The sequence below is a fragment of the Heterodontus francisci genome, chromosome 11 (assembly GCF_036365525.1).
Source record: "Heterodontus francisci isolate sHetFra1 chromosome 11, sHetFra1.hap1, whole genome shotgun sequence".
Taxonomy (NCBI): domain Eukaryota; kingdom Metazoa; phylum Chordata; class Chondrichthyes; order Heterodontiformes; family Heterodontidae; genus Heterodontus; species Heterodontus francisci.
The window spans coordinates 69,062,371-69,175,024 of NC_090381.1; the positions used below are offsets into that span (position 1 = coordinate 69,062,371).

The window sequence follows — 112,654 nt, forward strand, 5'->3', positions numbered from 1 at the left end:
ACTCGCTGCATGAAAAGGTTTTTCCTCATACGAACAGGGTTATAGTTTAAAGTTTGTGCAGTTTGAGGGGGGAAGGTCAGATTGTGAAGGTAAGTGTTTTGCGGGGGAAGGGCAAATAATTTAATTGATATTGGGGGGAGGTGTGAGAGGGGCAAAAGAAATGTGTTTATTTATTTTAATTCAATTTCACTTTAAATACTTAAATGTCCCAGTAGGGCTGACAGCCCTTTGAAAATGGCATCAGCGCATGTGCACAGGCAGCTGCGCCATTGCTGGGGATGGACAGCTCGCCCCCTTCACGTGATCGGGGGGGTTGGGGGGACGGCCTGCCCCAGTTATTTAACTGAGCTGCCATGCTTGGAATTGCGGCAGCTCTTTGGTATGCAGCCATTTCTTTTTGCCCACCGCTGGGCTTATAGAATTCAGCCCTAATTGTGCAATCGAGTCACCAAGTAGTAATGTGGGGGGAATTTCTGAACTTTATCTCGTAGCTCCATGCCATTTTATGTTGCTTTTGATAAAATTATTTTTGTCATCGGGTGTGTTTTTAACTTGATCTTAAATCTTTTAAATGTTGTTTTAATTTTGTCGCTTAAGTATATTTTATGGCTTTCCTACACTGTTCCTCTCTTAAAAAACCTCTCCACCCCTCACCTGTTGATTTAACTGACTAGTGGAAACCTCAATCAGTGGCCTGCTTGGCCAGCAAGCCTTTGAAACTCTTGCTCCTGATGGTACACACATCATACACCTCTGCAAAACCAACTGTTCTTCTGTTCTTGGCTACTGACCCATTCTGCTCCCACATCATTGATCTTTAGCCCGTAGTCAACATCTACTGCACTACAACCCATTTTTGATTGCCACTGATAACTGCCCCGTGTTTCGTTTTTATTCATTCACTGGATGTGGGGATTGCTGGCAAGGCCAGCATTTATTGCCTATCACTAAGTGCCCTGGAAAAGGTGGTGATGAGCTATGTTCATGAACTGCTACAGATGGTGTGTTGAAGGTGCTCCCACAGTCCGGTTAAGTAGGGAGTTCCAGGATTTTGAACCAGTGAAAATGAACGAACAGCAATATACTTCTAGGTCAGGATAACGTGTGACTTGGAGGTGGTAGTGTTCCCATGTGCCTGCTGCCCTTGTCCTTCTACGTGTAGAGGTGGGGGGTTTAGAAGGTGCTGTCAAAGGAGGCTTGGCGAGTTCCCACAGTGCATCTTATAGATGGTACACACTGCAGTCACATTGCGCCAGTGGAGAAGGGAATGAATGTTTAAGATGGTGGATGGGGTGTCAATCAAGCGAGATGCTTTGTTCTAAATGGTATTGAGCTTCTTGAGTGTTGTTGGAGGTACACCTGCACCAATCCAGGCAAGTGGAAAGTATTCCATCACACTCCTAACTTGTAACTTGTAGGTGGTCAAAAGGCTTTAGAGAGCCAGGAGGTAAGTCACTCACCACAGAATAGCCAGCCTTTGACCTGCTCTCTTAGCCACAGTATTTATTTGACTAGTCCAGTTAAGTTCCTGGTCAATAGTGGAACCCAGGATGTTGATGGTGGGAGACTGAAAAATGGTAATGCATTGAATGTCAAGAGGAGATGATCATTGATTGGCACTTATGTGGCATGAATGTTACTTGCCACTTATCAGCCCAAGCTTGGAAGTTGTCCAGTTCTTGCTGCACACGAGCATGGACTGCTTCATTACCTGAGGAATTGTGAATGGAACTGTACAATGGCATACTGCCTACTTAAAGCCTATTGTTGCTCTCTTACTTTTCTCAATTGTCAATGTGACAGTTGGTCTACCTACTTCCAAAGTAAAACTCATTGCTCCTTCAGTCTGCTGGGGCCAGCACAAACCGCCACCCCTGTGGACTACGGGCATGCTGCCACTCTCTCCGCAGCCGTTCTGCTCTTTTAATTATTTCCTTCCTGTTCGCAACAGAAGCGGCCCATCATGGAGCCCGATGCCGGGATTGCCGGGGCCCGATCTTCACGGCGGTGGTGAGGCTCCGTGGTGGCCTCCCCACTCCACTCGGCGATGGGACCCAACTTTAAATATTGAAATCAAGGATATGAATAAATTAACATACCATTCCCCGCGATCTTCCGTGTGATGGCCAGCACTCACGTGTCTTCACTTTCCTGTCCAGGGAAAGCTGGCGCCACCGAGGTGGGCAAGAGGGGAACTTATGATTTTTAGTGTACTGGTGGGGGTGGGGGTCAACTCTGCATTGCTAGTGTGGGGTTGGGGTAAGGGTTGACCTCTGCACTTTGTGCAGTTATGGAGTGGGGGGGGGGGGTGGGGGGAGAGGTCAACTATTCAATTTGTGTTTGGGGGGGGGGGAAACGGGGCTACCATTTATTTTCTGTGCATTGTGGTGGGGGGGGGGGGGGGTGCGGGGGGAACGGGTCACACATTTATGTGCAACGTAGTGGGGGGGTTCCGGGGTTGAACTTTGTACACTCTGTGCAGGTCTGGCAGCCCTTTAAAAATGGTGGCAGCACCAGTGTCTGCACAGAGGCAGCTGATGCCGTTGCCGCATCGCAAAGCCTGCCCCCGCAATGTTATTGTGTGAGCAGACTGCCCTGTGTAAGGAAATGCACCACCGGGCGACTTGCAGCCCTTTCACCCACTGCCACTCCTGGCAGCAGGAGAATAAAATTCAGCCCGTAGTTCCTGACTCCGTTGTCCTGTGTCCTGTTTAATTTGTTAGGTGTAATATTTGTGTTAGTGGTTCCTATATATTTGCATGAGCAAATATTATTTATTTTTATAAAGTGGCAAATCTCAGGGCAAGTATCATGAGTGCAGGGAATTCGGACAGGGTCATGTTCCCATAACATCTGTTGGCATGGGACCTGAACTATTTTAACTCCCAGGCCTCATTAACATTTGAAGGGCAGACTGCCTTTTTGATTGTCTGCAGAATTGGGCAGTCGGCTCACATGACCCACGCTTTCACATCTCTGCTTAAAGCAGGGCTGAGGCAGGCAGAATACTATCACAACCCATTGTATAACTCCGATGTTGCCATCTAATTTTTGGCTGTATAGTTTTCAGTCTCAGTCTGATAGCACAGCATCACTGCAATTTCAAGCACTTTGTTATGAACCCATCAATCTAATCAACCAAGGACATCAACTGTACAAACGTGATTAAATTGGATTTACGGCTTACTGTGTCTCATCTTTGTATGAGAATCACAATCACTTTAATGCCTCTTTGGGTCACCTCTTTGACTAAACTTTTGGCCACCCTTACTATTAAATACTTCTTTGGCTTTGCATCCATTTCTTCTAGTGTGCCTTGAGACGTTTGCCTTTATTAGAAAAAGCACATTTCTCCTTTGAAACTTTCTCCTGTCTTTAAATCCTGATTACTTCTGAAATTGCAGCAATTAGCATGCTGCCCCCATTACAGCTGCTTGACGTGATTCAATTCTGAAGGAAGCCTCACCTGCTACAAAACTCCCGATATCTCCTCTGAGAGGAATTGTGGGGCCTGAGAGAGAAAAGGTTTACCCATTGTCACCTGCTCAAGTGATAACAGTCTTCGGCCACCCCTTCAGAAGACTTCTTGCCTTTGTTTCCCAGCGCTCCTCCCTTATCCCCCTTGTTTTTTATCTCCTGCCTCCCCTCTACCTTGGCTGAAATTCCTTCCCGTCTCCTCCAGTACCACCTCCATTCCCCTCTCCTTACTTATGCTACTGGTATCTCCCCTTCCTCACCCCACCGCCCCCCACAAATGCACATACTCACTTCTCCTGATTGGGTCCAATTAACCAACCCTCGAACTCCACTCAACCTGAACAAAGCACTCTCACAAAATTCCATTTCAAAATTCATAGAAAACTCCAGTGTCAGGGTTTGACTTTGGTATAATCTATTTTAAAAGTGTCAACATTTACTTATAGCACCTGTTAGAGCTGGAGATGGCGTTTATAACTTTAAATGACCTGTCATGGCAATTTTAGCTCTAAATCGATTAATGGAATTCTGCACGAATGTGCTTACCTTTAAAATAGTCTAAGGATTGAAAGGCGAATGTGTTGTAAGCTCTACTGATTCTTTAAAATGACCAAAATGCAATCTGAATAAGTCCATATTACTACCACGTGGTGAGGGGTGTGGGTGGTCCCCACTGTTCAACATCCACCTGACTGCAGCAAGTGTTTTTGTAATTAGAGTTTTAACCCCTTTGTGCTTTATTTATCAAGTAAACAGACAGCAACAGGTTTTGTTGTAGTTTTAAAACAGAAGATATTGAGCAATATGCCTTATCCCAAAATTGTCGCAACTGCACCCATATATGCATTCACTCGCACACATACATAAGAGACAGATAGAAAAGAAAAGGGGTGAGTGGTTTGAAGTGATGTAGTGTTTTGGGGGTTCACAGTAAACCTGTTGAATCTTTTTGGAGGTCAATTTCGCTTTAGTTGCAGGCCTGTGGTGTTTGTAGATTTCCCTGTTGGTTGAAATTCCACTTGGAAGACAGGGGATCACTTCCAGTTCTCTACTGCACAAGTTGAAATGTAGAATTCACAGCAGAGCACCTTCATTTTGGCTTGCTGGATTTTCTCCCAGCTTTCAGTTGGACAGGCTTTGGTGATGCTTTGTCCTGGGTCTCTCTCTCTCTCCAGAGAGCTACTTTCTAAGCTAAAAGTCTCTCACTTTTTGCTTCTGTTGGGAGACACAGATCTTCCTCCCTGTGGTGACCGACAATGGCCCTGCATGTGGCTACTTCATACCTTCTTTGTTTCAGGATAACCCATTCAATTCAAAAATGTCTCGATGGCTTCAGGATGGGTACAATTGACACCTTTTAGCTAGGAATGTATTCTTGTGTTTGCACCAGACAGTAAGACAGTTTGAAAATACAAGGCCAAGTCTTTTGACCTCCAATGGCCATTTTGAAGCACGTAGTCCATTTTTTAAAAATAAAAGTCCATTTTTATAACTCCTCAGGTTGAGTTCTTGTATTTTCAATCACTGCACTTTTACGTGAGCGTAACACCTCCCCCAAAAGGGAAAAAATCAAATTCCTTGGATTTCATTTTTATGTTGTTTGGTTTTTAGGTTTAGAAAGAAAGAAGGTATGGGGTCACACCACCACACACATGGCACCCACACCTCAATCTCACAACTGCTACAGCTGGCATTGTCTGTAACAGCCATTTCTTGTCCACGTTTGAGTTTTACATCATCTTTTCTTTGGATGAGGCACAATTATAATTGAACTTTTGCTTTTTGGGCAATGAGGTTTTTGCCCCAAGAAAACTTCTGTTTAGAACATTTGCTTTTTTAAAAAATCTGGGTCCCACTTTTACTGCTCCAATGCTTGTAACATACCAATTTCCATTACTGCATTGTTCTTGGCTTTTTGCAAATTTCACTGCCTGTATAATAGTTAACCCCTAAACTACCGCTTTCATAGAATCATAGAAAGTTTAAGGCACAAAAAGAGGCCACTTAGCCCATCGTGTCTGTGCCAGCCAAAAAATGATCCACCTATTCTAATCCCACCTTCCAGCATTTGGTCCGTAGCCGTGCAGATTATGGCACCTGAGGTGCATATCCAGACTCCTTTTGAATGAGTTGAGGGTTTCTGCCTCAACTACCCTTCCAGGCAGTGACTTCCAGACCCTCACCACCCTTTGGGTGAGAAGGTTTTTCCTTATTCCCCCGTCTAATTTTTCTACCAATCACTTTAAATCTATGCCGCCTCGTCACTGACCTTTCTGCTAAGGTGAATAGGCCCTTCACCTCCACTGTATCCAGGCCCCTCAACATTTTGTACATTTCAATCAGATCTCCCCTCAGCCTTCTCTGTTTCAAGGAGAACAACCCCAGCCTATCCAATCTTTCCTCATAACTGCATTTTTCCAGTCCTGGCAACATCCTCGTAAATCTCCTCTTTAGTGCAATTATATCCTTTCTGTAATGAGGTGACCAGAACTGCAAACAGTACTCAAGTTGTGGCCAAACCAATGAGTTATACAGTTCCAGCATAACCTCCCTGCTCTTATATTCTATACCTCAGCTAATAAAGGAAAGTATTCCATATGCCTTCTTAATGACCTTATCGACCTGTCCTGCTACCTTCAGGGATCTGTGGACATTCACTCCAAGGTCCCTCACTTAGTATTTTCCCATTAATCTTGTATTCCTTTGCCTTGTTTGACCTCCCCAAATGCATCACCTCACACTTCTCCAGGTTGAATTCCATTTGCCACTTTTCTGCCCATCTTACCAGACCATTAATGTCTTCTTGCAACCTACAGCTATCCTCCTCGCTATCTACCACATGGCCAATCTTTGTGCTGTCTGCAAACCTCTTGATCATGCCCCCGACATTTACATCAAAATCGTTTATACCACAAAAAGCAGGGGACCCAATACTGAGTCCTGTGGAACGCCACTGGAAACAGCCCTCCAGTCGCAAAAACACCCGTCAACAATTACCCTTTGTTTCCCACCACTGAGCCAATTTTGTATCCACCTTGCTGCATTTCCCTGGATCCCATGGGATTTTATTTTCTTCACCAATCTATTTTGTGGGACCTTGTCAAAATTCTTGCTAAAATTCATGTAGACCACATCAACTGCACTACCCTCATCTATCTTTACTTCTTCAAAAAATTCGATCAAGTTAGTCAAACAAGATCTTCCCTTAACAAATCCATGCTGACTATCCTTGATTAACCTGTGCCTTTCTAAGTGACAGTTTATCCTATCTCTCAGAATCGATTCCAATAATTTGCCCACTACTGAGGTTAGACTGACTGGCCTGTAATTATTCGGTCTATCCCTTGCTCCTTTTTTAAACAGAAGTACAATATTAGCAGCTCTCTAATCCTCCGTCCCCAGTGAGGACTGGAAAACGATGGTCAGACCGTCTGCTATTTTCTCTCTTGCTTCTTTTAACAGCCTAGGGCACATTTCAATTGTCCTTGGTGATTTATCAACTTTCAAGGCTGCTAATTCCATTAATACTTCCTCTCTCCCTATGTTTATCACATCCAATACTTCACACTCCTCCTCCTTAGCTACAATATCTGCATCATCCCCCTCTTTTGTGAAGACAGACGCTAAGTATTCACTAAAAAACATACCAATATCTTCCACCCCTACACATAGATTACCTTTTTGGTCTTTTATGGGTCCTACTCTCTCCTTAGTTATCCTCTTACTCTTTATTTATTGATAAAACATCGTTGGATTCACCTTAATTTTGCTTATCAATATTTCACAACACATGGGTTTAACAGTTCAGGTTCTGGCACATTGATAATTCTTATCTCTAGGGTGATGGTGGGTGATAAATTATTTTTAGCTCCTGTGAGGTGGGTGGGTTCTCCTCCTGCATTTCATCCTTAGTGAGTTCTGAATCGGTTTTGCTAGGTTAGTTCAGCTCTGGATTTAGAAACTGACACTTTGATTTTTCAGTGGACACATCTACACTGACCTCACTTTTAGTTTTCTGGTGGTTTTCACAAGTGTTGCTTACCTTAGGGTATTTTCCCTTTCTTTTTCCTTTTACTTCGGGAATGGATTTTTCCCTAATCTGCCCCATGTCCTCTGGGACACTAGGGCTGGCAAGTGGTTGTCCAGCTTCCTCTGCACTCCCCTGTGGCACTTCACTAGGTGAGGCATCTCCATCACTCTTGGCTTCCCTGTTTGGGAACTTTCCCTGTCCCCATTTGAATCTTTAAAGAAGGTTTCGGTGAACAATTTCTGGTGCTTTTCCTTCTACCTTCGTTGCTTTTATCTCAGCTCCTTTAAATTCTTCTGGCTCTATCTTGGCCTTTTTGAATTCCGCTGGCTCTATTTTGGCCTTTTTAAATTCTACTGGCTTTCCTTTAGCCTCTTTAATCTTTACTGGCCCTATCACCCACTGTGGGATTTTTGGGACTTCCTCAGCCCTCAGCAGCTATGCAGTTTTGTTTGTTCCCCTCAGTTTCTCTAGTCTCTATGGACTGTTCTCGACCCTCTGGGTACAATAGTGTGCTTCCTGCCAGGTCATTGCCCATCAATAGTTCAACCCCCTGCATTGGTAAGCTCGGAATGATCCTGACCGTCGCTACTCCAAAGGCCAACTTACTCTGTAGGTAAACTTTAACGAAGGGAACCTTAAAGCATTTGCCAGTAAGCCCTTTCACCAATACCGTGGTATTTCTTCTGCTCTTCGGATGGCATTTCTGTAAACTTGACAGCCAGTAGGGTTTGAAAACAACTGGTGTCCCTGAGGATGGTGCCTGGGATACAATTGGAGTCATTTTTCCTTTTTGTAACAAGGTCGGGTATGTGCATTGTTCTTGAGATATGTTGGAACATATGCCTAACACTTTCATAGCTATGGACACTGGCTTGACTGCAGCACCTCCTGTTGGTTTTTTGGAATACCAACAATTGCCACACTGGAAACCACATTGGGCATGTCCCTACTGGTTTATCACCTGTGTTCCTTCTTTTAAAAGTTGGAGACTGGTTTTCCTTCCCTACTCTCCTTTTTTTCTTGCGCCCATTTCTGCTTCATCTGCATCCCTGCTACCTCTCCCTAGCCTGTAAGAGTTGCTAGACCCAAATTTATTCTGAGTTAGGTGTCTGTGTATTAACTCATAGTCATCAGCCATTTTTGCTGCTTCTCTTACCCTTGTAACTCTTTGTTCTTCAATATGGTTTCTTATACTAACTGGGATGCTATTTTAAAATTCTTCCAGAAACATTTCCATATGAGGGTTCTAGCTCAAGAGATCATATCCAGCGATTGAAAGCCCTCTGTTTAATTCTTTTGAATTCAGTGTAAGTCTGTGCGGGTCTTTTCCTAGTGTGTCTGAATTTCTGTCGATATGCTTCAGATACTAACTCATGTGCATTGAGAACTGCAATTTTAGTTTGTTCATAGTCAGAGGAACTTTCTTCTGATAACAGGGGAAACGCTTCATAAGCCCTACCTGCCTTGAAAGAAGAAAGTCCAAATTCTTTTGGCCATTTTAGCCTGGTAACTATTTTCTCAAATAAGATAAAAATGACTCAACCTCCTCCTCATTCAATTTTGGCACTAGTCTTGAGTGTCTCAGTACATCAAAGTTTTGCACTGAATTGAAGATAAGATTTTAGTGGCTGGTGGCATCTTCATATTGGATTTGCAGCCTTACTAACTCAAACGGTTTCACCTCTCTTTCCTCTTTCTCCTTCTGAAACTCCCTTTCTTCCCTTTGCTTTTGAAGCTGAAGCACCCTTTCTTCCTTTTCCTTTTGAAGCTGAAACTCTCTTCCTTTTCCTTCTGAAACTGCATCTCCCTTCTTTTCAACTGCAACTGTATTTCGTCTCTTTTCCCCCTTCTCATAGACACCCCACCCCATCTTAATGCACAGTGTTCAGTTGCATTCATTGACCAGAAACTGAATTAGACCAGCCACATAAATGCTGTGGCTATAAGAGAAAGACAGAGGCTGGGAATTCTGCAGCTATATATATATGGCTACTCCAGTTCAGTTTCTGGTCAATGGTAATGCCCAGGATGTTGATAGTGGGAGATTCAGTGATCATAATGCCGTTGAATGTCAAGGGGAGATGTTAGATTCTCTCTTGTTGGAGACGGTCATTGCTGGCACTTGTGTGGTGCGAATGTTACTTGCCACCTATCAGGCCAAGCCTGGATATTGTCTGGGTCTTGCTGCATTTCTACATGGACTGCTTCAGGATCTGAGGAGTAGCAAATGGTGCTCAACATTGTGCAATCATCAGCGAACATCCCCACTTCTGACCTTATGATTGAAGGATGATCATTGATGAAGCAGCTGAAGATGGTTGGGCCTAGGACACTACCCTGAGGAACACCCTGCAGTGATGCCCTGTAGCTGAGATGATGACCTCCAACAACCACAACCATCTTCCTTTGCGCTAGGTATGACACCAGCGGAGAGTTTTCCCCCTGATTCCCTTTGACTCCAGTTTAGCTAGGGCTCCTTGATGCCATACTCTGTCAAATGCTGCCTTGATGTCAAGGGCAGTCACTCTCACCTCACCTCTTGAGTTCAGCTTTTTGTCCATGTTTGAACCAAGGCTGTCAGGTCAGGAGCTGAGTGGCCCTGATGGAACCCAAACCGAGCATCATTGAGCAGGTTATTGCTAAGCAAGTGCCGCTTGATAGCACTGTTGACGACACCTTCCATCACTTTACTGATGATAGAGTGTAAACTGATGGGACGGTAATTGGCCAGGTTGTACTTATCCTGCTTTTTGTGTACAGGACATACCTGGGCAATTTTCCACATTGCTGGGTAGATGCCAATGTTGTAGCTGTACTGGCACAGCTTGGCTAGGAGTGCAGCAAGTTCTGGAGCACGGGTCTTCAGTACTATTGCTGGAATATTGTCAGGGCCCATAGCCTTTGCAGTATTCAGTGACTTCAGTCCTTTCTTGATATCACGTGGACTGGCATCTGTGATTCTGGGGACTTTAGGAGGAAGCCGAGATGGAGCATCTACTCGGCACTTCTGGCTGAAGATTGTTGCAAATGCTTCAGCCTTATCTTTTGCACTGATGTGCTGGGCTGCCCTATCATTAAGGATGGGGATATTTGTGGAGCCACCTCCTCCAGTTAGTTGTTTAATTGTCCACCACCATTCACGACTGGATGTGGCAGGACTGCAAAGCTTAGGTCTGATCCATTGGTTATGCGATCGCTTAGCTCTGCTTACGCTGTTTGGCACGCAAGTAGTCCTGGGTTGTAGCTTTACCAGGTTGACACCTCATTTTGAGGTATGCCTGTTGCTGCTCCTGGCATGCCCTCCTGCACTCTTCATTGAACCGAGGTTGGTCCCCTGGCTTGATGGTAATAGTAGAGTTGGGGTTTGCCGGGCCATGAGGTTACAGATTGTGGTCGAATATAATTATGCTTCTGCTAATGGGCCACAGTGCCTCATGGATGCCCAGTTTTGCTTTGCTAGATCTGTTCCAAATCTATTCCATTTAGCACAGTGGTAGTGTCACACAACACGATGGAGGGTATCCTCAATGTGAAGATGGGACTTTGTCTGCAAAAGGACAGTGCAGTGGTCTCTCCTACCAGTACTGTCATGGACAGATGCATGGGCGGCAGGTAGATTGGTAAGGATGAGGGCAAGTATGTTTTTCCCTCGACACCATCCAGGACAAAGCAGCCCACTTGATTGGCATCCCATCCGCCACCTTCAACATTTATTCCCTCCACCACCGACGCACAGTGGCAGCAGTGTGTACCATCTACAAGATGCACTGCAACAACGCATCAAGGCTCCTTCTACAGCACCTTCCAAACCCGCAACCTCTACCACCTAGGAGGACAAGGGCAGCAGATGCATGGGAACACCACCATCTGCAAGTTACCCTCCAAGCCACATACCATCCTGAGTTGGAACTATATCACTGTTCCTTCACTCTCGCCGGGTCAAAATCCTGAAACTCCCTTCCTAACAGCACTGTTGGTGTACCTACACCCCAAGGACGCAAATGGTTCAAGAAAGCAGCTCACCACCACCTTCTCAAGGGCAATTAGGGATGGGCAATAAATGCTGGCCTAACCAACGATGCCCACATCCCATGAACGAATTTTTAAAAAATCATAACTCCTCAGATACTGAAGCAGTCCGTGTCTATATGCAGCAAGACCTGGACAACATTCTGGTGTGGGCTAATAAGTGGCAAGTAACATTCACGCCACATAAGTGCCAGGCAATGAACATCTCCAACAAGGGATAATCTAACCATCTCCCCTTGATATTCAATGGCATTACCATCGCTGAATCCCCCACTATCAACATCCTGGGGGTCATGATTGACCAGAAAATTAACTGGAGCAGCCACATAAATACTGTAGCTACAACAGCAGGTCAGAGGCTGGGAATTCTGTGGCAAGTAACTCAGCTCCTGACTCTCAAAAGCCTGTCGACCATCTACAAGGCAGTCAGGAGTGTGATGGAATACTCTCCATTTGCCTGGATGAGTGCAGCTCCAATAACACCCAGGAAGCTCGACACCATCCAGGATGGGGCAGCCTACTTGATCGACATCCCATCCACCACCTCGGAGATTCACTCCCTCTGCCACTGGCGCACAGTGGCGGCGGATTGCGCCATCTATGGGATGTGCTGCGACAGCTCACCGGGCCTCCTTCAACTGCATCTTCTGTGCCTACGGCCTCTGCCAACTAGGGGATAGGGGCAGCGGATGCATGGGGGCACCACCTGTGGGTTCCCCTCCAGGTTGCACACCACCTTAACTTAGAGGTGTGTCAACCGTTCCTTCCTTGTCGCTGGGTTGGGGTCCTGGAGCTCTGGCCCTGGCAGCGCTGTGGGTGTGCTTGCGCCGCATGGACTGCAGCAGTTCGGGTGGGGAGGCGGCTCACCACCACCTTCTTGGGGCGCAACTGGGGATAGGCGACGGATGCTGGCCTTGCCTGTGACACCCATGTCCCGTGAAAGAATAAAAAAAAGTTCCTTTTCCCCCTCCTCTCACTGCAGTGCGTACCATGTGCTTATAGAATCACACAGTACAGAAGGAGGCCATTTGGCCCATCATGTCTATGCTGGCTCTTTGAAAGAGCTATCCAATTAGTCCCACGCCCTCATCTTCTTTCCCAATAGCCCTGTAATTTTTCCCCTCAAGGACGTTCAGTTGTGTGGATAGACTGTTTTCCTTGGAGAGGAAAGGTTTGAGGGGAGATTTGATGTGGGTATTCGGAATCATGAGGGGTCTGGGTGGGGTGGATGGGGATGGGTTGTTCCCATTGATGGAAGAGACTAGGGTGGGATACAGATTTGAGGGTAATTGGCCAGGGAAGCAGTAGTGACATGAGGAAAGATTTCTATGTGCAGCGGGTGCTTGGGATCTGGATTGCATTGCCTGAGGGTGTGGTGGAGGCAGGTTCAATCGAGGCATTCAAGAAAGAACTGGACTGTTATCTGAATAGGAAGAATGTGCAGGGCTACGGGGAGAAGGCGGGGGAATAGCACTAAGTAAATTGCTCCATTGGAGAGCCAGACATGACAGGCCTAATGACTTCCTTCTGTGCTATAATAATTCTGTGATTCTGTACCTTATAACTGTAGAATCTATAACATGTAAGATTTTTAATGATTGACAGGAAGTGTGTGCAACGTTTTACTATTATAAATTCTTTTGTCTACATTTACAATGGAAACTGACTATGTAAATTTGTCACACCATAATTACACCTCCCACCAATGCCAGTGCTTCTGTATCACCACTGGTGGCAGGGTGTAATTATAGTGTGACAAATTTCTGGCCGGTTTCTACTGTAAATGTGAATTTATAGGAATTTGGGATAGAATATATAAAACTGGGGACTAAATTACAAGTGTGTGCCCTAGTCCAATTATCCCCAAATACTCACCTTAAGACCACACTTGGTCTTGGCTCCCCACGTGCCACAGGAGATTGCTTAGTAATGTATAAAACACCATGAATATTTTGTAGTAAAGTAGAAGTCTTTCAACAAATATTTAGCCTGGTGAAATGACGTAGTGTAAAACATGTCAATTGCATGTTGCACTTACCAATACTGGTGATATAAACTCCATCATCCAATGAAAACAGGGCAACTATACCACATGAATCCATGGCATTATGACATTCCTGTATGAAATTAATTCATCACTTTCAAAATGTTACTCATCTTAAAGTTGCACCAAGAATTACAGGCGATTATTAAATGGTAGCAATAAGAGAGGAAGCAGGTAGGATGTCATTTTCAAATCTCTCTGGCAAGAGGTTTTGATGTGTATGATAAAGCCTGTCTTTGTGTTGTTATAATAACTGCATTTTGGACTAGATGCCCAGTTATCTGCATTCACAGATGGAAATCTGCAGAGCTCCCCAGCTTCTGCCTGCCACTGCACTCTCCATGGGACTAAGGGCTGCTGCCTGCCTGCTGGTGGGTATTCTCTGATAGTTTTGGAAGATGGGTTGGGAATGCAGGAGGCAGTGTTGAGGGGGCAGGAAGAAAAGTACTAGCATTAAATGGGGGAGTCACAAAAGATGACATCTTGCAAAACACAACATATGGATGTCCCGTGGATAAAAATGCTGTTTTTAAAAAATTGTGTCTTAGCTTTTGCTAGTTTTCTGGATTGACACACGTGGATAAATAATCTTCAGTCCTTTCTCACCAAGACCCAGATTTGGCTCTTCTACTCAACAGAACGTCAACGATGGGAAACCTCTTCTACAAACATAACTATATTTAAAAAATTAAAAGTAATTAAAATCGACCAACACCTCTTCACTCCACAGTGGAGGTGCAAAGGGGCGGGCAACGATTCTAAACGCTGCGCTTGCGCACAAGCTTCCCAAGCCCCGCGGCGCCGGGGAACTCAGGCGGCTGGTGACGCTGCTGCTCGCGGGGCACGGCGGAACTCGGGGAAGTTGGTGACGCTGCTGCTCGCGGGGCACGGCGGAACTCGGGGCTGTTGGTGACGCTGCTACGCGCGGCTGGAGCATGCGCGAGCGGTAAACAGGCGGCTAGATTTGCGCCGGCTCTGAAGGTACGTGAAAGGGTTACCGCTGATCGGAGGGTTTTACGGTGAAACTGTGCAATTCAGTTCCCAGTTCCGTTGTGTCTCCTTCGGCTACTTGACTGACTGGCCGAGCGAATGCTTTGTATGATTCAGACCTCAATCAGGCCTCGTGATGAAACAATACGTTAGTGAAAGCAAAGAATTGTTGGGAGAATCAAGAACGTTATTATCAGACAAAATGATTATATATTGTACTCAATTTAATACTTTTCCTAGTGTTTTATTAAACTGACAGTTGAAGTTATTGAAAGTTGTGAGGAGTGATTACTCTGCTGTGGAATAGTTGCGGGAGTTGCATCCCCTGTAGTTACTGATGTAAAACTAGTTTGTGTTTTGAGTCGGCAGTGCTGGTGGACACTGCAACCCCCTGTTCCTGGCAAATCCCGAAACGAGTCCTGGCTGCCCAGAACTCGACTGCGACCATCAGGGTTATGCATCTCACAAGTTCATTCGCACCGTATCAAAGGTCTGTGAAAGTGAAAACGAGACTTTTTATTGGAATAAAAATAAAAGTAAAATACTGTGGATGCTGGATTTTGAATATGTGCTTAGTATGCTTTGTTGAGTTTCAATTTTAGGCTTTTGTGCTGATGGAGGCGAACTTCGGTGATGGGACAGATGCTGTTTTTTGTAAAATGGAAATGGATTTAAATTCTCAACAGCCGGGGGTTCATTCCTACTTTAAAGTATTCAGTTATTATAATTTGTTCCAAACACTTGTTACAGTCAGCTTTAAAGGGTTAGCTTTTGTAACGTAACAGTTTTCAAAGTATGTTCTAAATATTTAAAATGTTGAGGCATAGACAATATAAATGTAAGCCTACTTCGTTTACAGTGCCTGTATATTATAGTTCAGGTTGTGGGCAAGTGATACAAGTATACCTCTCACGTTATGTGCAAGAAGAACTGACTCCATATTCATAGGATCATACAACACAAAAGGAGGACATTCAGTCCATTGTGTTTGTCCACACTTTTTAAAAAGAGCCATCCAGTTAGCCCCACTCCCCTGCTCTCTTTCACCACAGCCCAGTAAATTTTTATTTTTTAAGTATACATACTTCCCTTTTGAAAGTTACTACTGAATCTGCTCCCATCACCCTTTCAGGCAGTGCATTCCAGATCATCATAACACACTGTGTAATAAAAAAAATCTCATCACTCTCTGGTTGCCGACCCTCCTGCCAGTAGAAGCAGTTTCTCCTTATTTTCTCTATCGAAGATAAATTGGAATCAGATTGGCAGGCAAAACTGTAACGGAACAATGGGCTGCATTTGACGGGGAAATGGTTTGGGTGCAGTTGAGGTACATTCTAACGAGGGAGAAAGATAGGACAACCAAAGCCTGAGCTCCCTGGATGAAAAATTTAGAGAGTGATATGAAGCAGAAAAAAGGTTGAGTATGAGAGATGTCAGGTTGATAATGTGCATGAGAACTAGGCTGAATATAAAAAGTTCAGAGGGGAAGTGAAAAAGGAAATGAAGGGCAAAGAGAGTATGAGAAGAGACTGGCAGCTAACATAAAAGGAGTCCAAAAACCTTTTATCAGCATATAAATAGTAAAGGGACAGGTGGGGCTAATTAGGGACCAAACTGGATCTAAACGTGGAGGCAGAGGGCAGGCTGGGGTACTAGGGCGGCGCAGTGGCTAGCACCGCAGCCTCACAGCTCCAGCAACCCGGGTTCGGTTCTGGGTACTGCCTGTGCGGAGTTTGCAAGTTTTCCCTGTGACCGTGTGAATTTCCTCCGGGTGCTCTGGTTTCCTCCCACATGCCAAAAACTTGCAGGTTGATAGGTAAATTGGCCATTGTAAAAAAAAAATTGCCCCTAGTGTAGGTAGGTGGTAAGACAATTGAGGGAAGGTGGGGATGTGAGAGGGAAAATGGGATTAATTTAGGATTAGTATAGGTTGTTGGTCGGCATGGACTCGGTGGGCCAAAGGACCTGTTTCGGTGCTGTATCTCTCTGACTAAGTGAGTACTTTGCATCTGTCTTTACCAGGGAAAAAGATGCTGCCCACATCATAATGAAAAAGGTGGGAATTGAGTTGCTGGATGGCCGAAAAATTGATAGGGAAGCAATTAGAAAGGCTGGCTGTACTCTCGACCTATATTTATAAAACCCAGGATCCCATATGTTTTTGTAGCCACTTTCTCAACCTGCCCTGATATCTTCAACAATTTGCTAATAGTTGAGAAGTCGTCAGGACTAGATGGGATACGTCCAAGGATACTGAGGGAAGTAAGGGAGGCACTGGCCATAATATTCCAATCCTACTTAGATACAGGGGTGGTCCCAGAGGACTGGAGAATTCCAAATGTTACACTTCTGTTCAAAAAAGGATACAAGGATAAGCCCAGCAACTACAGGCGAGTCAGTTTAACCTCTGTCGTGGGAAAGCTTTTAGAAATAATAGTCCAGGATGAAATTGACAGTCATTTAGTCAAGTGTGGATTAATTAAGGAAAGTCAGCACAATTTTGTGTAAAGCAAATTGAGTTTAACTAACTTGATTAAATTTTTTGGTGAGGTAAATGGGGGTAATGGAGTTGATCTGGTGCACATGAATTTCCAAAAGGCACATGATAAGGTGCACATAATAGGCTTGGCAGCAAAACTGGAGCCCATGGAATAAAAGGGATAAGTGGCAGCATGGATACAAAGCTGGCTGAGTGACAGGAAGTACAGAGTAGTGTTGAATGGTTGTTTTCAAACTTGGGGAAGGTATACAGTGGGGTTCCTCAGGGGTTGGTACTAGGACGACTCCTTTTCTTATATGTAACCTAGACTTGGGTGTGAAGGGCACAATTTCAAAATTTGCAGATGACACAATACTTGAAAGAATTGTGAGCTGTGAGGAGGATCGTGGTAGACTTCAAGAGGACATATGGTGGAATAGATGGACATGTGGTAGATGAAATTTAGTGCAGAGAAGTGTGAAGTGACGCATTTTGGTAGGAAGAACTAGGAGAGGCAATATGCAATAAAGTACAGTTCTAAAGAGAGTGCAGAAACAGAGACTCGGTGGTATATGTGTATAAATTGTTGAAGGTGGAAGGGTAGGTTGAAAAAGTGGCTCCAAAGGCAAACGACATCCTGGGCTTTATAAATAGAGGCATAGAGTATCAAAGCAAGGAACTTATGAACCTTTCTAAAACACTGGTTTGGTCTCAACTGGACTAGTGTGTCCAATTCTGGGTACTGCATTTAGGAATGATGTGAAGTAGAGAGCTGCTGAGGTTGGGAAAAAAGAACCCGGCTCGAACCTGACCTATCCACAGCGGACCTGAGCCTGACCCGGCCTGAGTCCCTCCGATTTTGCTCCGAGCCCGTCCATCCGTTTACTTATCTTCTGACTTGGAACCTCCAGGAAGCTGCAGCGCGTGCGTGATGCAAGTGGCGTCACTCATTCACTGCGCAGACTCAGTTTCGTCCCAGACTCCCAGCTTAGGTTAGGTTTTTTTAAATTTCAGTACTTACCGGCAGAGCACATACCGTGTGTGTTTAGTCCAACCCGACCTGAGCTTGAAAGCCAGCCCCGGAAGATGGGTCTGTTCCGACCCAAACCCGACACATGTTGGGTCCCGTCGGTTTAGGGTCGGGTAGCAGGCCTGTAATGTGAAGGCTTTCGATAGGATGCAGAAAAGATTTACGAGAATGGTTCCAGGGATGAGGGACTTCAGTTACGAGGATAGATTGGAGAAGCTGAGGTTGTTCTCCTTGGAGAAGAGAAGGTTCAGAGAAGATTTTTAGAGGTGTTCAAAATCATGAAGGGTCTAGACAGAGTAGATAGAGAGAAACTGTTCGCATTGGCAGAAGGGTCGAGAATCATAGGACACTGATAAGGTGAATGGCAAAACAACTGATGGTGATATGAGGAAGAACTTTTTTATGCAGCGCGTGCTTACAATCTGGAATGCACTGCCTGAGAGTGTGTTGGAAGCAGATTCAGTCATGGCTTTCAAAAGGGAATTGGATAAAGCACCTGAAGGGGGAAATATTGCATGTCTACGGGGAAAGGGAGGGGGACTAGCTGAGTTGCTCATGCAGAGATAGCTGGCACGGACATGACTGGCTGAATGGCCTCCTGTGCTATCACAATCCTATGATTTTATGAAACCTTCATAATTTTGAACACCTCTACTAAACCTCTCCTTAACCTTTTCTGCTCTAAGAATAATCCCAGCTTCTTCAATCTCTCCACATGTCTGAGTGCTCACATCATTGGTATCATTCGAGTAAATCTCCTCTGCACCCTCTACAAGGCCTTGACATCCTTCATAAAGTGTGGTGCCCAGTATCAGACACAATACTCCGACTGAGGCCTAATCAGTGATGTTGATTTTGATCAGTTCCTGGTTTGAAAACATCAGGAATTGGGTAGATAGGGAATCAAGGGAGCAGGTGGTTGATGTCATTCAGGAGTTAAGCCTGATGAGGATTGGGGAGAGAAGTAACAGAATAAGTTGAGTCTGGACTTATCCTTGTGTTCCAGGTTGAACCTGGAGTAGTAGGATGATTTGTTGTAGAGAAGGAGGCACAGTATTCTTGAGATGGCAAAGCTGGATCTAAATTGTGGATGATCTGAATGAGCCAACAGGGCTGATACTTCAGCTTCTGCAAAACCAAAACCCTCCTCTTCACTTCCATCAGTACTTATACATTTCTTGCCTTGACTTCATCCCCAACAGGTGTCAACTGTGGATCAGATGGTAGCACTCTCATTTCAGTCAGAAGGTTGTGGGTTCAAGTCCCACTTCAAGACTTGAGCACAAAAATCAAAGCTGACACTCCAGCTCAGTACTGAGAGTGTGCTGCACTGTCGGAGGTGTCAACTTTCAAATGAGATGTTAAATCGAGGCCCTGGTCTGCCCTCTCGGGTGGGCATAAAATATCCCAGGGCACTATTTTGAAGATGAGCTGGGGAATTATCCCCACTGTTCTGGTCAATATTTATCCCTCAGCAACGTCACGCCAAAAACAGATTATCTGTCCATTGTCACATCGCTATTTGTTGGAGCTTACTGTGAGCAATTGGCTGCTGTTTTCCCTACATTTCACCAGTGTCTACACTTCAAAAGTACTTAATTGGCTGTAAAACACTTTGAGATAACCTATGGTCATGAAAGGTGTTATATAAATGCAAGTCTTTTTTTAGGATTATCACAAATCAAGCGGTGTGCAGAACCTCAGATAACTGTTGTTCCCAAGCTGAGCTTCCAGCTGCATTTCCAATCTATTACCAGAATTGCTTTCTTCCATCTCCCCAACATTGTACCTCTTCTCCTTGCTGCTGTCAAAACTTTACTACATGCTTTTATGAACCTCAGAATTGAACTTCCTTAATGTTCTAATAGTTGGCCTCCAGTCTGCTATGGCCTGAATATTCACCCTCTCATAATGCTGCATTCCCATCACACACATCTTTTAAATTATTCTGGCTCCCTCTGTTTCAAAATCATCATCCATGCTTTCAAATCTCTTCATGGTCCTGTGCATTACCTTAACAATCTCTATCCTTATGTCTTTGCCTACATTTTCTCTTTCTCCTAACATTGGATTATTCCTTGATTCTCACACTTCCTGTCTGCAACCTTTATCCACTGTGTCCCTACCCTCTAGAGTTCCCTTTCCTTTGTCACTTTCCTCCCTGCTTTAAAAAATCCATCTCCTATCATATCTTTTCCATTTTCCCCTCCAGATCATCCACTGTTTTATCTTAATGTAAATTGCTTTGAGACATCCTTCTCTATTTGAGTGTGCTATAGCAATATCTATTTTGCTTCATTACTTTTGAGGATAAGTAATTAATGCATAACTTTCCATTAGGAGATTAACTTTGTGGTGAGGGTCCACTAAAAGGTACATTGTGTATTTTGTGGAAGGTGGAGGTTTTTAGGCTGAATAGACTTATGTTCTTGTACTTTCTTATTGTGTTCTTTACTGTTCCTGATTTTACTTCCGCTGAACGTCTTTCTCCATTCTTTGTGTGTATTTAAAATGTATTTGACCCCTTTTTCAACTAATATATTCTAACATTTCTGTACCTTTTTGTGTTTTAAAAAGCTTTTTTCTGATCCTTTGTGCTGAAATCTTGGTGTTGAAACACACCTTAAAAATATTGGTCTCTGGCTGAGCATTGACTTCGAAAACCAATTTTTTTCCAGCAGCTTGTGGCTAGAAGTCTGATGGTTGTGACCAGATCAACGGTTGATTTATGTTTAAAGCATCAAACCAGGGTGTGCTACTTACGCCAGGGAAAATCTTACCCATAGTAGCTGCCAGATTGCACCTGCATAATTTGTTTGTGACGCTCCAAAACTTGGAAGATAAAAATGGAGTTTGTAAAATTGTTTAAATATAGTTCTGTTAAAATCATTTTCCTTTAGTAACTCTCGTGTGTTTTGTGTACAGTTGAACCATGGCAGACACAAGTTCTTCTCCACTGAAGCACTTTGTACAGGCTAAAAAGAAGATTAACTCAATCTTTGATCAGCTGTTGGAATATGTTAATGAAGGGGCAAGGTTTATTAAAGGTAAGACATCAATTCGCGTGTTTGTGTAGTTGTTAAATAGTTATCAGTGCATTATAGAAAATAACAAATGTTGAACCTCATATCTTCGTCACAATAACCTGCAACTATTTTGTTCACAACAATGAGTTGTGTATATGTAATTCAGCAGTAGACAACAATAAGTACATTTAGTTTATCTAATGTATATTCTGGGATTGCTCTGGCAAAATTCTTAGAACATTGGTAGGTGCTGACTGAGGACTGTTCTAACTTTAGAAGTGTATAGGATTCTCTTGACCCCTCCACTGCCTCTGTGTTGACGCTTGTTTGGCATCCATACTGGATGAGCAAAAATTTCCTCCTAGCTAGACATTAGGAAGACCAAAGCTTGCCACAAACCCCATTTCCCAGCATTGATTCCATTTCACTCCCCACCCTCCCTGGTTGTTGTGTAGGCTGAACCAAACCATTCACAACCTTGACATCCTATTTGGCTGAGATGCATTTTGGTCCCCATATCCTCTCCAATCAGCAAAACTGCCATCCTGCACAAAATTGTTTGTCTCTGTTTGCCTACCTCTACCACTATAATAAAAGCAAAATACTGCGGATGCTGGAAATCTGAAATGAAAACAAGAAATGCTGGAACTACTCAGCAGGTCTGGCAGCATCTGTGAAAAGAGAAGCAGAGTTAACGTTTCGGGCCAGTGACCTTGAAGTTCTGCTCTTCTCTCGAAGAAGGGTTACTGACTCGAAACGTTAACTCTGCTTCTCTTTTCACAGATGCCGGCTCTACCACTATAATATTGTTTGTCTCTGCCTCAGCCCATCTGCTTATGAAACCCTTATCTATGGTTTTGTTGCCTCCAGACTTGACTATTCCAATGAACTCCTCTAGCCAACCTTCTACCTTCCACCTGCATAAACTTGAGCTTATCCAAAACTCCACTGTCCATATTCTAACTTGCACCAAGTCCTGTTTATCATCACTTCTGTGCTCACTGACTTACACTGGTTTCTAGTCCACCAACGCCTCAAATTTAAAATTCTCAGCTTTGTGTTCAAATCCTGCATGGCCTCGCTCCTCCCTATCTTTGTATCTTCTCCAGCCCTACAATTCTCTAAGAGCTCTGTGTTCCTCCAATTCTGGTCTCTTGTGCATCACCAACTTCCCTCACTCCACCACTGGCAGTCCTGTTTTCTGCTGTTTCTCTCCCTAAACCCCTCAACCTCTCTCCTTTTAAGATACTTAAAACCTACCTTTTTGCTGAAGCTTTTGTTCACCTAACTCAATGTATCCTCCTTTTGGTTCAATGTCAATATTTGTCTGATAGCACTCGTGTGAAGTGCCTTGGGCATTTTACTACGTTAAAGGTGATTTACAAATGCAAGTTTTTTTTGTTAAATCTCTCCATGATTTGAATCTTTTAGAATCCCATCAAAATGAAGGGCTGGAGAAGATAACAACCCAGCAGCAGTTGGCAGAAATAGAAATGTTCGCAACTAAAGTGGCCGGAATCGGTGAGGTTCTAGCACGTAGGCACATGAAAGTGGCCTTTTTTGGGAGGTGAGATGCAAGATATTCTTCTACAATGGATAATTATTGACAGATTTATTGTTTAGCACAAAGAGGTGGGTCATCTTTTCTCTTGGAGCAAATATACTCCTCCAAGGAACAGCAAATGATTATTTTTAATTGAGAAACCTTGGTGAAAGTATACAGTGCTACCAAAATTTAGAAAAGTAGGAGCACAGGGTAGATAAATCAAGAAATAATTAGCTGATGACTCGCTTGGTTTCTACAAGCTTTTAGGTTTGTAAGAGGAAGAAAAGACTTGCAGAAAATAATACGAACTAGGAGCAGGAGTAGGCCACTCAACCCCTTGAGCCTGCTCCGTCATTTATCAAGATCATGGCTGATCTGATTGTAACCTCAACTCCACATTCCCGCATACCCCCAATAACCTTTCACCCCTTTGCTTATCAAGAATCTATCTACCTCGGCCTTAAAAATATTCAACAGACTCTGCTTCCACTAGCTTTTAAGGAAGGGAGTTCCGAAGACACTCAACCCTCTGAGAGAAAAGATTTCTCCTCACCTCTGTCTTAAATGGGCAACCCCTTATTTTTAAACAGATCTCTAGTTCTAGATCCTCCCACAAGGGGTAACATCGTTTCCACATCCACCCTGTCAAGCCCCCTCAGGATCTTATATGTTTCAATCAAGTCACCTCTTACTCTTCTAAACTCTAGCAGATACAAGCCTAACCTGTTCAACCTTTCCTCATAAGAAACCCGCCCATTCCAGGTATTAGTCTAGTAGACCTTCTCCGAACTGTTTTCAATGCATTTACATCCTTAAATAAGGAGACCAATACTGTACTCCAGATGTGGTCTCACCAATGCCCTGTATAACTGTAGCATACCCTCCCTACTTTTGTATTCAATTGCCCTCGCATAAATGATAACATTCTATTAGCTTTCCTAATTACTTGCTGTATCTGCATACTAACCTTTTCCAATTCGTGCACGAGGAGACCCAGATCCCTCTGCATCTGAGTTCTCCAATCTCTCACCATTTAGATAATATGCTTATTTTTTATTCTTCCTGTCAAAGTGGACAATTTCACACTTTCCCACATTATACTCCATTTTCCAGATCTTTGCCCACACGCTTAACTTATCTATGTCCGTTTGTAGCCTCCTTATGTCCCCTTCACAACTTACTTTCCTACCTATCTTTGTGTCATCAGCAAATTTAGCAACCATACCTTCTGTCCCTTCATCCAAGTCATTGAGATAAATTGTAAAAAGTTGAGGTCCCAGCACTGATCCCTGTGGCATACCATTCATTACATCTTGCCAACCAGAAAATGACCCATTTATGCCTACTCTGTTTCCTGTTAGCTGGACAATCTTCTATCCATGCCAATATGTTACGCCTTACACCATGAGCTTTTATTTTCTGCAATAACCTTTGAGGTGGCACCTTATCAAATGCCTTCTGGAAATCGAAGTACAGTACATCCATCAGTTTGCCTTTATCCACAGCACATGCTATTTCTTCAAAGAACTCCAACAAATTGGTTAGACATGATTTCCCTTTCGCAAAACCGCATTGACTCTGCTTGATTGCCTTGAATTTTTTTTGAAGTGCCCTCTTATAACGTCTTGAAGAGATTCTAACATTTTCCCTAAAACTGGTAGTTTCCTGCTTTCTGTCTCCCTCCCTTTTTGAAAAAAGTAGTTACATTTTGCTATTTTCCAATTTTATTTCCATTCGTTCATTCTTGGGATGTGGGCATCGCTGGCTAGGCCAGAATTTATTGCCCTTCCCTATTGGCCTTGACAAGGTGGTGGTGAGCTGCCTTCTTGAATTGCTGCAGTCCGCGTGGGATAGGCACACCAACAGTGCTGTTCGAGGGGAGTTCCAGGACTTTGACCCAGCGACGGTGAAGGAACGGCGATATAGTTCCAACTCAGGATGATGTGTGGCTTGGAGGGGAACTTGCAGGTGGTGGTATTCCCATGCATCTGATGCACTTGTCCTTCTAGGCGATAAAGATCGCAGGTTTGGAAGGTGCTATCTAAGGAGCCTTGGTGAGTTGCTGCAGTGCATCTTTTAGATGGTACACACTGCTGCCACTGTGTGTCCGTGGTGAAGGGAGTGAATGTTGAACGTGCTGGATGGGGTGCCAATCAAATAGGCTGCTTTGTTCTGGATGGTGTTGAACTTCTTGAGTGTTGTTGGAGCTGCACCCATCCCGGTAAGTGGAGAGTATTCCAACACACTCCTGACATGTGCCTTGTAGATGGTGGACAGGCACCGGGGAGACAGGACGTGAGTTACTTGCCGCAGAATTCCCAGTCTCTGACCTGCTTTTGTAGCCACGGTATTTATATGGCTACTCCAGTTCAGTTTCTGGTCAGTGGTAGCCCCCAGGATGTTGATAGTGGGGGATTCAGCAATGGTAATGCCGTTGAACATTCTGGGCAGATGGTTAGTTTCTCTCTTGTTTGAGATGGTCATTGCCTGGCACTTGTGTAGTGCAAATGTTACTTGCCACTTATCAGCCCAAGCCTGGATGTTGTCCAGGTCTTGCTGCATCTGGACATGGGCTGCTTCAGTATCTGAGGAGTCGCAATGGTGCTGAACATTGTGCAATCATCAGCGAACATCCCCACTTCTGACCTGATGATGGAGGGAAGGTCATTGATGAAGCAGTTGAAGATGGTTGGGCCTAGGACACTACCCTGAGGAACTCTTGCAGTGATGTCCTGGGACGGTTGACCTCCAACAACCACGACCATCTTCCTTTGCGCTAGGTATGACTCCAACCAGCAGAGATTTTTCCTGCTGAATCCCATTGATTCCAGTTTTGCTAGGGCTCCTCGATACTCTGTCAAATGCTACCTTGATGTCAAAAGCTGTCATTCTTGCCTCACCTCTGGAGTTCAGCTCTTTTGTCCATATTTGGACTGTTAAAATTCCAGAAAGCTTGTTATGGAAGGATAATACTGGAACCTATATTTACTCAGTTTCACATTTATTGTGCAGAGAAAAAAGATTACAAGCATGTAGCTCCTCACTCAAACCCTCCACCAGTCTCAGTGAATGTCTGCTTCCAAGTGTTCAACTAAGACCCCAGTTAACACCCTTCACCTACATATAATTAAATCATTGACACACAATTAACACATTCCCTTCTTTCTTTTACAATACAACTTGGATTAACATGCTCAAAGAACATTTCTAAATCCATATTTTGCACAAGGTATTAAGCTCAAAGAACATTTCAAAATAAATTCCATATTGGATACAAAGTATTACATTGTGAGACGCCCCTCTAGCACCTCTCTCAGTTTCTTTGTACTTGCATTTCTTTTTGTGAAACAATTGGCTAGCTGATGACTTGCATCTACCCATTTAAGTTTGGAGATTTCCTTTCTCTCAAGCATTAGTTTCAGTCTAGCAAGGTCAATACGCAGTCTTTTCTCACTCACTTTTTGTAGCATGTTCATTGTCCCACAAAGAACGATTATCCACGTAATATTCAGTGGGTATCCTGTCTTCAGGATGTCCCTTGTTCAGAATTTCACCCAAAGTATTTGACAAATAGATCCCCATTTCCACTGCCTCCATAAGACCCTGTGTTTCTGCAGCTAATGTGCTTTTAACAACCCGTTTCATTTTCTTAGCCTCCCAAGCTAAAGGACATTCCCCATTTACACCCGTCAGAAATATTATGAAGCCAGCTGCACTTGAATACCCATCAGCAAGATTAGCATGTGCAGCATCACTAAAAATTATTAGCTTCGTGTTCTTTGGGTCACCTAAGGACGGGAACTTCAGTACACATTTCTCCAGATTTAGTTTTTTTCAATGCTTTATTTGCCCTTAAAACATGCTCAACTTTCGGATGTTTCATCATCGTGCTTAACTCCAGCACATCAAAACTAGCATCAGGCCTAATCTGAGAGTACAACCAGTTTAATTGACCCACCAGGCTTTGCTCAGTCTCTGCTTTAGATAGGTAATCACAGAAAGCTGATGACCTAACATGATTAACCAGGATGGGAGTAACACTCTCTTCAAAGGATTGTTGATTCAAACTTAGGCTGCTTAATATCTAAACCAACATATATAAATGCCCCACAGGCCTGACTCCTAATCTTAAATTCTGCCCTAATCTTATTAATAACATATTTCTCAAAATCCGTAGTACCACCCCATAAGAAATTGTCATGTGTCATGAAGATGCCTGAAAGTTTCCTTTTATGATACCAATAAAACATTGCAGGGTCTGCTTTTAGTTGAACACAACCAATTTTCAACAAAACAGATTTCACCGAGAAATACCACGCCCTGGAAGCATCATTAAGGCCATAGGCGCATTTGTTCGGTTTCCTCTTTAGGTGGTTTCAGATACACTTCTCTCTGAAAAGTATCACCCTGCAGAAATGCAGCTTTTATGTCAATGGATCTACACTCCCATGAATATGTGGCCAAAAGAGCCAAAAAGATTTTCAAGATTACTTTTCCAGCTGTGGGAGAGTCCACTCTAACATTGGTATCATCAAGTCGCTCTTCAAAACCCCTCGCAACTAGCCTCGCTTTAGAACTTATAAGTTCCATCAGGAAGGACTTTTTCAGTTCAAATCTATGTGACGAGGCTGGCTGTCCCCTATCTGGTACCTCAGAATAAACTCCAAACTCTTTCCAACTCTAATTCTTTGTTTTGCTTCTCTTATTAGTTTATTCTCAAGATTATTGGCAGTCACGAAAACCTCATGATCATGAGGACTTCTGCTTCTGGTTCTATTCCGAGACTGCTCTCTAGCCTTCGTTTCATTGTGGAATCTGTTCAAACTATGGCCTCTATTGGCACTTTCATGTCTTTCGGAACTACTGTTAGAAGATCTCCCTCGCAATTTATTGGAAGCTTTTTCTTCAGTACGTGATCACTTCCTTATGCAAGAGTCACTTCCAGACCCACTATCAAAACTTGCACTGTGCTTTCTTGCCCTCCACTCTTTCATCCCGCTCTACCAGTCCATGGCTCTGGCTTCTTGGCCATCATCTTGACCAATATTTAAACTTTCATGTTTTTCCTGCACATCTCACAATTGTTACATCCCTCCATCTATCAGACCCCTCTGGAATATATGTCACCCGAGTACCTACTCGGGGCAATTGTCCTTTGGATGCAGTAGCTCTTTCCTGAGCATCATGATCGGTTACATTACTATCCAACTGTTGATCTACCATATTCTGTGCCTCAGGACCTTCATCACAAAACACATGAGTATTTGAGGTAGATGGTGCCTTTTTTCTCTCCATCAGCTGCTCAGATTCTGAGATTTTGTGATCAACCCCGATTAATTGTGAGGAATGAACCTTAACAGTTTGATTTCCATGCTTGATAACTACTATCTTACCATCGTGACTGATTACCTTACCAGGGCCCTTCCATTCCCTATGGCCCTCTCTTTTATAATACACTGAATCTCCTGAACTAAATTAAGCCTCTGATGGCCTTATACAATGCCTCAGAGCTCTGCAAATTTTCTGCAAGACCTCAGCCTTGATGAAAGCCCATCTTCCTACATGTAAAGCATTCAAATGTGCAGAAAAAATGGAACTAATTATAGTACCTACTGGAGCAGGAGGACTGTCGCACAGTACAGAAGGCAATTTGGGATTCTGCCCATAGACCAACTGTTAGGGACTATATCCTCCAACCATCTGAAGCGAATTCTTCGCATGAAGTGTCCATGCCAAGGCAGTTGTCAACTTGCAGTTTGGCTGGTCAGCTAAGATTTTATGTAACATTTCATCAACCACTTCGTGATTCCTTTCACAAAGCCCATTGCTGAGAGGACTTTCAGCTGCATTATTCATAACCATAATGTTCATGTTCTCACACATGTCTCTGAACTCGTCATTGGCAAATTCCCCTCCATTATCAGTCAGGAACTTAGCTGTTGTCCCAAGCCCAGTCCCTATCCACTTCTCCATAGTTTTGTCTATTAGAACTCTGTTGTCCTTACTATTATTGTAGAAAGACTAAATCTAGTTGCTAAGTCTATAAAATGTAAAATGAAAATATTCTTGTCTTTGTCCCATTCCTTTAAATCCATGGCAACTGCCTTGTTAAAGTCACGTGTCAATGGAAGTCTGACAATAGGACGTGATGGTGTCCTCTGATACCTTTTACAAATTTCACACTTTTCACTGATCTCTTTTATCATCCTCATATTCTTCATCAATCACACCTGCATCTTTTAGTAGGGTTTTTAATCTCTCTCAAAAAGGGTGAGCAAATTGTCTGTGTAACTTTAAGATAATTTTCCTTTTATCTCTCTGATTCGTAACACCTGATACCATCAGTACTTCTCTAACACTCTGACTGGAAATATCAGGTTTTGTTAAGGGGATACAATAATGCCCTGACTGGTTAAACTGCACATTCACTGGCTTCCCAGGAAACAATTCCTTATCAAGCTCCATATCAAGTTTTATCTGTGCCTTTTTGCATTTGAAGGCTTACTGAAGGTATCTCACTAGAGACTACTGATAAAGTGGCTTACTCCAGCTATTTTACATGGGATTATTACTCTCTTCAGTGACCTCTGTGTTGTCGTCACCAAACCTAAAGCTGGTAGTACTTTTATGCTCATTGACCTTGCATCGATCCTCATTACTGAGTGAATCCAGATAACACTGTAACCAGTCACTTCCACATACTGTCGACGTACAAGCACTATCCAGTACAGCACAGTTGAACGAATCCGCAACCAACACATTCATCACATGACTTAAACTCCTTGTAACTTGTACAATTCGTTCAGATCCATCAGTATCTTCCTCTTCTGCCTCAGAATTCTTTGCGTCATGTGTTATTTCAAAGACTCTGCCCCTCCGCTTCGGGCAGTTTATTGCGTAATACTTTGAATCACATCTGATGCACCTATTAACTGTTGCTTGGGCATTCCTGGGTTTCATTCGCTTATGATTACTGTTCCAATTCACACTTCCACTGTAATATTCAGACCTGCTAAAGGTAAAGCCTAGCTACCCGACTAGACCCAACTACGTGTCGGGTTCAGGTCGTGTCTATATTCCGAGTCCAGCATTCGGGCTCAGCTCTGGTCGGGCTGGACATGGCTATCTCCGAGAACTCACAAGATCAGGCTCACCCATGATTCCCCACAACTCCATCTGCAGGAATAGCCTGCTGCCAGAACAGATGAACAGGATCACAAGTATTACCATTTGGACAAGATAGAGCACAATAACATGTTTGATATCAGTACATTTATTGCGATATTCGGGTTGGGTGAGGAAAAAAATTAAAGGACTCCGGTTCGGTTGGCTGAGGTGGGGTCGGGCCTGGGTCAGGTTCCAGTTTTATACCCGAGCAGGCCTTTAGCTAAAGGTGCTTTCATCCTCATTTCTCCTGTCTTTAACTCTTCCATTGTACTTAGACCTGCTTCTAGTATGTGGATTATTTCTAAATATAGTAAACATTGAGTCCTCCATTATCTGTGTCACCACAGAGTGCCCGACTTGTTCTACCAGGATTGCAGGAAATTACTGTTTCCCCAGGAATTTTTTTAAGGCTGCAGACATTTGGTCCAACAGGGAGTCCTTGTCCAAGAACCAACCCCCAGTTAGAACCAGGGTGTCCATATGTGACACCCTAGCACAATCTAGCAATTTAAAAGCTAGCACTGAACCAGGGATCTCTAAAAGATTGAGGAAATTCAATTTGTATAGACTGTTGAAATCCATGATATATTCCTCCATTGAATAGCCATCTGTTTTTCGAAATCTGTCAAAGTCTGACCATGCCTCATACGTACTCAATAGGTCTTGTAAATTTCTTGTAAGTTTCATCCAAGAATTCTAACAGAAGATCCAACCCTTCATCAGTATCCAACTGACGAGCATCCAGTTCAGAAAACACTTTACTTCTGATTTTATTTTTGGTAGGAAGTGACAACAGCAAAGCCATACTTATTATTCTTTGAGTCATTCTTTGCTGTTTTTAAAATTCTGTCCAATCTCTGACCTGCCGCTCATCATTGTGCAATTACATGCTTTTTCTTTAAGTTTGATACTATCTTTACCTTTTTTTTTTAAGTTAACCACGGATGGAACTTTGCTTTCTCGTTGGAATGTATCTATTCTGTGTATTCTGAAATATCCCCTTAAATGTCTGCTACTGCAGTTCACTTTAGATAACTCTGCTTTCATGCCCTCATAATTGCTCTTATTTAAGATTAATATACTAGTCTTGACCCACTCCCCTCTCCCTCAAACTGAATGTAAAATTCAGTCATATAATGATTGCTGCTGCCTAGGGGCGCCTTCACTATGAGGTTATTAATCTCATCTCATTACACAATACCAGGTCTAGTGTAGCATTCTCTTTGGCTCCAGAACGTGCTGTTCTAAGAAGCTATTCCAAAAACATTCTACGAACTCCTCATCTAGGCTACCTTGGCCCATCTGATTTTTCCATTCTATATGTAGATTAAAATTCCGCATGATTATCGCCGTACCTTTCTGGCAAGTTCCCATTATTTCTTCCTTTATACCCCTTCCCACCGTGTGGTTACTATTAGGGAGCCTGTACACCCCACTCCCACAAGTGAGTTCTTGCCTTTATCATTTCTCATCTCTATCCAAACCATTTCTACATCCTGGTTTCCTGAACTTAGGTCATCCCTCTATATTGTGCTCATATCATTAATTAACAGAGTCACCCCTCCACCTTTTCCTAGCTTCCTATTCTTCCTAAATGTCATGTACCCTTCAATATTCATGTCCCAATCTGCCATCCTGCAGCCATGACTCTGCAATGGCTATCAGATCATTCTTCTTTATTTCTATTTGCGCTATCAGTTCATCTTTTTTGGCCAAGGGGAAAAATGAATCAAAGTAGGAGATACAGTCATAATCTTGATTTCAACACTGGGAATGGGGGAACATCATGTAAGGCACAGTACTTGGAGTTCCAGAGGAACAAAAGAACAAATATGACTCATTGCAAAGGATTTGAGGCTGAAGATGAGAAAAGGATTACCTATCAGATAGCAAATTTGTTTCTCCTATCTTGTCCAGGAGTGTAAGAGATGTTAGAAGAATTTTCGCAGATACAGGAACAGTATTGAAATATTTGTTGGTCTTGGCACATGAACACATTGGCACATTGAAGAAGTGAAAACAACAAAGTTTAATTTCCCCACTGAAGTGTCTAAAGAAGATCCAAATGGAAATTATTGCTTTGATGATCTTGAATTCTAGGTGGTAGGATACTATATTTGTGTCAGAACCTGTAGCAGTAACTTTATATTTTCTTATAGTCTGGAGCCACTGGCCCGACTTTCTGAAAGTAGTTTTGAATTCCGCAGTCACCAATTCCTATTCCTATCTTCAACATCATTTTAATACCGTTACCCAGAAATAAATACGTTGTTGACCATTGAGATTCTGTTTTCTGACAGGAGATTTCTGGGTAACTGATTTTGGAAAACAATTTTTTGAAGTTATTCTGCTTTGAATTTGTCACAGAACAAGTAATGGGAAGAGTACTGTGATCAATGCTATGCTATGGGACAAGGTACTGCCTAGTGGCATTGGACACACAACTAACTGCTTCCTCAGTGTTGAAGGAACAGATGGGGACAAAGCCTATTTGATGACTGAGGATTCTGAGGAAAAGAAGAATGTGAAAGTAAGGACCTGTTTGTGCAGAAATACATGGTACTGTGAATGTGGGTGTTAAGGTCATTTGGAACTGTCAAATGTTGTTGAAATTGTATTGTCAAATAATGCAATCTTTTAGATAAGCCTTGTGAATATGGAATTGATATGGTGGTTTCCTCTTATTTACTCATTTTGCAATTTGACATCTCTGCCCATGTTTGCGCTTGGAGAATGGTTAGCTGGGTGTGTTATGGGGGGCTGCCAGTGACTATGGAATTGCACTCCAATGCACAACACAGCATTTCCAGAGGGGTTGAAAAATTTGGCTCCTATATTGCCCCCAACACAGCTTTTCTTTCCTCTCCTAAACCCATTCTTTCCCCCTACTCCCACCCAAATGTGGCTCTTATCTTCACCTGGTTTCTCAGCTGTGCAGTGACTATTCCCAAACCCCATTCCCATGCTTTCCTGCTGGCTCTGGCTTCAGCCCCAATTCCACTCCCTCCTAGCTTGATTCTCCAGCCGCCTAATTTCGCTCTCACCTATCTGTGTTCCAGCAGTCTTGAGACAGCCTGCACTGCTTGATACCTATGCTCACCCCTAACCCAATGCATATTGGCAACTGTCCTATTGTGAAAAAAAATGATGGCTAGAAATTGAATACAGAAATTAGAGACATTGGCAAACATGCAGATGAGTGCAAAGGTAAACAGATGAGACTATTAGAGTTACAAAATAAAAATAAAGAAGGTTAATGTGTGTAAGCCAAACAGAGAGAAATGTGCAAAACAAAGAGCAGCACGAAAAATATTCCAATAAAAGGTCACGACCTGAAAAGTTCACTCTGCTTCTCTTCCACAGATGCTGCCTGACCTGCTGAGTATTTCCAGCACTTTGTTTTATTTCAGATTTCTAGCATCTGCAGTATTTTGCTTTTATTTACAAAAAATTAAAGTAGAATCATGAGTTAATTTCAGCAAGAGAGGGTTTTTTGGTTAATAAAGGCACAGAAGGTCAACTGCAACAATTTGTATTTTCATTACACTTTTAGTAATGTTTAAAATTTCAACAACAAATCACAGATGTGTGTAAGGGAAATGGATCCTCAGCCAGGAAGGGAGAGGTTGGAAAGGATCACTGAAACCATGATTCAAGAAATGGATTTTGAGAATGTTTTTAATGGTGGAGGTTTAGTTGAGGAATTCCAGAGAGTAGAACCCAGGGGGTTGAAGGCTATACCACCAATCATAGGGCAACGGAAGGAGGTATGTATAAAACACAGCAGTATGGCAGGGAATATAGAGGTCATGGAGGAACTTAACGGTAAGGATTTTAAGCTGAATACATAGGGAAACAGGCAAACATTAAATGTCATTGATGGCAAGGATGATGGACAAGTTGGCAATGTGGGACAGGATATGTGCATCAGAATTTTGGAAGAGTTGACATTTGTTAAGATTGGAAGACCAGCAAGAGTATGTTAGAATAGTGTCTGATGGGGATTAAGGCATTTATAAGGGTTTCAGTAGCAGGAAAAAGAAGGACTTGTGCAAATATAATGCCTTTCATGACCACTGGATGTCTCAAATCACTTTACAGTCAATAAAATACTTTTTGAAGTATAGTCACTGTTGTAATGTAGGAAATATGACAGCCTATTCACGCACAACAAGCTCCCACAAACAGAAATGGGATAATGACCAGATAATCTGTTTTTGAGAGTTTGATTGAGGGATAAATATTAGCCAGGACACTGGGGATAACTTCCCTGCTCTTCTTCGAAATAGAGATCTTTACATCCACCTGAGAGGGCAGATGGAGCCTCGTTTCAAAGTCTCAGCTGAAAGACAGCACCTCCAACAGTGCAGGACTCCCTCAGTACTGTGCTGAAGTGTCAGCCTTGATTTTTGTGCTCAAGTCCTGGAGTGGGACTTGAACCCACAACCTTCTGACTCAGGCAAGAGTGCTACCAACTGAGCCACAACTGATACACAAAAGGCTAAGATAGGGCTAGACGTGGACAGCACTGTGAAGTTGAAAATAAGCAGTCTTAGTGATGGAAAGAATATAGTGTTTCCAGCTCAACTCCGGGTTGAGCAGGGCACTAAGATTGTAAACCGCTTGAGACAGTGACTAGGGTGGAGTATGGAATCATTAGTAAGAACGTTGAGTTTATGGTGGGAATCAAAGACTATGCCTTTTGGTTTTCCCAGTTTTGAAATGGGAGTAATTAGCTCATGATTAATTGGTGTAAGACTTATTCAAGGCTGCATGTGAAGCAGTCTGATAGCACAATGGCAGTTATTGGGTTGAGCAAATGTAGTGGAGAGGAAATGTTGGTATTGTCAGCATGCATGTGAAAGTTGGTCTTGTGCCTGTGAATGATGTCCCTGATGGGCAGAGTGTGGACAAGGAAGAGGCCACGGATAGATCCTTGGGGAACTCAAGGTGACAGTGTGTGGGAGGGAGGAAAGATGATTGCTGGAGATGCACTGGGTACATTTGGATAGGTAAGAATAGAATTATATGGGAGTAGTCTCATGAGCTGTATAAAGGAAGAGAAGTGTTGGAGCATGATGGCATAGTGCTTAACACTGTACAGAAGTTGAGGATGAATAATGCACTGCTGTTAGAATCACTGAAGGTGTTGGTGACTTTGGTTAGAGCTATTGCGCTTTGTGAGAAACCAAGCCGAACAGGGGTTTCAAGGGGAGCGTGAAGCAGGGAAGTGACGATGTGTTGGGATTTCTGAGAGGAAAAGGAAATTGGGGATGAGGCAGTAGTTAAAGACAGAAGGGGCAAGGATACTTTTGAGGAAGGCACTTGTTTTGAAGGGAAGGGAACAGTTTCTGAGGAGAGGGAGCAAAAGGGAATTGAAGAAGCAGGAGGTTTGTTCATTTGAGAAAAGAATGAAGAGGGCAGGGAGGGAGATGAGGAAGAAACTGCACATAGATGTGGGAGTGTTAGTTTGTGCTGAAGTAGATGGGGATGCTGTAGAGATTGCTGCACATACCTTATTTTGGGTGACAAAGAAATTCATGAGCTTATTGCAGTTGTTTGAGCTTGGGGTATATGGAATTGAAAAGGGGTTTAAGGTCAGTGAAAATGAGGATCCTGTGGTTGTCCTGGCATTTAATTATGTTCCTAGAATAGTAGATGGTTTTGGCTGAGGAAAGTGAAATATGGAGTAAGAACAAGAAATGCTGGAAACACTCAGCAGGTCTGGCAGCATCTGTGGAGAGAGAAGCAGAGTTAATGTTTCAGGTCAGTGACCCTTCTTCAGAACTGGCAGATATTAGAAATGTAAAAGGTTATAAGCAAGTAAAGTGGGGGAGGGGGGTGGTGGGCAAGAGATAACAAAGGAGAAGGTGTAGATAGGACAAGGTCACAGAATAGCTGACCAGAAGGTCATGGAGCAAAGGCAAACAATATGTTAATGGTTTATTGAAAGACAAAGCATTAGTCCAGAAAGGGTGTTAACGGACTGAAAATTGAACAGCTGCAGGTACAAACATGAAAAAAACAGTGGTTAAGCAAACTGAACAAACTAAGATGAAATAAAATAAACACAAAAAAAAATTTTAAAAATGAAAAAGAAAAAAATAACTAAAAATAAAAGTAAAATGGGGGGTCTGTCATGCTCTGAAATTATTGAACTCAATGTTCAGTCCGGCAGGCTGTAGTGTGCCTAATCAGTAAATGAGATGCTGTTACTCGAGCTTGCGTTGATGTTCACTGGAACACTGCAGCACTCCCAGGATAGAGATGAGAGCAGGGGGGAGTGTTGAAATGGCAAGCAACCGGAAGCTCAGGGTCCTGCTTGCGGACTGAGCGGAGGTGTTCCGCAAAGCGGTCACCCAGTCTGTGTTTGGTCTCCCCACTGTAGAGGAGACCACATTGTGAGCAGTGAATACAGTATGCTACATTGAAAGAAGTACAAGTAAATCGCTGCTTCACCTGAAAGGAGTGTTTGGGGCCTGGGATAGTGAGGAGAGAGTAGGTAAATGGGCAGGTATTACACCTCCTGCGATTGCAGGGGAAGATGCCGTGGGAAGGGGATGAGGTGGTGGGGGTAGTGGAGGAGTGGACCAGGGTGTCAGAGGGAACGATCCCTTCGAAATGCTGACAGGGGAAGGAGGGGAAGATGAGTTTGGTAGTGGCATCACGCTGGAGGTGGCGGAAATGACGGAGGATGATCCTTTGGATGTGGAGGCTGATGGGATGGAAAGTGAGGACAAGGGAAACCCCGTCACGGTTCTGGGAGGAAGGGGTGAGGGTAGAGGTGCGGGAAATGGGGCGGACACGGTTGAGGGCCCTATCAACCACAGTGGGGGGGAATCCTCGGTTGAGGAAAAAGGAAGACATATCAGAAGCGCTGTCATGGAAGGTAGCATCATCAGAGCAGATGCGTCGGAGACGGATAAATTAGGAGAATGGAATGGAGTCCTTACAGGAGGCAGGGTGTGAAGAAGTGTAGTCGAGGTAGCTGTAGGAGTTGGTGGGTTTATAATGGATATTAGTAGACAGCCTATCCCCAAAGATGGAGACAGAGAAGTCGAGGAAGGCAAGGGAGGTGTCGGAGATGGACCATGTACAGGTGAGAGAAGGGTGGAAATTAGAAGCAAAGTTGATAAAGTTTTCCAGTTCAGGGCGGGAGCAGTCATCAATGTACCGGAAAAAGAGTTGGGGGAGGGGGCCTGAGTAGGACTGGAACAAGGAATGTTCGACATATCCCACAAAAAGACAGGAATAACTAGGACCCATGCGGGTACCCATAGCAACACCTTTTACTTGAAGGAAGTGAGTAGAGTTGAAGGAGAAGTTGTTCAATGTGAGAACAAGTTCATCCAGGCGGAGGAGGGTGGTGGTGGATGGGGACTGGTTGGGCCTCTGTTCAAGGAAGAAGCGGAGATCCCTCAAACCATCCTGGTGGGAGATGGAGGCGTAGAGAGATTGGCCATCCATAGTGAAGAGGAGGCGGTTGGGGCCAGGAAATTGGAAATTGTCAAAATGACGTAGGACGTCAGAAGAGTCACAGATGTAGGTGGGAAGAGACTGGACCAGGGGAGAAAAGATAGAGTCAAGATAGGAAGAAATAAGTTCAGTGGGGCAGTAACAGGCTGACACAATGGGTCTGCCGGGACAGTCCTGTTTGTGGATTTTGGGAAGGAGGTAGAAGCGGACTGTCCGGGGTTGCGAGACTGAGGTTGGAAGCTGTAGAGGGAAAGTGAAGTGTAAAGTGAAATACGGTATTGCTCGATTAGTGAAACCAGATCTGGCAATAAATGGGCCAATTGTTTGCCAGTTACATTGAAGTTTGCACCCCTGTGACTTTAATGAACAAAACTGGAGATTGTGCCTGTGGGAATGACAGGGATGAGAGAGGATGTTTATTTTACTGCCATTGAACAAAAGGTAAAGGGACAGTTAAGCAATGTGACGGTGACATGCCTGAAGTAAGGGAATTGGGAACTTAAAAGGGAAATTGTAAGGGACTTGGGAGAAAAGCGTTCCATGAGTATATGGTGAGAGCAATCATTGGAGGAGGGTATGGGTGTTAAGAGAGATGAAAAATTGGTCAGAGAAGGCCTTGTGGGAGATTGTGATCGTGGGTGCAGAGAAGCCTCGAATATAGGGAGGGGAGTTTGTAGGAGAAGGAATATTGAGTGGGAGCAAGTGGGCAGTGAATTTGAAAGAATGGTGAGGTGGAGATGAAATCACCAAGGATCAAGAGTCATTTGGTGCACAGGCTAAGGGAGAACACCTTGGGAGGAAGTTGGCATGCAACTTCAGGAGGCCTTGAATAACAGGTAAAATCACAGAGTTGTATATGGTATGTATGTGTGTGTATATAAGTTGTCTGGATTTTCCCAGCCATTTAAAACACAATGGGCTGGATTTTACCAGCCCCTTGGCATCATGGATCGTGGTGGGGAGGCCCATAAAATGCTTGCGGGAGCGGCCCACCACCATCCACGACACCCAGAAGGCACAGCCAGATATTACCGGTGGTGGCAAGGCCTCGTTGTGGCCCCCCACCTTCATTTAAATATTTTAATGAGTGTAATAAACATGCTAATTAACTTACCTGCTCCCGGCAGCTGTCCCACGCCGATTTTACGGTCACTGGCAGCAACCCAGCACCTTCGGAACGCCATACGGAGTTCCGAGGCGAGATGCTGGTGGGGAGGGGGGAGGAGTCAAATTATCAGGGCGGGGGTGGGAGAGCGGGAAAAATCTTTTTCATTGGCTGTGGGGATGGTGGGAAGGGGTTTAGGGTCAAAGGGAATAAAGTTCGGTGGTGGGGGGGGGGGGGAAGGTCATTACTGAGAACTAATTTTTTGGGGGGGGGGGGGATAGACCAAAAAAACTATTTATGCATTTAGGGGGTGGGAGAGGGGATTGCAGGTTTGGACAAATCTTTATTTAAATTATTAAAGAACCGGTCCCTTTAATCATTTAGGTGTCCTTTAAGGGCTTGAAGCCCTTTAAAAATGGCATCTGGTGCCTGTGCAGTGGCGCTGGACGCCATTGCCGGGGACGCGGCGACCACTCCACCCGCTCCATTTAAATGAACCCCCGCGCGTAGTATCGCTCTGCGGTGGCGCTTCCTTGTTGGAAAGCTGCCGACTTTACAGCGCTCCGCCGCTGAGTGCGGCGTGCTGATGAAATTCAGCCCAGTGGGTTATGAATATGTTAGCTACTATTAATTACAAAGGAGACTATTGTGGTATTTGCATCCTCTTGAAGAGGTGGTTTATATTTCATGGAAACATTAATATGAAGCAGTCTGAATGTTCAAGTGCTTTTCTTAATTTCTGTCTGATTCTTTTCTGTATTATTGCAGCACAATTTTCTTCCAGCCGACAGCATTGATTGATGATGTTTTAGTACAATGTGTAATAATATATACTTCTGTGTTTTTAGACTGTGAATCAGCTGGCACATGCCTTGCATCAGAATGAATACTTGGATGCTGGTTGTCTAGTCCGTGTTTTTTGGCCAAAATCGAAATGCGCTCTTCTTCGAGATGATGTGGTGTTAATGGACAGGTTTGATATAGTTTAGTTTAGTTTAGAGATACAGCACTGAAACAGACCCTTCGGCCCACCGAGTCTGCGCCGACCATCAACCACCCATCTATACTAATCCTACACTAATTCCACATTCCCACCACATCCCCACCTGTCCCCATATTTTCCCTACCACCTACCTATACTAGGGGCAATTTCTAATGGCCAATTTACCTATCAACCTGCAAGTCTTTGGCATGTGGGAGGAAACCGGAGCACCCGGAGGAAACCCACGCAGACACGGAGAACTTGCAAACTCCACACAGGCAGTTCAAAGTAATTTGAAATTGATGTATTTATAAATTATTAAATAGCGACATTGACTTTGATGCAATGTTTTTGTTGTAGCTGGGTAGGATTAAAAACATTTCTCTTAATTTGAAACATTCAAGCATTGTCTAGCATATTCTTTATTGTGTCAGAGTTTATTTGTAAACATTACTAAGTGTTTTGTTGGCATTTCAAAATGTTTGTATATTAGATACTTTTTGTGTAAAGTCAACTGGTGTTTCTTTTTATAGCCCTGGTACTGATGTCACCACAGAGCTGGATAGCTGGATTGACAAGTTCTGTCTGGATGCTGATGTCTTTGTTTTGGTGGCAAATTCAGAATCAACACTTATGCAAACTGTAAGTGTGTGCTTTTTTTTGTGCTTGGCACAGTTTAAAGGTAATTTCCTAGAAATAACATTGTTCCTTTCTAATTATTTCCACTTCTATTTCTGTCCTAAGTGCCACTTTCATGCAAATCTCTGAACAAAAATGATTTAGCAATTGTTGAAAATTGTAATATACGGTAGCTTCAGGATAAATCTGATACTACAAACACAGAATTTATGTACCAATCTGTTTTGATATCCATTTATCAACTTCATGCACCCAACTGATAAACACTAGTTTAAAGTAATGTCTGTATTCCAACATTCATAAATATAACCAAATGTCAGTTAATTCATTAAAAAGCATAGCTTAACATTGAATTTGTTATTTGTTATAGATTCTGAAATTTTAACAACTTTGGACTCAGAAATTTCAAAGTATTCAATTATTTCACTTTCAGGAGAAACAATTTTTTCATAAGGTTAATGAGCGACTTTCCAAGCCTAATATTTTTATCCTGAATAATCGCTGGGATGCTTCTGCTTCTGAGCCTGAATACATGGATGAAGTAAGTTATGGTTATACACTGTAATCATTGCTTCTTGTCATGCTGCAAATTGTTGGGTCTAAAAATGACACATCACTGGCTTAATTAGTCCTTCATTTATTGAATATGTCATAAAATATAGTTGCTTTAGATGTCAAATTGTGTAAGCTTATTACGTTACCATTTTGCATATTTATTACTGTGATCACGCACCCACACACATGCATGTGTGACTATATGGAAAAAAAAATAGTTTTACTCAATTTCTGTTGATCTTGCCTGAGTATGAATCCATATCGCTTTTACAATTCAGGTACGTCAACAGCATACTGACCGCTGCGTTAGCTTCCTTGTGAATGAGCTTGGAGTAGTGGATTATGCACAGGCTGAGAATCGTATATTTTTTGTTTCTGCCAAGGAGGCTGTAAATGCCAGAATTCACAAAGCACAAGGAATGCCAGAAGGCGGTAAGTGTTGTGGTATTCTTGATTGCACAAATATCAAAGAAGTCTTGCATGCAAATAAAGCTTGGATATTATTTTGCTTCTCTATATTTCATTTTCTTTGATCTTAAGGGCAAGATTCTGAGATGTGCTTTATCTAACTTCTATGACATAGGTTTTAAAACTAGGACCCCAGGACCCTAGCTTTTACATAATGACATACCAGAGGTTATCAGACTTAATAATCTCTCATCAGATTTCTGTATTTGTTGACTTGCTAACATTGTTATCCCTGTGAAGATCAGCAAACCAAAAGAACCAAATTAACTGACCCGAATAAAAAAAAAAAGACAAGATTTCACTTTTATAACTTTTACTTTAACAATCAAACCAAAATCAACATAAATTAAACATGAATTAGCAGACAAATCTCATATATATGTCACAAATTACACATTTAACTATCAGATACATCTTTCAGATTTACTGGGCAGTCCACTCAGCATATATGGCACCAATTACAGCCACAAAGTTCTTCAAAGCTCTGAACTTCCTCAGGTAGATCTTCCAAGATGCAGCCACTGATTCTCATCCGATAGTAGTTCCCTTCAACCTGAACTCCATAGGTATGGTCTTCACCAAAATGGCGCACTTCTCTAGAACTTGCTCAGCTCTGCTGACGACACTCTTGATGACGTGGATCCACTAGTATTACCTTAAGGCTCCACACAGCTGCAGCAGCTCAGATTTGCCTATGGCTAGCACCTGGATCCAGCCTTCACTTTCTTCAGCTTGCCTGCATCCCACCTCTGTATTATCAGAGCTTGGATGGCTCTGTCTTTTAATCTGATTCCAACCAGTTTCTGTTTTCTCAAAAACCTGACTCTTTAGTTTCAGTTTCTGTTTCCCCAGAAATGTGAAGTTTTAATTTCCCTTTCAGTTAGGGTCTGTCTCAAAAAAAAACAAGCTTTGAAACCAGGGTCTGTGCACCTAACAGAACATTCGACAAGTCATCTGTTCAGAAAACAGCTTGTACACGCTGCTCCATTGGTCCCGCAAAACACAGATTTCAACACAACATATTTCTATTACTATATAACTAAAAATGTTTTCGGCAGTGATGGCACTCTCTTCTTTTTGAGTAGCTAACGTTGCATTTTGGTAGTTAGTTACAGGAAGGTACTAGTGTTTGGGCAGGTCCCTTGGTACATGTCATGGGGTAGCCTATACGGAAACGTTTTTAAAAAAAAAAAATGTGCTTTATGGTTAAAAAACCCACTAACATCTATTTGTATAGATAGCAATAAATCACAAATTGTGTCTTTCTTTGTGATTCTGGTGCTTTGGGATGTTTCTCCACCTACTAAAGACACAATAAGTGCAAATTATTGCAAGTTCAGTTGTTGTTGTAATTCTAGTAGCACCGTTACGACTGAGGTGAGAGGAGTGCACTGTCTTTTCTAGTTCCACTTCTCCACAACATATATTTAAATGTTTACCCAGTTACAGATATTACACCAACCAGGTTTCTTTAATAAATAACAAAATTGTCAGTTTATTATAAAACAAGACTTATCCAGTAATGAATGAAAGCATTAACACACAGATTGAAAATTAAAGTTCCCTTTTAAAATCCCCCACACACAAACTCTCACACACTGAAAAAAAATACAGAAATTCTCTCTGCAAAAGGAATGGGCAATAAATGTCGGCCTGGCCAGCGATGCCCACATCCCATGAACAAATTTTTAAAAAGTCTGTTACAAGGAAAAAAACAAAAAAGGAATACTTTGGCCAAATACTTGCTAATTCTTGGGAGAAAAAAAGAGAAGATATGGAAGGATGTCAGTTGTCCCTTTTGGCCTGGTGTCCACGTATATGGTGACGGTCACTGGGATCTTCTCAGAAGCAGTTCTTTTCAGGCGGCGTCGAGAATTAATCTGGCAGATTTTTTTCCAACTTCTCAGGCGAAATGTAGCAAGGGTTTTGATTATCACATTGAATACACAGGGTTTTTTTTCAAAGACAGGAGGAAAGAGGAGCTGACATACTAGACCTCTCGGTCTCTTAGAGAGGTGCAAGAAAGATGAGCTGAGGTTTATTTCTTGGCAGGTTGATCTTCCACTGCTTTTCAAACACAGTCCACACCCCAAATGAACCAAAACAATATCTCAGAAGTGAAACCAGACAGCAAATCAGAGCCTCCTGACCCTCATAAATCTTGATATATCATTTCTCTGTAAACATCTCCCCCAGGTTACCAAGGTTTCTGTTTATTGAGCTTAAAGCACTTGATTTCCAGCAAAGGTTGTTTTCAAACAACATCTCGTGTCCATTCAGTGAACTTTGTAAAGAAAAAACACATCATGGAATCTCTTCAATTTTAAAACACAAGTCCTCAAAAAATTTAACAAAAAATGTAAGCACTTGCGTAACACCTCCATCCTTGAAGGAATGAAACCCCATTTTTAAATGCGTTTCATTACAAAAAGTAAAAAAAATGAAGATGAAACGATTTTAAAACACATTTACGCACACATTCTCATTCACTCTTTACCTATAGTTAATACAGTTCTGCCTTGTACCATCTTTGCGCTCAGATAACTCAAAGCAAAGTTAAATCCTGGACAAAGCATCTGCAGTTACATTATTCCGAAGAAGGGTCACTGACCCGAAACGTTAACTCTGCTTCTCTTTCCACAGATGCTGCCAGACCTGCTGAGTGATTCCAGCATTTCTTGTTTTTGTTTCAGATTTCCAGCATCCGCAGTATTTTGCTTTTATATTATTGCAGTTACATTGTGTTGCCCTGCAATGCGGATAATCTTTAAGTGATAAGGTTGCAAGAGTAAACTCCATCAAAATAGTCGGACATTCTGGTTTTTGTATTTTTCCACAAAGGCTAGGGGGTTATGATCAGTATATACCGGTGTGTCTCTATGGTCACGGCAGACTTGGACCTCGAAATGCTTAAGAGCTAGTAATAAGCTGAGGGTTTCTTTTTCCGCAGTTGAATATCTTTTTTGGTGTCAACTTAGCTTTTTGGAAAGGTATCCCACTAACCTTTCTATGCCTGGTTCTTCATCTTGTAACAGGACTGCACTGACCCCCAGACCACTAGCATCAATTGCTACCTTGAAGGGCTTGGTGAAATTTGGAGCAGCCAAATTTGCTTCATTAATCCAAATGGCTTTCAGCTTCTCAAAAGATGCTTGGCACTTCCCTGACAACACTACCTTGTTTTTTTGCACCAAATCTGTCAATGGAGCAGCTGTAGTACTAAACTTTGGTGCAAACTTGCAGTAGAAACCACACATCCCCCAAAACCTCATGATTTCTCGCTTAGTCTTAGGGGTAGGGAACTCCACCAATACTGGTACTTTTGCTGTTCTTGGCAACACTTGTCCTTGCCCTACTATATGCCCGAGGTAGGTTACTCTGGCTTTTGCAAGGTTTATCACTAAATCAGCCGATTGTAATTTTCTAAAAAGAGCTTCTAGTTGTTCCAAGTGGTCCTTCTGAGTGTCACTGTATATCAGCAAAACATCAAGGTTAACCATATAGTCAGAAACACTGGCTACCTCTTGGTTCTTTAGTTTCTGAAAAGTGGCTGGGGCATTTTTTAGCCCGAATGACATCACTTGGCATTGGAAAAGACCATCTGGTGTGACAAAGGCCGATATTTTTTGAACTCGAGGTGTTAAAGGAACCTGCCGCTAACCCTTTAACAAATATATTTTTGTAAGAAACATGGCAATGTCCACTCATTCAATGTAGTCTTCCAAGCGAGGAATTGAGTAGGAGTCTGCGCTTGTTACTGCATTAACCTTTCTGTAGTCCATGCAGAATCTAGTTGATCTATGAGGTTTAGGCACTAATACCCTGGGGAACTCCAGCTGCTCGGACTGAGTTCAATTTGGTGGTTTTCCAACATGCATTGGATTTCTACTTTTACCTGGGCCTGTTTCTCTGGACCTAAGCAATCAGGATGCTGTTTTATAGCAAAGAATTCCTGAACATCCACATCATGTGTGGCTAAGGTTGTACATCCTGGCTTGTCCCTACAGACTCTTTTAAATGCCATTGGTAGCCTTGTGAGGTGGTCTTGTTGTTCTGCATCTAAATATGAAAGCATAGTGTCCAATCTCCTTAACAATTCAGTCTCCTTCTGCCTCAATATGCCTTTCATCCTCACTGTCCCTACTACCTGACATACCTGTGTTTGCTTATCCTTCACCCGGCGATGATATTGTTTCAACATATTGATATGACACAACTGATTCTTTTTCCAGCAATCTGGGGTGTCAATGAAATAATTTACTTTACCAATTCTTTTGACCACTTTGTATGGACCATTGAACCGTGCTTTCAACAGTTCACCCTGTAAAGGCAGTAATACTAACACCTCATCCGCTGGTTGAAATGCTCACGTCTTGGCATGCTTGTCTGCCCATTTTCTCTTGGTTGCTTGGGAAGCTTTAAGGTGTTCCTGAGCCACTTTGCAGGCTCTCGTGAACCATTCCCAGAACACGGATACGTAATCTAGCACAGAAGATTTGTCCTTCTGTTCAAAAGCTTTTCTTTGATTAGTTTTAGAGGACCTCTTATCTCCTGTCCATAAACCAATTCAAAAGGACTAAAACCAGTAGACGCATTAGTTGAATCCCCAGTGGCAAACAAAAGAAATTCTAGCCCTTTGACCCAACCATGGGGATATTCATGTCAGTATGCCATGATCATCATTTTGAGGGTCTGATGATACCTTTCTAAAGCCCCTTGTGTCTATGGGTGGTATGCTGAAGACTTTAACTGCGTTATACCCAAATTACCCATAACTTCCTGGAAAATTTTAGACATAAAATTGGGACCCTGATTCAAATGAATCTCAATCGGTAATCCAAATCTAGTGAAGAACTAGGTTAAATTCTCTACCACTACCTCAGCAAAAATTGTTCTCAAGGGAATGGCTTCTGGGAACCGAGTAGCCATATCCATGATAGTAAGTATATATTGGTGTCCTGCTTTTGTTTTTGGTAAAGGTCCTACACAGTCTACCAACACACTACTAAATGGTTCCCCAATGACTGGTATGGGAATTAGAGGTGCTGGTTTTATGGCCGGTTGTGGATTTCCCACAATCTGGCACGTTTTACAAAACTGCGCCACATCCTTGCAAAGACCTGGCCAGTAAAAATGTCAAATTGTACGTGATTTGGTCTTCCGAATCCCCACGTGTCCCGCTATAGGAATTTTATGGGCTATTCTTAATATTTCCTGGCGGTACCACTATCTGGTGAACAGCCATCCATTCTTCATCCGCAGGTCAGTGAGGAGGTCTCCACTTCCTCATCAGAATCCAATTTTTAATATAGGAAGATAGGAACAGGAGTAGGCCATTCAGCCCCTCGAGCCGGTCCCGCCATTCAATGAGATCATGACTGATCCGCGGCCTAACTCCATATACCTGCCTTTGGCCCATATCCCTTAACAAAAATCTATCTATCTCCGCTTTAAAATTAACAACTGTTCTAGCTTCAACTGCTGTTTGTGGGAGAGAGTTCCAAACCTGCACCACCCTTTGTGTGAAGAAGTGCTTCCTAACATCTCTCCTGAACGGCCTGGCCCTAATTTTTAGACTATGCCCCCTAGTTTCAGTGGAAATAGTTTATCTCTATCTAGCCTGTCTTTACCTGTTAATATCTTAAAAACTTCAATCAGATCACCCCTTAACCTTCTAAACTCCAGTGAAAGCAGACCTAATTTGTGTAATCTCTCCTCGTAACTTAACCCCTGTAGTCCAAGTATCATTCTTGTAAACCAATGTTGCACTCCCTCCAAGGCCAATATATCCTTCCTAAGGTGTGGTGCCCAGAACTGCTCACAGTACTCCAAGTGGGGTCTAACCAGGGTTTTGTACCGCTGCAGCACAACCTCTGTGACTTTATACTCCAATCCTCTAGATATAAAGGCTAGCATTCCATTAGCCTTTTTGATTATTTTCTGCACTTGCTCGTCGCATTTTAAAAACCTATTCACCTGAACCCCCAAGTCTCTTTGGACATCCACTGTACTTAACCTCTTCCCATTTAGAAAGTACCCTGCTCTATCCTTTTTTGGTCCAAAATGGATAACCTCACAGTTGCCCACATTAAAATCCAACTGCCACAGTTTTGCTGATACAACTAGTCTGTCAATATCTCTTTGCAATTTTATGCTATTTTAATTTTAATATAGTAGCCTTCTGGAACTCGCTTGTTTCAGCTTCCGTTAGAGCCGATTGTGCCACTTTAGTTAACTCTGGATGGGCTTGCTGAGCCTTGGTCGGAGAAGATTTATTGAACATTTCCTTCAGATTATCCAGATCCCCAAAGAAAGTTTCAGATATTCGGCTATCATTCTGTGGTGCCAATTTTACCTCCAACATTGGAACTTGTTTAGCCATTGCTCAGGACACTACACATGAAGGAAAAAAATACTGGAATCTTTTCCTGCAAACCATACTGTCTCTTTAACTTCACTTGGTTTTTCCATGACTTCTGGAGAAGCTACTACCTTCGTTCTGACCAAATCATTCCCTAGGAGTAGATCAACTCCATCTACAGGCAAACTATGTACAACTCCTACAGTTACCATTCCAGACATTAGGTCACACTCCAGGTGCACCCAATACAAAGGTACGGGTATATACTCCCCGCCTATACAATTTACTAAAACCTTGGCGGTCAGTGCGCTCTCTGGTGGAAAAGTTGTGCCGTTCCACAGCAAATGAGTTTGGGTGGCTCCTGTATCCCTAAGTATAACTATAGGTTTACCTACCTCACTTGAGGGATAAGAAGTTACTTTTCCTTTTGACAAGAATTTCCTATAACTCTCTGGTATCTTATTCACATCCCCCGCACTCTCAACGATTTTTGTACTTGGCCTTACAGCTGCAGTCAGCGCTACAGCCTGATGTATTCTACTGTCAGTCTTGGCCCCTTTCTCTACATTGGCCTTGTGCACCCTAATAAGTCCCATGGGTTTACTCTGCAACTTCCAGCATTCTGCACAAAGGTGTCCCACCTTGTGTCCTTGTAACTGGACCCTGAGCATCTTCCTTTCTGGCCTGAGGAGGAAATCCTGGGGCATTCCAGCTGTCCCTTCTTGTCCCCGATTACTTGCCATCCTTTCACTCTCCCACCTTCTATGCTTCTTGGGTTTATGTGGGTGACAGGCAAAGGGTTTTGGGCTTGTAAACAAGCTCGTAATCATCAGCGATCTCAGCTGCCTGTCTGGCCGTTGAAACCTTCTGCTTCTCTACATGGGTTCTTACTAATGGAGGGAGTGAACTTTTAAATTCTTCCAGGAAAATTATTTCCCTAAGGTTTTCATACATGGCCTCTACCTTTTGTTCCCGCATCCAAGGATCAAAATCAATTTGCTTTACTCTCTCAAATTCTATATAAGTATGCTCAGGCTGTCTTCAGAGGTTTTGAAATTTCTGCCTGAATTCTTCAGGGACTAACTCATGCGCAGCAAGAATAGCCTTTTTTGCCATCTCATAATCTGCAGAAGCCTCCTCAGAAAGCATGACATAAACTTCATGAGCTCAGCCCATCGACCTGCTTTGCATGAACAGTGTCCAGCTTTCCTTTGGCCACTTCATCTGTTTGGCTATCTTTTCAAAAGAAATGAAAAATGCCTCTACGTCCCTTTCCTCAAACCTAGGGAGGGTTTGCACAAATTTAAACCACTCTCCACTGTGTCCTGGGCTGGAGTCAGATCTTTCCTCACCAGAACTTTCACTGGAGTCAAGACCTCCCCTTTGTCTTTGTTCCATCTTTTTTAATTTGAATTCCCTTCCTTCTCTTTCTCATTCTCTCTTTCCTTTTTCTCAAGTTCAAGTTTCTTCATTGTCAGTTCTCTTTCAAGCTGAAATTTTTTCACTTCCAATTGTAACTGAATCCTAGCTAATTCAACTGAACCACCATCTGGATTGCCTTTTTCTTCCAATTTCAAATGCTGTGCAATTACTTCAATTATGTCTGCTTTCTTAGCTCTTGATTTTAGCTCTAACTCAATTTTTGCTACTAATGCTATTAGCTTAACCTTGGTTAAGTTTCTCCTTCTCTGGTAGTGTAAACTTTACTCTAATGCACAAGAAACTTGTTTTTTTCCCCCTCTTTTCAATTGTTATTACCCCACTTACAATTACACATCGTCGGCTTTTGGGTTATCCCACACACAGCCCCCAATTATATGTTACAACCGAGGTGGGAGGAGTGTACTGTCTTTTTTAGTTCCATTTCTCCACAGGTAATAACACATGTTTACCCAGTTACCGATACAGTCAATCCTATGCTCTACTCTTTATCCCAGAATAAACTACACCAACCAGGTTTCTTAAACTGATAATTTTGTTGTCTATTAATTATAGAACCAGTCTTATCCAGTAACGAAGCAAAGTATTCACACACAGATTGAAATATGAAAGTGCCCTTTTAAAATCGCTCACTCGCTCGCTCACAGGAAAAAATACAGAAATTCTCTCTGCAGAGGTCTGTTACAAGAAAAAGACTAAAAAGACATTTTAGCCAAATAGTCGCTAATTCTTGAAGAAAAAAGAGAAGATATGGAAGGTTGTCAGTTGTCCCTTTTGGTCTGGTGTCTGGGTATACAGTGACTGGTCACTTGAATCTTTTCAGAAGTAGTTCTTTCCAGGCGTCACGAGAATTAATCTGGCAGTTTTTTTCCAACTTCTCAGGAGAAATGTGGCAGCAAGGGTTTTGATGATCACATTGAATACACAGTTTTTTTCAAAGACAGGAGGAAAGAGGAGCTGACATACTAGACCTCTCAGGGTCTCTTAGAGAGGTGCAAGAAAGATAAGCTGAGGTTTATTTCTTGGCAGGTTGATCTTCCACTGCTTTTCAAACACACCTCAACTAAACCAAAACAACATCTCAGAAGCGAAACCAAACTGCAAGTCAGAACCTCCTGACCCTCATAAATCTTGATATGTCACTTCTCTGTAAACATCTTCCCCAGATCACCAAGGTTTCTGTTGTTTATTGAGCTTAAAGCACATGATTTCCAGCAAAGGTTGTTTTCAAACAACATCTTGTGCCCTTTCAGTGAACATTGTAAAAAAAAAAAATCCACTGAATCTCTTCAATTTTAAAACACAAGTCCTCAAAAAATTTAACAAAATTGAAGCACTTTCGTAACAGTAGCATATTGGAATTGCATTCATTGATAGCATATCTGGAATTCTCGATCTCCTTTCAGGAAGTGTCCTTGCCTGACAAGTGAATGCAATCAATGTTTGTAGATCATTCTTATTTTAACAATGCCCTGATACAATATAAAGCAGCTACTTGGATAATTATATGTAATTTTTTTTTAATCTTCTCATATATTTACGAGGAAGTATTTAAAAACTACGTCATGTTTTTGCATTTTGATTTACAGGTGGTGCACTAGCAGATGGATTCCAGGCTAGGCTTTTTGAATTTCAGAATTTTGAGCGGCAATTTGAGGTACATGGCCAACAACCATCTATTACTATTGTCCCATACAGTTAATTCCTTTATGTTGCAGCACTTTCTGGTCTGTTCCTAAAATGAAAAAGAAATTTGTAGCCCAGCAAAAAAAAACATAGATTAGTGTAAAATTACTATTTGAAGGTATGACTGCACATGTTCTACATGCATATATTGAAAACTCTTATACTATACACACATTAATTTAATAACTTTGCAGCTCTTCAAGTTTAAGTTATGCTTGGTTCGTAAGTAAGCATTGCTTTCTTGAGAAGCTTGGCTTACAGTTCAGACGTTTAGTAAAACGAATACTGTAAACTAATGTTTTGCTAAGTGGATATTAATCATTTTAGACTTTTTAATGAGGTATTAATGAAAATGACAAAACCTGATTTGTGACATTCTAAATATAGTGTGATTTTGAAAAGAGGCAACAAAAAAAATTTGAGTTGTTTTGTAATGTAAGCAGTTTTGTTATTCTCATTGGAATACCGTGTTATGCCAGCAAAAAGACAAATTGTGGCAGGGACTGCAGCTGAAACGTTCCTGTACTTGTAGCTCTTGCCCTCTGTATACATGGCTGTAGACATCTGTAATGCTTTGCTGCCAGCAGTGTGTGTTCTTGTATATTACAATTGCAGGTTTGCATGGGAAGGGAGTGAACCAGTTGGGTTTTACAGAACTCAGCAGATTTTCTTTCCAATAGTTTAAATAGAAGAAAAATTAAGTGGGTTCTGTTACTTGTGTGCCGCCCACCCCGACAGGTTTTTCCTTTCTGCACTCATCCTGAGGGATGCTTGGCGCCCAGGCACTGAAGATAAAAATCAGTACGCCAAGCAACAACAGCACCACCCTTGTCAGCAGGTTTGATGACAATGTTAGGGTTGAACCCAAGAGATCAGAGTGCTGCAGGTTCAGAGGGAGATGAGTTGGCGTGTGAGGGGAGCAGAGAAATTGAAATAGCCAATGTCACGCCAGCAGTTCTCAATGAAACGATCTAGAGAGGGCAAGGGGCCAGAGGGAGGGGTTCATGTGGAGGGAGAATTCTGAAGATGGGTAGATGGGTCTGCTGGGTGGTGCGGGCAGGGGAGATTCCTAGCAAAAGAAGTAGGCACTGAGGCAAAAGAAGAGAAACTTAGCGTCATGCCAAGCTCAATTCTTGAAGTAGGGGCGTAAGGGATGAAGCTGAGGCCTTTGCTAAGGACAGATCGTTCAGGGCCACAGAGGGGAAGACCGGAGGGTATTGTAAAGACACAGCAAGGGCGGGATTAGAAGAAGGGATGAAGATCAGAGGAAAGTAAAGAGGAAGAAGGATCCAGAGGGGCATTGATACCCACGAGTTGTTGAAGCTTGCGATCCTTCACACCTGAAAGGAATAAAAGCAAAATACTGCAGATGCTGGAAATTTGAAATAAAAATAAGAAATGCTGGAAATAGTCAGCAGGTCTGGCAGCATCTGTGGAGAGAGAAGCAGAGTTAACGTTTCAGGTCAGTGACCTTTCATCAGAACTGGCGGAGGCTAGAAATGTAAAGGGTTTTCAGCAAATAAAGCGGGGGTGGGGGCAAGAGATAACAAAAGAGGTGTTGATAGGACAAGGTCACAGAATAACTGACCAGAAGGTCATGGAGCAAAGGCAAATGGTATGTTAATGGTGTGGTGAAAGACAAAGCATGAGTGCAGAGAGGGTGTTAATTAACAGAAAACTGAGCAGCCTGGCCCCAAGCACAAACATGAAAAAAACAGTGGGTAGGCACAGTAGAAACAAACTAAAGTAAAATAAACACATTAAAAAAAAAAGGAAAACTGACCAAAAATAAAAAGGGGGGCCCATCATGCTCTGAAATGATTGAATTCAGTGTTCAGTCTGGCAGGCTGTAGCATGCCTAATTGGTAAATGAGGTGCTGTTCCTCGAGCTTGCATTGATGTTCACTGGAACACTGTAGCAATCCCAGGACAGAGTTGTGGGCATGAGAGCAGAGGGGAGTGTTGAAATAGCCTGCCGGAAGCTTGGGGTCATGCTCTCGGACTGAGCGGAGGTATTCCACAAAGCGGTCACCCAGTCTGCGTTTGGTCTCCCCAGTGTAGAGGAGATCACACTGAGAGCAGCGAATACAGTATACCAAATTGAAAGAAGTACAAGTAAATCACTGCTTCAGCTGAAAGGAGTGTTTGGGGCCTTGGATAGTGAGGAGAGAGGAGGTAAATGGGTAGGTGTTACACCTCCTGTGATTGCAGGGGAAGTTGTCGTGAGAAGGGGAATGAGGTGGTGGAGGTAATGGAGGAGTGGACCAGGGGTATCGTGGAGGGAACGATCCTTTTGGAATGCTGACGGGAGGGGAAGCTGCGTTTGGTAGTGGCATCACGCTGGAGATGGCAGAAATGGCGGAGGATGATCTTTTGGATGTGGAGGCTGGTGGGGTTGGAAAATGAGGACAAGGGGAACCCTGTCGCAGTTCTGGGAGGAAGGGGTGAGGATAGAGGAGCGGGCAATGGGACGGACACAGTTGAGGGCCCTGTCAACCACAGTGGGGGGGAATCCTCGGTTGAGGAAAAAGCAAGACATATCAGAAGCGCTGTCATGGAAGGTTGCTTCATCAGAGCAGATGCATCGGAGACGGAGAAACTGGGCGAATGGAATGGAGTCCTTACAGGAGGCAAGGTGTGAAGAAGTGTAATCAAGGTAGCTGTGGGAGTCGTTGGGCTTGTAATGAATATTAGTAGACAGCCTATCCCCAGAGATGGAGACAGAAGTTGAGGAAGGGAAGTGTCGGAGATGGACCATGTAAAGGTGAGAGAAGGGTGGAAATTAGAAACAAAGTTGATAAAGTTTTCCAGTTTGGGGTGGGAGCAGGAAACAGCACCGATACAGTCATCAATGTACTGGAAAAAGAGTTGGGGGAGGGGGCCTGAGTAGGACTGGAACAAGGAATGTTCGACATATCCCACAAAAAGACAGGCATAACTAGGACCCATAGCAACACTTTCTACTTGAAGGAAGTGAGTGGAGTTGAAGGAGAAGTTGTTCAATGTGAGAACAAGTTCAGCCAGGCAGAGGAGAGTGGTGGTGGATGGGGACTGTTTGGGCTCTCTGTTCAAAGAAGAATCGGAGAGCCCTCAAACTGTCCTGGTGGGGGATGGAGGTGTAGAGAGATTGGACGTCCATAATGAAGAGGAAGCGGTTGGGGCCAGGAAACTGGAAATTGTCAAAATGATGTAGGATGTCAGAAGAGTCACGGATGTAGGAGGGAAGAGACTGGACCAGGGGAGGAAAGATAGAGTCAAGATAGGGAGAAATAAATTCATTGGGGTAGGAACAGGCTGAAACAATGGGTCTGCCAGGACAGTCCTGTCTGTGGATTTTGGGAAGGAGGTAGGAGCAGGCTGTCCGGGGTTGTGGGACTATGAGGTTGGAAGCTGTAAAGGGAAGATCTCCAGAAGAATTGAGGTCAGTGACAGTCGTGTGGACAGTTGCATGATATTTGGTGGTGGGGTCATGGTCCAGGGGGAAGTAGGAAGAAATGTCTGAGAGTTGGTGCTGAGCCTCCGCAAGGTAGAGGTCGGTACGCCAGATAACAACAGCACCAACCTTATCTGCAGGTTTGATGACAATGTCGGGGTTAGAGCTGAGAGAATGGAGTGTGGCAAGTTCAAAGGGAGGCAAGTTAGAGTGAGTGAGGGGGGCAGAGAAATTGAGACGGCCCATGTCTCGCCGACAGTTTTCAGTGAAAAGATCAAGAGCGGGTAAGAGGCCAGAGGGAAGGGTCCAGGTAGAGGGGGAATGCTGGAGGTGGGTGAATGGGTCTGCTGGTTGGGAGGAGGACTCCTGGTCAAAGAAGTGAGCACGGAGGCGAAGGCAACGGAAGAAGAGCTCAACGTCATGCCAAGCACGAAATTCATTGAGGTGGGGGCGTAAGGGAATAAAACTGAGTCCTTTGCTGAGTACAGAACATTCAGTGTCAGAGAGGGGAAGGTCAGAGGGTATAGTCAATACACGGCAAGGAGTCAGATCAGAAGGGGTGAGGTCTGAGGGATATGAAGGGGAAGAAAGATCTGGAGGGGCATTAGTTCCTATCAGCTGCTGGAGCTTGTGTTCCTTAACACCTGAAAGGAAGAAAAAAAGCTTTTTCTTAATGCATTGGATAAGACGAAGGATGAAATGAAACTGCGGAGTAGAACAAAGGACTTCAACTCTCCTCTTCAGTATAAGGTTTTTAATTTCCTTCTGTTTGTTTGTAACAGATGTAAACAAAATTCTTTTTTTTTCCTGGTTAACTAGTTGTGTATGTGTGTGTGTGAAGGCTACGATAAAAAAGGGGCTTTACTATTTCAATTTGTGTATATATTTACTTCATTATTGGTTAAGACTTGGTTTATAATGGGATAATTTTGTTGTTTATTAATGAAATCTGGTTGGTGTATTTTATTCTGGGGACAAAATAGAGTATCTAATTGACTATTTCAGTAAGTGGGACAATTTATTGATACAGAGTGACCTGTGGAGTAGTGGGACTGAATTAGCAGTGCATTCCTCCCACCTCGGTCGAAACAATAGTAGAAATATGGCACTCTCTCTCCCCCAAAAGGCTGTGGATGCCGGGCTATTTGAAACTTTCAAAATTTAAATCAATACATTTATGTTGGGGTAGGGTATCAGGATATGGAGCAAAGATGGGTAAATGTGGTTGAGGTGCAGCTCAGCCATGATCTATTTGAATGCCAGAACAGGCTCAAGGGACTGTCATAAGATCATAGGAAATAGGAGCAGGAGTACGCCATTCGGCCTGTTGAGCCTGCTCCACCATTCAAACAGATCATGGCTGATCATCTACCTCTATGCCATTTTTTCCCCACTATCCCCATATTCCTTGATGTCATTAGTATCCAGAAATCTATCAATTTCTGTCTTGAACATGCTCAATGATTGAGCTTCCACAGCCCTCTGGGGTCGAGACTTCCACACATTCTCATCCTCTGAGTAAATAAATTCCTCCTCATCTCAGTCTTAATTGGCCTTCCCTTATTCTGAGACTGTGTCCCCTGGTTCTAGGCTCACCAGCCAGAGGAAATATCCTATCCACATCTACCCTGTCTCGCTCTGTATGAATTTTGTAAGTTTCAATTAGATCACCCCTCATTCTTCGAAACTCTGGAGAATACAGGCCCAGTTTCTGCAATCTCTCCTCATAAAACAATCCCACCATCCCAGGAATTAGTTTGGTGAACCACCGTTTGTGGCAAGTATATCCTTCCTTAGAAAAGGAGACCAAAACTAAACAATATTGCAGCTGCAGTCTCACCAAGGCTTTATACAATTGCTGCAAGACATCTTTACTCCTGTACTCAAATCCTCTTGCAATGAAGGCCAGCGTACTATTTGCCTTCGTAATTGCTTGCTGCACCTGCATACTAGCTTTAATGACTCATGAACAAGGACACCCAGATCCCTTTGGACATCAACACTTCCCAACCTGTCGCCATGTAAGAAAAACTCTGCCTTTCTGTTTTTCCTACCAAAGTGGATCACTTCACACTTATACACATTATGTTGCATCTGCCATGTTCTTGCCCATTCACTTAACCTGTCCAAATCCCCTTAAAACCTCTTTACATCCTCCTCGCAACTTGCATTCCCACCTGGTTGTGTCATCAGCAAATTTGGAAATATACATTTGGTCCCCACATCCAGATCATTTATATAGATTGTGAACAGCTGTGGACTAAACACTGATCCTTGTGGTACCCCACTAGTAACAGCCTGCCATCCTGAGAATGACCCATTTATTCCTACTCTCTGCTTTCCATCTGTTAACCAATTCTTAATCCATAGCATGTGCTTTAATTTTGCTTACTAACCTCCTGTGTGGGATCTTTATCAAAAGTCTTCTAAAAATCAAAATACACCACATCCACTGGTTCTCCTTTATCACTGCTACAAGTAACATCCTCAAAAACTCCAACAGGTTTGTTAAGCATGATGTCTACTGTTCCTCTGTTCCTATTGACCTCCAACAATCATAGCCATCACAGTCTGTGTGTCAAGTATATGATCAATAGATATAGATATGATCAATAATCCAATCTGCATCACAAACCTGCCTGTCAGAAAGCATTAGGTGCTCATTGAGACTAAATCCATTGATTAGCTTCATCACAGACTCTGTGTGTTTATCTGGTCATGACGGTCAAGTCAAATGGGTTTATAACCTTTAGTTGTGGTGGATCATTCAGCTCCAGATTGAGTCCCAACTGTTGAGAGCTGCTAAATGGGGAGCAACTCTGAGTCTTGCTCTAATACAGGGCTAGCAACTGGATGCTCCACAGGCCGCATCACTTTCATCTGGCTCAGCCTCTCCCCTTGCAGACTGACTGACTACCGGGGAATTTTCCCGTGTCTTTTCCCTCTTTTAGAACCCTTGACTGATGAATCCGGAGCGTGCTCGTCTTCTGAAGCTCAGTCTTTCCCAGGGCTCTGAGACCTTGTTTGGCTCCTCACCTCCCATCCTCCTTCTTGCGTGCTGCTCACTTCTGGACATGTCTCCCCCACTGGAGTTCACTGCTCCTCCAATCATAGATTGTCTCTTTCCTCTGCTTTTTGCTCCTCTGGTCACTGATTCCCTCTATCCCATGGTCATTTCTCCAATCACAGATATCCTTTCTCCCACGCTTGGTGCTCCTCAACTCCAATTCCCTTTGTCCCATGCTCACTGCTCCTCCAATCACAGTTGCACATTTTCCCGCACTTTTGCAGGTTGTGGTTTGGTCTCAGCCCCGCTCCCCCACCCCTGCCCCCCGCAGTCCCCGGTTTGAACTTAACTCTTGTGAGCGACCTCTTTATTTCAGTGTGCAGTACATTATTGCCTGACCACGCACGTACCTTAAAGGGAACTTTGGCCAGGATTAGTAAAAGAGGAGACATCTCTACCACCCTGTTTACCCATATATTGTGACTTAACATGGTATTGCCTACTTAAGTTTACTATCTGCATCCCTTGGGCTGTGTGTAAGCTGTGTTGGTGCTCATGATTGTTGGTGAAAGTGATGCAGGTGGTCACTTGTTCAGGCTACTGGCAGACTGTTTCAGATGTTCAAAAACAGAAGTTACGGTGTTGGCTCCAAAAGACACCTTCACACAGTTCTTGAATTGCTATATTCTGTATGTGATGTTTGTGCTTGAATGTATGCCAGTGACTTATTAAGCAGGGGGTACAAGCATAACTAGAGGAGAAAGATATCAACTCTGAGCATTATGGGTAGGGGTGAATCATGGTTCTAGCTTCACCCTCCCTCATTGTCCTCTTAGCCAGTTATGCGAGTTAGTAAATTAATCTGAATTATGTAGTTAGATTGTGTTGGAAAGATTTGCAGTCTGAAACACCTTTGAGTTCAGAGTGGCAACAGTTAAAGATCTTAATTGAAGCTTGTATTTGTTTTGCTGCAGTCTGACCATGCAAGGTTAGCATTCAAAAAGTTGTAAGATTGATGAATGCTTTGGATGAATAGCAGGAAATGACTAACAGATTATGAGAGAGCACTTAGTGGAATGCATACTTGAAATTGGCAGCTATTTACTTTAATTAGGCAACTCTCTTCAGGTTTGCCATTTTCTTGCGTATTTGGATAGGTAGTGCAGACTGCAATGGACATACAATTATATTCTGGCAGGCTTGTTGCACCAATCATTTCTGTGGCAGATGCTCTTCAGTGTAAAGCCGACTCTGGTATGTAACAGCCAACCCAAACCCGACCCAGGCCTTGAGTCCTTCAATTTTTTCTCATGCCTGACCCAAAAATATCAAATATGTTATTAGTACAGAAAAAAATTGCGTCAAAACATAGATTAAAAAGAGAACAACACAAAACAAAACCCGACCACAGCCAACCCGAACCCGACCCGAGCCCGAATGCTAGACACGGAATATAGACTCGACCCGAACCCAACGCATGTCATCAGGTTTAGTTGTGTTCGGGTCGGGTAGCCAGGCTTTACTTCAGTGTCGAGAGGACAGCTTTCCCTCCCTCGCTTCTTGCAACAGCAGTTTCAGCATTATAGCATTAAATCTGGTGGTATGTAGGTGAGAAACCTAGTTTTCCAGAAATTTTTGCATGCAAGCCCCTCTTTTCTATTTCAGATGAGAATGCTGCAGTTTAAATGGCTGCTGAGCCATTTAAATTTTCCTCAGCTATTGAATTTGTGCAATTGTTCTGTTAGGCAGCAGGTACATAAATACAGGATTAGTCACTTGCAATGCAGTATTTACCCCAATTTGCTCAAGAAAACAAATTTTCAGGCTATAATGTCAAATGGTTAAAAGTAATGTTTTCTTAGTTCATAAAAAAAATTCATAGTTATATATATTTGCAACAATATTGCAAACCTCTTTAAATACTGAACAGTGGATTCTGATCATCTTTGTAATGTTTGAAATAGCTGTGTTCAGAATGGTGCTCAGAAAATTCTGCCTTGAAGTTTGTTAAATATGGCCAATGTAGAGCTTAAAACGGAATATATTATCTTCAACTTTCATTGTTTTGTTCTTTATTAAACTCTCTGCAATGTTAACATGTTGATTAGTATCTTACCTAACCATGTCTCAAGTTTCTCTTTGAGAAGCTTCTTCTCTCCTACAGCTGTTTCCTAATGTTCTCTAATAATGTGTGTTTTATTAATTTTGTGTTCATTGCTGAAGTCTAGACCTGCTTTGGCGAGGTGCTCATACAAGTATTATTTTACTTTACTAATACATTCCCTTTCTGTTACGTTCTTGTTTTCTTCCTTTTTCAACTTTTTGTCTTTATTCACAAGTTGAAATGGGCAAATATACTTGGCATGCACTGGTTCCCCCCGCACCCCCCTTCCTTTACAGTAAGGATATTAATAGAGCAGTCTATTTGAGTATTGCTAGACAAGCAAATTGTGGATATGCTTTAATGTGTATTGTATTCTGAGCTGCGTAAACCCGAATAGGCAGAAAGCCATGTTGCTTATTGCTTTGGTTCAAATCAGATTTTTGTTTTTAAAGTGTAAACCTTAAATTATGCTTGGGATACGAGTGTAGAAATGCTTAATGCATTCACCTCCAATTCTTTTCTTTGCTATTTTTACAGAAGAGATGTCCCATTTGAAATAAAATAGTACAGAAAGTTCACATGAATGCACTAAGTGTTTGTATGCTTGTATCCTATGAAATGTTTTATTAGTTGGAAGGAAATCAGATGTGAAAATTGCATAATTTTGAAGTCGCAAAGTAGAGTTGGCATTGATATAAATCGGGGTTGTCCAACATGAAGCCCATGGGCCAGGATCTGGCCTGCCAAAGGTTACCATTCGGCCTGTGGGCGTATTTCAGCGATGGGAAATTTCCCATTGACTTCTAATTTCAGACCAGCTATTTAAAAATAAATTGCAAGTATCAGTTTCACTGCTGACAGCTGCTGACAGCGGTTTCCCAACTTAGGACAGATTTGGGGTTTCTGGCGGGTTCTAACTGCTTTCAAAAGTGGGGACAAAGAGAGCAAGGGGAGATGGGGGACGGCGAGAGAGAGCGAGGGGTGGGGGACGGCGAGAGAGAGCGAGGGGTGGGGGACGGCGAGAGAGAGCGAGGGGTGGGGGACGGCGAGAGAGAGCGAGGGGTGGGGGACGGCGAGAGAGAGCGAGGGGTGGGGGACGGCGAGAGAGAGCGAGGGGTGGGGGACGGCGAGAGAGAGCGAGGGGTGGGGGACGGCGAGAGAGAGCGAGGGGTGGGGAGGGGGGCAACGGAGCGAGAGGGGAGGGGGGCGAGACAGGGATGGAGGATGGGAAGGGGGGATGGAGAGGGGACAAGAGGGATGGGGGGGGGTGGTGAAGAGGGGGACCGGGAGACGGGGGACGGAGGGGGGAGATGGGGGACGGAGGGGGGTAGAGGGAACGGAGAGGGTGGGGGGAGGCGGAGGGGTGGAGGGAGACGGAGAGAGACAGAGAGGGAGGTGGGGGAGACAGAGAGAGAAAAAGGAGGGAACGAGAGAGAGAGAAAAAGGGGGGAACGAGGGAGAGAGAGGGAGGGTGGGGGAGAGAAAGGGGAGGAAAATTTCCATATGTCATCCAAAGTAAGATGCCAATATTAGTCACCCATTGTTTGGAGTTTGGAGCTATTGTAATATGAACATGGAGGATACCAATAATGGGAAAACAACTGCAAATGAACAAAGAACAAAGAAAATTACAGCACAGGAACAGGCCCTTCAGCCCTCCAAGCCTGCGCCGATCCAGATCCTCTACCTAAACATGTCGCCTATTTTCTAAGGGTCTGTATCTCTTTGCTTCCTGCCCATTCATGTATCTGTCTAGATACATCTTAAAAGACGCTATCGTGTTCGCATCTACCACCTCCGCTGGCAACGCGTTCCAGGCACCCACCACCCTCTACGTAAAGAACTTTCCACGCATATCCCCCCTAAACTTTTCCCCTCTCACTTTGAACTCGTGACCCCTAGTATTTGAATCCCCCACTCTGGGGAAAAAGCTTCTTGCTATCCACCCTGTCTATACCTCTCATGATTTTGTACACCTCAATCAGGTCCCCCCTCAACCTCCGCCTTTCTAATGAAAATAATCCTAATCTACTCAACCTCTCTTCATAGCTAGCGCCCTCCATACCAGGCAACATCCTGGTGAACCTCCTCTGCACCCTCTCCAAAGCATCCACATCCTTTTGGTAATGTGGCGACCAGAACTGCACGCAGTATTCCAAATGTGGCCGAACCAAAGTCCTATACAACTGTAACATGACCTGCCAACTCTTGTACTCAATACCCCGTCCGATGAAGGAAAGCATGCCGTATGCCTTCTTGACCACTCTATTGATCTGCGTTGCCACCTTCAGGGAACAATGGACCTGAACACCCAAATCTCTCTGCACATCAATTTTCCCCAGGACTTTTCCATTTACTGTATAGTTCACTCTTGAATTGGATCTTCCAAAATGCATCACCTCGCATTTACCCTGATTGAACTCCATCTGCTATTTCTCTGCCCAACTCTCCAATCTATCTATATTCTGCTGTATTCTCTGACAGTCCCCTTCACTATCTGCTACTCCACCAATCTTAGTGTCGTCTGCAAACCTACTAATCAGACCACCTATACTTTCCTCCAAATCATTTATGTATATCACAAACAACAGTGGTCCCAGCACGGATCCCTGTGGAACACCACTGGTCACACGTCTCCATTTTGAGAAACTCCCTTCCACTGCTACTCTCTGTCTCCTGTTGCCCAGCCAGTTCTTTATCCATCTAGCTAGTACACCCTGGATCCCATGCGACTTCACTTTCTCCATCAGCCTACCATGGGGAACCTTATCAAATGCCTTACTGAAGTCCATGTATATGACATCTACAGCCCTTCCCTCATCAATCAACTTTGTCACTTCCTCAAGGAATTCTATTAAGTTGGTAAGACATGACCTTCCCTGCACAAAACCATGTTGCCTATCACTGATAAGCCCATTTTCTTCCAAATGGGAATAGATCCTATCCCTCAGTATCTTCTCCAGCAGCTTCCCTACCACTGACGTCAGGCTCACCGGTCTATAATTACCTGGATTTTCCTTGCTACCCTTCTTAAACAAGGGGACAACATTAGCAATACTCCAGTCCTCCAGGACCTCACCCGTGTTTAAGGATGCTGCAAAGATATCTGTTAAGGCCCCAGCTATTTCCCCTCTCGCTTCCCTCAGTAACCTGGGATAGATCCCATCCGGACTTGGGGACTTGTCCACCTTAATGCCTTTTAGAATACCCAACACTTCCTCCCTCCTTATGCCAACTTGACCGAGAGTAATCAAACATCTGTCCCTAACCTCAACATCCGTCATGTCCCTCTCCTCGGTGAATACCGATGCAAAGTATTCGTTTAGAATCTCACCCATTTTCTCTGACTCCATGCATAACTTTCCTCCTTTGTCCTTGAGTGGGCCAATCCTTTCTCTAGTTACCCTCTTGCTCCTTATATATGAATAAAAGGCTTTGGGGTTTTCCTTAACCCTGTTTGCTAAAGATATTTCATGACCCCATTTAGCCCTCTTAATTCCTCGTTTCAGATTGGTCCTACATTCCCGATATTCTTCCAAAGCTTCGTCTTTCTTCAGCCGCCTAGACCTTATGTATGCTTCCTTTTTCCTCTTAGCTAGTTTCACAATTTCACCTGTCATCCATGGTTCCCTAATCTTGCCATTTCTATCCCTCATTTTCACAGGAACATGTCTCTCCTGCACGCTAATCAACCTCTCTTTAAAAGCCTCCCACATATCAAATGTGGATTTACCTTCAAACAGCTGCCCCCAATCTACATTCCCCAGCTCCTGCCGAATTTTGGAATCGTTGGCCTTCCCCCAATTTAGCACTCTTCCTTTAGGACCACTCTCGTCTTTGTCCATGAGTATTCTAAAACTTACGGAATTGTGATCACTATTCCCAAAGTAGTCCCCTACTGAAACTTCAACCACCTGGCCGGGCTCATTCCCCAACACCAGGTCCAGTATGGCCCCTTCCCTAGTTGGACTATTTACATACTGCTCTAGAAAACCCTCCTGGATGCTCCTTACAAATTCTGTTCCATCTAGACCTCTAACACTAAGTGAATCCCAGTCAATGTTGGGAAAATTAAAATCTCCTATCACCACCACCCTGTTGCTCCTACATCTTTCCATAATCTGTTTACATATTTGCACCTCTATCTCACGCTCGCTGTTGGGGGGGCCTGTAGTACAACCCCAACATTGTTACAGCACCCTTCCTATTTCTGAGTTCTGCCCATATTGCCTCACAGCTCGAGTCCTCCATAGTGCCTTCCTTCAGCACAGCTGTGATATCCTCTTTGACCAGTAACGCAACTCCTCCACCCCTTTTACCTCCCTCTCTATCCCGCCTGAAGCATCGATATCCTGGGATATTTAGTTGCCAATCATGCCCTTCCCTTAACCAAGTCTCAGTAATAGCAATAACATCATACTCTCAGGTACTAATCCAAGTCCTAAGTTCCTCTGCCTTACCTACTACACTTCTTGCATGAAAACAAATGCACTTCAGACCACCAGTCCCTTTGCTTTCATCATCTGCTCCCTGCCTACTCTTTCCCTTAGTCACGCTGACGTCATTATCTAGTTCCTTACAGGCTTTAGTTACTACCTCCTTGCTGTCCACTGACCTCCTCATTTGGTTCCCAACCCCCTGCCACATTTGTTTAAACCCTCCCCAACAGCGTTAGCAAAAGCACCCCCAAGGACATTGGTTCCAGTCCGGCCCAGGTGTAGACCGTCCAATTTGTAATAGTCCCACCTCCCCCAGAACCGGTCCCAATGTCCCAGAAATCTGAACCCCTCCCTCCTGCACCATCTCTCAAGCCACGCATTCATCCTGACTATTCTTTCATTTCTACTCTGACTATCACGTGGCACTGGTAGCAATCCTGAGATTACCACCTCTGAGGTCCTACTTTTTAACTTGGCTCCTAACTCCCTAAATTCTGCTTGTAGGACCTCATCCCGTTTTTTACCTATATCATTGGTGCCTATGTGCACAACTCCCCCTTCAGAATGTTCTACAGCAGATCTGAGACATCCCTGACCCGTGCACCTGGGAGGCAACATACCATTCGGGAGTCTCGTTTTTGACCACAGAACTGCCTATCTACTCCCTTTACAATCGAATCTCCTATGACTATAGCCCTTCCACTCTTTTTGCCGCCCTTCTGAACAGCAGAGCCAGCCACTGTGCCATGAACCTGGCTACTGCTGCCTTCCCCTGGTGAGCCATCTCCCTCAACAGTATCCAAAACGGTATACCTGTTTTGGAGGGAGATGACTGCAGGGGACACCTGCGCTGCCTTCCTGCTCTTTCTTTGCCTTTTGGTCACCCATTCCCTTTCTCCCTCAGCAATCCTAATCTGCGGTGTGACCAATTCGCTAAACGTACTATCCACGACCTCCTCAGCATCGCGGATGCTCCAAAGTGAGTCCATCCGCAGCTCCAGAGCCGTCATGCGGGCTAACAAGAGCTGCAGCTGGACACACTTCCTGCACGTGAAGGAGTCAGGGACATCAGCCGTGTCCCTGAGCTCCCACATTGAGCAAGAGGAGCATAACACGGGTCTTGAGATCTCCTGTCATTTTTAATCTTAAGCTTAACTTAGTCTGAAACTTAGAAAAAATGAAAAAGGAACGAAAAGTTTTTACCAATCACACGATAAAAAAACAAAGTAGAAAAAGCCTTACCTTATCTACACACCACCGAATCCTTTTTTTTTTGGTTAGAGGAGGAGGGCGGGTGGGAGACACTACCTGTGTAGTTTCTCGGGTTCAGAAAAGGCCCAAATATATAGGGTTTTACTTACCCAGCAGCCCCTTGGTCCGCCGAAAACAAAAGGGAATTAAGTTTAAGCTGAAACTGACCTTCCCAGCTGCTCACTCGCTCGCGCACTCTGCTCCCGAAATGCTAAATATCTGAAATACAAACGGAAAATGCTGGAAATATAGCTTCTGGTCAGTCAGCATCCAGCATCTGTTAACAGAAAAGACATTAATATTTTGGGCGTATACTCTTCTTCACACCCCCTTGAGAATACAAGTTGGTTCTTCTAGTTGTGAATAGTTCAGCCCATTAGACACCATCCATGCAAGCAGTTTTTAACTCAGTATTTTCTATCACAGCATTTGTAAGAATTTTTGAAGAGCAGTTGCCGCGAGTTTGGGAGGAAGGGTTTCAAGGAGAGAGGAGAGAAGAAGAGGTAGTTCAAAGGGAATAAGATAGGGAAATGGAGAAATTGGAGAAAGACTAAAAGTGCAAAATCAATGGTTAAATTTGCCTTCATAATACATTTGAAAGAAAATAAGGTGGTGGTCAGAGGCTCTGAAATTTTGTTGAGATAGACAATGAAAATGTTCTCAGACTGGGCACAAAGCCAGTGGTCCGATTCTGCAATTACAGCATGACATGTTTACATTGGCAAATGCTATGTTAAATTTGGAAATAGAAATTTATAATGGGGATAAAATGTGACAAAATCATGGCAACTGGAAGCAGATAGGAAGTATATGCTAGATTTTTAATGAAGATTTTCTTAAAGTTCCCCAGGATTTGTGACAAATGTCGCCTAAGTTTCAGGTGTTGTTTTACTCAAGACTATCATAACTATTACCTCAATCTGTGTTTGTACTAAACAGATCTTTTCAATTGAATACACAGTTTAATTACTGGTCGCAGATAAGCCTTACATAGTTTATGTCCACATATGCAGTGAAAACTAAGATATGTTTTACATTATTTTATGCATGTGTATAGTCTTCTCTTAAATTAACACATTACTGTGAATAGAAATCTTGAATTCAAGACACTGCCTTGCTGCTGTTTTTGTATTTTTGTTCAATGTGAATTTTATTTTATATTTGTCTTTTGTTGAAGTTACTACATATTTCTTTAGAACCAGCAGCAAGCCTGTATCTGAGCATATCTTTATATTTGTCCAATGTAAACAATATGGAGTTCACAGTAATGTGTTCGTGCTTGGGCCTCGCAGGAGTGTATCTCGCAGTCAGCAGTGAAAACAAAATTTGAACAACACACTTTCAGAGCTAAACAGATCATAGACACTGTGAAAAAAATCATGGACTCCATCAATGTGGTTGCAGCAGAGAAAAGGTAAGAGAAGTCCTCAAATAAAAGCAAAATATTGTGGATGCTGGAAATCTGAAATAAAAACACAAAGTGCTGGAAATACTTGGGTCTGGCTGCATCTGTGGAGAGAAAAACAGTTAACGATTCGGGTCTGTGATGTTAATTCTTTCTCTCTCCACAGATGCTGTTCGACCTGCTGAGTATTTCCAGCACTTTGTTTTTATTATATAAGAGAAATTCTCAGTGGCTTGATTCACATACAAGGCAACTATCGGGCAAGTTGAACCTTTGAACAAAGTGTAAGCTTTGTAGTTACCTATGGCTTCAAGTAGAGATGTTGCGGTGATAGTTAAGATGTGATTTGGTTCATTTTGATAACATTAATCTAACTGTACTTAACTGTTACAACAGAGTCCTCTATATGATTCAAATCTGGTAACAATGAAACCCTCCTGTTTGTTCTCTAGACACAGTGAGGACAATGTTCCTACCCCTCCACCTCCCTCCCTCACCCAAGAAAAATTTGAATAAGTTGCAGTGAAAATGCCTTCTGCCCAGTTTACCTGAACTGGGTATCTCGGGTTCCAGTTGTGACCATGGCCTAGATATTTCCCTAGCGTAGGCATGCTCCTTGGAATACGTGTGTGCCCAGAATTGGACAAAAAAACTGGAATGCTGCTGCAGGACTCCGAGGTCTGTGCTGCGATAATGCGCAACACATTTGAATTCTTCTGGCTGCTGTCTAAGAATAATAGCCTATAGCCCAATTGATCCTCAGTGGACCTGAAACATTAAAAAAAAGTTAGGAGGTGAGATTTCAGCCCCCTCTGGTCCTCCAATCAGCAAGTGCTATATAAAGGTATGTTTGGTACCTCAGAATTGACTATTCCAGTGCTCTCCTGGCTGGCCTCCCATCTTCCATCTTAACGCAAACTTGTGATCGTCCAAAACTCTGCTCTCTGATTCTTAATTTGCAACGAGTCCCATTCACCCATCACCCCTGTGTTCACTGACTTACATTGTTTTGTGGTTCAGCAACATCTCAACTTCAAAAATTCTCCTCCTTTTCAAATCATTCTATTGCCTCACCCCTCCCTGTCTCAATAACATCCTCCAGCCCTTTTAAATCTCTGCGTTCCTCCAATTCTGGCAACTTGTGTATCCCTGATTTTAATCGCTCCACTATTGACAGCCATGCTTTAAGTTGCCTTGGCTGTAAGCTTTGGAATTCCCTCCTTAAGCCCCTCTGCCTTTGCACCTCTCTCGTCCTTTTACCTACTTCTTTGACCAAGCTTTTGGTTATCTGTCCTGATATCTCCTTTGGCTCAATGCCAGATTTTGATTAACGCTTCATTGAAACGCCTTGGGATGTTTGCTACATTACAGGTGCTATGTAAAGGCATGTTGTTGTTGTTGTATTGTAAGTAGCCGACCCAACTGTTTCATACATTCCTTTCCACAACATAAAGACTCCTTAGAGGAGATCATCTTTAGTTGTTGACATTGTGTGCATGATGAAAGCTTTTTCTCGAGATTACTGCACCATTCTACTCATTCAATATCAGGCCATATGTAGAATTAAGTAGGGAAGGATCAATATATAAAATTAAAGGAACAGGGCCCCTTCTTGGTTTATGGCCTTGAGAGCAGATTAAACAGTTTGTATCTGAAGAATGAGGAAAACCATACTTAACCTAGCTTCTCCAATGTGGGCAGTTTTGAGTAATATTTGAAAGAAACCATATAAATTAAGTACACATGCTCAAAATATAAACATAGGATTAAAACCTGTTCTTTCTGCTCTCAAGAGTGCTTTCCTTGGAGGAACGAGAGGACCACTTAGATCGATTGGAGTTTGTGCGAAGTCAACTGACCTTATTAACAGAGGACTGCAAGAAAAACATAAAACTGGTAACGGAAGAAGTGGAAGCTAAGGTGAGGATTTGTAGCCCCCTCTCCAAATAAAAGTTGCTTGGCTTAAACAGTTAGCTTTCAGTTTACTGTTAGCCATTACCAAGAGTAAACCAAATATAAAATTTGTGTGCATAAAATTTGGAAAGATCATGACCAGAAATGTTAACTCTGTTTCTCTGTCCACAGGTACTACCAAACCTGAGTATTTCCAGCATTTTCTGTTCTTATTAAAATTTTTGATTTATTTTATTTATTTAGAGATACAGCACTGAAACAGGCCCTTCAGCCCACCGAGTCTGTGCCGACCAACAACCACCCATTTGTACTAACCCTACAGTAATCCCATATTCCCTACCACCTACCTATACTAGGGGCAATTTACAATGGCCAATTTACCTATCAACCTGCAAGTCTTTGGCTGTGGGAGGAAACAGTTTGTATAATGTGTTTTATTTTGCAGCACAGTGATGTCGAGCAATCAAATGGGGGATGTTAATGTTCTTCAAAACAATTTCATCCTGTGTAGTGTTACAAAAGTGCCTCTATTTTGTTAAATATATTTTTTTGAGGATTCATTTTTGAAAGATTGAAGAAATGTTAAACTTTGGGATTTTCAAAGGGGGTCATGTAAAGGCCACTTGACTATGAAATCACTGGAAATGTTTTTTTAAAAGGGGGACTGAGAGGTCCTGTGAGGAAAACAAGCCTTTCCAGGAAATCATCTGACTTCCAGCAACAAGCCTTTCTGGGAAACTACCTGACTTCCAGCTCAATAAACAACAGAGAACTTTGGACACCTGGAGAAATTGTTTCCAAAGAAGTGACAGGTCAAGATTGATGGAGGTCAAAAGGATGACTTCCTGTTGTCAGTTTTGCTTTTGAATTGTTTTGAGTTAGGGTTGAACTGTATAAAAAGGGAGAGAACTTCCAAGGCGAGAAGAGAATTCCCAAGGAAGGAGAGAAGACTACAACCCAGCTCAGCTTTCCAGCACCTCTTTAAAAGACCCTGAGAAGTCCACTGTGTCAACTCATCTCATCTCCTGTCTTTCAAGAAAAGCCTGCTAAATTAATTCTCAATGCTGCCTGAAAAGAACTGTTTAAAAAGATCCCAGTGACTCCTCTACTTGTGCTCGGAGGCTAGACTGTATGCCAATTTTGGAACACAACATATCTCATCTGTTGTTCTTCTAGAATGAGCAAGTATTCAGCCTAAGTGTTTTTTTTTTTGTCTTTTTGTTTGTAACAGAGCTCTAAACAACAATCCCTTTTATTCCGGTTAACCGGTGTATGTGCGTGAGTGTGAGGGGCTAAGGTAAAAAGGGAACTTGAATATTTCAATCGTTGTTTATTCTTTAGTTCCTTATTGGTTGAGACTTGTTTTATAATAAACTGATAATCTTGTTGTTTATTAAAGAAACCTGGTTGATGTGTTTTATTCTGTGATAAAAAATAGAGCCTATGATTGACCGTATCGGTAAGTGGGAAAATGTTTTATATATTATGACCCATGGAGAAGTTGAACAACAATAAACAGTGAACTCCTCCCACCTCGATCGTTATAGTAGGATGACTTTCCCTCCTGGCATTTCACATGATCTACCCTTGGATGTTTTTCTCTCATTGTCTATCAGTAACAGTCATGCTACCTTCAACTGATAAAATGTTCTTTTAGTGCAGTGCCTGGTTCCTGCTTCTGGGCTTAATAGTTATTTTCAATTCTATGCCAATTCCCGATTTCAGAAAGAAATCAGGGCTGTTTGTGGTATTTATACTAATCGTATTCCTTATACACTCAGAGGGCTGTGCAATCCATCATGTTCCCAAAGGCAGCAGGGAAAAAAATGAATTTTCCAGTTCTACAGGATTGTGACCCAAACCTTGCTACTGTGTTTGTGCCCATTTGGCTTGGGATGAAGTACCAAAATGTAGGAACATGAACCAGAGATCTATTTATCCACTTAAGTATGAGTACGTAAATGGATAAGCTTGTTACAGTATAGTTAGTTGATGTTCTCAAGGCTTTGCATTTACAACAAATTTGGAGTGGGTAGGCATCACTATTGTCGTGAAATACATGGAACAAATGAGGGATTAATTCTGACTCCTGTGTGTTGACACCGTGCAGACATGGTACAGATGTCAGTAGAACCTCGTCCATTCTGCTGAGTATCCCTAGAAGGGGAGTGGAATGCCAAAAAGGATGACCTCAGCAGGGTATATGCGAGATTGAACCCTTTTATTGAAGGACAACCAGGTTCATTTTTGGCAGATTAAAAGTCTTTGAACTTTTCAAAACTAAACGCTATCAAGAATTTTCTGCAGAAATTGATGGTCATAACATTGGTAATCCTCGGTAGAAAGTTTCTTCACAACTTAAACTATTTTTGTCTAAATATTCATAACAGGCAAAAGCAACAGCAGTAATTCTGGTAACAAAATAGAGGTGTAGATAAAGGAAGATGAAGTTATCCTCTGTAAGGGGAGAATAGGGACTTGATCACGTAAATGAGGGTTGACACTGCAGTGCATGACTGAGGGATACTTTGGATCTGTTGGCTTCAGGTAAGCCATGAAGTTGAGGCCCTGTCTGTTGTTGTTGTTCAGGTGAACGTTAAAAATTCAATGACACTCTGGTCACTTTCCTAGCCAAAATTCTTCTCTGCTCCAGGAGCACCAAAAGTAGATTAATTAGTCAGTCATCTCATTGCTATTTCTGGGATTTTACTGTCTGTAACACTGTTGCCGTTTGCTCACATTATAGGCACTTCGTAGGAACTCATATATAAATTGCTTTGAGATATTGGTTAGGTGCTATGTAAATGCAAGTCGTCTTTTTAGCCATTTGGATTTTTAACATGATGAATTTATTCATCATTTTATTTGAATCTTGAACTTGCTTTTTTTGATAGATTATCAGATAGGGCAGTCTACCCCCCGGGGCATCCATTTGATAATATGGCTCTGTGTAGCAACCTAATTATAAAATGTTTCTTTGCCATCATTACGGTTACCTTGCTTGAACTCCCAGGTTAATTTATTTTCTTAAATATTTGACCAACCACTAAAATGAAACTATTGGAGTCAATAACCCAAAATTTAAATATCCTAATCCTTGGTGTATAGAAGATAATTTAATGTGTCTTTGATCACAGACATTGGATAATATTTTTTAAATCTGTCAATTTATATAAGTTCTGCATTGTACATTTGGAATGAATTGGGCAAATTATCTGCTGCATTCTGTAGTTGAAATTTTATCTATGCATGAAGCCATTTGTGTTCGCATTGTGAATAAGCATTCTAATTTTAATTATTGCTTGGAATACTGTCAAATTATGACTGAGATTTTGTTGCAGATGTTTAATTTTTCCATAAAATTGGTATTTCAGGTTTCTGCTGCAATGACTGATGAAATCTTCCGCCTTTCTATATTGGTTGATGAATTTCATGGAGACTTCCATTCTTCTCCTGCAGTCTTAAAGTTTTATAAAAATGTGAGGAAAAAGTCCCTTTTGTTTAGCATTTTGATAGAGAAAAAAGTCTATACAATAATACTTGTATAGCTTGCTAATATCACTAACTTTTTACATATTGCATATCTTTACAGGATCTGCACAAGCACATTGAAGAAGGATTAGGGAGGAACCTGGCTGAACGTTGTTCCAGTGCGGTATATGCCGCATTGCATACAGCACAGCTTCAAATGATAGGTTAGTACGTCAGGGGATGACTGAGTTCAACTTTTGAATTCTAAACTAGGAACAGAGATCAGTTTTGAAGCTGCTTTTGAAACTGAGGACTATCCATTTGATTAGCAAATACATCCCATATTCAGGCACATGACCAACATTTTAAGGAAGAAGGAGTTCAATCCCAACCAACATTTAAGTTTTAGCAAAAAAAAAGACCATTGTGAGGCATGGATAATCATTTGCAAGCAGTGCAGACTTGTATTTCAGGGTCCAGAGATTGAAACCTGGGTATGTCATCAGGCACCATGTGGTAATTCTATAGATTCTGGAGTTAGAAAATTTAGATTTAACAAAACCCAGAGCAGATGCAGCAAAAAGTCCTCTGACCTATTCTTTGTACCCAAAGTCATTAAGATCTGCTGAGGAAATCAAATGTTGCAGTAATAGCCTTTTACCATTAGATCACACCAATTAAATGGTAGCCCCAGGTGTCCAACCATTTTGCGTGAGGGGCCACATTACAATTTTTGTCCCACATAGGGGGCCGGTGAGCAAATTTCAGAAAGATAAAAGCATTAGAATCACAGCTGCCATCTTGGCGTGCTCACAGCTGCCATCTCCGTATGCTCACCGCCCCCATCTCGACGGACTTACATCCCGTCACTCCCCCCAACCCCACAGGCTCAACATGCTCACTTCCCCATCTCCCTCTTCCTCCGCACCCCCCCCCCCCCCCCCCCAAAGTCTCAGTCTGCTTACCTCGCCCTGTCTCCGCTTGCTCACATCCACACCCCCACCCCCCAGATGCTTCCATTGGTCAGCACCCCGATTGACCGCACCAGGATTGGCGGGCTATATTGAAACGCACCATGACTGGTGGGCAAGATTCTGGCCTGTGTGCTGTATGTTGGACAGCACGGTGATAGCCAATGGGCCGGATTTTGCGGCATGTAACGAATGAGTCGCGCTTGCCATTCATTATCCTTACACTTACCTATGGAATTCTCTGGGCTTTTACACTGCAATTTGTTGTTATCAGACAGTGTGGCGCCCTCTACAGCAGATCTGGTACCTCTGTGAACAGGGAAAGCAGCGGTGTGTCTCCTCACCCAATCATATTGAAGAATCCTTACTGAGGCATGCAGAGTCTAAACCAGGAAATGTATATTAGAATGTTTAATTCAATGTCAAATCATGTGAAGAAAACAAAATAGAGAGGGAAGGAAAGGTGCGTTTAAGAGAGAGATAAGAGACAGAAAAAAGAATTTTGTTTTTAAATTATTACACTCTCCAACAATAATTCAAATCTGAAGAAATGAGACACGACACTTGTAAAACTAAATTTTCAATGCCACAGAGGTTGTTTGGCAGAATTGAAGATTTTTCACGCCATTAAAAGTTCAGTTACACTTGAATGGACAAGCCCTAACTTTCTGGCATGTTTAGTGGATATCTAGTAGGTAAGTACCACAACTTCCTGTCCTTCATGTGTTTGAACGCCGAGTTTCTTGGCAAGGACCAGGGCAACTCGGGCAGCAACTTCCTAATTTCCGCATTTAACTGCGCATGTGTGGAAGCCAGAAGTTACTGTCTGATTTAGTCCTTAATAATGGTAAGCACTGATAACCTCACTGGCAAAATCCAGGCCATCCAGTATTGTATCCTTGCAACACCAAATGGACCTATGCACGATACACCTGATGTTTATAAAATGTTCTGTTACTGGAGTACTGGACGATTAGGTTGGCATAGTTATTTTTCTACCACATTAGATTTCGATATTTGTATTGTATTATGCAGTATTTATTGCACTGGTATTTTTGGTCACTAAAACGACAGGCACCGTTAGAAAAAAAAGTTTTTATGTCTGGTAATATGCTGTTGGAATGCTTAGATACCAAAGTTTCCAGTGATTATTGCAAAGATTTTGTGAAGAAAAGTAGGGAGAGGGAAAGGGTGAAGTTGGACAAATTAAACTTGAATGATGCACTTACTCGTTATCGTTCTTATGGTTAGAGATTCTTGCTTACAGTTATTTATATTTCGGTACATCAGATTAAGCCTTTGATGTATAGGAATGTGATCTGTAGTAATGAGAGTGGCTTACCTTCAAACTCTCCAAATTCTTTCCATCATCAACAAGGCACGAGTCAAGAGTGCGATAGAATACTCTCCACATCTTCGGATGGGTGTTCTTCCAACAATACTCAGGAAGTTGAACACCATTCAGGACAAAGTAGTCTGCTTGATTAGCACTTCATCTACTAGTCTAAACATCTACCAGCGTACCATGGCTAGAGTGGATACTATCTGTAGGATGCACTGCAGCAATTCACCAGGGCTTCTTTGGTAGCACCTCCCAAACCCATGACCTCCACTCTCGAGAAAAGCAAAGGCAGCAGGTGCATGGCAACAACATTCGCTCCAAGCTCCCCACAAAGTCTTGCACCATCCTGAGCAGGACAAATAGTACCATTCTTTCCTCATTGCTGAGTCCAAATCCTGGAATCCGCCCCCCTCCTCCCCCCCACCAACTAAGCATTGTAGAAGCACCTTCAGCATGCAGACTGCAGCAGTCAAGAAGGCATCCCACTGCCAGCATCTGAAGGGCATCTAGGGTTGGTCAATAAATACTGACCTTATCAGAGATGGCCATGTTCTGAGAATTTTTTAAAAAAGTATTTGTGCTAATTAGTTACAAGTTAGATGTACCCTCTCAAGTCTGAAGCTGGTGTGATGGTGCAAACTAGGCACAGAACTATTTAAGGAAAGAACTTGCATTTACATATAGCATCTTGTTACATCCTCTGGATGTACCAAAGTGCTTCGTGGTCAGTGATTACTTTTGTGTGTAATTAATGTTATTTAGACAAATATGGCAGCCAATTTATATACAGTGAGGTCACTGCAGTGCAGAAGACTTGCCAGACTCTGCTTGGTCCCCTCCTGATTACTTATTCTCCTCATCTCTGGTGATCACTTCTGTCTCTGGCGATTACCTGCTTGTCCGTCCTGATCACTTCCCACCCCCCCAGAGTGGTTTGAGTACTGCAGCAACAATATAACTTATTTTCATTTTCATTCTATTCTTCTGCTAATTTGACATCGTTATTTGCCTTTTTTGACTGCAACTAAGCACTTTGCTGATCCACAGTAACCTTTGGTTCTTTTTCCCAGTCAACATATTGTATCATTTAATATGCTACATTTACTACGTTTCCTCCATAATAACTGACTTCCAGTGACACCAGAACTTTAAAAAAGTACTTCATTGGCTGCAAAATGCTTTGAGATGTCTAGTGGTCATGAAAAGCAACATATAAATGCAAGTTTTTCTTTTTCTCCCTATCTTGTGCCCTTGTTATTGTGTTAATTATGTTACACTTATTCACATTGAATTGTATCTGACATCTGTTGAATGGAAGGTATCATCGACAGTGCTATCAAGTGTCATTTAAATAACAATCTGCTCACTGATGCTCAGTTTGGGTTTTGCCAGGGCCACTCGGCACCTGACCTCATTACTGCCTTGGTCCAAACATGGACAAAAGAGCTGGACGCAAGAGGTGAGTTAAGAGTGACTGCCCTTGAAATCAAGGCAGCATTTGACCAAGTGTGGCATCAAGGAGCCCTAGACAAAATGAAGTCATTGGGAATCAGGAAAAATCTCCACTGGTTGTAGTCAGAACTAGCACAAATGAAGATGGTTGTTGGAGGCCAATCATCTAAGTCCCAGGATATTGCTGCAGGAGTACCTCAGTATAGTGTCATAGGCCCAACCATCTTCGGCTACTTCATCAATGACCTTCCCTCCATCATAAGGTCAAAAGTGGGGATGTTCACTGCACGATGTTCCATACCATTTACAGGTCCTCAGATACTGAAGCAGTCTGTGTCCATATGGAGCAAGACCTGGCCAACATTCAGGCTTGGGTTGATAAGTGGCAAGTAACATTCGTGCTGTTCAAGTGCCAGGCAATGACCATCTCCAACAAGAGAGATTCTAACCATTTCTGCTGGACATTCAACCGCATTGCCATTGCTGAGTCCCCCACCATCAAGATTTTGGGAGGGTTACCATTGACCAGAAACTGAACTGGAGCAGCCATGTAAATACTGTGGCTACAAGAGCAAGTCAGAGGCTGGAAATTCTGTGGCAAGTAACCCGGCTCCTGAATCCCCAAAGCCTGTCCATCATCTACAAGGCATAAGTCAGGAGTGTGATGAGGAATACTGTCCATTTGTCTGGATGGGTGCAGCTCCACCAACACTCAGGAAGCTCAACATCAGGACAAAACAGCCTGCTTGATTGGCATCCCATCCACCACCTTCAACATTCACTCCCTCCACCACCAATGCACAGTGGCAGCAGTGAGTACCATATACAAGATGCACTCACTTGTAGCAACTCACCACACCTCCTTCAATAGCACCTTTAGAAACCCATGACCTCTTCCACCTAGAAGGACAAGGGCAGCAGACACTTGGGAACACCACCATCTGCAAGTTCCCCTCCAAGCCACACGCCTTCCTGACTTGGAACTATATCCCCATTCTTCACTGTCGCTGGATCAAAATCCTGGAATTCCCTTCCTAACAGCACTGTGAGTGTGCCTGCACCAGTTGGACTGCAGCGGTTCAAGAAGGCAGCTCACCACCACCTGCTCGAGGGCAATGAGGGATGAGCAACAGATGCTGGCCTAGCCAGCGATGCCAACATCCCATGAAACAAATATTTTTCAAAAACCTAAAAGATAAAATCCATCTGATTCTGAGTGAGTTGCTCCTCATTACTTGCTCTGCCTCTTTTGGTACCATCCATAACTGTTGCATAGGGATATATAGAACCAAAAAAAATCTTTGTGGTTTATGTTATGGTTCTATGATAATTGTGAAAATATATTAAACTTTCTAGGCTATTTTGAAATGGTATTTTAATGGCACCTCAAATTTTGGTTCTTGCCAAGGAAGGAGGGAGAAAAGGAAGGAGAGAAAGACTCATTTTTAAAAATACAATGAAGTATGTTAGAACAGATGAGGTAAGGGATTTAATGTAAAACCTGGATAGAAGAACCAGAGAAAACACTATCTAAATAAGAATTATCTTCACACAGGCAATACATTGCTGCTTAAAAGCAGTACGTGCTGAGTGAGCTCAAACATTCAAAAGTGATTTGGACTTGAATTAGCAGGATACAGGAATTTGAGAAGATGTAAAACACACAGATTGATATTCTGAAACATGATATTTTTTTTAAAAACTGAGCGAGCTGGATGGACTGGAATTTTCTTAATCTCTCCTGTTCAGAATTATCGTATAAAGCACCTTTTTATTTTTTGGGAAGCACGAGCAACAAACCTCAGAATAGGTTTTTAATTTTTAATGGTGCAATGCAAATAAATAGTATAATTTTCAGTTCTTTGAAGAACAGTGGTAACACACTTAATACTTAGCACACTGTGAAGCTAATGTTACTACTTTTGTTTAAGTTGGTGCTTAATTTAGGCACAATACCTTGACCAGACTCTCTCTCTTCCAGGGAATCTCAAGCCTTTGCTTCCATTAAATGTTCAGCATCAGGTCAGTGTGCTGCTACCATATCATAAGTTTGACCTCAGCTATGACTTGAATTGTGACAAGATATGTGCAGACTTCCAGGAAAATGTTGAATTCCATTTCTCACTTGGTTGGACTTCACTGGTCAATCGTTTTCTGGGACCCAAGAATGCTCGTAGGGCTCTACTGGGACTTGGTGACCCAACTTTTCAGGTACACTAAACTGCAGCCCATATATTGTAAATTTAATAGATTTTTTAAATAACCATCTGAATAGCCTGTTCAGAAGTTTTAATTTTGTATAATTAATTTAGGAGTGATTTCAAAAAGAAGTTAGTTCCAAAAAATACTAATGAGTATAATATTGCATTTGAAATTCAAACGAAGTGTGTTTTGAGGGTGCATAATCCCTATAATTAGTCAAATTTTCTTTCCACTTTGCCCTATTTTTCAAGTTTCCCTTGGCTTTGCACCAACTGTAGCCTGGGAAAACATGGGCAAATGGCTGCCTCCTTGCCTCCTATTATGCATTTCTTGGACAGCAATTGGGAAACGTGCTACAAGTGACCATGAGTAATTAGCACTCCTAGTGCTGAATTTTGTTGAGGTCCCGGTCTCAGGATTCGTGGCTGGGGGGGCCGGAAGATTGCACTGTCAAGGCTCTGTCACAGTGCCCCCACTGCTGGGCGACCGGACTCGACTTTAAATGTTTAAATAAAGCAAATGAATACATTTAAATAAAATTGACAGCAATCTTACCAGCTGCCCAGGATCTTCCATGTGGCGGCTGGCACTCTCACTCCTTCACTTTCCCGTCTAGGGAAAGCTGGCGCCACGAGATGGGGAAGGGAGGTACTTTGGATTCTTTAGTGTAGTTGGGGGGGAGAGCAGGGTCAAATCAGCATGTATAGTGTAGGGGAGGGGGGTGGCGGGTAAGGGGTGACCTCTGGACTTTGAACAGTTGGTGTGGAAGGTCAAATCTTCCATCTTCTCTAAGAGTTTTGGGGGGTGGGGGGGAGAGGGAAACTATTATATGTAAGTGTTATTGGGGAGGAGGAAAGGGGCGATTTTTTTTTTTTTGTGTGGTGTACTGGGGGGGGGGGGGTAGGGTTTAAATATTTAAATTTAACAGTAGGTCTGGCTGCCTTATAAAAATGGCGCCTACGCAGAGGCAGCTGACGCTGTTGCTGGCCACATGATTGGCGGGGGGTGGGCGGCACAACCGGCGTGTTATGGCATATTATCTTGAACCGCTGTGTACTGGATCGTGGCGGCATGCGGGCCGCCATTTTCTTTGCCTGCTGCCGCTCCCGGCAGCGGGAGCGTTAAATCCAGCCCCCGTTGTCTGAGGACTTTGTGCTTGAGCTCTAAATTTAACAAAACAACTGAAACCAAGGCAACATTACCCACATAATTAAAAATCTTGTATCTAATGCACACCAATAACATGTCACTTCTCAAAGATGTCCCAGCTGAAAGTGTAATGCAACTGTATGGAAACAAACACAGTCCGTTAAGTTACTGATAGGTACTTGATTGAATGTGAACAAGTCAAAAGAAATATAATTCACTCGGCAGGTAGCAAAAGTTACCAATGAGGAATGAATGATCAGCTTTCACAAAATAACACCACCATAAAATATCTAATCAAATCGGTTTTTAAAAAATGTTTCCAGTTTCTATTGATGTCCATTGTTAACTAAGCCCGCTGACTATATACATCTAAAAAGTAAAAAATTATGACAGCATTGAAAACTGGAATTGTGCAGGGGGTCTGAGACTTAAGTTCTGCTTCTTTGTAACTTCAAGACTTTCTCTGGCTACATATCTTTGTTACCTGTTGTCATGAAGACCCTCACCTGCCAAGAATGAAGCATATTAATCTTGTCATATAAACATCAATTTTAAACTGTTGGTGGAGTGAAGAGATAACTTGTTTGAAGAGAGCAGCAGTGACTGGAAGAACATGTGCATACTAAGAGACAGTGCTTGGAGAGACAAAAGAATTTCTCACTGATTCAATTAACAGAGATTGGTCTGGGCAGTGATGTTCCACGTCCTGTCAGGGTGGGAGACAGCACTACATCCCCCCCCCCCCCCCCCCCCCCCAAAAGCTTTGGAATCCACAAAAGACGCAGGAGAGTTTGTTGGAAAAACTTAGTCACATGACTAACCTGCTGGCCAACTTGGAGGTTTGAATTCAGACTGCAGTTTTGCAACTGAACCTGGAACAAGACAGCCTCTACCCTGGCTGGCTCCCTCTCACTTTCTCACAAGCCTCCAGACCCACTGAAGACACGTAAACCTCGAGAGAAAAGACTCCTACATCAAAACCAGTTAAAGCGTGCACTGGACCCCAACAACAGCAAGACTTACCGACAACCAAAGACTCGACATCAAACTCAAAGGACAGTAAATAGAAATCCATCTATTGCCTCCAACTTTTCCCCTTTACTTTTTTCTACTTTTTCTGTCTCTATCTGCGTGTGTTTATCACATATGCATGTTAATGTGGTTGCGTTGCGTATTCGTAGCCATTACCCAACTTAAGAGTTTAAGATTACTAAACTTCCACCTTTCTTGATTAAATCTAAGAAAACCTGTCTGAATTGATTTCGTTGCCTTACAATTGGAAAGCGGTGAACAAGGATTCACTGGGGGAGCTAAAACGCGTTTTTAAAATTAAACCCTGTTAAGGTTAAACTAGGTAAAGACTGAGAGGGAACCCGTAGATCCCTGTCTCACCTGGTCATAACGCCTGGACTTACTCACGACAAAGGTCTGTGCTTCTGAATATCTATTTGCAATCTCTGCATATGAGGTTGGTCAGCAGCTTGTTGGTGTCCTGGCTGTGACTGCTCATTCATTGAGAGTCTACATTGAGTTAAATTTGTTGCATTTTGAGAAATGAAATGTTCAGTAATCAGTCCTGGAGTTTAGTCAAGAGTAGTTTGAAAGATGAAATTAATACAATGATATTTGTCCTTCCTCAGACTTTTTATATGGTAGTTTTATTGAAAATTCATGGGAGAGATGCTGTAGCAGTAATGCAAAATGAGAAAGAAAATCATTGCATGCTAATACACTCAACCATTAATTTCAAGAATATAGAACTGTATAACGTGTAGCCTTAACAGGACAGATACCTGCACTTTAGCAACAGAATAATGCTTTACGTTTAATTGTGTCTTTCTAAAATAGCAAATCATTTAATTTACTATGAGGTGTTCCAATAGGAGCTCTTCTAGTAGTATAATTGAATGTCCATTATGTATGGCAGATAAGATAAAGGAGAATCCTAAAAGATTATATAAGTATATTAAGAGTAAAAGGGTAGCTAGGGAGAAAGTAGGTCTCCTTAAAGATCAGTATGGTAACCTATGTGTGGAGCCACGGGAAATGGGCGAGGTCTTAAATGATAACTTCTCATCTGTATTTACCGTGGAGAAGGTCATGGAAGCTAGTGAGCTCAAGGGAGGGAACAGCGATATCCTGGAGCATATCAACATTACAAAGGAGGAGGTGTTGGAGGTTTTGAAGCGCATTAAGGTGGATAAATCCCCAGGGCCTGACCAGGTGTCTCCTAGGATACTATGGGAAGCAAGGAAGGAGATTGCTGGGGCCCTGGCAAAGATTTTTGTATCATCGTTAGCCACGGGTGAGGTACCGGAAGACTGGAGGATAGCTAATGTTGTGCCTTTGTTGAAGGGCCGCAGGGATAAGCCAGGGAACTACAGGCCAGTGAGCCTGACATCAGTGGTGGGAAAGTTATTGGAAGGGATTCTGAGAAACAGGATTTATATGCATTTGGAAAGGCAAGGTCTGATTAGGGATACTCAGCATGGCTTTGTGCGTGGGAAATCATGTCTCACTAATTTGTTTGAGTTTTTTGAGGAGGTGACTAAGAGGAATGACTAGGGCAGGGCGATGGACGTTGTCTACATGGACTTTAGCAAGCCCTTTGACAAGGTCCCGTATGGTAGGCTGGTCCGCAAGATTCAAACATATGGGATCCAGGGTGAGCTAGTCAATTGGATACAAAATTGGCTTGGTGATGGGAGGCAGAGGGTGGTAGTGGAGGGCTGTTTTTCAGATTGGAGGCCGGTGACCAGTGGTATGCCGCAGGGATCGGTGCTGGGCCCTCTGTTGTTTGTCATATATATTAATGACTTGGATGTGAATGTAGGGGGCATGATTAAGTTTGCAGATGACACCAAAATTGGTGGTGTAGTGGACAGTGAAGAAGGTTGTCTAAGGTTACAACAGGATATAGATCAACTGGGAAAGTGTGCAAGGGATTGGCAAATGGAATTTAACGCAGACAAGTGCGAAGTGATGCATTTTGGGAAGTTAAACCAGGGCAGGACGTATACAGTGAATGGCAGGGCCCTGGAGAGTGTTGTTGAGCAGAGAGACCTTTGGGTGCAAGTACATAGTTTCCTGAAAGTGGCAACACTGGTAGACAGGGTGGTGAAGAAGGCGTATGGCACGCTTGCCTTCATCAGCCGAGGCATTGAGTACAAGAGTTTGGATATCATGTTACAGTTGTACATAGCGTTGGTTAGGCCACACTTGGAGTACTGTGTGCAGTTCTGGTCGCCGCACGACAGGAAAGATGTGATTAAGCTAGAGAGGGTGCAGAAAAGATTCACAAGGATGTTGCCTGGTTTGGAGGTCTTGAGTTATAAAGAGAGATTGGATAGGCTGCGTCTGTTTTCCCTGGGGCGAAGGAGGCTGGGTGGGGACATAATAGATGTATATAAAATTGAGAGGCATAGATAGGGTAGATAGCCAGAGTCTGTTTCCTATGGTAGGGGTGACCAAAACTAGAGGGCATAGATTTAAGGTGAGAAGGAGGAAGTTTAAAGGGGATCAAAGGGGTAAATTTTTCTCACAAACAATAGTGTGTATCTGGAATGAGCTGCCAGAGGAGGTGGTGGAGGCAGGAACAGTAACAACATTTAAGAGGCATCTGGACAGGTACTTGAATTAGAAAGGCATAGAGGAACATGGAATTAATGCAGGCAGGTGGGATTAGTATAGATAGGCATTATGGTCAGCATGGACATGGTGGGCCAAAGGGCCTGTTTCTATGCTGTACGACTCTGTGACTCTATTTCATGTCCTTGACTTTGCAATCACACTTTCTTACAAAGTATAAAATGCTTTAATTGACACAGGAGCCAGAATGTCTGTAAATCCTGATAGAAAAATCACAATTAAAAGGAAGCAAATTAGGGTTCCGATCTTCAGTCTGAAGAACAATTAAAAGTCTGATCTACTGTGTTTATTTGACATCTGTTAGGCCTTGTGATTCTAAAAAGACACACCTTCATCTCATCATAATATGTTGTGCATTACGTGTGAATACTTTATAAGCACCATGCAAAATTTAAAAAGATTAAAATTTCCCTGCTCAGTTTAGAAACTTGGGTGCATTAGGATACAGGTGGTGACAAAGATCAGGAGAGGAAACCATGGAAAGCAAAGGAAACCAACTAGGAAATCCAGCAAAGGAACATAATTGAGGCCAAACTTCAGAACTACAGCAAAAGAAGAGATACAGGCTTGATAATGGTTGATGGGAGAGGGAGGCAGGTGGTGACGGGGAGGTCTGAAGGCCAGGCCCAAAAGATCAGCGAGTGGGATGGGAAGTGGGAGTTGGGATAGCAACTAGTAGCAACTTACAATGTGTAATATGGCTAAAAAAGAGCATAAGACTCCCTGGGATGAAGAGAAGTGTCCTCATCCACTCCCAGGCCTGGTGTTCTTCCATTGGCATCTCAGCCATGTAGGACTGGAAGTCACACTCATCGAACAGAGCAGGAGCATTGCAAAGTACAGGCAGTACTGTTGGAATGTACATTACTCGGACATGAGAAATTGTCAAAAAGGAGTCAATCAAATTCTGACAGGAAGTGTATGAGACAACAGGAAGTATTCATAGTTGTATGGTTTTTATTGTATTTTAGATTGGTAAATCTCTATGATGTGGCTCATTATTAAGATTGCCGAAAATATAAAAAGAGGAAGAAAGGCAGTTCTTTAATGCTGGCTCTTCCTGATGTTGTGGCAGGAATTTACAGATACCTGCCAATCTGCAACCTTCCTTCACCAACAGCAATTGATCTTAGATGTGCCTTTTTATGACAATCAGATATTGTGGCCTCAAAAGAACAGACTTGTTTAAAAACTCCTGGACCTTAGTAGGGCACTGGCACCAGTACTGGGGAAACTGGTGGCTGTACCATTGGGACGGTCTACACCTGAACCGTGCTGGGGCCAGTGTTCTAGCGAGCTGCTTAACTAAGGAAGTAGAAAGGATTTTAAACAATAGTGGGGGCAAGGGATCAAATTTGGGAAGATATGGTAAATCAAGGAGTCGGACAAGGCAAGAGAGAAGGGTATTAATATGGGAAATGATGAACAGACTGACAGGAAGGGACAGAGCGTACAAATCTAAAAGTAAATCAACAGAAAAGGCTAGGGGTTACAAAAGTAATAAGTACAAAACTAAAGGTGCTATATCTGAATGCACATAGTATTTGAAATAAAACAGATGAATTGAGAGCACAAATAGAATTAAATAAGTACGATCTGATAGCCATTACAGAGGCATGGCTGCAGGACAACATAGATTGCGACCTGAATATTGAACGATACATGGCATTTAGGAAGGACAGGAAGCTAGGAAAAGGTAGAGGGGTAGCTCTGTTAATTAATGATGGTATTAGCGCAATAGAGAGGGATGACCTAAGTTCAGGAGACCAGGATGTAGAAGCAGTTTGGGTAGAGATGAGAAATCATAAAAGCAAGAAGTCACTTTTGGGAGTGGTGTACAGGCCACCTAACATTAACCACATTGTGGGACAGGGTATAAAGGAAGAAATAATGGCAGCTTGTTAGAAAGGTACAGTGATAATTATGGGGGATTTTAACCTACATATAGACTGGAAAAATCAGATGGGCAGAGGTAGCCTAAATGAGTACGTAGAATGTTCTTGGGATAATTTCTTGGAACAATATGTTCTGGAGCCAATCAGAGAGCAGGCTATATTAGACCTGGTATTGTGCAACGAGATGGGATTAATTAATGACCTCATAGTTAAAGTACCCCTAGGTAGCAGCAATCATAATATGATTGAATTTTACATTCAGTTTGAGGGAGAGAAGAGTGGGTCCAAGACTAGTATTTTAAACTTAAATAAGGACAATTATAAGGGCATGAAAGCAGAGCTAGCTAAAGTGAACTGGCAAATAAGGTTAAGGGATAGGTCAATAGAGATGCTGTGGCAGACAACATTTAAGGGACTATTTCAGAATATACAGAATAGACACATTTCAACAAGAAAGAAAAATTTCAAGAGTGGGACCTGTCATCTGTGGATAACTACAACAGTTAAAGATAGTACCAAACTTAAGGAAAAAGCCTATAATTGCGCAAAGGTGGGAGGCAGGTCAGAAGATTGGACAGAATATAAAAAACAGCAAAGAATGACTAAAAGATTGATAAGGGAGGTAAAATTAGAGTACGAGAGAAAGCTAGCTAGAAATATAAAGACAGTACGAGTTTCTATAGATAATTAAAAAAGAAAAGAGTTAAAGTGAGTGTTGGTCCTATAAAAAGTGAGTCTGGGGAATTAATAATGGATAATAAGGAGATGGCAGATGAATTGAACAGATATTTTGCATTGGTCTTCACTATTGAGGATACAAGTAACATCCCAGTATTAGCTGTAAGTCAGGAAATGGAAGGGAGGGAGGAACTCAAGAAAAGTACAATCACCAGGGAAGTGGTTCTGAACAAATTGTTGGAGCTGCGGGCTGACAAGTCCCCAGGTCCTGATGGACTTCATCCTAGGGTGTTAAAAGAAGTGGCTAGTGAGATAATTGATGCGTTTTAATTTTCCAAAATTCCCTAGATTCAGGGAAGATTCCTTTAGATTGGAAAATAGCGAATGTAACTCCTTTACTCAAAAAGGGAGGGAGACAGAAAGCAGGAAACTACAGGCCAGTTAGCTTAACATCTGTCTTTTGGAAAATGTTGGAAGCTATTATTAAAGATGTTATAGTAGGGCATTTAGAAAAATTCAAGGTAATCACGCAGTCAACATGGTTTTGTGAAAGGGAAATCATGTTTAACCAATTTATTGGAGTTCTTTGAGGGAGTTAGATGTGCTGTGGATAAAGGGGAACCGGTGGATGTATTGTACTTAGATTTCCAGAAGGCATTTGATAAGGTGCCACATCAAAGGCTATTGCAAAAAATAAAAGCTCATGGTGTAGGGGGTAACACATTGGCATGGATAGAAGATTGGTTAGCTAACAGGAAACAGAGTAGGCATAAATGGGTTGGCAAGATGTAACAAGTGGTGTGCCACAGGGATCTGAGTTGGGACCTCAACATTTGACAATTTATATAAATGACTTAAAAGAAGGGACCGAAGATATGATTGCTAAATTTGCTGATGACACAAAGATAGGTAGGAAAGTAACTTTTGAAGAGGACATGAGGCTACAAAGGAATATAGATAGGTTAAGTGAGTGGGCAAAGACCTGGAAAATGGAGTATAATGTGGGAAAGTGTGAAATTGTCCATTTTGGCAGGAAGAATAAGAAAGAAGCATATTATCTAAATGGTGAGAGATTGCAGAGCTTTGAGATGCAGAGGGATCTGGGTATCCTTGTGCATGAATCGCAAAAGGTTAGTATGCAGGTACAGCACGTAATTAGGAAAACTAATAGAGTGTTATCGTTTATCGTGTGGGGAATTGAATACAAAAGTAGGGAGGTTATGCTTCAGCTATACAGGACATTGGTGAGACCACATCTGGAGTACTGTGTACAGTACTGGTCTCCTTATTTAAGGAAGGATGTAAATGCGTTGGAGGCAGTACAGAGAAGGTTTACCAGACTAATGCCTGGAATGGGTGGGCTGTCTTATGAGGAAAGATTGGACAGGCTAGGCATGTATCGCTGGGATTTAGAAGAGTAAGAGGCAACTTGATTGAAACATATAAGATCCTGAGGGGTCTTGACGGTGGATGTGGAAATGATGTTTCCCCTTGTGGGAGAATCTCGAACTATGGGTCACTGTTTAAAAATAAGGGGCCGCCCATTTAAGACAGAGATGAGAAGAAATTTTTTCTCAGAGGGTCGTGAGTCTTTGGAATTCTCTTCCTCAAAAGACAGTGGAAGCAGAGTCTTTGAATATTTTTAAGAGGTAGATAGATTCTTGATGAGCAAGGGGGTGGAAGGTTATTGGGAGTAGGTGGGAATGTGGAGTAATTAGTTCAGCCATGAACTTATTGAATGGTGGAGAGGTGTCGAGTGGCCTACTCCTGCTCTTAATTCGTATGTTCATATGTTCATAGCACAATAATGTGCTATACATTGCTTGATGTAGTGCTCCTCTTCCTTTTTTAAAAGGAGCATTTTATTCAATTTGCCATAAGCTTAAATGTATTGGGACAGCATTTGCCGTCAAAATAACATTGAAGCTAATAGCGCTCACTGTTAATTCTGCATAAATGGTACAGCACCGTCAAGCGAGAGGCAGATGTGCAATTAAATGCGAATATCCAAAAATTGCTGTCCGAGTTCACTTCTTCAATTGCCTCACCCTTTTTGAAATGCATTGGATGGCATGAAGTTGTTGTATATGCACTAACTTCGACACTGAATGTCATTTCAAGTATAAGTACTCTTTTGACAATACGATGAGTGCTAATTATTGCTAATCAACATCTCTGGTGCAGAAAATTAACTATTACAAGTGTGGTATCTCATTCCTTCAAGTATGCATTGTTGGATTCCTTTGATTCCTTTCTGTTTCTTTTTTCTCTCTCAATTCAATCTATTTCCCACTCTTTATTTCTCTCTATCTGCTTTGACATTGAATTCACCCACTCTAATCTATACTTCTTTCTCAGTCCTTGAACTGTTTATTTCATAATCCTCTAATCTGGTTAGTTAAGGAGATACACAGTTAATTGCCCTGTTCACTCAGGTCCCAATTGCCCTGTTTCCCTCGCCGTGAAATTATCACTTTCAGCAAATTGCCACAAAAAACATAAACCTGCAAGGGCAAGTCTAACAAGAGACTGTGTTAGATGCCCTGCTACAGCAAATTCTGGCCCAATTTCCGAGTCTGTTATTTTGTAAAATTGAGTATGATGATGACTCAAACTAAATGTTTAAAAAAAAAACTTTATATTTTTGTGTTTAAACAATTTTTTATTGTTTAATAAATCTTAAAAAATAGAAATCTGTATTTGTTAAGGGATGCAGTGCAAGAAGAATGTCATTACTGTAATCTCTTCTAATCAATGAAATCCCATCTATTTTTAGCACAAAATAAATTGATTATATTTGTTAAATGGTCCAGTTCAAGCATCAAAATATGATAGGTTGCTGAGAGCTCAGTGACTACATGCTGAAAATAGAGTCAGAAATTTAAGAGTCAAAGACTTGAGGACACAGGATGATATGGGCTTACAAGGGCAACATGTCAGTTTGTGGAGAACAATATTAAGATTCCATGATGATCTCAAGGGTACAGCAAAATTACTTCTTTTCCATGCTTCCAGCCATATTGTTATAGATCTGGGCACCAGGATGTGTACTTAAATTAATTTTCATTCAGAAGAGGATGAAAGGTTGAAATGTGTGCTAGATTAATTCTTCAGCTTCTTTGGAGGCTCTGATTGTAAAATTTCAATTCATCTGATTTGTTAATTTAACTAGCAGACTGTTTCTTTGCTGTGAGAGAACTCTGTTGCATTGTATAGATTTTTGTATGATTGGCATACATATAAAGTGGTTATATCTTCCAGGATATATACCATCTGCTTGTGACATCAAATTTTCTTTTGTTAATTATGCATATGTAGTACATCTTCTGTAGTATTTCTCACCATTAGTCAAGTACCTGGATTGCAATTTATGATGTTTACCTCGGTCTGCTGCAGGTGAAGTGCAACAGTAATATGATCATTGCTGTAATACAGCAAATTTACTGAAATAATATATCACATGACTGACACAAGGTTAAAAAGAAACACACACTTTGGTGATACTGAAAGATATGCATGTCAGATATATTTGCATTAGTAAGATCTGGGATTGTGAACTTACACACCAGCATGGCTGAAGATACATATCCCATGCATACAGAATTTCTCATCAGAAGCTGGAACTCACCACTGTCCAGCCTGTAAGGGTGCTGCAATCTCAGACCGAGAGGGGCAGGCCTGTGTATAGTAAAACTGTTGTATGCATTTCTAAAATTAAATACCTAATTTTTATGTTTAAGTTTGTGAATGGTATAATTTCTAATGGTTTGTTATAAATGTCACTTTTATCTGTTCATACTGACCTGCATGAGGAAGGAAAATGGTGGCCCATAAGAATTTGAAGGAACTGAGTGATTTAGTTGACTGATTATGTGGTATTTGGTTCTTGTTTCTTGATTCATAGTGTAGCATTCAGAATCTTGAATAGATTAGGATGATTAACTGAACAGATCCTGTTTACTTCAAAGTGTAACACAATTGAAGTGTGGCTTTCAGATTAGCGGTGCTGATTAAAATCATTGAAGTGTAATGTGCACTACATAAGAGTTTAGATTTTTTTTTAGAGATGGAAAGATAATTACCCGGAGTTTGCAGTCAGCGGCGAAGGAACAACGCTTGCCATTCACCGCAAGTATCTGCCCACAAAGTTTCTGTGGGCTTGCAGAGTTCCTCTTTTCTGGTGTCAGTTTGAATTTGGCGCCCTCTACAGGGTTCTGTAGCATTTGTGAACAGGACAAGCAGCAGAAAGCAGATCAACCAATCAGGTTGAGGAATCCTCACAGACATCAAAGCAGGAAGTAAAACAACGGGAAATAAAAATTGCATTTTAAATTGTTGTGCAGAAAGCAAAATAATGGGACATACACATGTGATTAAGGAAGAGACTTGAATAGAAAAACGCAAACTTCAAAAAAATATATTTAAGTTTATAAAAAATCTGCATTAGTTTTCTTAGGGAACGAGGCTCCTACGTGTAAAATTTCAGGCACAGAGAAGTTGTTCGGTAGTAATTATGCCTTACTAAGCCATTTAAAAACTCAGTTACTCCTGATTGAACAAGGCTTATATTTTTCATCAGTCTTTAGTGCAATAATAGAGGGTAATTAGCTTAAGTTCGTGTCTTAGCAGTGCTTTCTGTGCAGATTCAGCCGATGAAGACTGCAACGGCACATACTGTTGAGGAGCAGGGTATCACTGACAGCAACTTCCTGATTTTTACATTTAAATGTACATGTGCAGATGCTAGATGTTGCTGCCAGATTTGCCCAGTAATAACAGCAAATTAAACAGCCTCGCTATTATTGGTACAGCAAAAGCCAGGCTGTCAAGTATTGTTTTTGTCTGAGAACCAACAGAAGTGCTAGTTTTGATAGCCAAATGGTTAAAATCAGAAGTATGCATTCACTGTACAAGTCCCAATAATTTTTTGCCAAGAGATATGATTCTTGGATATCTTATTTTTCAGGTAGATATTTACCTCCGAGTCAATCATTACAATCTGAACATTATAGTAAAAGAAAAATTAAAAATTATAATCAAGTTATGGTACAGTTAACTGTAGATTTTATGCTGGCTTTAACTTTACAATTTAAAAAATCAAATCTGAAAAAAAAAATCACTTTCACTTACAAATCATTGTGTCAATAGCAGATCTCACTTTCCGGAATAGAAAAAATAATCTACCGGAATGGAAAATAAGTGCACAATAGTACTCTTATCTTTGATCTATCACTGCCACTCCATTTGGTTCCTTAGCCTAGGACTGAACTACTGCGATTCGGTTTAAATCCTTGGGACCGCTCCTGTCCTGTTCCTTACTCTCCCGACTGTCTCGTGCATGGTACTTTTCTGTCATGTTTTAGGGATTTACTGTATTTTCTGCAAAGAATGATTCAGGGATTGTAATCTACACTATTCCACTAAACCCAGCTACAAAACTTAAGTACATTAGTTGCCGTAGCAAAAGACTACCGATGCAGGCATGTGACAGTCAATAAACTTCATCCTTGAAATTGCCAGGAGAACAGAAACTGCTGTTCAGATTTTTGCATTTTCCTAATGTGCATTGCAATAACGTGTCGTGTACAGACCAGAGTAGTGCAGTAGCTTATGGGCCATTTCAGCTAGCTCCCAAATCAGCTGATTTCTGAATGCATGTGCAAACAACACAGAAATTATGCTGAAGATAAGTTTTACTTAACTTTTAGAATAACATGACAAAACTTTCCATAATTAAACCCACCTTGTAATATTTTCACTTTTCCTCTTCTTGTAATTGTGATCAGATTCTGGTTGCAGTTTTTTTGCTTCACCCTTTTTCTAAACATGGAAACTGGCCCTAACTTTTATTTTCCATGTTCCTAACTCGAACATGTGTGTTCCCAGATTTTTTCCATGTTGAGAATATGTGTCCCTCTGCACTAATGATGACTGAGGCACCCATTCCACCGTTGACATTGGTGTCAAACGCAGTCACCCTGCCAAAAATGGCATTTGACTCCTTACCTCATGAGAAGACTAACAGCTCAACCAACATCATCTTGCACTGCCAATCAAGCCACAAACAGCTCAACTGCACAGGCATTTGGTTTTGTGAGCACGTCAACAAAATCTCAACCTTCTCCTGCTGAGGGTAGGATGCTGTAAGTAGTACCTAAAATGGATAGAACAGGGTACTTTTTAAACGGTGATAAGCTAGAAACAGTAGAGGGCCAAAGAAACTCGGGGTCCATTTTAAATGTCATGAACAGGTAGAGAAAATAACCAAAAAGGCTAATGGAATGCTGGCCTTTATATCTTGAGGACTGGAATACAAGGGGGTAGAAGTCATGCTTCAGCTATACAAAGCTTTGGTTAGACCACACCTGGAGTACTGTGAGCAGTTCTGGGCACCACACCTTAGGAAGGATATATTGGCCTTGGGGAGAGTGCAATGTAGTTTTCCCAGAATGATACCTGGACTCCAAGGGTTAAATTACGAGGAGAGATATCACACACTAGGGTTGTATTCCCTGGAATTTATAAGGTTAAGGGGCGATTTGATCAAAGTTTTCAAGATATTAAGGGGAACTGATGAGAGAGAAACTATGACCTCTAGTTGGGGCGTCTGGGACCGAGGGGCATAATCTTAAAAATTAGATTCAGACCTTTCAAGAGTGAAATTAGGCAACACTTCTGCACACAAAGGGTGGTAAAAATTTGGAACTCTTCCACAAATGTCATTTATGCTAGATCAATTGTTACTTTTAAATCTGAGATTGATAGATATTTCTTAAAGGTATTAAGGGAAATGGGACAACGGTGGGTATATGGAGTAAGCTTGCAGATTAGCCATGATCTCATTGAATTGCGGAACAGGCTCAAGGGGCCAAATGGCCTATTCCTGTTCCTATAATTACTAATTTTTTCATTTACAATACAATGCAAATTTACACACTTTTACATTTTCGTACTTTAGATTCCTCGACCTATACCCATGACACCAACTGTGACAAATGTACCTGTGCTTGCTCAAGAAAGCATGGCACAGGAAGAACTGATGATTACCCTAGTTACTGGATTAGCTTCTCTGACATCGCGGACTTCAGTGGGTGTTGTCATTATTGGAGGAGTGGCAAGTATTTCTTTGAATAGATCCTGAATTAAGCTAAGATTAGAACTATCATGATGGGCACAGGCACGTTGGGCTGAATGGGCTCCTGTGCTGTCATTCTACCATATCACTTGTGGTACCAGTAATGATTATTTCAATCAGTTTTCACAACTCAGACTGGTTATATCTTAACTTTATAACTGCTTTACTCCTTTACAACCATGTTACCTTTGAGAAAGTTGGGCATTGGACCCTTGAGCACCTGCACATGACAACCACGCGATGCTTGGAGATGCACTACAGTGATGTGGGAATAATCACACTAGCTAAATTTTACCATTTGTAAGACTTCCCCTCATGGAGGTCTGAGAAAGTATCTTGCAAGACTAGGATTGAAAAAAATAATTCAAGCTCCAAGATTGGCTTGATGCCTTTTTTCCCCAATTAGTGGCTAATCGTGATGAACTTTCACTGCTGTAATTTTTAAGTTTAGGAGAAATATGGTTGCAGTTACCTGGTTAGTATAATATATATGTCTCCATTTATACTGTACCACTCCAAGATAAAGGTGTTGCTGGTTATTGAATTTTCATGCTACCAATAATTGAAAGAGCAGCAGAAATATTTAATGCAAAATTAAGCTATTATATTTTTAAAATGCCATGCATGTTATCCAAAACTTTACCCTATATAGGCAGACAAAATCCATATCTCTCCTTGTCATTTCTGGGTGAAGGTGTGTCCCTGTAGTTTCTGGATGAAGGTCCACATTACCAGATTTACAGTAATTTTTATATAAATAGTGTGATTGTAAATTAAAGCTTTCTCATGATTTTTACCCTAGATTTTCAGAGCTGTGGGCTGGAGACTTATAGCTATTGCTCTAAGTCTCTACAGTATATTGTACATGTATGAACGTCTAACATGGACAACAAAGGCAAAGGAGCGAGCTTTCAAGCGCCAGTTTGTGGACTATGCTACAGAGAAATTGCAGATGGTTGTTAGTTTTACAAGTGCAAATTGTAGCCATCAAGTCCATCAGTAAGTACCTTTCACCATTGCGTTACATCGCTTCCGGGGTTGAAGAGGAACTTCCCAGAGATTTGTTTTTCTCAATTAGCCTAGGGTTTTTCCCTCTTTAAGATGATTACTTAGTTGCTGGTGGGTGGGAGCATTGAGGATGCTGATATCTAATATCAACATGACTGAATGCTTATAGGCTCACTGGACCAGCTCGTCTTTTCCTGTCCATTATTTTTGTATGTTCAACGGTTCTTTAAATAAAACGCTCAGATTTGTGTTGTAACTTCAAAAAAAGAACCTTAGCAATGTTTTTTTCTGAACAACTGACCTTGAGGCAAGTCTTATTTGATCAATCGCCACTTAAATTAATAGTGATTACACAGGAACACAAGAATTGGGAGCAGGACTAGACCATATGGCCCATCGAGCCTGCTCCGCCATTCAAAACGATCATGGCTGATAATAGGATTCAACTCCACTTTCCTGCCTGCTCGTCATTTCCCTTGATTCCCTGAGACCAAAAATCTGTTTATCCCAGCCTTTAATGTATTCAATGATGGAGCATCCACAGCCTTCTGGGGTAGAGAATTCCAAAGATTCATAACCCTTAGAGTGAAGTAATCTCTCCTCATCTCAGTCCTGAATGGTCGGCCCCTTTTCCTGAGACTGTGTGCCCGAGTTTTAGATTCCCTGACCAGAAATAATCTGTGTCTACCCTATTCAGCCCCTTTAGAATCTTATATATTTCAATGAGATCATCTCTCATTCTTCTAAACTCCAGAGAATACAGGCGCAATTTCCTTAGCCTCTCATCATAGGACAGCCCCCTCATCCCAGGGACCAATCTAGTGAACCTTCGCTGTACTGTCTCCAATACAAGTATATCCTTTCTTAAATGTGGAGACCAAAACTTCACACCAGGTCCGGTCTCACCAAAGCCCTGTATAATCTTAGTAAGACTTCTTTATTCCTGTATTCCAATCCCTTGCAATAAAGGCCAACATGCCATTTGCCTTCCTAGTAGCCTGCTGTACCTGCATGTTAACTTTCTGCGTTCCTTGTATGAGTGTCCCCAAGTCTCTCTGAACATCAACACTTACCTTCACACCTTTTAAAAAAATATTCTGCTTTTCTATTTTTACGACCAAAGTGAACTTCACACTGCCCTATATTATATCCCAGTTGCCATCTTGTTGCCCCCTCACTTAACCTGTCTATATCTCTTTGCAGCCTCTCTATGTCCTCCCCACAGCTTACCTTTTCACCTACCTTTGTATTATCAGCAAATTTACATACATTACTCTCCGTCTTTTCATCTAAGTCATTAATATAGAGTGTAAATAGCTGAGGCCCCAGCACTGATCCTTGCAGCACCCCACTATTCACTACCTCCAACTTGAAAATGCCCCATTTATGCCCACTCTCTACTTCCTGTCTGTTAACCAAACCTCAATCCACTCTAGTATGTTACCCCCAACACCATGAACCCTTGCTTATTCATCTTTTATGTGGCACCTTATTGAATGCCTTTTGAAAATCCAGGTACCTACTGGTTCTCCTTTATCTACCCTACTGGTTACATCCTCAAAAACACTCTTAATAAATTTGTCAAACAGGATCCCCCTTTAGTAAAACCATGCTGATTTGTTCTAATCGTACTATGCTTTTCCAAGTTCAATGTTAAGACTTCTTTAATAATAGTTTCCAGCATCTTCCCAACCACTGATGTTAGGCTAACTGGCCTGTAGTTCCCTGTTTTCTCTCTACCTCCTTTCTTGAAAAGCAGCATAACATTTGCCAACTTCCAGTCTGATGGGATCATTCCTGAATCTAAGGAATTCTGGAAAATCATAGCCAGCGCATCCATTATTTCTGCAGCTATTTCTCTTCTAGAATCCTAGGGTGTGGGCCATCTGGTCCCCGGGACTTGTCAGATTTTAGTCCCTCAGGTTTCTCCAATGCTTTTTCCCTGCTGATATGAGTTTCTTTAATTTGCTCACTCTTTTTGGCCCCTAGGGTACTGCCTATTTCTGGTATGGAACTTGTGCTTCTACTGTGAAGACAGACACAAAATATTTGTTCAATGCCTCTGCCATTTCCTTATTCCCCATGATGATTTCTCCTGTCTCTGCCTCTAAGGGACCAATGTCTAATTTAGCTACTCTCTTCCTTTTTATATACTCATAAAAGGTCTTGCAATCTGTTTTTATATTGCTGGCTAGTTTACTTTTTTTATTTTACCTTTTTATCAATCTTTTGGTGGCCCTATGCTGGTTTCTAGAACACTCCCAATCCTTAGACTTGCTCTTTTTTTGCGACATTGTAAGCCTCTTCTTTTAATCTAACACTATCCTTAACTTCCTGAGTAAGCCATGAATGGGTCTTTCTTGCTGAGTTTTTGTTTTTCAATAGAATATATTTTTGTTGAACATTTTGAATTGTTTCTTTAAATGTTTCCCACTGTTCATTTACTGCCATACCTCTTCAGTCTATTTACCCAATTTACCTTAGCCAGTTTTCCTCTCATGCCTATTAATTGTCTTTTTTTAAGTTTAAGATCCTTGTTTGTGATTAGAGCATGTCATTTTCAAACTTAACATGGAATTCAATGACATTATGATCACTGTTTCCCAGTGGATCTTTTACGATGACATTGCTAATTAACCCTGCTTCTTTACATAATACTAGATCTAAGATAGCTTTATCCCTAGTTGGCTTTACAACATATTGCTCCAAGAAACTGACCTGAAAACCACCTACAAACTCATCTAGACCAGATGGCCCACACCCTAGGGTTCTAAAAGAGATAGCTGCAGAGATAATGGATGCGCTGGCTATGATTTTCCAGAATTCCTTAGATTCTGCCTATTTCTGGTGTGGAACTTTTCCAATTTCATTGTCCCAGTCTATATGCAGATTAAATTCCCCCACAATTATTACATTTCCTTTTTTACAAGCCCCAATGATTTCTTGTTTAATGTTCTGTCCAACTACTGTTAGGAGGCCTATAAACTACTCCCACCAGTGTTTTCTGATTCTTGCTATTCCTTATTTCCATCCATAGTGATTCTACTTCATGATCTTCTGAGGCCAGATCCTTTCTCACTAATGCCCTTATGCCATCCTTTACTATCAGTGCCACCCCTCCTCCTTTGCTATTCTGTCTGTCTTTCTGAAATATTGTGTACCCTGGAATATTTATTTCCCAACTTTGATCACCATGTAACTATGTCTCTGTGATGATGATTAGATCTAAATCATGTACCTCTATTAGTGCCACTAGATCATCTTATTGCAAATGCTTCGCGCATTCAGATAAAGAACCTTTAATTTCATTTTTTTGCTTCTGTTCCGTTCAATGACTTTATTTGCTGATGTATAATTTTTGTTAAATTCTCTGACCCTTCCTGTCCCATTTTGCTTGTCTTTACCCACAACACTATACTGTTCTGATGCCTTGGCCTTTCCCTTTGGATTTCTAAATCTCCCCTCTCCTGAACCTCCCCATATTCTGCTAGTTCGCAATCTCTAGTCTTATCTGCTGGCTCACTCTTGAGTTTGTACGCACTGACCCTTTCTGCCTGATTATCATTATCCTTATTGATATCTTGCTCCCTTGCCTTCTCCTCTGTCTTTCAATTATCACATCATCCCTCACTTGATCCCTTGCCCCCACTATTTAGTTTAAAGCCCTCTCTACTGCCCTAGTTGTGCGACTCACCAGGACACTGGTCCCAGCACGGTGCAGGTGTATACTGTCCCATCAGTACAGCTTCCACTTTCCGCATACTGGTGCCAGTGCCCCATGAATTGAAACCCATTTCTCCCACCCCAATCTTTGAGCCACACAATTAACTGTCTAATCTTATTTTTCCTACACCAATTTTCTCTTGGTTCAGCTAATAGCCCAGATGTTATTGTTTTTAACTTTCCCCAAACAAATACGTCCATTTTATCTAGATTTGGGCGAAAGAACCATTTGATAAATAGCAGCTTAAGTACATCTCCTGATGCTGCATTTTTCTTCGATTTTTATGTTTAGTTATTTGTTGTGGCTCCATGATGTATCTTGGACAGCCTTAATTTGTTGTTGTATGTGTGGGGAAATAAATCTTTTTATGGATGTGTACTATACAAAGAACTGAAAATTACAGCACAGGAACAGGCCCTTCGGCCATCCAAGCCTCTTGCTCCTTATATATGAATAAAAGGCTTTGGAATTTTCCTTAACCCTGTTTGCTAAAGATATTTCATGACCCCATTTAGCCCTCTTAATTCCTCGTTTCAGATTGGTCCTACATTCCCGATATTCTTCCAAAGCTTCGTCTTTCTTCAGCCGCCTAGACCTTATGTATGCTTCCTTTTTCCTCTTAGCTAGTGTCACAATTTCACTGTCATCCATGGTTCCCTAATCTTGCCATTTCTACCCCTCATTTTCACAGGAACATGTCTCTCCTGCACGCTAATCAACCTTTCTTTAAAAGCCTCCCACATATCACATGTGGATTTACCTTCAAACAGCTGCTCCCAATCTACATTCCCCAGCTCCTGCCGAATTTTGGAATCGTTGGCCTTCCCCCAATTTAGCACTCTTCCTTTGGGACCACTCTCGTCTTTGTCCATGAGTATTCTAAAACTTACGGAATTGTGATCACTATTCCCAAAGTAGTCCCCTACTGAAACTTCAACCACCTGGCCGGGCTCATTCCCCAACACCAGGTCTAGTATGGCCCCTTCCCGAGTTGGACTATTTACATACTGCTCTAGAAAACCCTCCTAGATGCTCCTTACAAATTCTGCTCCTTCTAGACCTCTAACACTAAGTGAATCCCAGTCAATGTTGGGAAAAATAAAATCTCCTATCACCACCACCCTGTTGCTCCTACATCTTTCCATAATCTGTTTACATATTTGTACCTCTATCTCACGCTCGCTGTTGGGAGGCCTGTAGTACAGCCCCAACATTGATACCGCACCCTTCCTATTTCTGAGTTCTGCCCATATTGCCTCACAGCTCGAATCCTCCATAGTGCCTTCCTTCAGTACAGCTGTGATATCCTCTTTGACCAGTAATGCAACTCCTCCACCCCTTTTACCTCCCTCTCTATCCCACCTGAAGCATCGGTATCCTGGGATATTTAGTTGCCAATCATGCCCATCCCTCAACCAAGTCTCAGTAATAGCAATGATATCATACTCCCAGGTACTAATCCAAGCCCTGAGTTCATCTGCCTTACCTACTACACTTCTTGCATTAAAACAAATGCACTTCAGACCACCAGTCCCTTTGCTTTCATCATCTGCTCTCTGCCTACTCTTTCCCTTAGTCACGCTGACGTCATTATCTAGTTCCTTACAGGCTTTAGTTACTACCTCCTTACTGTCCACTGATCTCATTTGGTTCCCATCCCCCTGCCACATTAGTTTAAACCCTCCCCAACAGCGTTAGCAAAAGCACCCCCAAGGACATTGGTTCCAGTCCGGCCCAGGTGTAGACTATCCAATTTGTAATAGTCCCACCTCCCCCAGAACCGGTCCCAATGTCCCAAAAATCTGAACCCCTCCCTCCTGCACCATCTCTCAAGCCACGTATTCATCCTGACTATTCTTTCATTTCTACTCTGACTATCACGTGGCACTGGTAGCAATCCTGAGATTACTACCTCTGAGGTCCTACTTTTTAACTTGGCTCCTAACTCCCTAAATTCTGCTTGTAGGACCTCATCCCGTTTTTTACCTATATCATTGGTGCCTATGTGCACAACGACAACTGGCTGTTCACCCTCCCCCTTCAGAATGTTCTGCAGCCGATCTGAGACATCCCTGACCCGTGCATCTGGGAGGCAACATACCATTCGGGAGTCTCGTTTTCGACCACAGAACCGCCTATCTACTCCCCTTACAATCGCATCCCCTATGACTATCGCCCTTCCACTCTTTTTCCCGCCCTTCTGAACAGCACAGCCAGCCACAGTGCCATGAACCTGGCTACTGCTGCCTTCCCCTGGTGAGCCATCTCCCTCAACAGTATCCAAAACAGTATACCTGTTTTGGAGGGAGATGACCGCAGGGGACACCTGCACTGCCTTCCTGCTCTTTTTCTGCCTTTTGGTCACCCATTCCCTTTCTCCCTCAGCAATCCTAATCTGCGGTGTGACCAATTCGCTAAACGTGCTATCCACTACCTCCTCAGCATCGCGGATGCTCCAAAGTGAGTCCATCTGCAGCTCCAGAGCAGTCATGCGGTCTAACAAGAGCTGCAGCTGGACACACTTCCTGCACGTGAAGGAGTCAGGGACATCAGCCGTGTCCCTGAGCTCCCACATTGAGCAAGAGGAGCATAACACGGGTCTGAGATCTCCTGCCATTTTTAATCTTAAGCTTAACTTTGTCTGAAACTTAGATAAATAAAAAAGGAACGAAAAGTTTTTACCAATCACATGATAAAAAACAAAGTAGAAAAAGCCTTACCTTATCTACACACCACCGAGTCCTTTTTTTTGGTTAGAGGAGGAGGGCGGCTGGGAGACAGTACCCGTGTGGTGTCTCGAGTTCAGAAACGGCCCAAATATATAGGGTTTTACTTACCCAGCAGCCCCTTGGTCCGCCGAAAACAAAAGGAAATTAAGTTTAAGCTGAAACTGACCTTCCCAGCTGCTCACTCGCTCGCACTCTCTGCTCCCGAATAAGCTGCTGCAATGACAGCTTGGCAGATTGGCAGGTTGTGCTTAACTACAAAAATGGAGACCTTTGTTCTTTGTTTTGATGACATCATGGCCCTGATATTGCTTCTGTTCCCCTGTCCTGCTCAATGGAGTGTACATGAAGTGTACTCTGCTGTCTGGTGGAGGTACACCCAAATTTCAAATTTGTTGAAATGGCCCAGTCACACTCTTGGGGCAGACCTGCCTTTTGGTAGGGCCTTGTCCAGGAATGAAATTAAGTTAATCATAGAATTGAATCATACAGCACAGAAGTAGGCCATTGTGTCCTGGCTCTTTGATAGATCCATCCAGTTCTCTAATTAGTCCTACTCCCCTGCTTTTTCCCCATAGCCCAGCAATTTTTCTTCCTTGGAGATGATTGGAGAGAATTTCTGGAGTAATGTGGGCCAGGCAATGGAGGGATTCAAAAGTGAGAATAAGGACCAAGTGGTCTGTTTGCTGGGGCATTGAGCCAGTGGAGCATGGCAAAGACTGAGGTAAATAGGAGTGTGGGACTTTGTGTAGTAGTTGTGCATCAACGGGCATTTTTGAGGGTATGAGGCTGATTAGGAACTGTTGATGAAATGTGTTTGATGAGGTGGGGGTATAAGTGGATAGTGTTCTCTAGGTGTTCGCAAAGGGCAGCTCAGCTCAGGATTGCTGATCAAGCTCAGATTGCAGACCATCTGTTGCAGTCTGGTCAAACAGCTAGTGAAGGCCTTAAGAGCTTAACAGGATAGCCTCAGATTTTCTGGTGGTGTGCTATGGAAAGTTGTGACATTATGTCCGACAGGTAGCTCTGGAGTCGATGGTGATGCCAGAGAGGTCGAGTTGGGCGGCACTAGCATACATTGGGAAAGCAACCCTGTGCTCGGGGATTGTGTTGCACTCTAGCTCAGCAACATCTGTGAAGAGAGAAACTTAGATTTAACATTTATCAGGCAATTAATGGCAGAAGCATGACAGCCTGTTTAAAGCAAGAGGTTATGTGATACCTCCAGGAATATGTCCAACTCGAGTTAGGGATCGAGAGGTTGCAAAAGTTGGGAGGGTTGAGGCTGTCAAAAGATTTAAAGAGAAGGATGAAGATTTTGAAATTAGTGCCCTGGGTGATGGGAGCCAGTGGAAGTTGCCAAGAATTAAAGTCATAGGTGAGCCAGACTTTGTGTGGGATTGGGTGCATTTTGAATAAGTCAGAGCTTAATTAGGTTGCAGCTCAGATGTGAGAAAACATAGCATTAGGACATAATTGAGTCTTGAGATGCCAGAATTGTGGATGAGGGTTTCAACTCATTGAAACAGGCTACCAAAGATGCACACTATCTGCTTGAGCCGGCATCCCAGAAGGCAGATGAGCTCAGGATGCCAGGGCACACTAAAAGGGGACTAAAGATCAGTTCACCAGAGGTCGCTATGCGGGTACAGGTGGAGGGAGGGGAATGGAAAGAGGCTTGAAAATGCAGCACTGGCTATTAGCCTCAGCTGTCTGGCTGCTGTTGGAGTGAAACAGTCAAAACACCGCCAGATCCCAAAATTGGATGGGTTTTGTAAGAAAAGGAGCGCCATCTAACTGTTGGCCATTTATCGCTTTGCTGCATGATTCACTCATGCCCTCTAAACTGAGGAGGATCCTGTTGCAAGTCTCACTGCTAGCTTCTTGGGGCACCATTGGAAAAAGATGCCCTGGGAAGCAAACACAGGAAGTTGAGGAGGAACAGCAAGGTGCACCTCCTACCTCATTACCATGACAGTATGGGCCTGCGACTATTGCAGGCACAGTCCCGTTTTTCTCTTGTAGAGCCCTTAGCAATCCCAGAGCAACGTAAAGAGTGCAAAAACCTGACATAAAAGGTCTCTGCAAGTCACTGCAACATCCAAAGATAAATACAATCAACAGTAGTTTTATTTTACTAGATAAACAAAATTCTGTTCTTTTTGCCTTTGTTCTTTCTTTCAGGGAAATGACCAGTACCTTTGCTCGACTATGCCAGCAGGTAGATGTAACTGAGAAAAATTTAGAAGAAGCAGTCGCCAGCCTGAACAAAAAGATCGAACTCTTAGAGTCCACACAAAACCGATCAAAGCTGCTGAGGTGATATTGTTTTGATATTTTCATTGTACCTACCTTTTAATTCCTGAAATGTTTATATAGCTAAACAAATTTCAATGCAAGCAAGGTGATCACTTTACCTCAATTGTTTAACCATGTCTTTAGTTCAAAATGATTACAATGTTCCAGGTTTGCTAAAAATCCAACTAATCCCAAAAAACCTGTGATGATTAAAATGAACCATCTGAGTTTTTGCCTTTTTCTAGTTCCTAGGAATTTAGAAAGGACAATCGATATATCTCCAGGGAAATATCAGCATACAAATTATTGTTGCTGGGGCAAACATCTGAGAAACAAAATGAAAATCAATGCTATTAGCTGAGCAACAGTAGAAAACAAGTTGTAGGTTAGGAAGTACCATGGACCAATTACATGTTCCCTAAATCATAGTGGTAGAAAATAAAGAAGTCAAAAACAAAAGGGGCAGGAAGTCAAATTATAATTTTAGATTCGGCACAGAGTGTGTGCCCTAGCTGGGCCGTGGTCATACAGTACTCCAGCCAGCGCTGACCCATATTTCACACTGCCTCAAAAAAAATTGAAGGCTCCATAAGTTGTCAGCATCTGCCAAAGACTTTTGCAAAAACAGTAGCATATTCGCAATTGCTGACACTCACTGTTGCATAACATTAACAAAATATGACCCTGGAACTTGACACATTTGCCTCACATTCGCTGAAAGCTGCACTATATGTAGGATGAGAGTTCACAAAGTCAAAAGCCTAAGAAATCCTGCTAACAACCTATCAACATTACTGGGTACTCAATAGCTGAGAATTTGCCTGTGTCAGACAATACTAAGAATGCATATTTGTGATCTCAGGAACCACAAATACTACCTGCAGTTTTGTCGATACCAAGGGTAAATTAACCAGTGCAGCTAAGGCAGTATCAATGATCTAACAAGACGAGATTTCCCTTGTATAGGAATTCTCGAATAGAATCGATCATTAAGGAGGCCATAGCTGGGCACTTAGAAAAACTCAAGGTAATCGGGAATACTCAGCATGGTTTTGTGAAAGGGAAATCATGTTTAACCAATTAATTGGAGTTCTTTGAAGGGGAAACATGCATTGTGGATAAAGGGGAGCCTGTTGATGTACTGTACTTGGATTTCCAGAAGGCATTTGACAAGGTGCCACCAAAAAGATTATTGAGCTAAGTAAGAGCTCATGGTGTAGGGGGTAACATTAGCATGGATAGAAGATTGGCTGGCTGGCAGAAAGTGACGAATGGAGTCCTGCAGGGGTCTCAGCTTTTTGCAATTTATATCAATGACTTAGGTGAGGGGAGCGATGGCATGGTAGTTAAATTTGCCGATGACACAAAGATAGGTAGGAAAGTATGTTGTGAAGGGGACATAAGGAGGTTGCAGACTGATGTAGATAGGTTGGGTGAGTGGACAAAAATCTGACAGATGGAGTATAATGTAGGAAAATATGAAGTTGTGAACTTTGGTAGGAAGAATTTAAAAAGAAAAAGCAGAGTGTTACTTAAACAGAGAACAACTCCGGGAACTCCAAGGTGCAGAGGAATCTAGGTGTTCTTGTTCACAAGTCACAAAAAGTTAGTATGCAAATAATAAAGAAGGCTAATGGAATGCTATCGTTTATTACAAGAGGAATTGAAAATAAAAGTAAGGATGTTGTGTTTGTTATACAGGGAATTGGTGAGACCGCATCTCAAATACTGTGTGCAGTTTTGATCTCCTTATTTAAGGAGGGATGTAAATGCGTTGGAGACGGTTCAGAGGAGGTTTACTAGATTGATGCCTGGAATGAGCGGGTTGTCTTATGAGGAAAGGTTGGACAGACTGGGCTTGTTTTCACTGGATTTTAGAAGAGTGAGGGGGGACTTGATTGAAGTATATAAGATCCTGAACGGTCTTGACAAGATGGATGTGGAAAGGATGTTTCCTCTAGTGGGTGAGAGCAGAACTAAGGGGCACAGTTTTAAAATTAGGGGTCGCCCTTTTAGGACAGAGATGAAGAGAAATTTTTTCTCTGAGGGTTGTGCGACTTTGGAACTCTGCCTCAGAAGGTGGTGGAGGCGGGGTCATTGAATATTTTTAAGGCGGACGTAGATAGATTCTTGTTGGACAAGGGAATCAAAGGTTATCGGGGTAGATGGGAGTGTGAAATTCGAGACACAAACAGATCAGCCATGATCTTATTGAATGGTGGAGCAGGCTCGAGGGGCTGAATGGCCTACTTCTGCTCCTAATTCATATGTTCAAATAAAAATCTTTTGCTCTCACTGAAGCTGTCCTGATAAAACTAGTGATAACCAAAAAAAAAACTTCTTAAGGAGCTTGGGACAGTAATCCCAGTCCCTTCTGGGAAGTAAATAACCTAACATTGACTGCGTAGACATGGTCCCCATTTACAATGCGAGAGCCTCCCTCTCAGGCATCCATGTAATGTCTCTTAAAGTTGCAAACCTGAAACCCTAACCAGAATGACTTGAAGTTGCAAAGCACTTTGTCCAATTGGCTGATCGTAAGGTTTTTATGGACTCTTAACCATGAATCTGTATATCGCAAAGTAGACCAAATCTTGCCCAATGGAGACCCAAGATGCTGAAATGTTTTCTTCATTAATCTGCAGGCATTTCTAGGCAGGTTTGTTAGATCAGCACACCAAATTCAGAGGCATTTAATGCTAGAGTTGCTCAAAATCTTAGCATACTTGCTCCAGGATTACCCAAGGCAGGAATCTCTTTTCTCTCAGTCTTTCCCAAATCGCAAGAAATTTTCATCTGGTTTGTCATGACTACATCCTTGTAAAGCCCATGCATTAGGGTCTGGGCCCAACATCATAAACATGTGGTACAAATTCAAGAATAGACTGAGTGTACAGAATCCAGAGAGATTTTCCAGAGCTTTTATACAGTACCTGAATCACATTCATAGAATTTACAGCACAGAAACAGCCCATGTGGCAAAACAGGTCTATGCTCCACATGAGCCTCGTCTCACTTCATCTTCTCCCTCATGTACTTACCTAGCTTCTTAGTAAGTTCAACAGCTCTCCTTCAAGTGCTTTCCTTGCATGGGAAATGCACCACATAGGAATATAACCCCCCAGGTTCTCACTGAAAAGCAGTCACGTTTTTCACCTTCATTTACACCCATTTATGCCAACCAAATACAGTCTGCTGCACTGGGCAGAAGATCGCTCAAGAGAGAGGTGATGCATGTATTTTGGCATTGTTTCACTGCTTGTTGTGACTATCCTTAGAATCAATTTCATGTGAATTCCAACAAGAACTAATCTTCAATCGGAAAGGGTTATTTTGGTGTGGGTGGGGAGGCATGCAAGTGGAGAAAGTCTTTGAATCGTTTTAAGAACATATACAATGACTAGAATGGCTATGAAATGCAGAAACTCTCCAGAATCTCCTTCACAATAAAACCCAAATCAGTCCTTTCATAGCTCGTATAGGATTTCCAGGCAGTGTATCCAAAAGTGTTTCACCACCCTAAACAAAATGGACACCTAATGATTCTTGCCAGAGACTGTCCCAGGACCAAGCCACCAGCCCTACATAAAGGACTCAATGTATCTTTAAGTTGCCTAGGGCTCAAGTAGAGGGCTCCCTATAGAACTTTGTAGTCATAAAGAGAAGAGTTAAAACAAGCTCATGGGTGTTCGAAATGATCAGGGAAGGTTACCCTTTTCATTTGCTGAATGCATTCTTCAAATTCCATGGGTAGAACCAATGAAGATATTCAAACTACTCATTGAGGGCAACAAGAGGTCACCCTCAAACAGGAGAGACATTTTATAGTCTCCAAAAAGATGAGATGCTCTTCCCAATAAAAGAATTAAGCTTTGAACTGATTTCGAACAGAAGAAAATGTTAAATGCTCAGACTATTGCCATATGTAGCTGCTATGGCCAGGTGTCTTGATTAGTAATCATAGACTTAAAAGATGGTTACTGCCATATGGAGGTACATTAGAATTTTCTTGGGTTCAATTTCAGGGGCAAAGCTACAAATAGAAGGTGCTGCCCTTTGGTCTCTTCAACACCATAATGTATGACTGTGGTTGCAGTACATCTCCTTAGAGCTGTGTGTCTGAAATCAAGAGCTGGACTTTGTAGTTTAATTTTAGAAGACCCAGCTATAACCCATGCAAGGCTTAAAATTCCTAGAGACATTTTAAAAAAGTTTGATATTCTCATAACTTTGTTCTTCCTTTATTATATCCAGCATATGCTATAGTGCCTTCAACATTTGTCATGTAGTTAACTCAGTATTTGATCCAAATGTTTGGATCATTAGTATCACATATTATGAAAGCTATTTGGAAATCTTATCCATTTAGACCCTCTACATTTACCAGTTTGGACCTTAGTTTAGTTCTTTGCATGCCTAATTTACTCATCTTTTGAATCTCTTCAAACATGGTAATTTAAATTTCTTGTATGAGAAAAATGAATTGTAAGTGGTGTTCTAGTTTCAGCTTGCAGTTATTAAACTGCAAGCCTTTATTTTAGCTCAGCTGTATTTGATTTGGGTCTATGACCAGGCAGCCCTTAAAACTCACCCCCCTCCTCTCCTGAAAGGTAGTACATTCCTATGCTATATGGAGGATGTTCAAATGAAGATAAATAGATTTCCAACTTTGTTCTTCATTCTTCAAATTATACATATCCTACGCAACACCATGATTTTATTTATGCATCTCTGCAGACCCATCAAGGCAATCATATTTTTGGGGAATGGGGGGGGCGAGAAGTTGTTGATTAATCAGTTTTCATTTAGATTCATGTAAAAAAAAAAATGATCTGGCAGTGTGGCAGAGGTCCTTGAGCTTGCCTACAACATAAAACAATGTCGAAACAACATTTTCATGTGTGTGCAAAGTATATAATTTTCCTCAGAGCCAGTGAAGCTTGATGGGTATTCAAAGAATGAGGACTGCACCACCTAGGTAATTATCTGTTCAATGCATTGAAACCTCCGTTCATTCTTGACTGGACACAGCTACTTTTCTATAAAACTCCTCCCCTACCCTCCCAACTGGTGGTATTTCCCATCCATTTCTATTGCCCTTTTCCAAAGCCACCATTGGCTTCCCATGCCAAAGATTATACAAATTGAAATTGATCTGTTACATTCAAGTAAATAATGAACAATTAAGATACAGTACATTTATCAAGCATGAATTACTTTGTTTTTAAAAATGCACTAAGCAAGTAATTGTCAAACTTTATTTACTCGATGTCTGCGTTTCTCGCATTTCCATGCGTAGAGATATCCCAACTTGCATTGCTATGAATCATATATGACAAATCTTACATCTGTACCAATAAGACAATGGCATTTACAGATGGTGTTACTGAGACTTTGGATTACTACTTATGCAAAATATTTTCAAATCTGTTCTTAATTGGAACATGTTAATCTGAAAATTCTCTTGCTGATTTAAATTCTAATCCTTATTTGTCATGCACTGAGACTGTAAGTTGGAAACTAAACGTTGGCCAATCTACCAATGTTCACAGAGGATTTGCTGGAATTTTCCATCATTTGGGAAAAACGTAGATAGTTTAAATTTACATTGGCGGCTGTGCCTTCAGCTGTCAAGGCCCTAAGCTCTGGAATTCCCTCCCTAAACCGCTTCTCCTTTCCACTTCTCTTCCCTCCTTTAACACGCTGCTTTAAGTCTACCTCTTTGACCAAGCTTTTGGTCATCTGCCCTAATATCTCAAGTGGCCCAGTGGTGTCAAAGTTTGTTTTACAACACTCCTATGAAGCACCTTGGTATGTTATATTTATTATGTTAAACGTGCTATATAAATACACGTTGCTGTAAAAACTAACAGGCAAGTTTTAAAGTATTTTTATTTGGTTTAGGGAGGTGCCACTTGATAGTATTGTAAACTTGATTGGTATGTAATGGAAATAGTTTTTAACTTGTACTTATTTTCAAAACATTTTCCTTGCAGAAACAAAGCAACATGGCTGGAAAATGAACTGGACATATTTACAAAGCAGTACTTGCAGCCAAACCAGTGAAAACTTGCTATCCTTTTTTAGTATCTACATTTGTCCCATAGCCTCACTGATGGAGATTGTCACCAATGTTGCCATAGTGCTGCGTGAATAATACAAACTTCCAGTCCCTTTTATATACAGTCATGGTTTTCAGGGATACTTTTTATTGACCCTTCAGAAATCTAACCAGGTGTAAAGATGCCTACTATTTGTCTAAATTCAAGTAAGATCACTTAAAAACTAGTCATTGCTGAATGGATTTATCCGTACCTTGATGTATTTAGAGATGGAGAGAAAACTTCAATGTTCAGCATCATATTTCAGCAGAGCATGTAAATGTCACTTACAAATACTGAAGAGTACGTAATTGAGCATTGTTTGAAACCAAATTGTGAATGTGACAATTATTTCAGTGATTGGAAAATGGATTACTTGCCAACTTGGATCTTTTAAGGAAGAAAATTAGATCTTAGCATCTAGGAAGGGATACAAGAAATATTGATAATTTACAAGGATTATCAGATAACATGTACATTTGTTTATTATCGAGACATAATAATGTGTTGGTGAACTGCATGGGCGTCTACTATTGTGGATGTACTACCTGGTCAAAACACAAAGCTTTTCGTCACAAAAATTCTTACCAATATGAATCCTTAAATCAAATTCCCACTTAAGCATATTTGCATATAATTAATTTATCATTTTACTGATCAGGTCTTTCCCCTCCATGTAAATTCGTAGTTATATTGATAAGATGCACTTGCATTAAACTGTGTTCCTGTAGAAAATGTTGATCTCCATAAATTGATGTACAAGCCTAAAGCAAGCAATGGTTGTGGGAATGAGGTTTCAGCCAATTAATCATGTAACTAATGACCAGATATTACTGCAGAAGTCAGTCATGGAGGAAACAAAGCAATGAATAAAATAAATCCAGTTTAATTGGCTATTTATTGACAGCACAGGAAACCGTTGTTCCCAGGAGTGCTGCAAATGCCTTGTCCTAATTTTTAAATACACTAACAATTTGTATGTGAAATTTAAAGAAAATTTAATTATCAAGCTACACTGGCTGCAATAGTTAAGCATGTATGTGCAAACTTTATTCAGTAATACTCAGGATCAAAGTATTACTTGCACCAAGAACCCTCCATTTCTACCATTGAAATTTCAGATCAACTAGCCTAAAAGTGGATGTAATCTACCTGCGGCTAATATAACCCAAATTTCACAGATCGGACTTTGCCGCTCTTGATTGCAAATTAAGTTCTATCATTGTGATAGATTAGCAACATTTTGATGTGAATTTTTAAATAATTTACTGATGTCCTTTAAAAGTTCAGTTCTTAATGGTCTTTTCATTTAGCATCACCATCAGAATGAATGTGAATAATACATTTTCAGACCGATTGCTTGAGAATTGATGTGTGCTAGGTTTCAGATCTTGATTGTGCGTACCAAAGAACATTATTAAATAAAGACAATAACTACACTGAGATATGGGTTCCAGATATATTTAAATTTAGGAAAGTAGTCATTCTATGAATGTTGTGTGTTTACTTAAATTGTCATCGAGTTTTATCTACACACATCTAATGTTTCTTTTTAAGACTTGTTTGTATCTTTTTTTTTAATTCATTCATGGGATGTGGGCGACGCTGGCCAGGCCAGCATTTATTGCCCATCCGTAATTGCCCTTGCGAAGGTGGTGGGGAGCTGCCTTCTTGAACCGCTGCAGTCCATTTGGGGTAGGTATACCCACAGTGCTGTTAGGAAGGGAGTTCCAGGATTTTGACCCAGCGACAGTGAAGGAACGGCGATATAGTTCCAAGACAGGATGGTGTGTGACTTGGAGGGGAACTTGCAGGTGGTGGTGTTCCCATGTATTTGCCGCCCTTGTCCTTCCAGTTGGTCGAGGTCACGGGTTTGGAAGGTGCTGTCTAAGGAGCCTTGTTGCGTTGCTGCAGTGCATCTTGTAGATGGTACACACTGCTGCCACTGTGCATCGGTGCTGGAGGGAGTGAATGTTTGTAGATGGGGTGACAATCAAGCGGGCTGCTTTGTCCTGGATGGTGTCGAGCTTCTTGAGTGTTGAAGCTGCACCATCCAGGCAGGTTGAGAGTATTCTATCACACTCCTGACTTGTGCCTTGTAGATGGTGGACAGGCTTTGGGGAGTCAGGAGGTGAGTTACTCGCCTCAGGATTCCAAGCCTCTGACCTGCTCTTGTAGCCATGGTGTATTTATATGGCTACTCCAGTTCAGTTTCTGGTCAATGGTAACCCCTAGGATGTTGATAGTGGGGGATTCAGCGATGGTAATGCCATTGAATGTCAAGGGGAGATGGTTAGATTCTCTCTTGTTGGAGATGGTCATTGCCTGGCACTTGTGTGGCGCGAATGTTACTTGCCACTTATCAGCCCAAGCCTGGATATTGTCCAGGTCTTGCTACATTTCTACATGGACTGCTTCAGTATCTGAGGAGTCACGAATGGTGCTGAACATTGTGCAATCATCTGCAAACATCCCCACTTCTGACCTTATGACTGAAGGAGGGTCATTGCTGAAGCAGCTGAAGATGGTTGGGCCAAGGACACTACCCTGAGGAACTCCTGCAGTGATGTCCTGGAGCTCAGATGATTTGACTTCCAACAACCACAACTATCTTCCTTTGCGCTAGGTATGACTCCAGCCAGCGGAGGGTTTTCCCTGATTCCCATTGACCTCAGTTTTGCTAGGGCTCCTTGATGTCAAGGGCAGTCACTCTCACCTCACCTCTTGAGTTCAGCCCTTTTGTCTATGTTTGAACTAAGGTTGTAATGAGGTCAGGAGCTGAGTGGCCCTGGCAGAACCCAAACTGAGCGTCACTGAGCAGGTTATTGCTAAGCAAGTGCTGCTTGATGGCACTGTTGATGACCCCCTTCTATCACTTTACTGATGATAGAGAGTAGACTGATGGGGCGGTAATTGGCCAGGTTGGATTTGTACTGCTTTTTGTGTACTGGACATACCTGGACAATTTTCCACATTGCAGGGTAGATGCCAGTGTTGTAGCTGCACTGGAACAGCTTGGCTAGGGGCGCGGCAAGTTCTGGAGCACAGGTCTTCAGTACTATTGCTGGAATATTGTCAGGGCCCATAGCTTTTGCAGTATCCAGTGCCTTCAGTCGTTTTTTGATATCACGAGGAGTGAATCGAATTGGCTGAAGTCTGGCATCTGTGACGCCGGGGACTTCAGGAGGAGGCAGAGATGGAGCATCAATTCGGCACTTCTGGCTGAAGATTGTTGCAAATGCTTCAGCCTTATCTTTCGCACTGATGTGCTGGACTCCCCCATCATTGAGGATGGGGATATTTGTGGAGCCACCTCCTCCAGTTAGTTGTTTAATTGTCCTCCACCATTCACGGCTGGATGTGGCAGGACTGCAGAGCTTAGATCTGATCCGTTGGTTATGGGATTGCTTAGCTCTGGCTATCGCATGCTGCTTACGCAGTTTGGCATGCAGATAGTCATGTGTTGTAGCTTCACCAGGTTGACGCCTTATTTTGCGGTTATGCCTGGTGCTGCTCCTGGCATGCCCTCCTGCACTCTTCATTGAACCAGGGTTGGTCTCCTGGCTTGATAGTAATGGTAGAGTGGGTGATATGCCGGGCCATGAGGTTACAGATTGTGGTTGAGTACAATTCATCCTCATGGATGCCCAGTTTTGCATTGTTAGATCTGTTCAAAATCTATCCCATTTAGCACGGTGATAGTGCCACACGACACAATGGACGGTATCCTCAATGTGAAGGCGGGACGTGGTCACTCCTACCAATGCAGTCATGGACAGAAGCATCTGCAGCAGGCAGATTGGTGAGGACGAGGTCAAGTATGTTTTGCCCTAGTGTTGGTTCCCCCACCACCTGCCGCAGACCCAGTCTAGCAGCTATGTCGTTTAAGACTCTGCCAGCTCGGTCAGTAGTGGTGCTACTGAGCCACTTTTGGTGATGGACATTGAAGTACCCCTTGCCACCCTCAGTGCTTCCTCCAAGTGGTGTTCAACATGGTGGAGTACTGAGTCATCAGCTGAGGGAGGGCAGTGGGTGGGAATCAGTAGGAGGTTACCTTGCCCATGTTTGACCTGATGCCATGAGACTTCATGGGGTCCGGAGTCGATCTTGAGGACTCCCAGGGCAACTCCCTCCCTACTGTACGGTGGGACAGGACATACCCAGGGATAGTGATTGCAGTGTCTGGGACATTGTAAGGTATGATTCCGTGAGTGTGACCATGTCAGGCTGGTGCTTGACTAGTCTGTGGGACAGCTCTCCCAACTTTGGCACAAGCCCCCAGATGTTAGTAAGGAGGTCTTTGCAGGGTCGACAGGGCTGGATTTGCCTTTGTCGATGCCGGGTGGTCCGGCCAGTATTTGCAAAGAAAGCCACTGACCCTACAGCTGATACTTTGTGAAATGTACCACTCAACAAATTTCCCTTATCAAACAGCTAAACTGCTCTGTGCCAGTATTTTCCATGAAGGTTGCTCCAACCTATTGTAACTTTGGCAGAATTACATTGCCCTAGTTACTTTGAAAATTCTCCCCTTTTTAATTTATGAACTGTAACTGTTAAAGCTCCCATCTTGGCATGTAATAGTGATTTACACAATATATCCTACTTTTGTAAAATGGCTTATCAATGTTATTTGCCTTTTAAGAGTTAGAATTTGATTTGCATTAAATGGGAGGAAGGTGGGATAATGTTTTACCAAAAGGGCTTTGCTGAACACGTTTTGTAAGTAACTTCCTGAAACATTTCTCCAAAATGTCTACCTTGCTTT

At 42.3% G+C, this 112,654-nt stretch overlaps 1 protein-coding gene across 1 annotated transcript; it reads left to right on the forward strand.

Moving 5' to 3' along the window:
* The first annotated feature begins 14,408 nt into the window (after window positions 1-14,408).
* On the forward strand, window positions 14,409-109,329 carry LOC137375298 (mitofusin-2-like). The gene is made up of 18 exons (XM_068042251.1): window positions 14,409-14,561; window positions 21,008-21,129; window positions 22,540-22,675; window positions 32,189-32,351; window positions 39,251-39,375; window positions 39,918-40,026; window positions 40,457-40,564; window positions 40,857-41,010; window positions 50,437-50,504; window positions 66,060-66,181; window positions 67,966-68,092; window positions 71,461-71,565; window positions 71,679-71,781; window positions 77,304-77,533; window positions 91,853-92,008; window positions 92,832-93,028; window positions 101,672-101,806; window positions 107,782-109,329. Exons 2-18 carry the CDS (start codon window positions 21,015-21,017, stop codon window positions 107,849-107,851), a joined length of 2,223 nt encoding a protein of 740 aa, XP_067898352.1. The 5' UTR covers window positions 14,409-14,561; window positions 21,008-21,014; the 3' UTR covers window positions 107,852-109,329.
* The last annotated feature ends 3,325 nt before the right edge of the window (window positions 109,330-112,654 follow it).

What these genes read in the sequence shown, in the direction of transcription:
- LOC137375298 (XM_068042251.1), top strand. Translation starts at nt 21,015, where the DNA reads ATGGCAGACACAAGTTCTTCTCCACTGAAGCACTTTGTACAGGCTAAA. An exon ending in AGGGGCAAGGTTTATTAAAG is followed by an intron (nt 21,130 to 22,539) that starts GTAAGACATCAA and finishes TGAATCTTTTAG; the next exon opens with AATCCCATCAAAATGAAGGG. An exon ending in AGCCTGAATACATGGATGAA is followed by an intron (nt 40,565 to 40,856) that starts GTAAGTTATGGT and finishes TTTACAATTCAG; the next exon opens with GTACGTCAACAGCATACTGA.